Source organism: Hylobates moloch, unplaced genomic scaffold, assembly GCF_009828535.3.
Source record: "Hylobates moloch isolate HMO894 unplaced genomic scaffold, HMol_V3 SCAFFOLD_4, whole genome shotgun sequence".
In the NCBI taxonomy this organism is placed as follows: domain Eukaryota; kingdom Metazoa; phylum Chordata; class Mammalia; order Primates; family Hylobatidae; genus Hylobates; species Hylobates moloch.
In genome coordinates, this window is record NW_026652279.1 from 35,869,870 (window position 1) to 36,013,432 (window position 143,563).

General features: G+C 44.8%; 3 protein-coding genes across 14 annotated transcripts in view; 2 read left to right on the forward strand and 1 right to left on the reverse strand.

Moving 5' to 3' along the window:
* The first annotated feature begins 13,222 nt into the window (after nucleotides 1-13,222).
* Nucleotides 13,223-101,271, forward strand: SLC41A3 (solute carrier family 41 member 3). Of its 9 annotated transcripts, XM_032149929.2 has the most exons (12): nucleotides 13,223-13,307; nucleotides 29,959-30,258; nucleotides 50,724-50,831; nucleotides 67,799-67,870; nucleotides 81,127-81,271; nucleotides 84,652-84,798; nucleotides 90,707-90,851; nucleotides 91,994-92,073; nucleotides 94,832-94,966; nucleotides 98,687-98,835; nucleotides 100,401-100,512; nucleotides 101,064-101,271. In XM_032149929.2, the coding sequence occupies exons 2-12, from the start codon at nucleotides 29,986-29,988 to the stop codon at nucleotides 101,219-101,221; spliced, it is 1,524 nt and encodes a 507-aa protein (XP_032005820.1). In that variant the 5' UTR covers nucleotides 13,223-13,307; nucleotides 29,959-29,985; the 3' UTR covers nucleotides 101,222-101,271. The 9 variants fall into 9 exon arrangements, with proteins under 9 accessions (XP_032005820.1, XP_032005815.1, XP_058293372.1 ...); XM_032149924.2 differs by having other exon boundaries at nucleotides 13,229-13,307; nucleotides 100,401-101,271; XM_058437391.1 differs by lacking the exons at nucleotides 13,223-13,307; nucleotides 29,959-30,258 and adding exons at nucleotides 40,864-41,043; nucleotides 41,653-41,808 and having other exon boundaries at nucleotides 100,401-101,271.
* A 13,999-nt stretch (nucleotides 101,272-115,270) lies between these two features.
* OSBPL11 (oxysterol binding protein like 11) overlaps nucleotides 115,271-143,563 on the forward strand; it is a 187,775-nt gene continuing 159,482 nt past the window's right edge. The window contains exon 1 of the mRNA XM_032149933.2: nucleotides 115,271-115,906. The gene's annotated coding sequence lies outside the window, so the exon portion shown is untranslated. The remainder of the gene's footprint in view (nucleotides 115,907-143,563) is intronic.
* Nucleotides 122,917-137,099, reverse strand: ROPN1B (rhophilin associated tail protein 1B). Of its 4 annotated transcripts, XM_058437396.1 has the most exons (7): nucleotides 136,865-137,099; nucleotides 136,673-136,743; nucleotides 134,260-134,384; nucleotides 130,757-130,874; nucleotides 129,269-129,430; nucleotides 123,932-124,107; nucleotides 122,917-123,123 (listed from the first exon to the last, which is right to left on the reverse strand). In XM_058437396.1, the coding sequence occupies exons 3-7, from the start codon at nucleotides 134,325-134,327 to the stop codon at nucleotides 123,057-123,059; spliced, it is 591 nt and encodes a 196-aa protein (XP_058293379.1). In that variant the 5' UTR covers nucleotides 134,328-134,384; nucleotides 136,673-136,743; nucleotides 136,865-137,099; the 3' UTR covers nucleotides 122,917-123,056. The 4 variants fall into 4 exon arrangements, with proteins under 4 accessions (XP_058293379.1, XP_058293380.1, XP_058293381.1 ...); XM_058437397.1 differs by lacking the exons at nucleotides 136,673-136,743; nucleotides 136,865-137,099 and having other exon boundaries at nucleotides 134,260-134,389; XM_058437398.1 differs by lacking the exons at nucleotides 136,673-136,743; nucleotides 136,865-137,099 and having other exon boundaries at nucleotides 134,189-134,384.

The window sequence follows — 143,563 nt, forward strand, 5'->3', positions numbered from 1 at the left end:
CACAGCCAGGCCGCTCCCGCTCCTCCCAACAAGAGGTGGAAGCCAGCCTGCTGTCTCCATAGGGTCAGTCCTGGCTGCCCCGTAAACATCCTTCGTGACAGAAGAGCAAGCAAAGCCTCGACCACAAGCCCATCCAACTCAAACAGAGCCAGGAAGTGCCTCTCCCTGCTTTTCAGACACAAACAGAGCTTGATTTTAGCCAGGGCGCCCACTGCAGTCACGCTGGAGACCTCTGGTGCAGATGGGCGAGACTGGACCCAGCTTTCCAGCTTTCTTCCCCTTTCCATAATTCTCCTGAAAGTGTAAGGTAAGGACATAAGACTTCGTTATCCCCCAATTTCCTTTATTTGTCCCCTTCTTTCTTAAGTCATATAACCTCTGCATTTTACCTGGGCACACGGCTGCCCAGAAGAAAGGCTGGCTTTCCCAGCATACTTTGCACTAAGTGTTGGTCATGGAACCAAGTTCTAGTCAACAGGATCTGGCTGCAAATGATCTGTGCGGTTTCCAACATGCACCCTGTAAGGGGGTCATGCTGTTGCCCTCCTTTCCCTCCCCGGGCTTGCTGGAAACAGACCCAGTGACACGGCCATGGGCATTGCTCAACCCCGCGGATGTGGGCAGCACTTGACCCGGGGGACAGAGGGGCGTGCGGCTGCCCGCGATGGAAGAAGTCGAGTCCAACATCATGGAGGCTCATCTCCCCCGGGGCGACTCACCACCAGCCTATTCTGTGGGAAATAAGCTTTTATAAGCTTTTGTGGCCTTTGAGAACATTTATGCCTTGTCATGTTAACAGAATCATTTAAGGTGGTTTAGAAGTATAATAAACAAAAATATGCATGAGCCAATGGGGGCTAAGAGGAAAGTGGTGGTGAGTCAAACCCAGAGTGTGGTCGTATCCAGACTGCAGGCTGTGAAACTGCATACCCTTCTAAAGCTGGGCCACAATTCAGCTCAGAGCTTTCTGGCTGCCGAGAGTGCAAGGACACCTGACTGGTGACCTCATTCATGGTGTCCAGATGCCAGAAACAAATTAGTGTTTCTGGAGGATAACTGCTTCTCATAGAGATAGTAATCCATCTCATGAATCCTCCTTAAAAATGTTTTATAATATAATCACTGCCATCTTATGTGACTTCATATGGTGGCAAGTTGCACACAGCTGTTTCTTATGACCTTCCCCAGTGTGACTGAATGCACATTAAACCTCTGCCACTACCAGCAGCTCACCAGGGCAGGGAGTGTGTGCATGGGGTGGCAGCATGCTGGACCCAGGGTTCTAGTGCTCTGCTGATCTGACTTCATCCAACTGGGATAGGGTGAGGAGGAAGTGGAATTCACCAGAAGTCTTTCCAGAGAGAGCTTTGCATTTACCTAGAACATTCTGATGTGGTGAAGCTGAGGCAGTGGGACATTCAGAATCAAAGGCTGGCCACAGACTTGCTCTAGGTAATAAAGGGAAGGAGAATCCTAAGGGAGGTGGAAAAGAGAGGAGGACCCGGTACCCGGCAAGAGGGGAGGGACGGGGAGGAGGACCCTCTGTGGCAGAGTGGAGACCCGTCTTTGGGGAGAATACGGGAGTATGTAATGAAAATTCCCTTCCTTTTCTCCCCTCCAAAATCAACAGTTCCTCTTTGTTCCCTGTTCTTTGTGGGAATGGCCCCTTTTGGGCAAGCTCAAAGAGGAGTTGATTTCTGTAGCTGCAGAGACACAAACAGGAACAGACTGCAGAGCAAAGCCCGCCACATCTGGTTGGACTGCACATCCATTAGGCATCCTCCACAAAGGCCGCTTCTCCCTCTGCCAACCCACAGTGGACATGAGTAGGACCAAGAAATTAATCACTGCTGTCATAAGCTACTGAGAGCTCAGGGCTGTGTTGATGGTCACAGTGACAGACTCTGGGTATCAGTTATAATGCAGTTATAAGGTTTTGGAGCAACCAAAACAGCAAACAGTAGAGGAAGAGTTAAAACAATGATTCCCAACCTTAACTACCCGAATATCTTCATTCTACCCTCTTTATTTATTTATTTAGACAGTCTCTGTCACTCATGTTGGAGTGTAGTGGTGCAACCTCAGCACACTGCAACTTCCCCCTCTCAGGTTTAAGCAATTCTCCTGCCTCAGCCTCCCGAGTAGCTGGGACTACAGGTGCCTGGCTAATTTTTGTATTTTTAGTAGAGACGGGGTTTCACCATGCTGGCCAGACTGGTCTCAAACTCCTGACCTCAAGTGATCCACCTGCCTCGGCCACCCAAAGTGCTGGGATTATGGGCATGAGTCACCACACCTGGCCTCATTCTACCCTCTTTAAATCCTCCAATGAAATTCACAGATCGTATTACCAACACATTATCTAAATGATATTAATATATTGCCCTCACCTTAAATGAGAAATAAAGAATAGAAATTTTAAAATAAGATAATCCATGCTTCACCAGGTAGATGGTGGGAAAGTTCCAGTTGCTCCCGGGCTCTGGAGCACTAACTTGAATTCAGATTTTACTCACAGGAAGCTCAGAACCTGGGATTCAATTGCAAAGTAGCTGAGGGCTAATCAGGGGTGTCCTGGGTTGCCTTCTGCACTGCCTCATGGTTACAAAAGGTTCCAAGCATGGACTTTAAAAATATTGTGAGAAAACATACTTAACATAAAATTTGGCCAGGCACAGTGGCTCATGTCTGTAATCCCGGCACTTTGGGAGGCTGAGGCGGGTGGATCGCTTTGAGCTCAGGAATTGGAGCAACATGGCAAAACCTCATCTCTACAAAAAATACAAAAAAAAAAAGCCAGGTCATGTCCATCCCTCCTGAGCAGCTGTGAGCAGAAGGCAGGGCTTGGCCAGCCCACCACTGGGGCCTGTACCCAGAGGGTCACCTGCCGGCAGTGGAGGGGAAAATGGAGGCCAGCCATGGACTAAGGCTGCTGGCACCAACCTGGAATCCATTTGGAAAAGATGGAGACTGGCTGGGAACACCAGCTGGACACTGGTGGCAGGGTGACAGTGAGAAACTGGAACAGACATGAGGGAAGGTGTGGGCAGGGCCAGGCCTGCCTGGATGCCCATGTCAAGCTCACAGTCAAGCCCTCCCTGTTCCTCAGACCTCCCCCTTGGTCCATCGGGAGCTGAGAATCATTCCTTCCTTAGAGATTAGTCCCATCAGGGTTTTAGTAACAATAATAACAGCAGGAAACACTATTGAGCTCACTACATGTGAGGCACCATACTGTTACAGCAGCTCATTACAAAATACCATGGCCCAGGGGCTTAAACAATACACTTATTTTCTCACAGTTCTGGAGGCTGGAAGTCTGAGGTTAAGGTGCCAACAGGATTGTGTCTGATGAGGCCTCTCTCCCTGTCTTGCAGAAGGCAACCTTCTTGCTGGTGTACTCGTGCAGAGGGAGCCCTCCCCTGTCTCTTTCCCATCTCTTCTAAGGACTCCAGTCCTACTGGATTAGAGCCCCACCTTATAACCTCACTGAATCTTTACTATCTCCTGATAAGCCCTATCTTCACATAGAGTCACATTGGGGGCTAGCGATTCAACATAAGAATTTGCAGGGACCCAGTTCAATCCTAATAGCTCCTAACATTGTATGAGACTTTATTATTTACCAATATATTTTATATCTATCCTATCTTTAGTTTCCACTGAAAACTGCAGTTTCAGCATAAGCAGCTCTTTGCCAAGCTACTCACTGCTTAGACTCCAGCCAGGCCTCTGGATTCCTGAACTAGCATTTGCAAGTGCCTCTGTGCAAGGGGCAGACAAAGGGGCATGAACTAGTCTACAAGAACTGGTACACACTGCCTGCCACTTACCAAGGTCCCAAGAAGTGGATCCTGTGCCCTGGTGTGGTGACTGCCCTTTGGAGCTTGGCTGCAATGCTTGGTTGCCCCATTTTCTAGAATGCTCCCATTTTCCCCATGCTTTCTCCTTGACTGAGGCCAGTTGTTGGTTGCTGTTTGTCATTATACTTTGCCAGTTTATTTTTCATGCATTAGAGTTAGGAAGAAAATAGTGTCTTGTACCCATAACTCTATGAAAACCAGACAGGCCCAGCTCAAAATTTATAGATCCCAGGGCAAAAGTACAAGTGAGGGTCCACAAACCATATATCTAAATATTTCATGATTATTTTAAGCCAAAAATAAAATTATAAGTCTCCCAACCAATTGAATGTGTTACAGGTAGTTAGGCATGAGTGGGGTAGGATAGGGCTCCCCCCTAATCCACTGAAAATGTTGGGTGGTGGTTTGGCAATTATTGAATTGCCTCTCTAAGAATGGTAATTTCACAGCACCAGGGGGAGGTCATTTCCTGATAGTCCACACCTGTTAACAGCAAAATGTTAATTGAATGCAGGCCCCAGGGAGAAGCAACTTCCTGGGCATGCAAGTTAAGAGGCAAAACATGGTGAAGTATGATCTTCCGGGGGCACACTCCACTGGAAAAAGGAAGAAAGCCTCAGATGGGCCTGCATATAACTCCCTAAACACACCACATATGCTCAATTCTAAAGGGTAAGGAAAGCACTGGGCATGAGGAAAACCCATCCTCAGGGAGGAATCATGGGAAAGAAGCGAGCTTATAAAAGTCCTAGGATCATGGTTAAACATGACCTTCTCTCTTTAACCTTCACGTGCTTGCTCGGGTCTCTTCCAAGCACACCTTCCTTTCATTCCTGTTCTAAGACTTTTTAAATAAACTTCCATTCCTGCTCTGGAACTTGCCTCGGTCTCTTTTTCTGCTCTATGCCCCTCAGTTGAATTCTTTCTTCCAAGGAGGCAAGGACTGAAGTTGCTGAGGACCTACCAAGACCAGCTCAGCTGGGGAGACCCTAACCCAGCAGCACTAGAGGAATTAAATACACACACACAGAAATACGAGATGTGAAATGGGAAATCAGGGGTCTCACAGCCTTCAGAGCTGAAAGCCCCGAACAGAGATTTACCCACGTATTTATTAACAGCAAGCCAGTCATTAGCATTGTTTCTATAGATATTAGATTAACTAAAAGTATCCCTTATGGGAAACGAAGGGATGGGCCGAAATAAAGGGGTGGGTCTGGCTAGTTATCTGCAGCAGGAACATGCCCTTAAGGCACAGATTGCTCATGCTATTGTTTGTGGTTTAAGAAGGCCTTTAAACGGTTTTCCACCCTGGGCAGGCCAGGTGTTCCTTGCCCTCATTCTGGTAAACCCATAACCTTCCAGTGTGGACATTATGGCCATCATGAACATGTCACAGTGCTGCAGAGATTTTGTTTATGGCCAGTTTTGGGGCCAGTTTATGGCCAGGTTTTGGGGGGCCTGTTCCCAACAGGACCAGTACAAATTTGCTGCCAGTAACTCAGGGTAACTCAGATCTCTTTCATGGGTAACAGATGGATCCCTCCTCTTGGCCAAGGACCTGAAATTAACCTGAAAAAGTAGTTCAGGCCATGATGGGAAGGAGGAGAGTTGGATGTGCCTCATTATACACCCCTCTGTTTGGATTCAGGCACAGCTGACCAGCATTAACATCAACACAGAGCCCTTCAGACTGACAGAGCAGACTGTTTGTAGCAGTAAGATACCAACATGACAGATAGCAGGCCATAAAATAAATCAAAGTATTTTACCCCCAAATGTATTTCTTTGACATATTTTGAAGTGACTCTGCAAAGCTGTCTCTAGTGGGGAAATCTACATTCTGTAGACAATCCCCTTCCCTTTCCATGTCTTTTTCCTGATCCAGGAAAGAATTAACTAAGAGGCTGACAACTTTTTAAGTCTGATAAGAAACATTTACAATCTATTCTCTCTGAAGCCTGCTACCTGGAGGCTTCATCTGCATAATAAAAACCTTGGCCTCCACAACCCCGATTTTAACCTAGACACTCCCTTCTGTTGATTCCAGGTCTTCACATAAACTTTTTCAACCAATTGCCAGTCAGGACGTCTTTGAATTCACCTGTGACCTGGAAGCCTCTCCCTTCACCCCGACCCCTCCTGCCCACCTCAAGTTGTCCCTCTTTTCTGGGCCTGACCAATGTAAATCTTTCATGTGTTATCTTTTGTTTCCCTAAAATGTATAAAACCAAGCTGTAGCCAGACCACCTACGACACACGTTCTCAGGACCTCCTGAGGCTGTGTCATGAGCGTGTCTTTAACCTTGGCAAAATAAGCTTCTAACTGATTGAGACCTGTCTCAGATACTTTTTGGTCTACACTATAAATAAAACCAAACAACTGTAAAATGGAGTCTATCTTCTGGCCTTGACAAATGTACCTTCATAGAGATCTGTGAGGCCAAGTTCAAATGCAGACTTCTTGGACTCCTTGGAGTTCCATGTGGCCCTGTGAGAAGAGACAGCAATGCCCCAACCTGCCTTTGTAGGCATGTGCTGATCTGGGCACACATCCTAGAAGGGGATTGGAGCCATTGGAGCTCTCAGGTCCTAGGCAGCTGGGGTACCATGCAGAGGCTCCCAGAGAACACGGCCCCTCACTCCATGACAAGCATGGGAAAAAGGCCGGAAGAGGGCATCTTTGTACTTGTTATTGATTTGGAGGGTTTGACCTTGACCTAATTTTATCCCTCAAAATTGGCCCTTACAATCTCACATGCCCAACTCTTCCTCAATAGCTGCTAGGCCTAGAGGGAAGGTGCTTTTATAGTTTTAGCAGCAGAGCATTTGCAGTGAAATAGGTCTGGGCCCAGTGGGATGCTAAACGAGGGACTCATCTCTGGCCTTCAGAATACCATGATTTTGGTTTCCTTGGAAGTAAAACAAGGAGAGAGAAATAACATTTATAGTTTGACAATTATAAGAGTAATTTGTGTGTCAGAACAGAAAAAGGAGCCTATTCAATTAGGGCACCAATTAAAAATATGAAGAAAAATTATAAACTGGTAGTACTCTCTATAGGATTATTGTAGCCAAGAAATAATTCATGATTTAATCTACACTTTAAAAAACAAAAATTATGGTGAAAATCTACTACCAAGTGTTACACTTTTCCCTTAAAACCATTTTTTAGCTCCTTTCTTTTCTACTAAAGAGAAATTACAGTAAGATCAATTTCTGTGTAAAGTAAGTTCTAGGCTCATTATACTTGTCCTGATTATTTGCAAAAAATTCAGCAAAAATTGATTAGCTATACAGGCTCCTTCTAAGTTGGCTCTGCTGGAACTTTACCTAAAAATATACTATTTTAGTTAAAGTCTTCGTAAATTAACCAGTGTCTCCAGTTGTTCTGTTTTAAAAGACTTTTATTGAACTTACACAAATAACTATATTGTCATAAAACCACAATCCAGATTTTGGAGAACTTAGAGAGAAAGGTACATTTGTTTAAAAAACATACTTCACTCAAATAACTGAAAAAAAAAAAAAAAAAAAGATTTTCTTCACCTTCTTTAACTAGAGCAGCATCTTTTAAATGAGATGTCTATTTACCTTGGAAATACCATTCACAAGCCAAGCAGCTCATGACAGCTGTCTATCAGGCACTGTGGAATCCAGCAACTCCTCCCAGAGTTAGAATTAGTCCAAGGAAAGGGCTCCCTGTTTATCAGTATCTCCTCCTTATATTCTCAGGTAGCAAGACTCTATGTAAACCATTTTTATTTTATTATGGAACTCTTTTGGGCACCATTTTTTCCATTAACATAGGGATAGCTTCAATTAACATTCCAGATTAAGGCAGTAAATGGCCCTCAACTGGAAATTCTCTAGTTTAGTTTTTGTCATTGGGAAGTACTCAGTCTTTTGCCATCAGCCCCAGTAAATGTTCCACAAAGGATATGAAATGGAGGATTTGTCCTGACTAGTATTCCAGCTTCTACCCTATAGCATGTGAGTTCAGACAACCTTACTAGTTCCCATTTGGTGTGTCCAATTTCTCAAAAGAGCAGATTTACATGCCCTTAGTTTTATAGCACTAGAAAGGGGAGACATCCCCCAGACAGATGCAGTACCCATTTTCATAAGACATTTAGGTAAAAGGGTGTTACAACTACTTTACATAAAGCTTGTTTAAACATCTTAAATTTCATTATTTTATTAACCTGTACGTTTTTATGTCCTGGTCCCAGGAACCTTTTTCTACCCCAAGACCATTTTATCTTTTCTGGTGAAAAAAGGTTTGGGTTCCTAGCAGCAAGTTGCATCTGCAAAACTCATGAGGGATAGCAAATTTGATAAGGCTTCTCAAGCAGTCATTATGATTCTGTGGGAGGAGCATCCATGTAAAAGGGACCCCCTCAACCCCCAAATTTACCATGACTTGGGTAATAGGCATATTTGGTGGAAGGATATACCAGTTATCCTAAATCCAGTTACATGGCTTGCATATGAAGCATATTAACTGCTTCATCTGAGGTGCTTGTTTCACTTGGTATTTTATACGGAGAGCTGGGCAGTCCCCTTCTCAGGACAAACAGACATTATGGTGGCATTTATCTGGTCCACTAGACTAACTGCTCTCTCAGGAATGAGCTCTTCTGCATTTGGATCATATATACTCATTAGTGATTGTTCAATAGTGAGCTGTGGGGTGCTGCATCAACCCAAACAAGCTCTTAATTTCTGTAGCATTTAAAATTAAGGATTTTGTCCTAAAAGTGGTTATTTTTACAATCCACTATACATTTTTTTAAGAAGCTGAGAAGCTGATGATACAAATCTACAAAATGAAACAATTTATTTATATTATACCCTCTGGTTTTAAATAGTTTTGCCCTTCCTCCACATTGACTATCTTTTTGATAGCCACAGGTCTCAGTTAACTTTTGTTGCTCTGGCTTAATTGTTCTATTTAGTTTTATCTGTATATATTTTTTTCTTCATTCTAAAGCAACTCTTATGTAGTTTTTTACTAGAGAAGAAAAATCTACTTTCCTTTTTTAGCAAAATCAACATCTTTGTGTTGTATAAACTTCCCCAAAAACATATTTTATGCTCCTATTTTAACTTTTAGTAACTCAAAATTTCCAGTGATAAAAACTGAGGTTTTAACATGACTTTAAGATTTTAAATTACTAGAGAGAGTTTTGAGATTAAATTTGCCAAATTAATTTTACCAAAGATTACAAGATCATGTGAATTAAAAATCATCTGAGCTAGCCTCTACCGATCTGATAAGCACTTACATTTTTAAAGTTACTAGGTTAGCGCTCTTTCATGTAGTTTGGTAGTGAACTATCACTTCTACATGACACATATAAAGATAAAGATATAACAGGCATGCAAAATTAAAAGGTCTACAAGATCTAATTTTATTGGCCTGTTTTCAAAAAAAAATTATCTCCCTTCAGATAATTTTGTTAATTATCCTATAACTATTATTAAGTTAATGGGAACCAACAAAAGGTGAAGGAGAGATCTATTATCCAAGGCCTTTTCAAAAGAGAAAGAGCTGAACTTTTGAGATACCAATCTGCAGAATGTCAGAGAAAGATTATAGAGTTTATAAATTAAAGACTTATTACATTAAAAATAAGTCAATATTTGTAATAAAATATTGTTTTAGCCAATTATTTAGTTTTGTATTAGTGTATTTTTTAAATATCAAAGACCAATCTCTAGAGAGACTACTATAATTTCTTCTTAATCATAGCCAACTGAATTATACAATCTTTTTTTAAACCAAATTCCTTTTACTAACCTTATTACAACTTACATAGACCATTCACAACATGCTTAAATTTTATGTTCTGTCCTAAATATCTCTCTTTCTTGAACAACTTAGTCATTTTATTTTAGGACAAAAATTCACTACACAAGATTCTTCCTTATATAGTATCACTTTCCTTTTTTACCTTCTTTACCAAAAATTACCTCTTTATGTCTTATCTTTCTCTACATCTCTTATTTCCTAGTTCCTTTTATCTTGTTTTATACATAACCTGTAAATAAGCTTTGAATTAGAAAAAGATATTTACCATTTAAAAAAAAGTTTTCCTATAATTTTTAAATTGGAAATTACCCAGATACTTAATATTTATGAATAACCTGAGGTCCTAAATTATATGACAAGTTTATTTACAAACACTTATTCCATTACCTTTACCTGATTAATTTATTTGTTTACCTGGATTATGAACAAAAACTGTGACAGTCATTATTTAAGTTATTTCCCTGTTAACAATTTTTATAGCTGTGAATTTCAGGTGTTTACTTCAATAACGAATTTATGATTAAATAGGAGTATTTTTTTCCAATAACTCAGGATTTAGCTGTTTTTATTAAACCAACCATATTCCATGTCTTATTTATCAAAAATTATACAAGCAAAGATCATTCTGTCTTGGGCTGGGTTTTATAGTTTTATAACCCTATGGCTAATCTTATAGTATTCTGAAGGAATAAGCATGAAGCCACTTGATCAATAAATGCAAACAAAAATACTAACAATTCTTAGAACATTTTAGTATTTTTTACCAATGATTTTAAAGACAGCTTATTTATTAAATATTTTACTTGTCATGTGAACTTGAAAAGCATTTGATTAGTATTTTTTGATATTTAAGTGCTTTTATTTTTACTTAAGCTAATTAGAGCTCTTTTACATATTTTTAGTAGTGAAACATTGTGTACACAACACATAAATACATAGTGTATTAGGCATGGCAATAGAAGTACATCTTATGCATTTGTAAGACCTCTTTTTCCCTTAGACTTTTAAATTCATGATAGCCTGTTTCATCGCCCTAGGCAGTTGTCAGCTAAATAGTCCTATATTTGCATATTAAAGGAAATAACTCTTAGGTGAAAAATTAGATAGCAAAATTTACATCTCAAAGTACCAAGAGGCAGTCTGGTGTGCTAGAGGGAAATTAAAATGGATTTAATTTGCCAATTAAACAAAATTATAGACGTCTATTATAAAATCCTTTTAAATACACACACACACACACACACACACACACACACACACACACACACACAGATCCTATAGCTTTTACTTCAGAACTTTAGCCATGAGATAAATACAAATTCCCCAGCTTGCAAAAAAAAAAAAAGAAAGAAAAAGAAAAATAGGCTAGATCCAAACAGTGGTTTTTAATCTCAGTACAAAAGTAAAAGCAGATTTAAAGCAGGCAGAAAATATAGAGAAGAAGAGAACTTAGGAACTCTATGGTGTATTGGTCGACCTTAGGGCTCTTTTCCTTAATGTAAATGTGCACAAGGATCATTATATTTCCATTTTACATAAGCTCTGAAAAGTAGAGGCACCATAAAACCAACAGAGTGCCCAAAATGAGGTCATTCTCCTTGTTTTCTTCTCATTCTTAGATCATTTGTTTCCCACTTATTTTTTTCTTAAAAGTAGGAACTGAGCTGTGGCCCAGGGTTTTTGTGTGGTGGATCAATGTGTGCTGCTTGTGGGCAGGACCCCACCATGTGTCACCACTGAGTCGTTTCCACCCTTTTACATGTCTCAGTTTCTCTCTCCAGAGGTCTATTACCTTTGAGAGGGCTCAAAATGACGGGTGATCAGTCCTTATATGCATTCCTGGACAAGCCATTTTTAAAATTAATTTTTGTTGGGGATTTCCCCATAGGGCTGCTGCATGTCGCAGGATGTCAACCCCCCAGACACTCCCGCAAGGCCCCCAGTCACCCAGGAGCACCTTTTGGCTGGGAGGCGCAAATGCCTTTTCTCTTTGGAGTTGAGAAAACTCAGTCTCTCATTTACCTATGAAAACAACAGTTCAATTCCTCACACAAATGCGCAGACAAGCTGAATCAAGATTAATTTTGGGAGGAAAAAGCAATGAAGAAAACCCTTTAGAATGCATCTCTGAACTAGAATTAGAATCCTTAAACAACAACTTCCTAGGAGAAAAACCAGCTCACACTAAACAAAGGACTGTCAACCAAAGGGAGATCTGGGGCTCAGGAGGACTTACCAGTTCCATCCGGGGAGAAGCTAGAAGTCTGGGAGGCTTCGATGGGGCCCACTGGTATCTTAGCTCCGAGTTCAGGCAACTCCTTTGGGGTCCTGAGTCTTCTCTGAGGCCCCACGTTGGGTGCCAAATTATTGTCGATGAAAACAGTCAGACTCTGTAAAATATTTGAAGAGATTTATTGTGAGCCAAATATGAGTGACCACAGCCAGTGACACAGCCTTCAGGAGGTCTTGAGAACATGTGCCCAAGGAGGTTGGGGTACAGCTTGGTTTAATGCATTTTAAGGAGGCATGAGACTTCAAGTTTAGTTCATTTAAGAAATAAATTGTTTGATCCAGAACAGCGGGAAAAGTCAAAGAGGGGGAGGGTGGTTCTAGGCCATAGGTCAATTTAAACATTTTCTGGTTGACAATTGGTTGAGTTTGTCCAAAGACCTGGGATTAAAGAAAGGAATGTCTGGGTTAAGAGATTGTGGAGACCAATGTGTTTTATCACGCAGATGAAGCATCCGGATAGGATAGCAAGCTTCAGAGAGAAGAGGCTGTAAAATGTTTCTTATCAGTCTTAAAGTCTGTGTTGATGTTAATGCAGGAGAGGGATAATGAGGCATGTTCGGCCTCCACTTCCCCTTATGGCCTGAACCAGTCTTTCAGGTTAAATTCTAAAAGCCCTGGCTGAGGAAGAAGTCCATTCGGATGATTTGGTGGTTGGGGACGGAGGGTGCCTTATCATTTATTTTTTGGTTTAAAATATAATGATATATTTTACCAAGTCTAGTGAACCATCAGGCCTCCCTCAGGCCAGGACTGGGAATTGCCAATTTCGTTAGGAGTGATGATAATACTATGAGAATGTTTAAAAAATAGGCCTTACTGATTAAACATACTCGAGTATTTAAAGGAGAATTTATCTACTGGGATGCTTTAAAATTACTCTGGGAAAAAAGGGAAAACGAAAGGCATGTGTGGGGTGAAGCACAGACTTTTTGTTGTTGTTTTTAAAGCAAAAGGCGGGTCCCAAGGGAAGCTGGCTGTCGGTGGGTTCCCTTCTCTGTACCTTTCTACCTTGACAGCTCCATAATAAAAACCTGCAGCCGCACGGGCTCCTCTCCCTTAGCGCTCCCGCGGGGCCGGCCAGTGAAGCCCCAGCTGCGAGGAGGGCTCGGGCTCGCGAGCCTCGGTCCCCCACTTCCGTCCCCGCGGTCCCCGGCGGGGCTCTGCGTTGCCAGGGCTTGGGCGTCTGCTGCCGTCCCCAAACGCCAGGTCGTCCGAAGTCCGCCGCCCGCCGGGGCGGAGCCAGGGAAGCCCGACCTTCCCGCTTCCTGCCTGAGCCGCAGGCCCGCCCCTGCATCCTCCGCCCCTCTCTTTCCTGCCGCTGCCTGGGAGGGGACCCGGTAAGCGCGGCCCTGTTCCGGGCGGGGTTGGGGCTGAAGGTGGGGTCAGCTGGGGCCCGAGGGGGGTCGGGGAGGCGCGCGGGAGAGGGCGCCCGGGAGGGGGTGCGCGGGAGGCGGGTGAGCCGGGCGCCGGGCCCTGGGGGCCAGGTGGGAGGGGGAGCCAGGTGGGGGCCGGGATTTGGGGGACTAGGTGAGGGGAAGGCGCGCAGGAGATGAGGTAAGCCCGAGGGATTGGAGGGGCGGCCTGGGGCGGGGTGGGGCCATGCCTGCGGTAGGCCACGCCTCGAAGAGGCCGGGAGAGGACCCAGGCGCTGGGGGTCGCGGGGGAGAGGGCCAGTCCTACCCTTAGGTGTCTGAGGCCGCTCCCCACACCGCGGCGGTGTGCATTCAGCGGCCCTGTCTCCTCCTTCCTGGCCTGCTCAGGGCAAGGCTCCTGGTTGGATGTCACACGCGTGACTCCTGCAGCTGCCCTCAGCGCCCGCGCGCAGGGAGCCCTCGCTGCCTCAACCAGACCTCCTGCCAGCCTCTGCCACAGGCTCAGCCCACTGTCTTGGGTGGGCTCGGTGCAAACCTTTGGTGAAGAAAGCCTCCTGGGGGTGCCCAGCCGGGAGTCTCTCTCAGAGTCCCACACTCTCTCCATCCAGGAGAGCCGCTGGGATAGGTCTCTTTAAAATCCCATTATTGCCGGGCCCGGTGGCTCACGCTTGTAATCCCAGCACTTTGGGAGGCCGAGGCGGGCGGATCACGAGGTCAGGAGATCGAGACCACGATGAAACCCCGTCTCTACTAAAAATACAAAAAATTAGCCGGGCGTGGTGGCGGGCGCCTGTAGTCCCAGCTACTCAGAGAAGCTGAGGCAGGAGAATCGCGTGAACTCGGGATGCGGAGCTTGCAGTGAGCCGAGATTGCGCCACTGCACTCCAGCCTGGGCGACAGAGCGAGACTCCGTCTCAAAAAAAAAAAAATAATAATAATAAATAAAATCCCATTATTTATGTATTTATTTTTTCCTCTTTCTTCCAGTTTTTTTTCCATATGACTTTAGTGATCAAATCCCACTTTTTTTTAGAAGGCTTTTACACCAGTGGTTTTCAAACTGTGGTCCCAGGACCAGCAGCACTGCCTTTCCTGAGATCTGCTAGAAATGCGGGTTCCCCAGCCCCACCCTGACCGTCTAAATCCTAAACCTTGGGGGTGGGTCCTCATACTTGTCTTTAGCAGGTCCTCCTGGTGGTTCTGACCATAACTGAAACCTTAGGGCTTTGAGGAGTCTGAACTGGGGTTGAGGATGGGCCAGGTGCCCTGTGATGATAATGCATGACTCCATTTAATCTTCACAGCCCTACAGAGTAGGTAGTATTACCCCATTTCACAGATTAGGCAACAGGAGTACAGAAAGTTTAATTTTTCCAAGGTCACAGACCTAGAAAGAGGAAGAGCTGGGATTCCAACCTTGGGTTATGGCTCCAGAACATTCCCATTGAGGTGAGGTCCCCTGTGAAGGTGGGGAGGGGTGAAGCCCAGAGGCCGTGGTGGCCTCCCTGCCAGGCAGAGACCATTAGTTCCAGAATCGCGACCAGCCAGGTGCGTGGTCAGCAGTGGCCCTGCCTGCCTGCCTTTGGGTGAGCCCTGGTCTGTGTGAGCTGCTGGGACCAGGCCCCAGGGCAGGATGTGTTCACACTGGGGTGCTGACCGGGCGCCCAGAGTCCTGGGTCCAAGGCCAGCCTCACAGGGTGATACAGGGATGCTTATGGGTGACAGTGTTTCCTCCTCAGTCTGATGGGGGTGGACACCCCCCAACCCCATGCTGGCATCTGGGAGGGTGGGCAGCCTCACAGACTCAGGCGTGGCTCTGACCTGTGGCCCCAGGTGGGCCATGACCTGCCTTGCCCAGCCCAGCCCCTTTCAAGGCACAAGGGTCTCTGACCACTGTCCCATAGCAGGGTTTCTCGGCCTCCACACTACTGACATTTGGGGTGGGGCAGTTCTTTGTTGTGAGGGGCTGTCCTGTATCACCCCCTCTGTCGGGACAACCAAAACCATGTGCAGACATTGCCCAATGTCCTCTGTGGGGACCTTGGAGGCGATGCCTCCACTGGCATCTTGGCTCCTCCCTGGGGCTCTGGGATTAGAGGTTTCCTGGCCCACGGCCCACTTTCCCACAGGAGCCTCCTCCAGCCTGTGCTTGGTTGTTCATCTGCACTAGCTGTCAGTGACACAGGGACATTGGAACATGTTCTCCTTGCAAACACTCCAACATTCAGGTGGAGCTGAGGGGCCTTTGGCCACGTCCACAGCTGTGAGATCCCCCACCCTGCAAGGGGCACAAAGCAGGTGGGAATGACTGTGGTGCTGACACCAGCTGGGCCCTGCTCCCGAGTCACCCTGGCCAGGCCTTCCTCTGGCACCATGTGCAGGTGCAGTGAGGGTGGACCCAGGGCTGGGGCTCTCTAGGTACAGCTGCATGCGTGTTCCCAGCACGAATCACGGATCAGGGCTGCACTAGCACCTGCTGCTCTGGTGTTTGCTATCACCAAGCACAGTGGCTGTGCACTCTTGGGTTAACCTCCTCAGGCACGCGTGTAAGTGACTCACCAAGACTGGGGCTGAGTGAGGATGTGTGGCCTGGAGTGGTCACTGCCCAGTTGCCTCTGGCAGGGGCAGACCCAGAGCCTTGTGGCTGTGTTCCAGGCCCTTCTCTCCACCCCTTGGCCTAGTGGTGGCGAGGTGAGGTGCCTCACACCAGGTTCATTTATTTATATTAAAAACATTTTATTGACACATAATAGATGTACATATTTTTGAGTTGCCTGTGATAATTTAACACGTTCATGTAACTTGTAAAGATCAAATCAGTGCAATATAGACATCCATCATTTTAGAGATTGGTCTTTTATTCCAGAAACATTTGAATTCTAGCTATTTCAAAATATAAAATAGATTATTGTAAACTATAGTCACCCTATTGATTCATCAAACACTATTTCTTATTTCTTCCATCAAACTGTGTATTTCTAGCCATGGAACCATCCTCCCTTCTTCCCCCTGTCCCGCCACAGGCTTTGGTAACCATTGAACTTTCTACCTCCTTGAGATCCCCTCCTTCAGCTCCCACATATGAGTGAGGCCATGTGATGTTTGTCTTTCTGTCCACGGCTTATTTCACTGAATGTAATGACCTCCAGTTCCATCTATGTTGTTGCAAATGACAGGATCTCATTCTTCTTTACGGCTGGATATTGTACTCCATTGTGTATATGTACCACGTCTTCTTTATCCTTTCATTTGGTATGGAAACTTAGGTTGATCCATATCTTAACTATTGTGAATAGTGCTGCAAGAAACATGGGGTACAGATATCTCTTCAATATCCTGGTTTCCTTTCTTTTGGATATGTACCCATTAGTGGGATTGCTGGATCATATGATAGTTCTGTTTCTAGTTTTTTTTGTTGTTTTTTTTTTTCAGAGATGGAGTCTCGCTCTGTTGCCCAGGCTAGAGTGCAGTGGCACAATCCCAGCTCATTACAACCTCCACCTCCTGGGTTCAAGTGATTCTCATGCCTCAGCCTCCCAAGTATCTGGAACTACAGGCGTGTGTCACCACACCCAGCTAATTTTTTGTATTTTAGTAGAGAAGGGGTTTTGGCATGTTGGCCAGGCTGGTCTCAAACTCCTGGCCTCAAGTGATTCTCCCACCTTGGCCTCCCAAAGTGCTGGGATTACGGGTGTGAGCCACCACATCTGGCTTGCTTTTAGTTTTTAAAGGAACTTCCATACTGTTCTCCATAGTGGCTGAACTAGTTTACATTCCCACTGACAGTGTACAAGGAACGCTTTCTCCACATCCTTACCAGTGTCCATTATTCCCTGTCTTTTTTATAAAAGCCATTTAAAATGGGGTGGGATGATATCTCATTGTGGCTTTGACTTGCATTTCTCTCATGATTAGTGATGTTAAGTACTTTTTGCATATATGTGAGCCATTTATGTCTTCTTTTGAGAAATGTCTATTAGATCTTTTGGCCATATTTTAATTGGATTTTTTTTTTTATATTGAGTTGTTTGAATTCCTGGTACTATATATTCTGGTTATTAATCCCTTGTGAGATGAGTGGTTTCAGATATTTTCTCCCATTCTGTGGGTTATTTTTTCACTTTATTGTTTCCTTTGCTGTGCAGAAACTTTTTAGCTTGATGTAATCCTGTTTGTCTACTTTTGCTTTGGTTGCCTGTGTTTTTGAGGTCTTACACAAAAAGTCTTTGCCCAGACCAATGTCCTGCAAAATTTCCCCAATATTTTCTACTAGTAGTTGCATGGTTTTAAATCATATAAGCCTTTAATCCATTTTGATGTGATTTTTTAGTATAGTGAGAAATAGGGGTCTAGTTTCATTCTTCTGCATATGGATATCCTGTTTTCCCAGTCCATCTGTTGAAGAGACTGTCCTTTCCCCAGAGTATGTTCCTTGTGCATTTGTCAAAAATGAGTTGGCTGTAAGTGTGTGGATTTATATCTAGGTTCTCTCTTCTGTCCATTGGCTTCTGTGTCTGCCAGTACCATGCTGATTTGGTTACTATAGCTTTGTAGTATATTTTGAAGTCACTATGATGCCTCAAGCTTTATTCTTTTTGCTCAGGATTGCTTTGGCTATTTGGGGTCTATTGTAGTTACATATAAATTTTAGAATTGTTTTTTCTATTTCTGTGAAGAATGACATTGGTATTTTGGTAGTGATTGCATTGAATCTGTAAATTGCTTTGGGTAAAATTGTCATTTTCATTGAAATTCTTCCATTCCTCAAACATAATGTATCTTTCCATCAGCTTTCATTTTTATTTCCCTAACCTCTCCTCAGGTGGCTGTCTAGGCTGTCTTTGTGTTTCTCCAGCTGAGCTCTTGTTCCCATCCTGTGTCAGTTTCTCCATGGTTTTCTCTGTAGGAGTTCTTCATTCTGTTTGCACACTTATCCTTTGTCTCTTGTATTGGGTCCAACTATTTTCTCCTAGGCTTTTGCTTACTTTTAAATTTTATTTAGAAGTTTTGTCCTACAGAATATTTAAACTTTGATGCAACTAAGTTAATCATTTTTCCCCTTTGGTTTTTGCTTTCAATTGTGTGTGTGTGTGTGTGTGTGTGTGTGTGTGTGTGTGTCCCTTACCCTTAAGGAATTTAAATCCCTGATTGTGTGTGCGTGTGTGTGTTTCCCTTACCTTAAAGAGTTTAAATCCCTGATTTAGGTTCAATTTTTTTTCTGACTATCCACTTCCCTGGTTGCTCAGGACATCTAAGCCCTGCCTTTCTGGCAGAGGGAGCCGGCAAGTTAACTGGCAAGTTAACTGCCTCTCTTTGTTCTGTCTGTAAGCTTTGGGCATCTGGGTGCCTGTAGCATTGCTCAGGTGACCGCTGGCCTTGGGAAGAACAGTTTGCATCAGGAGAAGAGGAGGGGAGGTGAGAACACACTGTGGGCATGATTCTTTGTATAATTTTGCCATGAAGAGGAGGAGGGGAATGAAGTGAGAGCTAGCTTGAGGTCAAGGCTGGGTTTATAGAGGCAGATCCTAGAGCAAGTTTCTCTTCTCATCAGATGATCCCACAGAGGTAGAGGGGAGAAACTGAGGAGGCGGGAGAGAGGGGTTCCTTGTAGGTGCGACCCCTTGAGAGGACCCCGGTAGAGTCCCAGGCCTAGGGGAGACACTGGCCTTTCTGGTGCTCTTTTAATCCTCTGTTTCCTCTTCTGCGTAAAGTGGTCGATAATAGTCTAGCCTTCCCACGGTCCCGTGAGGATTAAAGGAGGTAAAGGCGTACTGCACAGGTCATCGGTAGCTGTGTCTGTTATTTTTTGAAAAGATTAGGGATCTGGCACTGCAGGGACCCCTTGATCCCCACCCTGTTCTGCCAAGCATCCTTCCTCCTCATGGTTCTGGGGCTGCCACCCAGAGAAGCAGAGTGGAGCCTGGAGAGCCGGCCGATAGCTCAGCTCTGTGTGGTACGGGTTCCTCCCAGTGTGGGCAGGGTCCAAGTCCTCCTCCTCTCCTTTCTTCTCCACTAGCTGTCTCTCCATGATCTCTAGGCTTCCAATGTGAGCCTGGCTCAGTTTTACCAGCATTGCTACAGAGGATGTGATAGGAATTTAAAGAAAATGGCTGGTCTGGCCGAAGGGGTCAGGCTGGAAGTTTGAGGACGAGGAGGTCATGAGGAAGGTGGAATGGGTTCTGCTGTTAGGACTTAAGGGATGCAGCAGTGGCCTTGCCCAGCCAGGAGAGTGGCCATTCCTGCCTGTAGGAGTGGGGCAGAGAGTTGGAGGGGCCTGGCGTGGTGAGAGGGAGGCATTTTCTGCCCCTGGCATTAGGCCCCTGCAGGTCCTTCAGGGAGGTGGGAGGCAGGTGGGAGTAGGCAGTTCCCATCTCTGTTTATTGCCTCTTGGAGCCACACCGGTGCCGGCTGGGCCCAGGTTCTCTGGGCTGGATGAGGGGCACCGTTCCTACCGGTGAGGGTGCCGCTGACTCAAGAGGCCTCCCCTGGCCGGGCGCGGTGGCTCACGCTTGTAATCCCAGCACTTTGGGAGGCCGAGGCAGGCGGATCACGAGGTCAGGAGATCGAGACCACGGTGAAACCCCGTCTCTACTAAAAATACAAAAAATTAGCCGGGCGTGGTGGCGGGCGCCTGTAGTCCCAGCTACTCGGAGAGGCTGAGGCAGGAGAATGGCGTGAACCTGGGAGGCGGAGCTTGCAGTGAGCCGAGATCACGCCACTGCACTCCAGCCTGGGTGACAGAGCAAGACTCCGTCTCAAAAAAAAAAAAAAAAAAAAAGAGGCCGCCCCGTGCCCTGTCCCCACTGCACGTTGCGGTCGCCCAGGCCGGCGGCTCCTTTGCTAACTCATCACCTGCTCCATTCAGGCCCCTGAGAAGGAACCACGGAGGAGGCAGGAGGTGCCGTGACTCTCTGCTTCTCCCTGCTGCAAGGCACAGTGTGGGGCACACATCCCTGTTCAGTTCTTCCATCAGCTCCTGCTGAATCCATAAATTCCTTGAGAAAATGTTTTACCAGCAGTTGGGTGGCATAAGCCTACCACCTCATTCCTTGCCTGAAACTGTGATTGACAAGCAAGGATGACAAGCAGGCATGTAGACATCTTACTGAAGATGGGCCAGAGATGTATACATGCTATAAAATAAAATCCAGGATCTACAACATGGATTAAAAAAACACAGTGAGTGTGTGGGCCTGTGTCTGTGTGGGTAAACATTGGAAGGATATACACTAGACTTGCACTGATTATTTTGGAATAGTGAAATTGTCAGTGATTTTTAAACGGCATTATTTATTTATTTATTTATTTATTTATTTATTTATTTTTGAGACAGAGTCTCACTCTGTCCCCTAGGCTGGAGTGCAGTGGTGCTATCTCGGCTCACTGCAGCTTCCACCTCCCAGGTTCAGGTGATTCTCCTGCCTCAGCCTCCTGAGTAACTGGGACTACAGGTATGCATCACCACACCTGGCTAATTTTTTGTATTTTTTGATAGAGATGAGGTCTTACCATGTTGGCCAAGCTGGTCTCAAACTCCTAGCCTCAAGTGATCCACCTGCCTCTACCTCCCAACGTGCTGGTATTACAGGCGTGAGCCACCATGCCCAGCCTCGTTATATTATTTTATATTGTCTAAATTATATTTTTTATTAACACATGTCACTTTTGTAATTAGAAAAATAATCCAGTTATTTTCATTTTGGAAAGGAAAGGAGGCTGAGGTGGTTTATTGATTGTAGAATAGAGGAAGAGATTGTGGGGCAGTCATACAGTTCAGTTTTCTACAGCAATAAAATAGATTCAGCAGCATGGCTGAATCTCAGAAATCTAATGTCAACTGAAAGAAACTGGACATGAAAAGAATCTGTGGAGTGTTACTTTGTTGATCTAAATCGCAAAGTAGGCCAAACTCAACTGTAACACTTAGGGCTGCACACATTGTAAAACTAAAGAAAAAATAAAACAGATCGAGGAATGGTCATCCCCAGAGTGAGGCTAGTGTCATCTCTCATAGGGAGGGATGAGTTGTTATCAGAGAGGGGCTCAGAGTGGAGAGGCTGGTCATGCCTTGCTTCTTGAACTTAGTGGGAGTATAAGGATGCTTGCTTTAATATTATCTCATAAATGATTCGTAATTTTTTTATTGTGATATAAAGTTCATACCATAAAATTCACCCCTTTTAAATGTGCAGTTCAGTAGAACAGAAAACTCATATTCACACAAAGACTTGTACATGAATAGTCATAGGAGTATTATTTATAATAGCCCCAAGGTGGAAATAACCCAAATGTCTGTCACTCATTAGTGGGTAAGCAAAATATGATATGTCCATATAATGGAATATTACCCAGCTGTAAAAAGGAATGAAGTACTGATTCATGTAACAACATGGATGAACCTTGACAACATTATGTTAGGTGGTATCTTACTGTAATTTTGATTTGCATTTTTCTAACAATGAAGCTGAGCATCTTTTAATGTTAAGTGAAACCATCGTTTCATGTGCTTATTGGCCATTGTACTTCTTTGGAGAAATGTCTGTTCAATTCCTTCGTCATTTAAATTGTCTTTTTATTGTTGAATTGTAAGTATTCTTTATATATTTGGGATACTAAACCCTCATTAGATATAATGATTGGCAAATACTTGCACATTTTGTGGATCGTCTTTACTTTCTTGAGAGTGTTCTTTGAAATACAACTTTCAAATTTTGATGAAATCCAATTTGTCAATTTTTTCTTTGGTTGCTTGTACTTCAGATATCACATCTAAGAAACTGTTGCCTAATCCAAATTCCCTGGGATTTACACCTGTATTTCATTCTAAGTGTTTTAGGTAGTTTTAGCTCTTATGTTTAACTCTTTAAGCCATTTTGAGTTACTTTTTGTATGTGGTTTGAGGTAGGCGTTCAAATTCGTCCTTTTGCATGTGAATACTCAGTTGTCCCAGCACTATTTATTGAAGAGACTACTCTTTCCCCATCCAATGGTTTTTATACCTTTGTCATAAATCCATTGGCCATAGATGCATGAATTTATTTATAGACTCTCAGTTCTGTTCTATTAATCTATATTTCTAATCTTTGCCAATACCAAGTTTTACAATAAGTTTTGAAATTAGGAAGTCTGTGTTCTCCAACTTCATTCTTTTTTTTCAGGATTGTTCAGGATTTTCTGTTCCCTTGCATTTCCATTTGCATTTTAGAATCAGCTTGTCATTTTCTCCAGAAAGAAAGAAAGAAAGAAGGGAGGGAGGGAGGGAGGGAGGGAGGAAGAAAAAAAAAGACCTCTGGAATTTGAATAGGGATTGTATTAAACCTGGAGATCAATGTTTTATACTTTTCAGGGTACAAGTTTTGGACTTCTTTTGTTAAATTTGTTCTGAAGTTTTCTTCATTTCTTGCATTTCTATTGCAAATGTAATTGTTTTATTTGTTTACTTTTAGATTATTCATTATTAGTGTATAAAAATAAAACTGGCCGAGTACAGTGGCTCACAGCTGTAATCCCAGCACTTTGGGAGGCTGAGGCAGGAGGATCAGTTGAGCCCAGGAATTTGAGACCAGCCTGGGCAACATAGCAAGACCTCATTTCTACAAAAAATTAAAAAAGTAGCCAAGCATGATAGCATATACCTGTAGTCCCAGCTGCTCAGGAGGCTGAGGTGGGAGGATCACTTGAGCTCAGGAGTTTGAGACCAGCCTGGGCAACATAGCAAGACCCTGTCTACAAAAAATAAAATATTAGCTGAGCATGGTGGAATATGCCTGTAGTCTCAGCTACTCAGGAGGCTGAGGTGGGAGGATTACTTGAGTCTAGGAGGTTGAGGGTGCAGTGAGCTATGATCGTGCCACTGCACTCCCGCCTGGGTGACAGAGTGAGAGCCTGTCTCAAAACAACAACAACAAAAATAACCAAACAACCCAAAAACCCAAACAACAACAAAACAAAAAAACTGACTTTTCGTGTATTGACCTGCGTCCACCAGTCCTACACATTGCTGAACTTGTTTACTGGCTGTAATAGTTTGTGTGTATGTGGATCCCTTATGATTTTTTACGTGTAAGATTATGTCATCTGTAAACAGGGATAATTTTACTTCTTCCTTTTCAAGCTGGATACGTCTCATTTCTTTTCCTTGCTGAACTGTGCTGGCTAGAACCTCAGGTACAGTGTTTAATAGAATTGGCAAAAACAGGGATTCTTGTCTCGTTCCTAATCTTAGTGGGAAAACTTTCAGACTCTCGCTAACTATGTTAGCTTTGGGTTTCTCACAGATGCCCTTAATCAGGATGAGGACATTCCCTTCTATTCCTCTTATCATTATCAAATATCCTTCTTTGTCTGTGTTAAGAATTCTTGTCTTAACGTCTAGGAATAGAAGGGAATGTCCTCATCCTGACTAAGGGCATCTGTGAGAAACCCAAAGCTAACTTTTTAAAGTGTTTTTATCATGAAAGAGTGTTGGATGTTGCCAAATGCTTTTTCTGTGTCTGTTGAGCTGTTTTCTCCCCATTATTCTATTAATTTGGTGTTTTCATATATTGAACCAACTTTGCATTCCTGAAATAAATCCCACTTGGTTATATTGTAAAAGTCTTTGTATGTACTGGTGGCTTGAGTTTATTAGTATTTTGCTGAGGATTTTGTGTCTGTATTCATAACATACATTGGTCTGTAACTTTCTTGGGTTGTCTTTATACTGGTCTCATACAAGCAGTTGGGAAGTGTTCCCTTCTCCAATTTGTTGTCGAGAGTTTATGAAGGATTGGTGTTATTTTTTTTAAAAATGCTTGGTAGACTTCTCTAGTGAAGCCATCTGGTCTTAAGCTTGTCTTTGTGGGAAGTTTTTTGATTATTCAATCTCTTCAATTGTAGATCTATTAATATTTTTTATTTCTTCACGAGTCAGTATTACTAGTTTGTGTGTTTCTAGGAATTTGTACATTTCATCTAGGTTTTCTAATTTTTTTAGCTTTATTTTTTAATGTTTAGGTTCAGGGGTACATGTGCAGGTTTGTTATAAATTAGGTATCATGGGGGTTTGGTGTACAGATTATTTTGTCACCCAGGTAATAAACATAGTACCCAATAAGTAGTTTTTTGGATTTTTTTTTTTTTTTTTTGAGACAGGGTCTTTCTCTGCCACCCAGGCTGGAGTGCAGTGGTGCAATCTCGGCTCACTGCAACCTCTGCCTCCCATGCTCAAGCGCCTCCTGCCTCAGCCTCCTGAGTAGCTGGGACTACAGGTACACTCCACCATGACTGGCTAATTTTTGTATTTTTTATAGAGGGTTTCACCATCTTGCCTAAGCTGGGCTTCAACTCCTGAGCTCAAGCAATCTGCTTGCCTCGGCCTCCCAAAGTGCTGGGATTACAGGCATGAGCCACTGCATCTGGCCAGATAGGTAGTTTTTTGATCCTCTTTCTCCTCTCACCCTCCGTTCTCAAGTAGGCCTTGGTGTCTGTTGTTCTCTTCTTTATATGCATGTGTACCCAATGTTTGGCTCTCAGTTATAAGTGAAATGTGGTATTGGGTTTCTGTTTCTGCATTAGGTTGTTTAGGATTATGGCCTCCAGTTCCATCCATGTTTCTGCAGATGACATGATCCTGTTTTTTCATGGCTGCATAGTATTCCATGGGCATATGTACTACATATTCTTCATTCAGTCTTCTGTTGACAGGCATTAGGCTGATTTTATGTCTTTGCTATTGTGAATAGTGCTGCGATGAACATACCTGTGCATGTGTCTTTATGGTAGAATGATGTATATTTGGGTATACACCCAATAATGGGATTGCTGGGTTGAATGGTACTTCTGTTTTAAGTTCTTTGAGAAATCACCTCCACTGCTTTCCACAATGGCTGAACTAATTTACATTCCCACAAGCAGTGTATAAGTATTCTCTTTTGTCCACAACCTCACCAGCATCTGTTATTTTTTGACTTTTTAATAATAGCCATTCTGACTGGTGGCTTTTCCAATTTGTTGGCTTACAATTAATCATATATTCTCTTATAGTTATGTTTAGTTTTGGTTGTAATGTTTCCTCTTTCATTCCTAATTTAACTATTTGAGTCTTCTGTCTTTTTTTCTTCATCAGTCTATGTAAAGGATTGTCAGTTTTGTCGATCTCTTCAAGGACCCAACTTTTGGTTTTGCTGGCCTTTTTTTTTTTTTTTTTTTTTTTTACAATTCTCTTTCATTTATTACCAGTCTAATCTATATTAATTCCTGCCTTCTACTTTTTTGGGTTTAGTTTGCTCCTCTTTATCTTAAGGTGGAAAATTGATTTATTAATTTGTTCATTTCTTTTTAAAGAAATTGATATTTATAGCTATAAACTTCCCTCTAAGCACTGCATTAACACATGCCATGATTTTTTGGCATGTTGTATTTTCATTTTCATTCATCTCAAAGAAATTTCTAATTTATCTTGTGATTTTTGTCATTGACCCATTAGTTATTTAAGAGTATGGGCTGGACATGGTGGCTCATGCCTGTAATCCTAGCACTTTGGGAGGCCAAGGTGAGCAGATCACTTGAGCTCAGGAGTTTGAGACCAGCCTGAGCAACACAGTGATATCCCATCTCTACAAAACTTTAAAAAATAATTTAGCTGGGCATGGTGGCACACACCTGTAGTCCCAGCTACTTGGGGGGCTGAGATGGGAGGATTACATGAGCCCCAGAGGTCTAAGCTGCAGTGAGCTGTGATCACGCCATTGTACTCCAGCCTGGGTGCCAGAATTAGACCCTATCTCAAAAAAAAAAAAAAGTTGTTTAATTTCTGCATATTTATAAATTTCCCAAATGTCCTTCTGTTATTGATTTCTAATTTTATTTTGTTGTGGTTGGAAAACATATTTTGTATGATTTCAGTCTTAAATTATTGAAGTTATTTTTCCTAAGATAGAACAAGCCTGCAAAATGTTCCATGTGCACTTGATAAGACTGAGTATTCTGCTATTGTTGCACAGAATGTTTTGTATAGATGTGTTTGATCTAATTGGTTTATAATGTTGTTGAAGTCCTCTTTCTTTTGCTGATATTCTGTTAAATTGTTTTATCAATTATTGGAAGTGAGGTATGTCCAACTATTATTATTGAATTGTCTTTTTCTTCCTTCAATTCTGCCACTTTTATGTATTTGGGGGCTTTGTTGTTAGGCATATGTATGTTTGTAACTGTTATTGCTTCTTGATAGATTGACCCTTTTATCATTATCAAATATCCTTCTTTGTCTGTAGTAAGAATTCTTGTCTTTATGTCTGTTTTGCCTGATATTATTAATAGTATTAAAGCCACTCCAGTTATCTTTTCGTTACTGTTTGCATGGTATATTTATTTAAATCCTTTTACTTCCAACCTATCCATTTATACTTAATGTAATAATTGATAAGATGGGATTTATGTCTGCCCTTTTGCTATTTGTTTTCTGTCTGTTTAATGTCTTTTTTCCCTGTTTCCCCATTACTGCATTGTTTTGTACTAAGTAGATCTTTCCTAGTGTATCACTTTTATTTACTTCTTATTTCTTTTACATTTTTTTTCTTAGCAGTTGCCCTGAGGATTACAATCAGCACCTTGGTTTATAATAATCTTGTTTGGATCAATAACAACTTAATTCCAACTTGATTTATGTGGTTGTCTTTAAATTGGATAAGAGTAAAAAGAGTTACTAACAAAAATGTGTTTATACTTTAAAAAAAAATCTGTCTAGGTGGTTACCTTTGCCAATGCTCTTCGTTCCTCTGTGTGGATTCAAGCTAGTGTCTAGGATCCTAATTCGGCCTGAAAGACTCCCTTTAGTGTTTCCTTTAGGGCAGGTGCGCTGGGGACGAATGCTCTGTGTCTGTTTATCTGAAAATCTCTTAATTTCTCCTTTACTTTGAAAAGATAATTTTGCTAGTTAAGAATTCTTAGGTGACAGCTTTTGTTCTTTGAGCACTTTGATGCCATCCTGTTGCCTTCTGGCTTCTATTTCTGATGAAAAATGAGCTATTAATCTTATAGAGCAGTGGTCCCCAACCTTTTTGCCACCAGAGACTGGTTTCGTTGAAGACTATTTTTCGATGAACTGGGGCGGAGGGGAGGCACTGGTTTGGGGATGAAACTGTTCCACCTCTTCATCAGGCATTAGATTCTCATACGGAGCACACAACCTAGATCCCCTGCGTGCGCAGTTCACAATACGGTTTGAGCTCCTATGAGGATCTGATGCTGCCGCTGATCTGACAGAAGGGGGAACCTGATCAGGCAGTGATGCTCGCCAGGAGCCGCTCACCTTCTGCTGTGTGGCCCAGTTCCCAACAGGGGTTGGGGACCTCTGCTCTAAAGGATCCCTTGTACATCATGAGTTGCTACTCTCTTCCTGCTTCTAAGATTCTTGGCAGGTCTTGGTGTGCTCTCTCGGAGTTTACTTGGAATTTGTGGAGCTCTATGGATGTGGAAATTAATGTTTTATGAAATCAGGAAAGTTTTTGCCCATTATTTTTCAAATATTCTTTCTGCCTTCCCCCTTTTCAACATTTATATTGTTATGCTTGATATTCTTCCATAGTTCTCGGAGGTCCTGTTTCTTTTTCTTTATTCTTTTTCATTTCCGTTCTTCATACTGAATAATCTCTCTTGATTTATCTTTCAGTTCAGCAATTCTTTATATTCTCCCTGCTCAGATCAGCCATTTGCTTTTCTAGGGAATTTTACATTCCAGCTCTTGTACTTTAAAACTCGTGGCCGGGCGCGGTGGCTCATGCCTGTAATCCCAGCACTTTGGGAGGCCGAGGCGGGTAGATCACGAGGTCAGAAGACTGAGGCCATCCTGGCTAACACGGTGAAACCCCACCTCTACTAAAAATACAAAAAATTAGCCGGGCGTGGTGGCGGGCGCCTGTAGTCCCAGCTACTTGGGGGGCTGAGGCAGGAGAATGGCATGAACCCGGGAGGCGGGGCTTGCAGTGAGCCGAGATCGCGCCACTGCACTCCAGCCTGGGTGACAGAGTGAGACTACGTCTCAAAAAATAATAATAATAAATAAATAAAACTCGTGAATTTCTATTTGGTTATTTTTAAAAATAATTTTTATCTCTATATTGATACTCTGTATTCAAGTAGACATCATTCTGAAGCTTTCCTTTGCTTCTTCTGGTATGGTTTCTTAAGTTCTTGGAACATATTTAAAACAACCAATTCAAAGTTTTGGCCTCCTTCAGGGACAATTTCTATTAATTTTTTTTAATGGGCCATACTTTCTTATTTCTTGGCATGTCTCATTTTTGTTGTTGAAAACTAGACCTTTAACAGTGTGTAACGTGACAGGTGTGGAAATGAGATTCCCCCCTCCCCAGGATTTGCTGTTGCCGCTTGTTGTTGTTTGCGTAGTGATTTTTCTGGACCAATCCTGTAAACATCCTCCATTCTCTGTTGTATGTGGTCACGGAAATCTCTGCCCAGTGCCAGCTGATGACCAGTTACAGATTTCCTTGAACTCTGTGCCTGGAACTCCATGCCAGGAATGAGTGTGCCTCCCGGTCTTTACCCAGGGGCTCTGTGTGCACACTGGGTATATCCAGTCCGGTGCCCACCAGAGCCTCCCCAGCCTTTACCTGCTGCTTGTGCAAAGTGTCCAGGAGGTACAAACTTGGGGCCTTCCTAGGAATTTCCTGAGTGTGTTCCTAGCCATGAGTGTGGCACTATCCATTGGTGGCCTATTAGGTTGGTGTGAAAGTAATTGCAGTTTTTGCTGTCAAAAGTAATAGCAAAAACTGCAGTTACTTTCGCACCAACCTAATAGATTCCCAGAGTGTGCGGTAATTTTTCGAAACCCCTGTTGACATCCCCTTCCTCAGCTTTTCCTTTTAAGTGTTTTCATTAGTCTGTTGTTCACCCCAGCTGGTAGCCACTGTGCCTATAATTGTTTTCTACTAATTTCTCCCAGGGCAAAAGGTTTTGCACCAGGTGAACTCCAAGTGGGATTAAATATAGACAGCCCTCCAAGTGGGGTCTTCCAGGGATCTCCAGATGGGTCAAAAAATAATTCTTTGGGCATGGGGACTTGAAAGAACTCCAGCCTTGTCATGCCCTTCAGGCTGCTGGCTCTCACTGCAGTTGTAGGCTGTCAATTTTCAAGGCTAGGGCAGAGCTGGAGAGGGTAGCGGGACCAGGCAAGTTAGAATGTCACCAGCATCTTGAATGTTACAAAGTGATCTTTCTTGCTGAGAGTCAGCAATTTTTCTTGAATAGGTACTCCTGGATGCCTTGAGCCTTTGGTATCAGTAAGAGTTCTGAAAAAGATGATTTTGACGGTTTTTGCTGGTTTTTTTTTTAATTGCTTTTATAGAAGAGAGAATTTACAGAGGCCTTTTTTTGCTGACTTCAGCCCATATATGTTTGTGCTCTTCTGTATGTTTTGTGCTCACACATGTGCATATTAAACAACAAACTATTGTAAATTGGGGTGCAAGAGGCTGGTGGAGCAGGTGCTGATTAAGGGCTGTGGGTTGGATGGCACCATGCCGGCCTGGGGCTGGACAGGTGCCTGAGGCTCCTTGAGTGTTAGTGCCAGGGGAATCAGGAACTTGGCCCTACAACTTTGTGTCTCCCACTGTAGGGCTGCCAGGTGCCCAGCTGTGCCCAGATGGATGGGACAGAGACCCGGCAGCGGAGGCTGGACAGCTGTGGCAAGCCAGGGGAGCTGGGGCTTCCTCACCCCCTCAGCACAGGAGGACTCCCTGTATCCTCAGAAGATGGAGCTCTCAGGGCCCCTGAGAGCCAAAGCATGACCCCCAAGCCACTGGAGACTGAGCCTAGCAGGGAGACCGCCTGGTCCATAGGCCTCCAGGTGACCGTGCCCTTCATGTTTGCGGGCCTGGGACTGTCCTGGGCCGGCATGCTTCTGGACTATTTCCAGGTAAGAGGGAACTAAATGGGGACAGGGAGGGGGGCACTGCCAAACGTCACCTATAGAGTAGGTAGCTGCATGTAAGTTTGAGCTTAAAGGTTGTCGGGCAGTCCTCTCAAAAAGCCATTTTTTTTTCTATATATTGGGCAAGATTCTTTTAGTCTCTGCTGACAGAGACTAAATTTTACCCAAGTTAATCTTCAGTAGACAATTTATTAGCCCATATGACTGATGTAGACCAAAACTTACTTAATCATTTCCCTTCTAATGTACTTTGAAGTTTAACAACTGTGTCAGTCAACTGCTGCTACCATAACAAAGTCCCACACACTGGGGGGCTTCAACAACAGACATTTATTTTTGCACAGTTCTAGAGGCTGGAAGTCCAAGATCAAGGCATTGGCAGTGTTGGTTTCTCCTGTGGCCTCTTCCTTGGCTTGCAGACGGCTGCCTTTTCTCCGTGTCTTTGCGTGATCTTTCCTCTGCATGTCTCTGTCCTAATCCCTCTTCCTAAGAGGACACCCATCAGATTGGATTAGGGCCCACGCTAATGACCTCATTTTAATCTAATTACCTCTTAAAGGCTGTGTCTCTAATTGTAGTCTCATTCTGAGGTACTGGGTGTTAAGACTTCAACATACGAATTTTTGCAGGGACATAATTTAGCCTATAACCACTTAAAAAACAAATGCTGCAGTGAATCATCTTGACATAAATCATTGTATACATCTCTGAATAAATTGGTAGGATAACTTGTTGCGAGTAGAATTGCTGGGTAAAGAGGATGTGCGTTTGTGGCTTTGATGGAGATCACCAAATTATCTGCTTAGTGGTGTGAGGGTCCCACCCACGGACCCTGACCTAGCGACGGGTGAGACATGTACATTGACACAGCTATTTTGCCTGTCAATCCAGCTAAGGGGCTCTGCTCTGAGTCTGCAGCATGGCTCCATAAGCCGGCGAAGTTCGTATTTATTTAGTACAGATTAAATGACAAAGGCTTTGAGTCAACACACCTGTGGGTAATTAATTTGGTTGCCCTCCACCAGAGAGAGCAGTCCTACAGATGATCAAAGGTTTGTCTTAGGACCACATGAGTAAACAAGCTATTTAGATAAACTCCCCCACATTCCCTTGTTATTTGCTCTTCTGCTGTCAACTCAAGGTAAAGAGGATTAGGCTGCCTTCAGCTAAATCTTTTACTGAAGCTATGCAACACCCCGGCCTTCCAAGAAGGTTTGTGACTATTTCCTATAACTATCTTTATAATTTTTCCTCTATAAGTTTTCCCACTACCCTGACTGAACTCCCACATAGTGGTAGGATGTCATACTTCCTCCAGTACCACAGGGAAATGCTCGTTCCCAACACTCACCAACACAGGTTTTTTCAACCTTTTTGATCTTTAGTAATCTGCCAGCTGGAAATTGCATTTCATTGTATTAATTTAATTTCTCTTGATGCCTAACAATTTATCTCAAAACTCACACATTATATTAAGCCTGTGTGTATCCCAATAGTACACACAGGCTTCATATAATAGCATGTATTATCTCATGGTTACTGTGGGTAAAGAATCCAGGTGAAGTTTAGCTGGCTTTTCTGCTTCATGGTCTCTCCTGAGGCTGTGGCACCAGCCCAGCTCGCTTAGAGGGTGACATTCCTGGCGGATACTGGACTGCGAGCCTCAGTTCCTCACTGCTGTTGCCCAGAGGCCCCCTCAGGTCCTCTCCATGTGGACGTCTCCATCATGGTGCCTGCCTCATCAGGGTACAGTCCAAGACAGAAAAAGAGTCTGCTGGCGAGACAGACATCACTGTCCTCTGTAACCTAGTCATAGAAGCGGCATGGCCTTGCTTCTGTTGGTGAGAATCAGGTCACCAGGTTCAGCCACATTCCAGGGGAAGCAATTGGCTAAAAGCATCAGTACCAGGAGGCGGGGTCGGGGGCCTTCCTCGAGGGCTGCTGCCCGTTGTGGTCATTATAGTGTGATCTGTGCTTCTTATTATGAGTGAGAGAGGTTGAGGATCTTGATATTTCTATTTATATTCTTTGCTCATTTTTCTATAGGGTGTTTTTCTGTTTTCTTATTGATGCTTAGGGGCTTTGTATATATTAAGGAACTTGGTCATTTCATTGTGATGTGGATTATAAATGTTTCCTATTTTTTTTCGTTTATCTTTTGACTTTGCTTTTGGTGGCTTTTTGCTATGCATTCATTTTTTAAAATACAGTCTCCGTCATCTTTCTTTTAAGGCTCTGAGCTTCTGCCCTCCTTAGAAACAGAAGCTGCTTTTTATACAGGTGCCCATCTGCCCGTGTGCGTGCACAGGGCAGCACATATTAGAGACTAGGGATGTGTTCCCATGAAGAAGAAAACTCTATGCTACAAGTCTGCTTTCTTTCCATTGCATATGTGAGAGGTTCAAAGTGGATGTACACAGCTGTCGTGCTGGTCTGCATCGGATTGTTGGCTGGTTAGTGTTCAGTTCAGTGCAAACATTTCAAAACTGGAAACTTTTCATTACAGTGCTTATATTCAGCTCCTCTTTAAAACTCAGAAGATTTGGCAACATGTGGTTTATGTATCAGTTTTATATCGCTGTGTTCCACATTACCACAAATTTAACAGCTTAAAACAGCATGCATTGATTAGCTCATAGTTCTGTAAGGCAAAGTGCAGGCATGGTATGGCTGGGATCTCTGCTCAGGGTCTCAACAGCTGAAATCCACGTGCTGGCCAGGATGCATTCTCTTCATGAGGCTCTGGGGGGGAACATCCACTTCTAAGCATAGTCCTGTGTTCGGAACTCACCTCCTGGTGCTGTGTTCCTCCCTGAGGTTGAAGGACTGTGGTTCCATTTCCTTGCTGGCTGTCAGCCAAGGGCTGCACTTCACTTCTCGAGGCCACTCCTGTGTCTTGCCATGTGGCCCTTCCATCTTCAAAGGCAGCAGTGGAGAAACCTCCCTTGGGTGAAATCCCTCTCTGATTTCAGGAAGCACCTGCTCCCTTTAAAGGGTTTACCTGATGAGGCCAAGTTCATCCAAGTTAATCTTTCTGAAATTCCACTAGGACTTCTCACTGGAATGCGTCGAGCAGGCAGGAATGCCAGCAGTCTCCAGAAACTGATCCAGTCCTGGACTCTGTGGGTGGACTGGGATGAGCATTGTGTGCATGTGCCGGGAAGAACGGGGGTCTCCAGGCAAGCTGTGGCCTTACGGAGACACGGAGCAGTCTAGAAAGGCCAGGAGGGCAAGAGGGCTGGCTGGAGGGGTGTTCCATGTGGGCAGAGAGAGAAGACTGGGGGTGTGGGGGAAGGTGAGAGCAGCCTGTTTTAATTGCCTTGTCTTTACTTTGCTGGTGAGGGTGGGGGGTCCTGCCCTAGGGTTATGGGGATGGTGGACCCTCAACACCTGGCTCTGGACAGGTGAGGACCACGGCAATTTGTTAGTCCTCATACCAATCACCCAGGCAGGAGGACGCTGCACATCTTGCAGGGCCACTGGGGAGCAGAGTGAGCCAGCAGGGGATGTGGGGGGCAAGATTTGTCATAACGAGAGTGGGAAACCCGCCCTCCATTCCTGACTATATGCGTAATTCCACAGGGTGGCAGAAACTGAAGCATGCTCCTCGGGGATGTGGAGGGACAGTTCCTGCCCTGAGATAAGGAGGCTCTTGGGCTGGGAACCTCATCCACAGGAGCAGAGTCAGGAGGGGAACATGCCGCTCACAGCATCTTGCTTTCTCCAGGTGCTGAGGCAGCACTTCGTAGTTTTAGGCCTTACCCCACCATTGACCCATTGATGGCTTGATGCCAGCTTAAGTCTTGATGGTGACTGAGACGTCCATGTAATAGAAGAGCCTCTCCAGGAAGCAGGGTAGACCCTTGGCCAGGAGGGAGAGTGCCATGTGGTGCCCTTGAAAAGTGTCTGTTTTGTGTCTAGGAAGGGCAACAGAGGGATTTAGTGGCCTGGGTATGGGGAGTGTGTGTCCCCGGTGGGGGTTGGATCTGGCTTAATCAGTGCCTGTGACAGTGGTGACACCCAGTGGAGGTCCCTTTGCCACCTGTCACTTCATCAGAGTTCTTTGAGGGGCCCATGTGCCTCCTGCTAACCCTGGCTGCCTGTGGCCCACCCGGGAAGTAGAGGCTCCACTGGGTGCTTCCTGCAGATCTGGTGCTCTATATTTCAAGAAGGAAATGAGGGCCTTGGCCACTGTTGGCCATGCCTGAACATTAGAGAGGATCAGCAGTGACTGTCTGAGGCCTTGTGTGTGGCTGTAGTATATGTGTGGGCATTTGTTACCCTGTTATTATGTTTTGTGTGTCAGTGAAGCAGGAAGTTTCCAGAGCTCTCTACCCCCAAGTGGGGCAGCTTTTAGGCCCTGGGCCAACAGCCTGTGCCCAGGTGCAGAGGGAGCTGCCAGCAGGCCAGAGCGCCCATGCTGTTGATTGCCTGATGCTTGGCCACTGCGCTGACTCTTGGAGGTTTGCTCTTTATCAGGAACTTCCTGGTTAAGATGGGAAGCAGCAGCCTTCCCCTGAGCTCCCTTGCAGCACCCTCCATGAAGCCTATAGCTCCCACCGTGAATGGCCAGCCCATCTCAAGGGGCCTTGGGTAGCCAAGGGGCCCAGGGAGGGGTGACTCCTCTGGCACCGTGACGTCTGGCAAAGGACTGAGGACAGGGGAGACCACCCCTCCTGCAGGTGGCATATGCCAGAGAGCCCAGGTTTGGCTCCATTCTATTTTTAAGGAGACCTCAGTAGCTGTACTGAGCTTGGGGGTGCCACATGTGAAGGCATAATGGGCAGTGGGAATGGAGGGTCACAGGCACAGCGTCTGTGAGAACCTATGCTTCCAGGAGAGCCTAGCATGTGTCCAGCAGCTACTCCTCTGATGGTGCACAGTGTGGGGTGGAGGAGAGCATTTCCCTGGATCCACAGCCCCTAGACAACTTACGGCCATCAGCCTGCAGACTCCAGGGCTTGAGGGGAGGTTGCTAATGCCCCTGTCTTCCATGAAGGCGTTTCTGGGGGCACTAATAAGAGTGACTGCTGATTTTAACTTGGGCAGATCCTAGAACCTTTTGTTGGAGTGGCCCGTTTGAGTTGGCTTGCTTTGCAGATGACAGCATAAATGGGCGTAAGTAAAATTTGTAGATGAGAAATATGTTGCTTCCAAAACCCAAAGAGAACTAAAAGATATTGGAGACTTGTATTAATGTTGTGGATGCTGAGAAGGTTAATAGTTCTTTTGTTGCAGTGTTGGGGATGGCTCTCAGTTTACCAAATAATTTTCAGGCATTTAACCAAGGTGCCAGGCCTCACACCACATGTGGGGTGATGGCCCCCTCTCTCTTTGTGAGTGCCTTTGTGAGTTACTTGTATGCCCTTAATAAGTGTGTCAAAAGAGCCTCTGTGGAGGAGGGCATCATCAGTGTAATGTAACTGTGCTCCTGAGAAAGGCAGATGCAGGGGAGACCTTGGCCACATGACTGTGTGTGATGGCAGAGCTGCGGAGGTCCCTGTGGACCTGGAAAAGGTATCTGCCTGGAAAAGGTATTTAGTGTCCCTTTAGAGGTGAAGGCCAACTGTGTCTGAGAGGCTGGTGAAATATGCACTGAACAGAACATGTTGGCCAAGTCTATAGCAGCAAAGTACCAGTTGATCTGGATGGAGTCAGTGATTTCAATAATATTCGGTATTGGATGTGGGGGTCTGAATGGACAGGGTCATGCCATTAAGGCGGTGGTAATCCACCAGGAGGCACCCTTTTGTTCTCTCCAGGTTTAGGAACGAGCCATACTGGCCTGTGTAAAGGAGAAGCAGGGGGATTGACATACCCTATTTAAGTCTCACATAATAAGTTTCCCTCCTTGAAGGTCCTGTTGTAATTTGCATTGGGTAGTATTAACTGTTTTAATGGTGAGCAGGGGAGGGTCTGTGGGGTCTCATCTTGTCAAGCCAATTTGTACGTCAGACCAGGTGGCAGGAGTGCCAGGGAGCACCCACCAGACTCACACCAGCCTTTAGTCAGTTAACAGTGGTTCTCGTCATGTGGGCGAAAACAACCCTTTAGGGTGGGAGGAGATGACAGAGCCCAAGAGAGACAGCAGAGGTTCAAGCCAGCAATTGGCAGTTGCATCCCAACTGGCTGTGTGGGCTTGTTAGCAAGCAAAGAGCAGGCAGGTAGAGCTGGCCAGGTGTCCTCAGTCACGGTGGGCCCATCTGTTCGTGAGCCAGTTGTTATGGTCACCTCCTCTTCACCTCATTGGTGAGGGAGGGGGTCTCACCCTTGGGTTAAGGGTATGGTGGACCCTTGACACCCAGCCCTGGACAGGTGAGGGCCACAGCAGTTCGTTCATTCATTCATTCATTCATTCATTCACTCATTCAGGCAGCATATACTGTGTACCTGTGCCAGGCAGACAGCCCTGCCCTCATGCCGCTCACACAGCAGGTTCTGGGGTCAGCGTTGATAGCAGTGAGGGCTGTGTGCTCCAGCAAGTGGTGGGAGCGGCCCTGCGGAGGGAGACCAAGAGGATCCCCCTTCCCCAGGAGGAGGTGTTGCAGGGGAGGCAAGAGAGGCTGCTTGGAGACAGTGCGGGAGCAGGCCAGCCTGGCAGGGGGTGGACAAGTCTTTCATCTTCACCTGTAGGTGGGTTCTGCCAGTCGAGATCAGAAGCAGAAAATAAAGAAGAACCTTAACAGTTATTTAAAATTTAATTAGCCTGATCTGTGAGACCTGAACAAGATGGGGGAAGAATTCATGCCTGTAAGAATGACCATCTGGCCCAGAACCTGCCGAGGGTCAAGGTGATCCTGAGAAATGAATTGGATGCCTCATTGGAAACTGCTCCTGGTAAACGAGCAGTTCCCACTGCAGTGTCAGAAATGTACTCCAGAGCCCCTGCCCACGCTCTGTGGACCCTCCCCTGAAAACACACCCCAGTAAGAACGAGGCAGTGGGCAGAGATCAGTGGTCCTCAGCATTCTGATCCTGTGGTCTTTGTGGGGCCTGGGCGGCCTGTTGCAGAAGCTCCTCAGGTGGTCCTGGTGCCCCTGATGGGTGAGCACCACTGATCTTGTGCCGCTTGCTCATGCTGTGGGCTGTGGGGTAGGCTGGAGGCCCAGCGAAGGTCACATAGAAACCGCCGGACCCAGCTTCCACCTGCTGCTCCATGCAGCTGGAATCTAGTTCAAGCTCTTTGAGATTTTTCTGCTGTGCTACTGAGCTATTTTTAAAACCACACTTTTGATTTTCTGGATTATAACCCAGTGAGCTGTGTTGACATGTTTTGTTCTCAGGTTTTCACAGCAAAGTCATTTTTCTTATATAATTACATTATTTGCTTTTGATGGTTTTTTTATTTATAAAAGCAATCATAATTGTCAGAATAGACAGAAAATTATAAAATAAAGATTACTTATGAACCCACCACCCAAAGGCAACTACTATTAACATTTTGGTATATATCCTTCTGAACGTTTCACTGTGTGTGCACGTGTGTATGTGTATCCTTCCAACCTTTTTTTTGAGACAGAGTTTCGCTCTTGTTTTCCAGGCTGGAGTGCAATGGCATGATCTCGGCTCACCACAACCTCTGCCTCCCAGGTTCAAGTGATTCTGGTGCCTCAGCCTCCTGAGTAGCTGGGATTACAGGCATGCGCCACCACGCCCAGCTAATTTTTGTATTATTAGTAGAGACAGGGTTTCCCCATATTGGTCAGGCTGGTCTTGAACTGCCGACCTCAGGTGATCTGCCCGCCTCGGCCTCCCAAAGTGCTGGGATTACAGGTGTGAGCCACTGCACCAGGTCTCTCACTCAATTTTTAAACAGATTTGAGAAACATTTTTGTAATGATTTGTAACTTACTTGATCAGACACCTCTTTCTATATGAGAGTATGCAAATGGTTGTTTATTTCTGCGTCTCCTGTGCTGATGAGGGTGGTTCCAGGATTCACTGTGTATGATTATACGTTGTGTGATGATGTTTAACCACGTCCAAAACTATGACGACACTGCCAGAGGTGCTGACACCTGAAGGAAGTGATCACCTGTCTGGGGGCTGCTCAGCTGGTATGCCTTGGGAATGTGCATCCCACAACAGGCCTTGAGCAGCCAGGGAAACTAGGCCAGCCTTAAAGACAGAGGACTCTGTCTTTAACCAGGTGATGCCTTTAAACCAGTAACCTTCTGCAACACTTCTCTCAGAATCAGGCCATTTCTCTCCTCCTCCTGCTGGTTCAATCTCCTGTTTGAACGAACTGATCCTAACCACGGATGACGGGCAGCGATGGGGTTGGCAGGCAGGAGTGGCAGCCCAGAAGCTGAGGGTCTTGGCCTGCCTTTGACACTAACTTGCTGTGTGATCTTGGGAAACTGTTCATTTTCTTCATTTGCAAAACAGAATGCTATAGTTCCTGTGAACATCCCAGGGCTGTTGTGAAAATGATAGGATGTGAGAGAGCTCTGAGAAATACAGAGTGCTGCACAAGGGAACAAATGGGCATTCCTTCATCCATTTGCAGTGACTGTTACGGGCATTCCTTCATTCATTTGCAATGACTGTTTGCGTGTGGCCGAGTCTGCTCTGTGCCCTCGTTATGCCCTGGGTTTTCTTCAGAGCACTTGTCACAGATCATCATTTATTTATTTATTTATTTGTTTATTTATTTATTTTTTTGACTATCTGATAACCTGTGTTCGTTCTGCTCACAGTGTACCCTGGCATTTAGGGCGGAGGCTGGCAATTACTAGGCCCTAAGTACTGATCTGTGGAATGGAGCCATGGAGAATCCCCAAGATTGCAGCAGTGAGAAGGGCTGTGTTCTCAGGAGGGGTGCGTGCCAGGGAGGGAGAGCAGATACACCTGCATTTCATGCTTCTGGTATGGAAAAGTGGGACCCATCTTCAGGGAGGTTCAGAGAGTACGTTGGGAATTCTGGGGAAAGAGCCGTTAGGCTCTGGCTGAGAGGAGGTGCCTCAGCTGGCCACGAGGCCTGGCAGACGTTTAGCCTGGGTGATGTGTTGGCCTGCAGCAGAGGGGAGGAGCATGGGCATGGCCCCCGTGAGGGTCGTGAGAAATTCCCTCTGCAGCTGCAGCATATGACCGTGTACTTGAAAGAAGGAGGCTCACGTGGATGTGTCTTTCCAGATTGCAGGGGGTCCGGATGCTCCTTTCTCAGGCAGTGTGTTGACCGCCGTGGAGGATGTGCGAGCAAGGGCCATCCTCACGGTGCACCTGTGGGCGGTGCCTGCGAACAGCACACACTGGTTTTGTGAGGAGACAGATTAGAGGGACAAAGGGCCGTGGCGAAGGCAGCGTCTGTGGGCGGGAGTGGGGGACAGCTGTGGGAGAGGTGTGGGGACAGGCAGAGTGGATGTGGGACTGAGATGGTAGGGGCTCAGAGTGAGGCTTGCATTTCTGGCAGAACCTTTCCTTGAAGCAGGCCACTTGGGAGAGGCAGGCTTGGAAGTGGCAGTCCTGAGAGACTGGTGGAGTGAGACACATGCTCATCCCTACCAGAGCCTAGGTATAGGATCTGAAAGCTCAGAGGAGAGGTCTGGGCTGTGAGAGGTTTGGGAGTTGCTACATCTGAAATAGCGAGATCACGGATGGGGAAGAGATTCCCCAAATGCAGTTAACTATGGCTACATAACAAAGGACACCAAAGCTTAGCAGTTTGTTTAAAGCCAATTATTGTTTGATGCCGAATCTACAGGTTGGGCAGGGCCCGGTGAGAAGAACCGCCTGCTCTGCGTGGTGGCTGTTGGGCCAGCCCAAGACGGCCCACTCATGTGCAAGGCTGGGCTGTGGGCAGGACCGTGGCCTACGGCCTCTACGTGTGACCACGTGGTCTTCCTCACAGCAGAGTAGGTGGGAGCATGAGCAGCCCAAGAGATAGGACATAGAAGTTGTCAGTTTCTTAAGATCCACGCCCAGAAACTGACTGCCACAGCGTCTCTTCCACTTTGTTCTCTCGGTTAAGCTGTGGGGACAGAGGGAAGAGGGGGACAGAAACTCTAGCTCTCAATGGGAATTGTGCTGGAGTTTAGGGCCCGTTATGCATTGCTCCTATGAGGAGCTTAAAAATATCTGTTGAATGAATGAGTAAATGAAGGGTGTGCACAAAGACGCAGTGCAAGAAATTTTGGGGGCACGAGGGGAACAGGTGCTGGAGAAATTCGTCTGGAGTTCAGTTGCAGGGACAGCCTTGGGGAGGCCGGTAGGATCCACACTGGGGAGGGCAGTGGACTCCAGGCTAGGGTCTGCACTTGAGCCTGGGATAGGCTGTCCAACGGGAAAACCAGGTAATGGGCCCACTAGGGTTGACAGTTTAGGGATGGGAGTGGAAGTGAGGCCTAGACCCGTCCACAGTGCTGGGTTCAGCTGGTGTGAGTCTGACCCCCAGCTTCGGGCTTCTGCCTGCCCCAGCCTGCCCTCAGGCCTGAACATTCTGTTCCCGGTGCCTGTGGAATGTGCAGAGGACACACCCAACAACAGAACCCCAGGAGTCAGAGGTGGCTTCCCAGCCCCTTCTCCTTCTCTGGGTGAGGAGGGGTCAGCAGGGCCAGTCTGACCTTTGTAGCTGAAGAAAGTGAGGCCACTTTGGAAGCATGTTTATGAGTCTTCCAGGCCATGGAGGGAGAACAGGGCTGCGTTTTTTTCTGTGAACACAGATTCCTGTGGCCATGAACCCCCTGGCTGGACACAACTTGAGATGACCCAGGGCGTAGCTTCCTGCTTGGGGACCCACAGACTGCTTGACATTGAGGAATAAAACTCGAGGTCTGTAGAGCTGGCCCAAGGAGGCAGCCGCTCTGTGCTGATATCTCCCCAGGCCCTCCTCTGCCAGGAGGGGGACAGCCCAGGACACTTGTACAGGGCGAGGTGGCAGCAGACCTCTGTGTGGGCACTCACCAAGGCCAGGCACCAAGTGGGCTCCAGCTCTGTCCAGCCCAAGCCAGTATGGACCGGCCTGCTGGGCTGCTGATTGCTGTCAAGGCCGGTGCAGAGGGACCGTGAGCCTCCATGGCAGGCTGGCAGAGGGAGGTCCCGGCGGACACACAGCCACTGTCTGACGAGGGCCTGACCTTCAGGGAGGGACAGCAGGGCCTGGCAGAGTCTCTGTAATGAGGCCCTGAGTCACACTGGCCTTTGTTCCTCACTCATCTGTGCTGGCCCTCGGCCAAGGGGCTGTTGGGGAACTCTCTGCAGGCACAGGGCACCTGGTGACTGGGAAGCTTCTGTTTGTGTGGACTTCTTGGGAACAGCATCCTGGTGTGGGCCAGGAGGAGAGGACTGGAGCACCTCAGGCTCCAACTTCGTGCTCCTGGGATCGTGGTGCATTGCCTGGCCATGGTGGTCACCCAGCTGAATCTGGAGTTTTGCTTTCAGGGCAAGAAGCTGCGAGGCTTCAGCTGTGAGCTCACCCGGTCCCCACATGGGGTCTTGCCTGAGTCTTTCTTCACCATCATGTGCCAGGTCGTGGTGCCCATTCTGCTGTCCGGCTTGTGCATGATGACGGCCGGCCTGGTGATGAACACCGTTCAAGTGCGTACTGGGTGTTTGGGGGATCAGGGGTGGGAGACACACAGACTGGGTCTCCTGGCACCACAGACAGGGCAGGCTGGAGACATGAGGGGCCTCCACAGTGGGAGAGCAGCCCTCAACCTGCCCTTGCTGCTTGGGCGTCCCGGGTGTCAGTGAGGCTGGCAGGAGGGACCTCCAACACTGAGACCTCAGCATTAGAGATTCCTAGAATGATGGAGGTTTGTCAGAACCTTAGCCTGCATGTGCCTCCTCAGCTCAAGGAGCTCAAACCACCTTCCTCCCAGTGCATGTGGGCTCAGGAGGCAGAGTCTGCCACTCACCAGTGGAGGGGATTTTTAGTCACACTGTTCTTCCTTGATTTCCCCATCTGTAAAATGGGGATAATGAAAGCCCCCACCTCACAGAACTGTGAGGACCAGATGACTGAGTCTGTGTGCTGTGGTCCCTGTGGGGTGGGGGCATGGCCGCTGTGGGCAGAGCTGCAGTGTGCCCAGCCCGCAGCATCCTGGTGTGGCCCCTGGTAAAAAAGGACAAGGTTTGGAGCCTCGGGGTGCAGGTGGGAGGGCCATGGCGGTCTCCCTGCAGTGGAGGCGTGTGCTGATGGAGATTCGCTTATCACAGTCTGTTTCTCCCCTAGCATGGTTCGGGCAGCATATTGGAATCATTGAGAGGTTTGTGCTATCTGTCAACTGAAACATTTCGTACAGTCAGTTTAGAAAAATTGGAAAATACACCCAAGCAATGGAGGAAGGCTGTCCCCTCATCTCTATCACCGCTGCTGTGGACCTTTCAATACAATTTTCTATGTACATATAAACATATACATATATGGTTTATACTATGCAGTTTTGCTTTTTGTTTTTTTGAGACAGAGTCTTGCCCTGTCGCCCAGGCTGGAATGCAATGGCGTGATCTTGGCTCACTGCAACCTCTGCCTCCTGGGTTCAAATGATTCTCCTGCCTCAGCTCCCAAGTAGCTGAGATTACAGGCGCCCACCACCACACCCAGCTAATTTTTTTGTATTTTTAGTAGAGACGGGGTTTCACCATGTTGGCCAGGCTGGTCTCGAACTCCTGACCTTGTGATCCACCCACCTCAGCCTCCCAAAGTGCTGGAATTACAGGCCTGAGCCACCGTGCCTGGCCTGCAGTTTTGCTTTTTAATCTGTAAATATAAATTTAAAATTTCAACCCACGAGGACACCCCAAATAGCATTTCATGTTCCCGAGTGTATGCAGCACCTCCTTCCTAATGGCCACTCAAGAGTCTTTCTGTGTCCCTGGGTCCAAGTTGGAGAGGGGCAGTCTGTACCCACCAGGCCACCCAGCCTCCTAATGTGAGCTCACGATGCCTCCCAGGTGGCTTCTGCTTGCTTGTCTCAATTGATGGGACACTCATCCCCTTTTGGGGCTGGGGTGGCCTTTTGCATCCTGGCCAGCCCCCCATTAGAAAGCCTGTGCTTCTGTGGGTTTGCAACCTGAATACCCACTTGTTCCCCCAATAGCCTCATCCTAGAGCTGTGCTGAGAGCTTATCACTCCTTCCCTGAGACCACCCTGCTGATGCTGGGGAGAGAGACTGTCAGGCGTTCCAGAGGGCTGGGCAGGGAGTGGAGGCCACAAGCAGGTGTTTGCCTGTGAAGGAAGAGGGAGCAGTCATTGTTCCTAGGGGTCAGGGGATCTGCAGAGGAGCAGGACAATTTGATTTGGACTTTAAAGGTAATGTAGCAATTTCCAAGATGCCCTGAAAAGACGTGAACATTCCAAGCAGAGGGATTTGTGTGCAAAGATATGGGCGAATGATAGTGTGCATTTGTGGAAAGTGAGAGATGGGTGGCCGCTGTCATGGGGACAGTGATACTGGGCAGGAGTGAGGGGCTGTGTCTATTCTGCCCAGAGGGTGTGCTGTGCACTGAGTGTAGCAGGTGTTTGCTTTATGTTAAATGAGTGTCTTGCTGGTTTTATCGAAGGGTAGCATAGACACGTAGGAGAGCACACAAATCCTGTGTGCGGCTCCATGGACCACCTCAAGGTACAGGGGCCTTTGCAGCCCCACCTGGGGCATCCTTAGCAGAGCCCCAGCAGAGTCCTCTGTGCTCAGCCGTCTCAGCCCCACCTCTGACTCCAGTGCTGTGGGTTTGCACTGACTGTTCTTGACATATGCTTGTGTGTCTTTGGGGTTCATAGGACTTATGTGTTAGGTATACTCAGGAGAGGAGTTGGCAGTGAAGGGTTACAGGTGGCTGAGTGATGGGGTCATATTTGTGCCACAAAACTCACCCCAGGCAGTGGTGTCAAAGATGACCCTGAAGGTGAGGCCAGAGGAGCAGGGGAGAGCTGGGGGACTGTGGGCAGAGTTCAGAGCCCCTCAAGTGCAAGAATCATTATTTCTGATGATTTAGGCCTACCCAATGACTGATATAGGCATCTTTACAGTGTTGCTGGAGAGGGCGATGGCAGAATTTAAAAGTTGTGATGACTTGAATGTCAGATTGGGGAAAAGAAGGCGTTGAGTCCTGGCTGGCAGAGCAGGAAGGACACGGGTGGCAAGGAGAAGTTTAGAGATTTGGGGTTTGAGGTTCTTGTGGGGTGTCCAGGGTTCAGTCAGAGTTGGATGGGCAGATCTGATGCTCACAGAGACTTCTGAGTCATAGACACTGGGAGGCACCCACACAAGCCCAGGGTTTCAGTCAGTGTATTTGCTATTGGCTGCAGGTAACAGGAAACCTAACTCAAAGGGACTTTAAAAACAAAGACACTTATTATCTCTGTAAAGAAGTCTAGAGATAGGACAATGCCAGAATTGTTTAATTACTGGATTAACAGTGTCACCCAGTATTTTTTCACTTTACATTTGTATTAGTTTGCTAGGACTGCCATAACAAAATACCTCAGAGAAGGTAGCTTAAACAATAGAAACTGATTTTTTCCATAGTTCCGGAGGCTGGAAGTCTGAGATGAAAGTATTGGCAGGGTTGGTTTTTGAGCTTTGCAGATGGCCCTGTGTCTTCACATGGTCTCCCCTCTGTACATGTCTGGGTCCTAATTTCCTCCTCTAATGAGGATGCCACTCACACTGGGCTAGGACCCACCCTCATGACTGCATTTCAACTTAGTTATCTCATTAAAGACAGTCTCTCCAAATACAGTCATGTTTTGGTAGTAGGCATGAGGACTTCACCATATGAGTTTTGGGGGACACAATTCAGCCAGTGTCCGTAGACTTTGGTCCTATCAGAGTTGTGTGATACCCGATGTGACCAGACAGGACTTCTCAGATCTCACTGACCAGGCATAGCAACAGCTGGTAAGGAGGATGGGACCACCATGCATCACGATTCAGCTTCCCCCACCCCGTCTCCCACCTAGGCTTCCTGCTGAAAGCCCCGGGAGCATGGAGCAGGGGGGGTGGCTGCTGGAAGATAGTGCTGTGTGTGGAGTGGAAGGGTACTCGAGCTGTGGAAGGGAGAGGGTGTGGGGAGAAAGGAGAACTGAAGAGAAAGCAGGAAGGAAGGTCAATATTAACATGGTCAGGAGGAAGAATAGGGGCCAAGACAGGGTGGATAGTGAGATTGGCACAGGACTGGGGGGTAGAAGCCCAGATGCCAGGGGAGAGGGTACAGAGCTGTGCCTATCAGCAGGTGCTATATCTGTGGAGCGGGGGACAATGCCACCCTGCAGGGAGAGTAGCAGATGGGGCTTACCCATCAGAAGGCCACCACTTCCTTTAGGGAGACGGTGAGAGCCATAGAGTTGCAGCACTGAAGGTGATGGGTGAGAACAGGCACTTGTTCAGAGTTAGTAGTGCTCAGAGAGCAGGTGGAAGGCTGTTGGGTGGGGCAGGCTGAAAGGAGGGGTTTGCTGTGACTTTGGGGTTGGTGGGTGCTGGGTCTTGGGTATAGGCAGAGAGAGTGCCCACGAGCACGCTGGGCTCCACAGGAGGTTAGGGAGGGTGTGGGTGGTGGTGCCCGAAGGCCAGCTGGGGAGTACGTGATGGCCTTGGTTCCCCTGCTGAGGACGGAGGCCCACCCTATGTGGAGGGTGTGCAGGCTGAGAGGTCAGCTGCACAGAGCTGTGGCCAGATGCCACCAGGAGACTGTGAGGTGTGGGAGGACACCCTGCCTGGTGGCATTGTTTTCTTCTCAAGTTTTAAGAGAGGGCAAACTCAGAACTCCATCAGAGCTGGAACTGGATTCTGAATTCCACAGCCTAGTAGATAAGGTACAGGAAGAAACTAAACAGTGCTCATCTTCCTTGGTCTGAGAGCAGAAAGGAGTCTTAAAGGGCCTCTGGCCTGATCTCTTCACCTTCACGCCCCATAAAGCCTGTTGCTGGGCAGCTTGTGGATGACTGTCCAAGTCCCTAGAGGCTGGGTGGATTTGCACATCTTTACACAGCTCTTGCCTTGTAGGGGATGGACAGGGCCTAGATCCCAGGCCGCCTTTCTCCTTGATGACAAAGCAGGGATTTGTTTCCAGGTCTAGAATTCCAAAACCAGGAGAAGCTTCTAGTGTTAGGCATCAAAGATCTCTGTAGCAGCCAGACAGGCAAAATAAATCAGTAGGATCAGATGGGGCATTAAAACTGATTTAGGGGAACATCTAATTGCACGTTAAACAGTTAAGAATTGTTTTCACCTCTACCAGTAAATGCTTTCTCTTCCATTTTCCTTGAAGCATGAATCCCTTTCATCTGCCTTTGAAGTTACTGATTTTTTGACTTTTAATGGGATAGAAGCATATTCTTTTTTTTTTTTTTAATTGTACTTTAAGTTTTAGGGTACATGTGCACAACGTGCAGGTTTGTTACATATGTATCCATGTGCCATATTGGTGTGCTGAACCCATTAACTCGTCATTTAGCATTAGGTGTATCTCCTAATGCTATCCCTCCCCCCTCCCCCCACCCCACAACAGTCCCCGGAGTGTGATGTTCCCCTTCCTGTGTCCATGTGTTCTCATTGTTCAATTCCCACCTATGAGTGAGAACATGCGGTGTTTGGTTTTTGTCCTTGTGATAGTTTACTGAGAATGATGATTTCCAGTTTCATCCACGTCCCTACAAAGGACGTGAACTCATCATTTTTTATGGCTGCATAGTATTCCATGGTGTATATGTGCCACGTTTTCTTAATCCAGTCTATCGTTGTTGGACATTTGGGTTGGTTCCAAGTCTTTGCTATTGTGTATAGTGCCACAATAAACATACGTGTGCATGTGTCTTTATAGCAGCATGATTTATAGTTGTTTGGGTATATACCCAGTAATGGGATGACTGGGTCAAATGGTATTTCTAGTTCTAGATCCCTGAGGAATCGCCACACTGACTTCCACAATGGTTGAACTAGTTTACAGTCCCACCAACAGTGTAAAAGTGTTCCTATTTCTCCACATCCTCTCCAGCACCTGTTGTTTCCTGACTTTTGAATGATGGCCATTCTAACTGGTGTGAGATGGTATCTCATTGTGGTTTTAATTTGCATTTCTCTGATGGCCAGTGATGATGAGCATTTTTTCATGTGTTTTTTGGCTGCATAAATGTCTTCTTTTGAGAAGTGTCTGTTCATGTCCTTTGCCCACTTTTTGATGGGGTTGTTTGTTTTTTTCTTGTAAATTTGTTGGAGTTCATTGTAGATTCTGGGTATTAGCCCTTTATCAGATGAGTAGGTTGCGAAAATTTTCTCCCATTTTGTAGGTTGCCTGTTCACTCTGATGGTAGTTTCTTTTGCTGTGCAGAAGCTCTTTAGTTTAATTAAATCCCATTCCTCAATTTTGGCTTTTGTTGCCATTGCTTTTGGTGTTTTAGACATGAAGTCCTTGCCCATGCCTATGTCCTGAATGTTAATGCCTAGATTTTCTTCTAGGGTTTTTATGGTTTTAGGTCTAACGTGTAAGTCTTTAATCCATCTTGAATTAATTTTTGTATAAGGTGTAAGGAAGGGATCCAGTTTCAGCTTTCTACATATGGCTAGCCAGTTTTCCCAGCACCATTTATTAAATAGGGAATCCTCTCCCCATTGCTTGTTTTTGTCAGGTTTGTCAAAGATCAGATAGTTGTAGATACATGTCGTTATTTCTGAGGGCTCTGTTCTGTTCCATTGATCTATATCTCTGTTTTGGTACTAGTACCATGCTGTTTTGGTTACTGTAGCCTTGTAGTATAGTTTGAAGTCAGATAGCGTGATGCCTCTAGCTTTGTTCTTTTGGCTTAGGATTGACTTGGCGATGCGGGCTCTTTTTTGGTTCCATATGAACTTTAAAGTAGTTTTTTCCAATTCTGTGAAGAAAGTCATTGGTAGCTTGATGGGGATGGCATTGAATCTATAAATTACCTTGGGCAGTGTGGCCATTTTCACAATATTGATTTTTCCAACCCATGATCATGGAATGTTCTTCGATTTGTTTGTATCCTCTTTTATTTCATTGAGCAGTGGTTTGTAGTTCTCCTTGAAGAGGTCCTTCACGTCCCTTGTAAGTTGGATTCCTAGGTATTTTATTCTCTTTGAAGCAATTGTGAATGGTAGTTCACTCATGATTTGGCTCTCTGTTTGTCTGTTATTGGTGTACAAGAATGCTTGTGATATTTGTACATTGATTTTGTATCCTGAGACTTTGCTGAAGTTGCTAATCAGCTTAAGGAGATTTTGGGCTAAGACAATGGGATTTTCTAGATATACAGTCATGTCATCTGCAAACAGGGACAATTTGACTTCCTCTTTTCCTAATTGAATACCCTTCATTTCCTTCTCCTGCCTAATTGCCCTGGCCAGAACTTGCAACACTATGTTGAATAGGAGTGGTGAAAGAGGGCATCCCTGTCTTGTGCCAGTTTTCAAAGGGAATGCTTCCAGTTTTTGCCCATTCAGTATGATATTGGCTGTGGGTTTGTCATAGATAGCTCTTATTATTTTGAGATACGTCCCATCAATACCTAATTTATTGAGAGTTTTTAGCATGAAGGGTTGTTGAATTTTGTCAGAGGCCTTTTCTGCATCTATTGAGATAATCATGTGGTTTTTGTCTTTGGTTCTGTTTATGTGCTGGATGACATTTATTGATTTGCGTATGTTGAACCAGCCTTGCATCCCAGGGATGAAGCCCACTTGATCATGGTGGATAAGCTTTTTGATGTGCTGCTGGATTCAGTTTGCCAGTATTTTATTGAGGATTTTTGCATCAATGTTCATCAAGGATATTGGACTAAAATTCTCTTTTTTGGTTGTGTCTCTGCCCAGCCTTTGGTATCAGGATGATGCTGGCCTCAAAAAATGAGTTAGGGAGGATTCCCTCTTTTTCTATTGATTGGAATAGTTTCAGAAGGAATGGTACCAGTTCCTCCTTGTACCTCTGATAGAATTCGGCTGTGAATCCATCTGGTCCTGGACTCTTTTTGTTTGGTAAGCTATTGATTATTGCCACAATTTCAGAGCCTATTATTGGTCTATTCAGAGATTCAACTTCTTCCTGGTTTAGTCTTGGGAGGGTGTATGTGTCAAGGAATTTATCCATTTCTTCTAGATTTTCTAGTTTATTTGCGTAGAGGTGTTTGTAGTATTCTCTGATGGTAGTTTGTATTTCTGTGGGATCGGTGGCAATATCCCCTTTATCATTTTTTATTGCATCTGTTTGATTCTTCTCTCTTTTCTTCTTTATTAATCTTGCTAGTGGGCTATCAATTTTGTTGATCTTTTCAAAAAACCAGCTCCTGGATTCATTAATTTTTGAAGGGTTTTTTGTGTCTCTATTTCCTTCAGTTCTGCTCTGATTTTAGTTATTTCTTGCCTTCTGCTAGCTTTTGAATGTGTTTGCTCTTGCTTTTCTAGTTCTTTTAATTATGATGTCAGGGTGTTAATTTTAGATCTTTTCTGCTTTCTCTTGTGGGCATTTAGTGCTATAAATTTCCCTCTACACACTGCTTTGAATGTGTCCCAGAGATTCTGGTATGTTGTGTCTTTGTTCTCGTTGGTTTCAAAGAACATCTTTATTTCTGCCTTCATTTCGTTATGTACCCAGTAGTCATTCAGGAGCAGGTTGTTCAGTTTCCATGTAGTTGAGCGGTTTTGAGTGAGTTTCTTAATCCTGAGTTCTAGTTTGATTGCACTGTGGTCTGAGAGACAGTTTGTTATAATTTCTGTTCTTTTACATTTGCTGAGGAGAGCTTTACTTCCAACTATGTGGTCAATTTTGGAATAGATGTGGTGTGGTGCTGAAAAAAATGTATATTCTGTTGATTTGGGGTGGAGAGTTCTGTAGATGTCTTTTAGGTCCACTTGGTGCAGAGCTGAGTTCAATTCCTGGGTATCCTTGTTAACTTTCTGTCTCGTTGATCTGTCTAATGTTGACAGTGGGGTGTTAAAGTCTCCCATTATTATTGTGTGGGAGTCTAAGAGGCATATTCTATCTGTTTTTAAAAACCCTGAGCCCCACAGGGTGCTCAGTGGCAGCGTGCACGCAGTCTCTGGACCTGGGGGCAGAGGGAGGCAGGGCCTGCATGGCCTGTGTGAAGATCCTTGATCCCCGGTAGTGTCAGGGCCCTTCCTCCACCCAGCCGTCTTACGGGTGTTTCTAGGCCTCCCCATTCATGAGAAACTCCCCAACTTTCTCATCTGGGACCTGTGCATGCCTCTACAGAGTCCATGGTGCAGAGCACACGCAGCATGGCTGCCACCCACTGGCCTCCAGCCTGGCCCAGCCCCCAGTGTGCTTTGGCCTCTGATGCTGATTCAGTGAACAGCACTAAAAGGTTTTCACGGCTTCATTTATTTCTGTTTAGTTTAAAGCCATTTAAGAAACTACTTAGTCCTATTTGTTCATTTTATAGGGAGTGAAAAGTGACTTGCTGAAGGTTCTCTCAAGAAATTTCCAGAGATTTGCTGACGTGTGTGTTTGGCTTATCTCCTTACTGTTTCCCTACCAGCACTGGCCTGTGTTTGTGGAGGTGAAAGACCTTTTGACGTTGGTGCCGCCCCTGGTGGGCTTGAAGGGGAACCTGGAGATGACACTGGCATCCAGACTCTCCACAGCTGTAAGTGGACACCTGGACATTCGAGGCGACCACAACGTGGGGCAGGCCCGTCCCTACCACCTGGTCTCCCCTGGCTCGTGGGCGGTGGGTTGGATTCTCCAAAACAATGGATATCTCTGGGTTTTGTTACCTCATGATGCTGTCCATTGTCCCTCTCCCAGCCCAACGCCTTGGCTTTCCACTACTAAACTGGACGACTGAGGGATGTGCACAACCCCGTTTGCCCCTGTTCCTCCTTTGACCTAAATGTCAGTGGTTGCCATGTGCCCCAAGTCTGCACACCACCCTGCCACCCGCATCCACCTGGACCCTGAGCTCAGCCCCATCACGCATTCACACAGAAGCCACAACAAGCAATGCAGACCTGATGGAGAGTTCCATGGAGGAGACCGGAAGGGTTTGTCACCCAGGTTAACCTTTCTCAGTGGCTTCTGCTCCCCAGAATGGCTCCCTGAATGCTTGATCACTGGAGGTGTCTTCTCTGGGCTCTTGAACCAACATAGTTCCTAGCTCTGCCAGCTCTTCTCACACCTTCCCAGCTATCCCAGGAGACTGAAGCTTTTTCCCTTCTACTACACAGAATGGTTTCTCCATTTCTCTGATGCCCATGTGATATCCTATAGGTGATAAAGACTGTGACAAGAGGAGGTTGTGGTGTGTTCAAGGAACTGAGAGGACAGCAACGTAGCTATAGAGCAGAGGGCAGGTGGGGTGGGGGCAGGGGGCTGCCAAACATGAGGCTGAAGAGATAGGTGAGGTGCACGTGGCCGAACAGTAGCCCCAAAGATAACCAGGTCCTGGTCTTGGAACCCATGGATGTTAACTTATAGGGAAGAGGCCCTTGCAGAGGTGACTAAGAGAAGCCCCTTGGGATGGGAGATTGTCCTGGATTATCCAGATAGACCCAGTGTAACCACAGGGGTCCTTATAGAGAGGAACAGAGGGACATTTCAGACAGGAAAAAAGACCATGTAGTGGAAGCAGCATAAGAGAGGAAAGATGCTGTGCTCCTGGCTTTGACGACAGAGGAAGGGCCGTGAGCCAAGAGATGGAGCTCTGTGTGCTGGGAAAGAGAAGGAGACAGATTCTCCCCTAGAGCTTCCAGAGGGAATGAGGTTTTGATTTTGACCCCATAAGACTCATTTCAGACTCCTGTCCTCTAGAACTATAAGAGGATAGATTTCTTTTGTTTTAAGCCACTAAGTTTGTTACAGCAGTGAGAGGAAACTAACACATGGGGCCAGATCATGTGGAGCCTTGTGGGATGTGGAAATGTCTGAGCAGCTGGTAACATGATACAGCCACACATATGCACACACAACTCATGTATACACATGCATACGTGTGTGCACAATTGTTTTGGTCAGTGCTTGGGAGGGAAAAAAATGTTGATAGTAATCTCTGCCATGGAGGCATTTCAGGTGTTTGTTTCATAGTGCTTAACTGCATTTTTTTTTTTTTTTTGAGACAGTTTTGCCGTGTCACCCAGGCCAGAGTCCAGTGGCATGATCTCGGCTCACTGCAACCCCTGCCTCCTGGGCTCAAGTGATTCTCATGCCTCAGCCTCCCGAGTAGCTGGGATTACAGGTGTGTGCCATCACACCCGGCCAATTTTTATATTTTTAGCAGAGGCAGGGTTTCACCATGTTGATCAGGCTGGTCTTGAACTCCTTACCTCGAGTGGTCTGCCCGCCTCAGCCTCCCAAAGTGCTGGGATTATAGGCATGAGCCACCGTGCCCAGCCCGTAACTACATTTTAAACACTTCTCTACAATGATCGTATCTTAGTGTTTTAATTCTCTTAAAATATGTAAAACATGAGAGGAAAAAAATAACTATTAATGTAATTCTTGAACTTCTGACCTCGTGATCCACCCGCCTTGGCCTCCCAAAGTGCTGGGATTACAGGCGTGAGCCACCGCGCCTGGCCATATTAATGTAATTCACTACAACAATCTGTCAAAGGAGAGCAGACACATTATCATCACAGTAGAACCTTCAAAGGTTTTACTTTGTTTTTTTTTTTTTTAAATCAGTCTTAAGGTATAAATTGATAACAATAAAAACAGAGGGTTTAAGTTTGCAGGTCAATGACTTTTGACGAATACATACACCTGTGTAGCTGTGACCCTAGTTGAGACACAGAACATCTCCATCTCCCTGGAAAGTTCTTGTTGCTGTTGCAGCCCACTCCCCTACTCCATACCGGCCCCCTCTGATCTACCTTCAATCTCTATCTATTAGTTTTGCCTTCAACTCCCATATGTGACTTACAAACATACTCTTAGTGCAACTTGAAACAGAAGAATATTTTATTTATGTTGTTCTGTGTATTCTGGCTAGTATAATAAACTAGGAAAAGAAAGTAAGAGTCTTAAACATTGGAAAGGAAGAGAAAAACTTATTTTATTAGTGATATGCTTGCCTTCTTGGAAAATCTAAGCAAATCACTTAGAAAACTGTAAAACAAACAGTAAAGCGGGCCAGTTTCAAAACATCTAAATGAAATAAAATATATACATTAACATACATAAACATGTCTCTATATACTCCCATACACACTGGAAATAGTTGTTTATAAGGTATAATTTTAAAAAGAGATTCCCTTCAAACTATTAACCAGTTTTTAAATAGTTTCAGAATAATCCTCAAAACAAAATGGGCAAAACCTATACAAATAAACTACAAAGCCTTATAAAGAGAAATAAAAATCTGAAGAGAGATGAAGTTCCTGAATGGCAAAAGTCAATGTTGTAAAGTTATCAATTCTCTTTCTTTTAGCTTATAAAATTAATACAAATTTTTCTAATAACTAGTGATGGTGAGCATCTTTTCATGTGCTTGTTGGCCGTTTGTATGTCTTCTTTGGAAAACTGTCTATTCAAGTCCTTTGCCCATCTTTTAATTAGTTTTTTTTGGTTGTTCTGTTGTTGAGTTGTAGTTCCTTATATATTCTGAATATTAATCTCTTATCAGTATATGCTTTGCAAATATTTTCTCCAGTTCTGTAGGATACCTTTTTGCCTTATGTCCTTTAATGCACAGAAGTTTTTAATTTTCATGTAGTTCATCTATTTTTGCTTTTGTCACCTGTGCTTTTGGTGTCATATCCAAGAAATCATTGCCAAATCTAATGCCTTGAAACTTTTTACCTATGTTTTCTTTTGAGACTTTTGTAGTTTGAATTCTCGTTTAGGTCTTTGATTCATTTCGAGTTTATTTTTGTACATGGTGTAACATAAGCATCCAACTTCATTCTTTTGCATGTGGATATTTGGTTTTCCCAGCTCCGTTTTTTTGAAGACTGTCCTTTTCCCATTGAATGTCCATGGCACCCTTGTCATTTGACCATATATTTAAGGGTTTTTTTTTTTTTTTTTTTTTTAGACGGAGTCTCGCTCTGTCACCCAGGCTGGAGTGCAGTGGCGCGATCTCGGCTCACTGCAACCTCCGCCTCCCGGGTTCACGCCATTCTCCTGCCTCAGCCTCTCCGAGTAGCTGGGACTACAGGCGCCCGCCACCACGCCCGGCTAATTTTTTGTATTTTTAGTAGAGACGGGGTTTCACCATGGTCTCGATCTCCTGACCTCGTGATCCGCCCGCCTCGGCCTCCCAAAGTGCTGGGATTACAAGCGTGAGCCACCGCGCCCGGCCTATTTAAGGGTTTATATACAGGATATTTTATTCCATTGATCTCCATGCCTGTCTTTATACCACACCATTTAGATTACTGTAGCTTTGTAATAAGTTTCGAAGTCATGAAGTATGAGACCTCCAACCTTGTTCTTTCTTGAGATTGTTTTGGCTATTCAGGGTCCCTTAAATTCCATAGGAATTTATGAATGTATTTTTCTATTTCATCAAAATACAGCATTTAGTTCTTTGTTTGTTTGTTTGTTTGTTTGTTTTGAGACAGGATCACCCAGGCTGGAGTGCAGTGGTATGAACTTGGCTTACTGCAACCTCTGCCTCCCAGGCTCAAGTGATCTTCGCACCTCAGCCTCCTGAGTAGCTGGGACCACAGGCATGAACCACTGCACCTAGCTAATTTTTGTATTTTTTGTAGAGACAGGGTTTCACCATGTTGCCCAGGTTAGTCTCAAACTCCTGAGCTCAAGCTATTTGCCCATTTTGGCCTCCCAAAGTGCTGGGATTACAGGCGTGAGCCACTGTGCTGGCCAGCATTTAGTTTTTTTGCTTAAATATTTTAATGTTTAGGTTTTGATGAGATTGTATCAAATTTGTAGATTCTTCAGCTAGTATTGACATCTTTCTTTTCTTTTTTTTTTTTTTTTTTTTGAGACGGAGTTTCGCTCCATCGCCCAGGCTGGAGTGCAGTCGCGCCATCTCAGCTCACTGCAACCTCCACCTCCTGGATTCAAACAATTCTCCTGCCTCAGCCTCCCAAGTAGCTGGGATTACAGGCACCTGCCACCATGCCTGGCTAATTTTTGTATTTTTAATAGAGAAGTGGTTTCACCATGTTGGCCAGGCTGGTCTTGAACTCCTGACTTCAAGTGATCCACCTGCCTCGACCTCCCAAAGTGCTGGGATTACAGGCATGAGCCACCATGCCCAGCCTAGTATTGATATCTTAACAATATTAAGTCTTCCAGTCCATGGACATGGTATGTGTTTTCATTTATTTGTGTCTTCTTGAATTTCTTCAGAAACACTTTGTGGTTTTTAGTGTACTAGTCTTTTGCCTTCTTGGTTAAGTTAATTCATAAGTATTTTATTCCTTTTGATGCTATTATAAATGGTATTGTTTCTTAGTTCTTTTTTGAATTATTCATTGTTATTGTGTAGAAACACAACTGATTTTTGTTTGTTGATTTTGTATCCTTCATCTTTGCTGAATTCATTTATTATAAAAATTTGTGTGTGTGTGTGTGTGTGTGTGTGTGTGTAATCTTTAGAGTTTTCAGCATATAAGATTACATTATCTGCAAACAGAGGTAATTTTACTTCTTCTTTTCCAATTTGTACACCTTTTACTTTTTTTATTTCTTGCCTAATTTCTCTGGCCAGAACTTTTAGTAGTGTGTTAAATAGAAGTAGTGAAAGCAGGCATCCTTGTCCGGTTCCTGATCTTAGAGCAAAAGTTTGTCTGCCACCATTAAGAGTGATGTTTACTGTGGGATTTTCACATATAACCTTTATTATGTTGAGGTAGTTTCCTTTTATTTCTAGTTTGTTGGGTATGTTTTTTTTAATCACAGAAAGGTGTTGAATTTTGTCAGATGCTTTTTCATCATGTGGTCTTTTTCCCCATTGATTCTGTTAACATGGATTGATTGATTTTTGTATGTGGAACTATCTTGTATTGCAGGAACAAACCCACTTGGTCATGGTGCATAATCCTTTTAATATACTGTTGTATTCAGTTTATTAGTATTTTTTGAAGATTTTTGCATCAATATTCAGCAGATATTGGTCTGTAGTTTTTTCTTCCAGTATCTTTGTCTGGCTTTGGTATTAGGGTAACACTGTTTCATAGGATGAATTTGGAAGTATTTCTCCCCCTTCAATTTTTTGGGACAGTTTATGGAGGATTGGTGTTAATTTTTCTTTAAATGTTTGGTAGAATTCACTAGTGAAGCCTTCTGGTCCTGGGTTTTCTTTGTTGGGAGATTTTAATTACTGGTTTCGTTTTCTTAGTTTTCAGTATATTCAGATTTTGTATTTCCCATGATTCAGTCCTGGTAAATTGTTTCGCTAGGAATATATCTATTTCAATTAGGCTGCCTACTGTGTTTGGATACAGTTTCCTCTCTTGTATTCGTTTTTATTTGTGTAGAATCAGTAGTTATGTCCCATTTTCATGTTTAATTATAGTTTTTTGAGACTTCTTTTTTTCTCAGTCAATTTAGCTAAAGGCTTTTGAATTGTTGATTTTTTTTTTTGAGGAACCAATCAATTCTTAGTTTCATCGATTTTTCTCTGTTATTTTTCTGTTCTCTATTTTATTTATCCCTGCCATAATCTTTATTATTTCCTTCTTTCTGTGAACTTTGCGTTTAGTTTGCTCTTTTCTTAGTTTCTTAACGTATAAGTTTAGGTGGTTTATTTGAGGTCTTTTTTTTAATGGAATTGTTTACAGCTATAAATTTCCCTTTAAAACTGCTTTCACTGCATCCTATAAATTATGATGTGTTATGTTTTCATTTTCATTTGTCTTGAGATATTTTCTAATTTACTTTGGAATTTTTTTTTTGACCCACTGGTTGTTCAAGTGTGTGTTGCTTGATTTCCACATTTTTGGAGATTCTTCGGTTGTCTATTGATTTCTAGTTTTACTCCCTTGTGATTGGAAAATATACTCTGTATGATTTTAATCTTCTAAATATATTAAGACTGGTTTCATGGCCTAACATATGATCTGTCTTGAAGAATATTTCATGTTCACATTTCATTGAGAAAAATGTGTATTCTTCCATTGTTTGGTGGAGAGTTTTGTATATGTCTTTTAGGTCCAGTCGGTTCCTAGTGTTATTCAAACCGTCTGTTTCCTTACTGATCTTCTGTCTGGTTGTTGTATTCATCATTGATGGTGTGGTATTGAAGTCTCCGACTATTATTGAACACCTCTCTGTTTCTTTCTTCAGTTCTGTCAGTGTTTGCATCATGTATTTTGGGAACTTTAATGTTTGGTAAAACGTGTTTCACCATTTGTAATTGTTCTATCTTTGGGGTGATTTCATCCTTGTATCATTGTATAATGTCTTTCTTTGTATCTTGTAATGGTTTTTGACTTAAAGTCCATTTTGTCTTATATTAGCATAGCCACCCCTGCCCTCTTTTGCATCTATTTGCATGGAATATCTTTTACCATCTTTTCACAATAAACCTTTGTGTATCCTTAAATCTAAAGTGAGTTTCTTATAGACAACATATAGTTAAATCCTGTTTTTTGTTTTGTTTTGTTGTTAATCCATTCTGCCAGTCTTTGTATTTTGATTGGGGGATTTAACCCATTTACATTGAAAGTAATTACTGATAGGAAAGGACTTACTGTTGCAATTTTATTTGTTTTCTGTGTCTTAATAGCTTTTTTGTCTCTTATTTCTTCCCTATTGCCTTCCTCTGTGGTGTTTTTTTTTTTTTTTTTTTTGGCAGTGATATGTTTTGATTGCCTTCTTAATTCCTTTTTGTTTATATTTTATAAGTGTTTTCTTTGTAGTTACCGTGAAGATTACATACAACATCCTAAAGTTATTACGATTTACCTTAAACTGATAGCAGCTTAACTTCAATTGCATATAAAACTCTGCTATTTATAGTTCTGTCTCAGAACTTTGTTATTGATATCATAATGTATATCTTTTTATATTGTGTACCTATTAAAATAAATTTATATTTTTGTGCTTTTGTGTTTTAAATGCTTATAAAATTTTTTACAAACCAATTTTAAAATAATAAAAATTTTTAATACTTTTTTGTGCATTTACCTTTATGGGAGAACATTATATTTTCATTTGGCTTCAAGTTCCTGTCTGGCATTCTTTCGTTTCAACTTGAATGACTCTCTTTACCATTTCTTGTAGGGCAGATCTAGTAATAATGAACTCCCTTAGCTTTTATTTAGGAATGTCTTAATTTTTCCCTCATTTGTGTAAAATAGTTTTGCCAGATATAGAATTCTCAGTTGACAGGTGTTTTTATCCAGCACTTTAAATATATTAATATTATTACCTCTGGACTGCAAGTTTCTGCTGAGAAATCCACTGATGATTTTATTGAGAATCTTTTGTATGTTATGAGTCTCTTTCCTCTATTGGCTTTGAAGATTCTCTTTTTGTTTTTGACTTTCAAATAGTTTGTTTATAATGTGTCTTGGTATTGATCTTTTTGAGTTTATCCTACTTGGAATTCATATACCTTATATTTCTATATTCATATCTTTTTTTTTTTTAATTTGGGAAGTTTTTGGCCATTGTTTCTTCAAATAAGCTCTCTGCCCACTTATCTCTCTCTTTCCTTTCTGAATTCCAAATTGTATTACAATTGAGTGTTCTATAATTCCCTTAAGTTTTATTCACTTTTCTTAAATCTTCTTTATTTTTGTTCTTCAGACTTGATAATTTCAAATGACCTATTTTCAAATTTGCTCATTCTTCTGAGTTTGCTGTTGAGTCAATTTTTTTGTTCCTGTGACTAGACTGTGTTTCACTTTTTTTTGGTATCCTTTTTCATCTTTTATTAAAAATTAGGTATTTGCAAAACAGCCATCTCTCCCAGTCTTTGCAGACTGGCTCTCTGCAGGGAAAAATCTTCACCAATTAGTCTGGCATGAAGACTTAAGGTATTTTCAGGGGTTTTCTGGCATGCATCTCCCAGGGCCTGTGGATGTGCTTTTTCTCTCCAATTCCCCCATATACATGGCTGCTTTTAAATGTCGTACTTTCCCTCAGAGTGTCAACTCTGCTTCTTCTCAGGGCCTTGACATTCTATTGTGTTCCTCTGTCCATAATCTCTTTCCCCCAGGTACCCATGGGCCTACATTTCCTCCATGGCTCTAACATGTTGGGCACCTCCGTGACTTTCATCCTAGTGTCCAAACTGTGTCACCATTTCCATTTGCTGTTGAGAGAGAGACAGAAACCAGTTATTTGGGCAGTCCCCAGGCAAGCCAGAGGATAGCCAGCAGGTTCTATTCCTTTCTTTCCTTCTTTCTTTCTAGGATTAGGTGGTTCCTCCCAACTGCACCATGCTATGTGGAGGAGGGGGGTGGTGCAAGGGCAAACAAAAACACCATGGAATTTCCTACTGGCTTGAGGGTGGCTTTTTCTTGATTGGATTTTCTCTTGGTTGCTGCAGATCTTAACTGGTTTCTGAGCTGCCTCAAAGCTATTTTGGTCAGTCTGTGTTGCTTATCGGATGTGTCTGTGGGGAAACAAGGGCCTGGAGGTGCCTATTCACCATCTTGCTGGTGCCAGTCTTTCTCAGCTTCCTTTTAAATTTATTTTTGTTTTGATTGAGTACATCCTCTAGTAATTGTTTTAGATAAGATTTGTTGGAAATAAACTGTGGAATTTGGAGTAGGAAAATGCTTTACTTTTTCCTTACCATTGAATGCCAGCCTGGCTGGCTAGGGAATGCAATGTTCACAATTATGTTCCTGCAGTACTGAAGTTATACTTTCAGTATCTTCTTGTGCCCAGTGTTGCTGATGGAAGCCTGTGCCCTTTTGTGTCTCATTTCTTTTCGGTAATTTCCTTATCTTTCTATCTGGACTTTTTGGAGATTTTTTTTCTTTTATCGTCTGTGTGATGGAATTTCACCATGATGTTTCTGGCATAGACTTTTTCATTATCTTGCGTATATCTTGGAGTTTTTTAATCTAAAGACATCTGTCTTCAGCTCTATAGAAAACTTTTTGTTATTTTTTGTATTTTTATATTCATTCCCCCGCCCCTCCCCATAACTCCTATTTGGGTACATATTGTAGTTTCTGAGTCTACCTTTTGAGTTTCTTAACTCTCTTTTCATAATCCCTACATTTCTGCTAGAATACTTCTGCTCCATTTAATTTTTCACTGATTCACTCTTCATCACTCTCTCTTCAACCACTGTGCTATTGAAGTCATCTAATGAAAAGATTTTTTGTTTTTTATTTTAAATTCGGAGATTAAGTATGTACTTTCTAGAATCTCAAAAATTATATTTTTATTTATGAAGGACCATTCTCTGACATCTCATTTAATTAACTTATCCTAGATACTTATTCAGTTTCATACTTTGATTCTGTTTCCCTAGATTTTGTACTTCCATTGGTTGACTTTGATGGGTTTCAAACTCAGAGCCTTGTGGCTTGCCTTTAGTGAACAGGTGCTTGTGCATCATTTTATTTTAGATTTACACTTACCTCGTAGATCTGTGAATACTGCCTTTAGAGGAGGCTCCAATCTAAGGATTGGAGGGAGGGCAGTCAGAATGTGTTGCCTAAACTGTGTGCCAGTAACTCTTTTCATGGATATGGGGGCTCTGTGTCCCTCTTGTCATGGCCACTTGGGGCACTGCCCTGCCTCTCTGACCCCAACATTCTCACTGCATCTGCTTGGAGCCAGACCACGTAGCCACGTCTCATTCTTGGCACAAACCAAGCAGGCAGGGGAAAGGTCAACCCTCCTTGAAGCTCCTGCAGAGGTCTCTGCAGCAAATGCCCTTTCAGCTGTTCCAGGCTCCCTTCTGCTCCCCTTATCCCCAGGACTACCTCTGCCTTTTGCAATAGGCCTTTCCTCTGTCGTTTTCAGTTATGAATTCTCTTGTCAACCCAATTTATCACTTTCCATTGTTCAGGGATTCCTTTTCATTTCTGTTACAGTATAGATACCTCTTCTTGTTTTCCAGCACTCTTGTACATTTTAAAAACGATCTCCTCAATGCCAGAATGAATACTGTGATGCTGGATTAGAGTTGGAAATAAGCATGAACTCATGTTCATTGTAATATGTATGTAGATAGATACTTATGGTATGTATAGATGCATGGATAGTTACTGTATTCTTGAGGTTAAAAGCCAGCGCTCATATTTATTCTATTGTGGAAATGGTTCTAGCTCGATGGCTCTTGCTTCCTGACATGCCCCTCCCACTCTTGGGCACTCCCTTACTTTTTGGCACTGTCAAATACTCCAGGTACACACCTTGTATTTTCCTTGCCCTGGCCCTAAAATGAGCCATTTCCCTAAAGAAGCTGGTTCCTTTTATTGAAGAACTGAATTTAGCAAACAAGATCTGGGCAGTGGGTATACTTGTTGCTCCTGGTATGCCACCACTTCTAGTTCCTCTCAGTGCAATGAACTAGGAAACGTAGATATGTATATATGCTAATCTGTGTATGTACACATATCCACAGGTAGGATCCCTTAATACATTATTAGAGTGTGGGACTTTATAGGGAAGTAGGATCTTTGCATAGCCTCAAAGTATCTCCTTTAAATATGTGTGGATTGCTCTGGTTGTTTTAATGTATGTCCTCAAATCTTGGATATACTGCCTTACAGGAGCTAAAGTTTAATTCCTTCCCCTTGAGTGTGGGCAAGACCTAATGACTCATTTCTAAATGACAGTATAGGAAGAAAAAAATAGTGTTTGCAGTGGAGAAACCTGGCAGACACCACCTCAGCAGTGACCTAGGTCAGCAGCATGGGTGACAAGTCTCGCTGCTATCACCCGTGACAGAGTGCACAGTGGAGGCACCTCACCTCACTGGTCTTCTACCTCAAAATCCACAATCTCAGTTTAATCTTGAGGAAGCCTCAGACAAACTCAAATTGAGGGACATCCCACAAAATAGCTGACTTGTATTATTCTACAGTGAGACTCAGGAGCTGTGGCTAAATGCAGTGGGCTATCCTAGTTTATTTCCTGGAACATAAAAAAGGACATTAGTGAGAACACTGGGGACATATGAATACATTCTAGTTTAGTTACTAGTGTTATACCAGTGTTCAATTTTTAGTTTGGTGACTATGTTAGCCCATTTGTGTTGCTCTAAAGGAATACCTGAGACTGGGCAATTTATAAAGAAAAGAGGTTTATTTGGCTTGTAGTGCTGCAGGCTGTACAGGAAGCGTGGTGCCAGCATCTGCTTCTGGTGAGGGCTTCAGGAAGTTTCCAATTATGGTGGAAGCTGAAGGGGAGCCACTGTGTCACATGGTGAGAGACGGAGCAAGAGAGAGGGAGGGAGGAGGTACTAAACTCTTAATCAGCTCTCATGTGAACTCAGAGCAAGAACTCACTCATTACCATGAGGAAGGCACCCAACCATTCATGAAGGATCCACCCCCATGACCCAAACACCTCCCACCAGGCCCCACTTCCAACACTGGGGATCACATTTCAACATGAGATTTGGAAGGGACAAATATCCAAACCAGATCATTCTTCCCCTGGCCCCTCAAATATCTTGTTCTCACATTACAGAATACAATCATCCCTTTCCAGTAGTTCTCAAAAGTCTTAACTCATTCCAGCATCAACTCAATCAAAAGTCCAATGTCTCATCTGAAACCCAACACACGTTTCTTCCACTTCTGAGTGATTTACTCCCAAGGTGCAAGTGATTTACTCCCAAGATGCGATGGTGGTACAGGCATTAGGTAAACATTCTCATTCCAAAAGGCAGAAATCAGCTGAAAGAAAGGAGCAACGGACTCCATGCAAGTCTGAAGCCCAGCAGACAGGCATTACATTTTAAAGCTCCATAATGATCTCCGTTGACTCCATGTCCTGCACTCTGGACTTCTCTACCCCTGTGGCTGCTCTCCTGGTGGGAGTTAAGTGCCTGCGGCTTTTGCAGGTGCACAGTACAAGCTGGCTGGTGGCTCTACTATTCTAGGGTATGGAGAGTGGTGGCCTCCTTCCCCAGCTCCACTAGGCATTGCCCCAGTGGGGGCTTTGTATGGCCTCTAACCCCACATTTCCCCTTGGCACTGCCCTAGTAGGGTTTCTCTGTGGGGGCTCTCCCCCAGTGGCAGGCTTCTATCTGGGCACCCAGGCTTTCACATAAATCCTTTGAAATCTAGGTGGAAGCAGCCAAATCTCCTTCACTCTTGCATTCCATGCACTGACAGACTACACCACTTGGAAGCCACTAAGGTGTAAGGCTTGCCTCCTCTGAAGCAGCAGCCAAAGCTGTACTTTATGTCCTTTGAGCCATGGCTGGAGCTGGAACAGCCAGGGATGTTGGGAGAAGTGTCCCAAGGCTGTGGAGGGAAGCAGTGCCCTGGCCCCAAAACCATTCTTTCCTCCTAAGCCACTGGACCTGTGATGGGAGGGGCTGCCTCAAAAATCTGAAATGCCTTCAAGGCTTTTTTCCCATTGTGTTGACTGTCAGCACTGGTTCCCTTTTCTCTCTAGCAAGTGGTTGCTCTTTAGGCCTCTTTGATTTCTTCTCTACCACAGGGCCAGGCTGCAAATTTTTCAAAATTTTATGCTCTTCTTTTCATTTAAATATAAGTTTCAACTTTTAGTCATTCATTTGTCCCCACATGTGTTTGTAGGTTGTTAGAAGCAGCCACACCACATCTTGAGCAATTTGCTCCTTAGAAATTTCTCCTGCCTGATACCCTAAGACAGCACTCCTAAGTTCAACCTTCCACAAATCCCTAGAGCATGGGCACAGTGCAGCCAAGTTCCATGCTAAGGTGTAGCAAGGGTGACCTTTTCTCTAGTTCCCAATAACTTTCTCATTTCCATCTGAGACCTCATAAGACTGGCCTTCTCTGTCCATATCTCTATCAGCATTTTGGCCAAAACCATTTAACAGGTCTATAAGAAGTTCCAAATTTTCCCTCATCTTCCTGTCTTCTTCTGAGCCCTCCAAACTCTACAGGCTGTACAAGAAGCATAGTGGTGGCATCTGCTTCTGGGGAGGCCCCAGGAAGCTTTCACTCATGGTGGAGGCGAAGGGGAGCAGGCATCACATGGCAAGAGAGGGAGAAGGAGAGAGGAAGGAGGTGCCAGACTCTTTTAAACAATTAGCTGTCATGTAAACTTAGAGTGAGAACTCACTCATTACCGTGAGAAGGGCACCAAGCCATTCATGACCCAGACACCTCCCACCAGATCCTACCTCCAACACTGGGGATCACACTTCCACATGAGATTTGGAAGGAACACACATCCAAACCATATGCATGACTGTCTCAGGTTATATAAGTATTATCAGGAGAGTTTGGGTACAGGGTATGTAAGAGCTCTCTCTGTTGACTTTGAAACATTTCTGAAGTCTAAAATTATTCCCAAATAAAATGTTAAAAGATTGTCTTACCCCAATCTGGAAAGGAGAAGGATAGCAAAACAGATGTTCCATCTTCCATCTTAATCCAGCAAGTATATTTTGTTATTAGAAAAAAATACGGAAAGTAATGACAAATAATGTGAGTGGGCTAAATGTCCTTCCAAAGGGATGAGTCATCAGATAGGTCAGGATCCTGGCAGGAGAGAGGTGACATACAGGTGGGCACTGAGCGGAGTTTCAGGAAGGGTTCATTCAGAAAACCAAGAAGAGGCAGCAAATCACCCTTGAGCTCACACCCACAGGGAGTGAGTATCACTCCAGTTCTCAAGGGGCAGAGGGAGGAAAGGCAGTTTCCAGATCCTGGCGGGTGGGGTTGGGGCTGTGCTTGTAGCTGTAGGTGAAGGCCGACCCACTGGAGCTGTGGGTTTGGGTGGAAGATCACAGCCCCTGACCCATAGGAAGGGTGCAGGGGTCACATACCCCCGTCTTATTCTCTGTTGGGCCTCCAGTGTCCTCCCAATGGCTCCCCATTGGCCAGAACCAACCAGAAGTGAAAGGGCAAGGGGAGTGTGTTGAGCTTGTTGATGCCATCCTCACAGGGCAGCCTCGCAGGCCCAGAGCTGGTGGAGGGGAGAGCAGGACCAAGGCATGCATGGAGAATACCTGGCGCTGGCGCCCCAAGTTAGTGAAAGCAGGCTGTTTTACGTAGACAGTAAGGAAAGGCTTAGAAAATCTAGAACGGAGACAGGATCCTGTGGGATTTTTCGTAGAAGCCTGGAATTGTCAGATTCAAAGTTTTTTAAAAGATCAATGAAATTTTAAATGCACATTGAGGAAGGGCCTCTGTGAAACCCTTCTGTTGAGGAAAATCTGGGTTGCTCTCCATAGATGCTCCTGCCTCCCACTGGGTTTCTCTTTGAACTCTTCATCCCTATTCAGACTGGCCACATACCTGCAGCTATTTCCCCTAATATCTCTAGGACCTCCATTCCAGGGCAGAAAAATATCCCTATCTGATGGAGACCTGCTCCCCCAAGAGCCCTCTCGTGGGTGGCGACAAACACTCCTTCCTTGACCAAACCCAAGTCAGGCTCCTCTGAGCTGTCTTCTCCACTTGCCTTCTGGCTGTGTTCTAGAGAAGAGCCCTGCTAAGCCAGTTTACTGGAAATCCCCTACCCTGATATCCAGCCAGGCCCCTCTTCTCCACTCTTGGTATCTGATCACGGTGCTCCCCCAATCCTTGATACCCAACTGAATTCACTTAGTAATTTCCATCGGCTCCCTTGCCCTGCATGTTGGCTTTTCACCCTCATTTATCCCTGTACTGTTCAGCGTTGACTTTACTCTTCCTCCCTCCTGGCAATAGTCTTGGAGGAGGTCCTCTTTGCTGTTTTTGGCAAGCGTCAAGATTGTTTCTCTTAGGCAGTGGTCTGTGTTCCTCCACCCAAATCCACAGCTCCTGTGGCTCCTGCTGGCGTGGCTGGCATGCTGCTTCCTGTCTGTCCCCTCTCGCCTCCTTCCCTCCTCATCACCAGCTTGGTCAGTCCCCACAGTCCTGGGAAACGTAGTGTTCAGTGGTCTTCTCTATACTAAATCCCACCACCATCCTGGAAGGTTTCAGCATCCACAGGGATGACTCATCCACAACCCAAGCCTCCAAGTTTTTGGACAGCTCAGCTCTGGTGAGTGCCACCTTCAGTCCACTTCAGCCACCCTGACCCCGAAATACTCTGGACACTCTGAAATCTTAATCCCTTTACACCCTACCTCTTGCCATACTTCTTCCCCTCCCATGTCTCTCTCTCCCACCTCTGTGGATGTCTGAGCTCCTCAGCCTCCTGCCCTCACTGCTTTACCTCTTGGTCTCACTTCCTGCTTTGTGCAGCCTTCACTCAGTGATGTGCTCCTGGATGCCAGTGATGCACTCAGGCTCACTTGCACGGCAAGGGCCAGGCTGCCATGTGGGCTGTACAGGCTATAGATGTGTACATTTATTTTAACTGTTTTATAGATGATAAAAAATATTTTGAGAAAGGAGTGTCTTTTCTGACTCGTACTCAGAAATCATATGGGCCAGCACAACTCCCTTATCTGATAAGATCAGCACCCAGGTTGGAGCTGGTTGATTAATAGAAAACATGAGTTGAAGCAGCAGACAGGCACACTTAGGTCTCAGTGAACACACAGTGCAGCTGCAGAGCAGAAGAGGGGTGAGCCATTGGCCACGTGTGCTCAGCACACCCTGGGCTCCACTGCGTCTCTACCCTGCCTCCTTCCCTTACTTTTCAAACAGGGACACCTGCGGTGGGTGTCATATCTACTCAACAAGAGTGGACTGAGGCCTACCCACAGTCAGGTGCCACGTCCCAGACGTCAGTCATGCTGAAGACAAAAAGGCTCCCCTTCTCTGTGAAAAGAAAATGAATTATCAAGTGTGTTAGCAGTAGGCGCATTTTTATATTTTTCTCCTTGGAGTTCAGGAACTTAATGAACTGAGTTTAAGGAATCTAGGAAAATATATTTGCTTTGAAAACTTTTCTGATTTATGTCTTGAATTTTATTGGTAAGTGTTATGCTGTTAGGAGCCAAAAACCATTTTTAAAGGAGAAAGTCGTATTTATGATCTCACCTTTTTATCCTAAGAGAAGAGAGACTTATATGTGTTCCTTAAATGGGATGATTTTGCTGAGGTGACATTGAGGGGATTGGTGGTCATTGGAGATAAGGCTAGCTTCAGGGTAGAGGAGGGTGTTGTAGGTGGCAGAGGGACCTGGCCAAAGACTGGGCTTCACAGTAGGAGGCCTTGACTGAGGTCTGCACATGAGTTTGAGAGCTAGAAATGGCCTTCAAATTGCTGGTAACGTGAATGCCTGTGTGTGTGCATGCATGTGTGCCTCTATGCATTGTGCGTGGCTATGTGTGCCTGTGTGTACTGCTGTGTGTGTGCAGGTGTGTGCAGTCATATACTTGCATGGTCATGGAGGACTGATCCATGACCCCCATCCAGTTCTCAAAGGGGTCTGTGCCCTAACGTTTCTCCCCACTCCCCATATAAGAAGGCCAGGTCGCTGTTTGGAAAGCTGAGCAGAGTAATTTTTTCTGACGCTGATGAAATGGTATTTGTTGATTTCTCCCCTGAGAGACTGCCTTTCCCAGGAAGGGTTGACCTGGCTTTGGGCCTAGCCAGTCCTACCTTTGTCCTTTTCTCTTCATTCTAGGCCAACACTGGACAAATCGATGACCCCCAGGAGCAGCACAGAGTCATCAGCAGCAACCTGGCCCTCATCCAGGTGAGTCTTCACCTTGTCCGACCCTCCCTTCTGAATCTGTAGCCAGGCTTGCCCAGGTGGGAAGTGTGAAGGCTAAGCGAGCTCTTGTCCCTACACTCTGGCCTGAACTTTGAGAACAGGTAGCTACCTGTCCCTCCCATATCCAATAGACCACATTCACGCAGCTTCTGGAGACTCAGCCCACCTGAAGCAGACCCAGGGTCATCCCTCCAGCTTCCCCACTCCCTCCTTTCCAAGCCCTATTTCTTCAAAGACTCACCTGTACTTGCTCCTTCTCTGTCTCATGGCCTGCACAGTGCTAACGGGCTTCTCTTGCCTCTAATTGTGCTTCCCAGGCCACAGGTGTTCCCCTAACTGAGGCAACCTGTGATTGCCTCTTACATGTGATCTTACTTTTTCTGGGCATCTGTAGATCCTTCCTGCCTGGAAATCCTCCCTTGGCTCTGCTCCTGCCTCTCTGCCTGCTCCTTCTCAACCTGCAGGAGACATCTTAACCCCTTAGCTGCTTCATGCTCCTCTCACTCACACATCCTTCTCCCAGGTGCCAGTTCCACTAAACTCTTATGCTGGGACCTTGCCACAGAGTGTCACTAAGTAAGGAGGCCTAAGGCAGGGGGAGATGAGGAAGAGATTGGCTCAGAGGCAAGAGGAGAGGCTGGGCCTGGACATAGGAGGTAGCTTTATCCTAGAACCTTCTGGGCCTCTCTGGGTGGGGGCAGTCTGTGACAGCACTGAAAATATGGACCCTGAGATCAGATCAGCCCATTGTCTATCCACTGGATAGCCTTGAGCAGGGCTGACTCCTCCATCCATCACATTAGAATGATACCTACTTTGTCCCTCACTTGGGTTCCAGAACCAGTACATCTAACTGTATGGGGCATCTCCATCTGCCTGTCCCAGAGGCACCCCCAAAACAGCCAAGTCTGGCCTCATTATCTTCCCTGCCTATACTCACCTCTGCTAAAGTCCCCAACTCAGTCTAGTGTGATGGTTGAAAGCTCACTTTGGGAATCAGCCCACTGAGGGGCCTCAGGCAAGTCACTTCACCTTACCTGTGCAGGGTTGTTGTGAAGTTGTCACCATGTCGGAGTGTGGCATCTGGCTGGCACCTGGACATCACCCTGTTCTGCCAGCTGTGCCTTGTGGATGGTCCTTCCCAGTAACCACACCAAAAATCAAGTTGCCCCAGCTGCTTCTCAGCATGCAGGCCCTTTGAGGCTTCTGCCTCCGAGTTGTGCATGAATCCTGCTTCTCCTTCTCCTCCCCTGCCTGGATGATGGCAGACCTCCACACTGCTCTAGCCACTCCCAGGCCAGGAATCCTCCAGTTCCTCCTGGCCACCTGGGTGGCCTTTCTAAAACCCAAAGTCAGTTATGCCTCCTCTCCTTCACTGGCTCCCCTCATTCAACTGTGGGCCTGGCCGCGCTGTCTTACCAGCTTCATGTCCAGCCCCCACCCCTTCACACCTCCCTGCCATGCATCTTTAGCCATCTCTCCTGGGAAGGTCCTTTCTCCTCTAGTTCAGCTGCCAGTGAAGCTCTTTAAAGGCTCCACTCAGGTGTAAGTTCCTACCTAACACCAGGTGTATCTCTTTCTGTCTTTTACGTCTTTGGTGCCTTATGCATGCTGCTGCGGCTGCCCTGATTGTAGTTGTGTGTTTACATGTCTGCTGTCCGCAGCTAAGCTGAGTCTTACAGGCTAGCACCGTGTCTTGTGGCTAGGAACTGCAGAGTTGAATGAGATGCTGGGGTTGCCTCTAACACAAGGTCTAGCAAGGGGCAGGTAATAAATGCCTCGACTACAAGTCACAGTGGTTGTACTTTGCTGTTTTCCATAAAATCTTTGTCCATATGGATGCACATTTCCACATAGGTGATTCTCAACATACGTTTATGAAGCCCGGCTCAGGGCCAGGCACTGGCTTGGCGTATAGTCCCAATCCTAGCATGAATGTAATTTTGTCTCCTCCATTTCTAAAAAAGCTTAATTAACTCTGAATCATCAGCAGTGCAATAAGTTTTATTCTTTGGACTTTTTAAGAACTTCAACATATTCTGTCGTATAAATGTGGGGAGGCAGCAGTGACCAAAGGGCAGCCACTAAGAGCCAGTCCCCTGGGAGTCCACTCAGCACCAGCCCTGCCCACTTCCCTGAACCCTGCCACTGAGCGGGGCCTTGAGGTCTTCCTAGCCTTTGACTTACTTGAAAGATTATACTGCAATGAAAGTATCTTTGTGCATGAAATTCTTGAGATAACTTCCCACAAGTTCAAAGGGTGTGAACAGTTCAAAGCTCTAGATTTCCCTCCAAAATGACTAAAAACTATTTTATTTCTTAGTATTAAATAATTAGCCCTACTATTAATATTTGAGCAATATTTGAATCAGTTTCTCTATAACCTCATTAACATTGAAAATGTTCTTCTAAACTACTTTTTGAATTCACCATATATATGTGTGTGCCCACAGATAATATATATGGTTTTCTGTATTGTTTAAACATAAAAAATTTTACACACATAATTCTGTGACTTGTACTTTTGTCTTAATAATGACTTATTGAATAAAAATTACTTTGAGCATGGCAGATAGCACTCAGTAAATATCAGCTGTAAATGCTTTATACACATACTCAAATGTTTCTTTTGAGAAAATGCTGAATCAGAAGATATATAGATAAATTGTAGCCATAGTTTCCCCCTAAATTCCTGTACCAACATTGACCCCCTTCAATGTATAAGAGAACCATTTTCTCACATACTTGTCAATATGTATTTTATATTATCAACCTTTTAAATTTTAATCTTACCTAATCTGATGAATAAACAAAGTATATCTTGTGCATCCATCCATCCGTCAACCCAGCCACTCACTCACCCACTGACCTACCTGTCTACTCATCCATTTGTCCATCTGTTTATTTGTCCATCCACCCACCCATTCACCCACCTACCTATTCACCCACACATCTGTCATTCATCCATCTGTCCATCGAGCCTGTATAAGTACCTGCAGAGTGCCAGGCTCTGTGCTTAGAACAGGAGACCCCAGTAGAAAATAAGACAACACTTACCTTTTAAAAGAGGAAGAACAGCATCAGCTGTTAATGAATAAGATAACTTCAAATGGAGATTTTATTTAGAATTTTCCTAACTAGATATAAATTGATGAGGGGGGTGGAGCCAAGATGGCCGAATAGGAACAGCTCCGGTCTCCAGCTCCCAGCCCCAGCGACACAGAAGACTGGTGATTTCTGCATTTCTGCTTGAGGTACCGGTTTCATCTCACTAGGGAGTGCCTAACAGTGGGTGCAGGACAGACGGTGAAGCGCACTCTGCGCGAGCCGAAGCAGGGCGAGGCATTGCCTCACTCGGGAAGTGCAAGGGGTCAGGGAGTTCCCTTTCCTAGTCAAAGAAAGGGGAAACAGACGGCACCTGGAATATCGGGTCAGTCCCATCCTAATACTGCGCTTCTCCAACGGGCCTGGAAAACGGCACACTAGGAGATTGTGTCCCGCACCTGGCTCGGAGGGTCCTATGCCCACGGAGTCTCGCTGATTGCTAGCACAGCAGTCTGAGATCAAGCTGCAAGGCGGCAGCGAGGCTGGGGGAGGGGCGCCCGCCATTGCCCAGGCTTGCTTAGGTAAACAAAGCAGCCAGGAAGCTCGAACTGGGTGGAGCCCACCATAGCTCAAGGAGGCCTGCCTGCCTCTATAGGCTCCACCTCTGGGGGCAGGGCACAGACAAACAAAAACTCAGCAAAGAACCTCCACAGACTTAAATGCCCCTGTCTGACTGACAGCTTTGAAGAGAGTAGTGGTTCTCCCAGCACACAGCTGGAGATCTGAGAACGGACAGACTGCCTCCTAAAGTGGGTCCCTCACCCCTGAGCAGCCTAACTGGGAGGCACCCCCCCAGTAGGGTCAGACTGACACCTCATTCAACCGGGTACTCCTCTGAGACAAAACTTTCAGAGGAACTATCAGACAGCTGAATTTGTGGTCTCACGAAAATCCACTGTTCTGCAGCCACCACTGCTGACACCCAGCCAAACAGGGTCTGGAGTGGACCTCTAGTAAACTCCAACAGACCTGCAGCTGAGGGTCCTGTCTGGTAGAAGGAAAACTAACAAACAGAAAGGACTTCAACACCAAAAACCCATCTGTACATCACCATCACCAAAGACAAAAAGTAGATAAAACCACAAAGATGGGGAAAAAACAGAGCAGAAAAACTGGAAACTCTAAACAACAGAGCACCTCTCCTCCTCCAAAGGAACGCAGTTCCTCACCAGCAACGGAGCAAAGCTGGATGGAGGATGACTTTGATGAGTTGAGAGAAGAAGGCTTCAGACGATCAAACTACTCTGAGCTACGAGAGGAAATTCAAAACAATAGCAAAGAAGTTAAAAACTTTGAAAAAAAATTAGAAGGATGGATAACTAGAATAACCAATGGAGAGAAGGGCTTAAAGGAGCTGATGGAGCTGAAAGCCAAGTTTCGAGAACTACGCGAAGATTGCAGAAGCCTCAGTAGCAGATGCGATCAACTGGAAGAAAGGGTATCAGTGATAGAAGATGAAATGAATGAAATGAAGAGAGAAGGGAAGTTTAGAGAAAAAAGAATAAAAAGAAATGAACAAAGCCTCCAAGAAATTTGGGACTATGTGAAAAGACCAAACCTACGTCTGATTGGTGTACCTGAAAATGATGGGGAGAATGGAACCAAGTTGGAAAACACTCTGCAAGATATTATCCAGGAGAACTTCCCCAATCTAGCAAGGCAGGCCAGCATTCAGATTCAGGAAATACAGAGAACGCCACAAAGATACTCCTCGAGAAGGGCAACTCCAAGACACATAATTGTCAGATTCACCAAAGTTGAAATGAAGGAAAAAATGTTAAGGGCAGCCAGAGAGAAAGGTCGGGTTACCCACAAAGGGAAGCCCATCAGACTAACAGCTGATCTCTCAGCAGAAACTCTACAAGCCAGAAGAGAGTGGGGGCCGATATTCAACATTCTTAAAGAAAAGAATTTTCAACCCAGAATTTGCTATCCCGCCAAACTAAGCTTCATAAGTGAAGGAGAAATAAAATACTTTACAGACAAGCAAACGCTGAGTGATTTTGTCACCACCAGGCCCGCCCTAAAAGAGCTCCTGAAGGAAGCACTAAACATGGAAAGGAACAACCGGTTCCAGCCACTGCAAAAACATGCCAAATTGTAAAGACCATCGAGGCTAGGAAGAAACTATAGCAACTAACGAGCAAAATAACCAACTAACATCATAATGACAGGATCAGATTCACACATAACAATATTAACGTTAAATGTAAATGGGCTAAATGCTCCAATCAAAAGACACAGACTGGCAAACTGGATAAGGAGTCAGGACCCATCAGTGTGCTGTATTCAGGAAACCCATCTCACGTGCAGAGACACACATAGACTCAAAATAAAGGGATGGAGGAAGATCTATCAAGCAAATGGAAAACAAAAAAAGGCAGGGGTTGCAATCCTAGTCTCTGATAAAATAGACTTTAAACCAACAAAGATCATAAGAGACAAAGAAGGCCATTACATAATGGTAAAGGGATCAATTCAACAAGAAGAGCTAAATATCCTAAATATATATGCACCCAACACAGGAGCACCCAGATTCATAAAGCAAGTCCTCAGTGACCTACAAAGGGACTTAAACTCCCACACAATAATAATGGGAGATTTTAACACCCCACTGTCAGCATTAGACAGATCAACGAGACAGAAAGTTAACAAGGATATCCAGGAATTGAACTCAGCTCTGCACCAAGCAGACCTAATAGACATCTACAGAACTCTCCACCCCAAGTCAACAGAATATACATTTTTTTCAGCACCACACCACACCTATTCCAAAATTGACCACATAGTTGGAAGTAAAGCTCTCCTCAGCAAATGTAAAACAACAGAAATTATAACAAACTGTCTCTCAGACCACAGTGCAATCAAACTAGAACTCAGGATTAAGAAACTCACTCAAAACCGCTCAACTACATGGAAACTGAACAACCTGCTCCTGAATGACTACTGGGTACATAACGAAATGAAGGCAGAAATAAAGATGTTCTTTGAAACCAACGAGAACAAAGATACAACATACCAGAATCTCTGGGACACATTCAAAGCAGTGTGTAGAGGGAAATTTATAGCACTAAATGCCCACAAGAGAAAGCAGGAAAGATCCAAAATTGACACCCTAACATCACAATTAAAAGAACTAGAAAAGCAAGAGCAAACACATTCAAAAGCTAGCAGAAGGCTAGAAATAACTAAAATCAGAGCAGAACTGAAGGAAATAGAGACACAAAAAACCCTTCAAAAAATTAATGAATCCAGGAGCTGGTTTTTTGAAAAGATCAACAAAATTGATGGACCGCTAGCAAGACTAATAAAGAAGAAAAGAGAGAAGAATCAAATAGATGCAATAAAAAACGAAAAAGGGGATATCACCACCGATCCCACAGAAATACAATCTACCATCAGAGAATACTACAAACACCTCTATGCAAATAAGCTAGAAAATCTAGAAGAAATGGATAAATTCCTCGACAAATACACCCTCCCAAGACTAAACCAGGAAGAAGTTGAATCTCTGAATAGACCAATAACAGCTTCTGAAATTGTGGCAATAATCAATAGCTTACCAACCAAAAAGAGTCCAGGACCTGATGGATTCACAGCTGAATTCTACCAGAGGTACAAGGAGGAACTGGTACCATTCCTTCTGAAAGTATTCCAATCAATAGAAAAAGAGGGAATCCTCCCTAACACATTTTATGAAGCCAGCATCATCCTGATACCAAAACCTGGCAGAGACATAACCAAAAAAGAGAATTTCAGACCAATATCCTTGATGAACATTGATGCAAAAATCCTCAATAAAATACTGGCAAACCGAATCCAGCAGCACATCAAAAAGCTTATCCACCATGATCAAGTGGGCTTCATCCCTGGGATGCAAGGCTGGTTCAACATACGCAAATCAATAAATGTAATCCAGCATATAAACAGAACCAAAGACAAAAACCACATGATTATCTCAATAGATGCAGAAAAGGCCTTTGACAAAATTCAACATCTCTTCATGCTAAAAACTCTCAATAAATTAGGTATTGATGGGACGTATCTCAAAATAATAAGAGCTATCTATGACAAACCCACAGCCAATATCATACTGAATGGGCAAAAACTGGAAGCATTCCCTCTGAAAACTGGCACAAGACAGGGATGCCCTCTCTCACCGCTCCTTTTCAACATAGTGCTGGAAATTCTGGCCAGAGCAATCAGGCAGGAGAAGGAAATAAAGGGTATTCAATTAGGAAAAGAGGAAGTCAAATTGTCCCTGTTTGCAGATGACATGATTGTATATCTAGAAAACCCCATTGTCTCAGCCCGAAATCTCCTTAAGCTGATTAGCAACTTCAGCAAAGTCTCAGGATACAAAATTAATGTACAAAAATCACAAGCATTCTTGTACACCAATAACAGACAAACAGAGAGCCAAATCATGAGCGAACTCCCATTCACAATTGCTTCAAAGAGAATAAAATACCTAGGAATCCAACTTACAAGAGATGTGAAGGACCTCTTCAAGGAGAACTACAAACCACTGCTCAATGAAATAAAAGAGGATACAAACAAATGGAAGAACATTCCATGCTCATGGGTTGGAAGAATCAATATCGTGAAAATGGCCATACTGCCCAAGGTAATTTATAGATTCAATGCCATCCCCATGAAGCTACCAATGACTTTTTTCACAGAATTGGAAAAAACTACTTTAAAGTTCATATGGAACCAAAAAAGAGCCCGCATCGCCAAGTCAATCCTAAGCCAAAAGAACAAAGCTGGAGGCATCACGCTACCTGACTTCAAACTATACTACAAGGCTACAGTAACCAAAACAGCATGGTACTGGTACCACAACAGAGACATAGATCAATGGAACAGAACAGAGCCCTCAGAAATGATGCCGCATAGCTACAACTATCTGATCTTTGACAAACCTGACAAAAACAAGAAATGGGGAAAGGATTCCCTATTTAATAAATGGTGCTGGGAAAACTGGCTAGCCATATGTAGAAAGCTGAAACTGGATCCCTTCCTTACACCTTATACAAAAATTAATTCAAGATGGATTAAAGACTTATATGTTAGACCTAAAACCATTAAAATCCTACAAGAAAACCTAGGCAATACCATTCAGGCCATAGGCGTGGGCAAGGACTTCATGTCTAAAACACCAAAAGCAATGGCAACAAAAGCCAAAATCGACAAATGGGATCTCATTAAACTAAAGAGCTTCTGCACAGCAAAAGAAACTATCATCAGAGTGAACAGGCAACCTACAGAATGGGAGAAAATTTTTGCAACCTACTCATCTGACAAAGGGCTAATATCCAGAATCTACAATGAACTCAAACAAATTTACAAGAAAAAAACAAACAACCCCATCAAAAAGTGGGCAGAGGACATCAACAGACACTTCTCAAAAGAAGACATTTATGCAGCCGAAAAACACATGAAGAAATGCTCATCATCACTGGCCATCAGAGAAATGCAAATCAAAACCACAGTGAGATACCATCTTACACCAGTTAGAATGGCCATCATTAAAAAATCAGGAAACAACAGGTGCTGGAGAGGATGTGGAGAAATAGGAACACTTTTACACTGTTGGTGGGACTGTAAACTAGTTCAACCATTGTGGAAGTCAGTGTGGCGATTCCTCAGGGATCTCGAACTAGAAATACCATTTGACCCAGCCATCCCATTACTGGGTATATACCCAAAGGACTATAAATCATGCTGCTATAAAGACACATGCACACGTATGTTTATTGCGGCACTATTCACAATAGCAAAGAGTTGGAACCAACCCAAATGTCCAACAACGATAGACTGGATTAAGAAAATGTGGCACATATACACCATGGAATACTATGCAGCCATAAAAAATGATGAGTTCGTGTCCTTTGTAGGGACATGGATGAAACTGGAAAACATCATTCTCAGTAAACTATCGCAAGGACAAAAAACCAAACACCGCATGTTCTCACTCATAGGTGGGAATTGAACAATGAGAACTCATGGACACAGGAAGGGGAACATCACACTCCGGGGACTGTTGTGGGGTGGGGGGAGTGGGGAGGGACAGCATTAGGAGATACACCTAATGCTAAAGGACGAGTTAATGGGTGCAGGAAATCAACATGGCACATGGATACATATGTAACAAACCTGCACATTGTCACATTGTGCACATGTACCCTAAAACCCTAAAGTATAATAAAAAAGAAAAAAAAAAAAAAAAAAAAAAAAGAATTTTCCTAACTACTAGAGAAGTTGATCTTTATGCACATCTGTTATCCATTTGTATTTTCTTTTCTGTGAGTTGCCTATCCATAATCCTTGTGCATTTTTCTAGTTAGTATCTAGAATAATGAAGTCCAGTATATATATAACTTAATACATATTGTTTAAGCATAAAAGGTTTATAATATACATATATTGAGATTTTATTTAGAATTTTCCTAAAATAATAATAACATATATAATATATATTATACATATTATAATTATATATTCTGTATAATATATATTACATATGTATTATATTTATTTTATTTTATGAAATAGTTTTTATGTTTAGGGGTATGTGTGTGAATGTTATGAAGTAGGGACCCATATTTTTCCCAAACCTAGATATCCAGTTTTTCTTACCCTGCTTAATATTTACCCATTCCATCCTGATTTGCAATGCCACCTTTATCCTACTATATATTCATGATTACATTCTTATGTATTAAATTTTCCTATATTAATGGTTCTTTTATTGGACTGTGTTCTGTCCTGCTGATCTACTTGTTTCTGTCAGCACCACACTGCTTTCATTCCTTCAGCTTTAAAATACACTTTGATCATGAATATGCCACAACTCCCTCTTTGGCCTTTCTCAAAGCTGTAGCTATTCTTGCACAGTTACTCATTTTAGTGAAATTTAAAATAAGTTGTCAAATGCCATGAAAGATCTTGTTGGGACTTTGACTGGAACTATATAGATTAACTTGGGCAGCATTTTTTAGCTTTAAAAAACTAGCTCTTTGTAGTGTTCATTTTGCATTGCTATAAAGAAATATCTGAGACTGGGTAATTTATAAAGAAAAGAAGTTTAATTGGCTTATCGTTCCACAGGCTGTACAGGAAGCATGATACTGGGATCTGCTTGGCTTCTGAGGAGTCCTCAGGAAACTTACAATTATGGTGGGAGACAGAAGGGAAGCCAGCACTTCATGTGGCCGGAGAATGAGCAAGAGAGTGGTGGGGGGGAGTGCCACATACTTTTAAAGGACCAGATCTCAGCAGAACTCACTCATTGTAGATGACAGCACCAAGGGGTCACCATGAGAAACCACCCCCATGATCCAGTCACCTCCCACCCGGCTCCACCTCCAACATTGGGGATTATAATTTGACACGAGATTTGGTAGGGAAACAAATACAAACTATATAATTTCACCCCTGGCCCCCCAAATCTCATGCCTTTCTCACATTGCAAAATACAATTGTGGCTTCCTAACAGTCACCCAAAGTCTTAACTCATTCCAGCATTAACTCAAAAGTCCAAAGTCTCATCTGAGACAAGGCAAGTGCCTGCTGGTGCCTTCTAACTATGAGCCTATAATATCAAAGACAAATTAGTTACTTTAAAGATACAATGGGAGATACAGGTATTGGGTAAATACTCCCATTTCAAAGGGGAGAAATCAGCCAAAGGAAGGGGTTACAGGCCTCATGCAGATTTGAAACTTAGTGGGGCAGTCGTTAAATTTTAAAGCTCCCAAATAATGTCCTTTAATTCCATGTCTCACATCTAGGGCACATTGGTGCAAGGGGTGGGCTCCCAAGGCCTTGGGCAGCTCTGCCTCTGTGGCTTTGCAGGGTTCAGCCATGTCTGCTGCTCTCATGGGCTGGTATTCAGTGCCTGCAGCTTTTCCAGGCTGGCGGTGGCAAGATGCTGGTGGAGCTACCATTCTGGGGTCTGGAGGATGGTGACCCTCTTCTCTCAGCTTCTCTAGGCAGTGCCCCAGTGGGAACTGTGGGGGCTGGACTCCAACCCCACATTTCCCCCAACACTGCTTAGTAGAGCCCTCTCCATGAAGGCTCCACCCCTGCAGCAGGCTTCTGCCTGGATATCCAGGCTTTTCCATATGTCCTCTGAAATCTAGATGGAGGCTCCGAAGCCTCAACTTTGCACTCTGTGCAACCACAGGCATAACACATGTGGATGCCACCAAGGCTTATGGGTTGCATCCTCTGAAACAGCAGCCTGAGCTGTATCTGGGCCCCTTTGAGCCATGACTGGAGCTTGAGCGGCTGGGACATGGGACAGAGTGTCCTGAGCCTGTGCAGGGCAGCAGGGGCCATGGGCCTGGCCCATGAAACCATTCTGTCCTCCTAGGCCTCTGGGCCTGTGAGGGGAGGGGCTGCCAATAAGGTCTCTGAGATGTCTTCCAGGCCTTTTCCCATTGTCTTGGCTGTTAGCACTTGGCTCCTTTTTATTTATGTAAATTTCTGCAGCCTGCTTGAATTTCTCCCCTGAAAGTGGGTTTGCCTTTTCTACCGCATGGCCAGGCTGCAAATTTTCCAAACTTTTACTCTCTACATCCCCTTTAAATATAAGTTCCAGTTTTACATCATTTCTTTGCTCATGCATATGAGCATAGGTTGTTAGAAACAGCCAGTTCACATCTCGAATGTTTTGCTTCTTAGAAATTTCTTTCACCAGATACCCTAAATCATCATTCTCAAGTTCAAAGTTACACAAATCCCTAGGGCAGGGGTATAATGCAGCCAAGTTCTTTGCTAAAGTGTAACAAAAGGAACCTTTGCTCCAGTTTCCAAAAAGATCCTCATCTGCATCTGAGACCTCATCAGCCTGGCCTTCACTGTCCAAATCATTACCAGAATTTTGGTCACAAACAATTAACAAGTCTCGAGGAAGTTCTAAACATTCCCTTATCTTCCTGTCTTCTTCTGAGCCCTCCAAACTCTTCAACCCTCTGCTTGTTACCTAGCTCCAAGGTCACTTCCACATTTTCAGGTATCTTTATAACAGTGCCCCACTCTTCAGTACCACTTTTCTGTTAGTCTGTTCTCACAGTGCTATAAAGAAATATCAGACTGGGTAATTTATAAACAAAAGAGGTTTAATTGGCTTACGGTTCCACAGGCTGTACAGCATGGTAGCATGATGCTGGTATCTGCTTAGCTTGTGGAAAAGCCCCAGGAAACTTACAAGCATGAGGGGAATGCAAAGGGGAGCAGCACTTCACATGGCCAAAGAAGGAGCAAGAGAGAGGAGCGAGGTGCCACACACTTTTAAACAACCAGAACTTATGAGAACTCATGATCACTGATGACTTCACCAAGGGGCGGGCGGGGGGTGGTGGTGATGTTAAACCATGAGAAACTGCCCCTGTGATCCAATCACCTCCCACCAGGCCCCGTCTCCAACATTGGGGATTACAATTCAACATGTGACTTGGTGGGGCTACAGAGCCAAACCATATCACTCTTCTCCCTGTACATGGTGGAGCTCTTTGTTTCTGTGTCCTTCTTTAATAACATTTCCAGGTCGGCATTTTGGATTAGAGGTGCCAGTGTTGATGTCCAGATCAGGGCAGCTCCTGGAGCAGGCTGTGGTGTGTGCTTGGCAGGACAGAGACGGGAACAGAGCTTGGAAGGGGAGGGTGTGAGCAGGGTGCCAAGGGAGAGACCAAAAGTGTGTGAAGTCCTCCCATGTGACTGCTGTGTGTCATGGGGTACACCACATGGCAAGTGAGATGTGTTGTCTGCACTGCCGGGAGTTGCAGAGGACTTCTGCTCAGACCAGTGAGAGTGGAGTTGCCAGCAAGATACCAGGTGGCCCCTGACCAAAGCCTGAGCAGAAGATGGAGAAATAGATTCTGCTGTTGAAGGCGGTGCCCAGCAAGGGAGCAGAGGTGGCCAGCATGGTTTCGGGGGAGTTGAGTTCAAGGCAGGCGTGGGGTGTGGTGTTTTTCCTGGGGTGAGGGCCTGTGAGATTTTAGGGTAAGGGAAAGGAGGCAGTAGCATGTGGCACCCAGCCCCTTGCGGTGAGTGAGGTGTGAAGGGCAGGGAGTGTGGCTGTGGCCCCGGTGCCCCCCCTCATGCTTCTGATTTCTGTCCAACAGGTGCAGGCCACTGTCGTGGGGCTCTTGGCTGCTGTGGCTGCACTGCTGTTGGGTGTGATATCTCGAGAGGAAGTGGATGTCGCCAAGGTGGAGTTGCTGTGTGCCAGCAGTGTCCTCACTGCCTTCCTTGCAGCCTTTGCCCTGGGTGAGCCATGCCCCAACTGTGAGCCCCCACCCACCCCCTGCTCCTCTGAGGTCCCACCTCAGGGCTCATTGTGTTTTCAGTTTCTGGGGGTGTGAGTCTCACCACTAATGGGACTGATGGTGGCTCAGGGTTCTCACTGGTGGGGTGGGACGAGCCAGCTGGGTCTTCATGGCCCACCTTGTACCCTCACCCAGGCAGGGGTGTGTGCCACTCCTGCCACCACTCCACTCTGCTCTCTGCTATGTAAAGACCTGTCCCTGCTCTGCAGATCTCATCAGCTGGTCACACTCCCGTGCCGAGGCCTGACACCTGCACACAGCAGGCTTGTTCATCTGTGCAGTCAGCCTGTTAGTTTTAAACACTATTGAGCATGACCTTACACACAGGCCTGTGATGGGCTCTGGAGGCTGCAGGTGTCCTGAGGGCAAGGCACAGATTTGAGCTTCCATTTCATGTCTTCAGAGAGGCCTTTCTAACCTGTCTGAGGAGACTGTGGCTGCTGTGACGGAGCCCCCAGTCGGCGGCTTGGCGGCAGCAGACATTTACTCCTCGCGGGGCTGCAGGCTGGAGCCCGAGGTTGGGCATCCGTGGGGCTGGGCTTGCAGCTGCTCCCTTTGAGGCTGCAGCCGGCCCTTCTTGCTGTCCTCACACAGTGGAGAGAGGTGGGAGCTCTTTGGGGCCTCTTTCATAAGGGCCCTCATCTCATTCGTGGGGCCCCCATCCTCATGACTTCACCTCCCAAAGGCCCCGGCTCCTCACCTTGTGGGTGAGGATTTCAACATGTGGGTTAGGGGGAGAGCAGTGTTCAGTGCACAGCACCACCCTCCCACATGCACCCACCTCCTCTCTTCCCTTCCCGTGGGCCCCGGCTCTGCTTGTGTAGCTCAAATTATCTTGTTGCATCATCTTTCTGCCTCACCTCCCTGCTAAAATGTCAGCTCCTCAAGAGTGGGGACCCAGTAGTTCCCACCTGCTGTCTGCTGCTCCTGTCTCATGCCAAACACAGCTGGTGCTTAACGTGTATCTGCAGCACATGTGAGATAGAAATGCGGGCAGACATACCCCCTTCCTTGGGGCTCACACACGTGCCGGGAAAGCAGTCGCCACACGTTGGCCACGTTGCATGGTTGTCCATTGGTGATTCAGTTGTTGCTGGGTGTCTGCTGTGTGCCTGGCACCGTGTAGTGCTGGGGATATACTGTCAACAAAATGTGTTTTGATTTTATATTCTAACTCGGGGCAGACAATAAGCTTGTGAATATACAGGACACTAGAGTGAGTGCCACATGTCGCTTTTGTCCTGAGGCCTCCTCTGACCAACACTAACTAAAGTGACTGTTCCAGCCATGCTTTACGTTAGTGTCCTGTTTTACTCACCTCACCTCAAATGTGTGTTCACACACTTGTGTACAGTCTCTCCCCACACCTGACAGGCATTTCCACTGATGGGAACAGAGCCTTTTGGTTATTGTCATCACTTAAACCAGGGCCAGGTTTATAACCAGCTTGCAGATGTTAGCTGAATGAATGGACTCTCCTCCAGCTCTCTCCTGGGTCACGTGTCTTTGTGAATCTCCCAGACCACGTGCCTTGCTTTGGTGCAGTGAAAGAAGGAAAAGTTGATAACTTCATAATTGAACCTGTGTTTATACATCCATTCCCTCACCTACTTGCTCAGTCAATATCCTCTGGGCTCAGCTCACTGTGGGTTACCCATGTGGGCTATTCTCATTCCTACCAGGCAGCTGATCAGCCCCATTCCTGTGCCAGTGCATGGAGGGTGTAGGCCAGAAGAGGACTGTGCCGAAGCCAGGCTGCAGGTTTACAAACCATGTGTACCTGCCCAGGGTGTTGGCTGAGGCTGGCTCCTAGTTACAGCCTGTGTAGGCATGGACGGATGGTGGATGCCATGACCCAGCCTGGTCCACGGATGGGGCGGGATGAATGTGCCAGACTTTCCAGAGAAGAACAGTCCAGGAGACCCTCAGCATAAAGTCTTCTGAAAACAACATAGTCTAACAGTCCAGAAGGCCAGCCCTGTCTTTGTAGGGGCTTGTAGAGAACACCATTCCCATCTCCCCATTTTACAGAAGGGAAAACAGGCCCAGAGATCGGATGAAGCTTAGCAACACAAGCAAAATCTGTATTGTCCATGGCTATTCAGAAGCATTGCGGTTACCTCACCAGGCAGTGTTGAAGAGGCTGTCACACAAGCCTCAGGGTAGTGGTTTTCAATAGGTGCCCCCAAACCACTGGTGTTCCTTTAAATGGTCCCTGCAAGATTGTCCCCAGCTCACTGACTCAGCGTGCAAACTCGGATTCACTTACAGCTGGCATTCAAAGGAGGCAAAGGGCTGTGACTTGTTCACAAGATCAGGCAAGGCACAAACCAGCTTGTAGTGGCAGCTTGAGGATGGCATCAGGTGGTGATTGTAATTATTTTTAGGTTACAAGATCCTGGGTAAAGTGTTAAAATGCCAATAGCCACAACACAGAGTATCTTAGAGAACCCAGTGAGAGTCTGTTGAGTCAAGTCCTAGGCTGTGGATGGGACTAGGAGATCACGTGTGATAGTCTCCTTCAGAGCACCGTCTGACCAGGAAGGAGGACTTCGGAGGCATGGTAGCCACGGTAATGTGAGCCTCACCTCTTCAGTGCTGCCCCCCAAAATCCACCACCACTGCACGTGCTTCCCAGTGCACCACGGACAGCACCGCCAAGCTCCCAGCACAGGACTGTTCCTGGGAGACATGGGGCCCTCCGAGTGTGCCTCTGATAGCCTGGCCGAGTGCACCTAGAAATGCAGTGCAGTCTCAGATGTGCCCCACCTTCGCTTCCCCCCTCCCCTGCGCCCTGCCTGTGTCAATGTCCGCCAGTGCTCCCGGCTCCCTCACGCCCTCCCCGTCTTCCCTCACAGGCCTAGTCCCTAATGAATCTCTTACCCAGCTGTTTCCATCTTGGTGTCTGCTTCTCAGAGGATGCCAGTAAACACAGGAGACCATGAGCTCACCCCAGGGGGGCCCGTTGCTCCGAGTATCTTTGGAGCAGCCCTCGTGCAGCATGGGGCTCTGGGCTGCCTGTCTCTGTGGTTCCTGGTGATTTGGGAGCTCGGGTGCCACAGGTCACTCCTTAGCATCTTGCACACAGGTCACACAGTGGAGTCCAACTCTCCCAGCCTTCTCAGGCTTCCAGTGTAGTGGGAAGCTCTGAAAGTCAGGGCAGCCTGGCTTCACATCAAGGCCTTTGTGGAGGGAGGCAAGTTAATGAGCAGCCTCCCTGCCACCTGCCAGTCCTGACTCAGTGCTGCCCATCCCTGTGCCTGCTCAGAGCCATCTGGCTCCCTGGGATTTGAGTCTGCTCTTTTTCCTCTCTCTCTGCAGGAGTGCTGATGGTTTGTATAGTGATTGGTGCTCGAAAGCTCGGGGTCAACCCAGACAACATTGCCACGCCCATTGCAGCCAGCCTGGGAGACCTCATCACACTGTCCATTCTGGCTTTGGTTAGCAGCTTCTTCTACAGACACAAAGGTAAGGAGTCTTCTTCTATAGACACAAAGGCTCCATGGAGGAGGGGCCCTGGAGCAGGTCACCCCTGAGGCTGAGTGGGTACTTTTGCACCCAGCCCATGTGTTGTTGTTTGAATGTGTCCCCCACATTTCATGTGTTGGAAACTTAACCCCTAACTTGGCAGTAATGAAAGGTGGGGCCTTTAAAAGGTGATTGAATTAATGGATTGATGGATTAATGAGTTACCATGGGAGTGGGACTGGTGGCTCTATAAGAAAAGGAGGTGAGACCTGAGCTGCACGCTGGGTTCCCTCACCATGTGGCGCCCTGCACCACCTCTGGACTGCAGAGTCCCCACCAGCAAGAAGGCCCTCACCAGATGCGGCCCCTCGACCTTGGCCTCCACAACCATAAGAAATTTCCTTATGAATTATCCAATTTCTTGGTATTCCATTATAAGCAAATAGACTAAAGCAAAAAATTGATACTGAGAAGTAGGGTGTTACTGATGTCAACCTTAAATAACAATATCCAGAGAATATTGTTACCAGCGGTGAGTCCAGCTATCTGGAGAAACTCCAGAATGACAACTTTGCAGCAATTTCAGTTATTTGTCTTCTGGAAGGAAAGATTTCAAATGAGAGACACAGGCAAGGTTTAAAGCAGGAGGGAGAATTTATTTTAAGCAAAGCAAGAGTTTATTAGAGTACACTTGAAAGAGAGCCATGTGGGCGACTTGAAAAATCAAGTGTGTTTGCTTCAGTCATGCCCGCCACATCCATTCCTGGGCAATTGTTTAAAGGCATTTTGTTCCTAACTGCCTCCCCCATTATCTTCATGTACCTGGAATTTGTGATACAGTGAACAATAATATAGCCAATCCATAGCTTATGTTATTTTAATGTAAATTCTTTGTAAACAACTTAGGAACAGCCTCTTCCTTTATCTTTAAAATCCCACTTGTAACTGCTACCAATTGAAGTGTATATTCAGGGCACTTGAATCTATGCTCCCACTGAGCTGTTCTTAAGTTTTGGGCTCAGGTGAAGTCTAAACTTAGTCATAGAATAGGGGGTTAGACATGAGCAGGGCAGGAGAGAGAGCCCCCAAGAATGTTGGGCAGTTGTCAAGCCATGATCAGGCAATTATAAATCTGTCCCCCTGAAATAATGAGCAGGACAAGGGAGGAACCCCAGAGCTGTCTGGTTCTCATTAAGTAACGGACAGGCAGGCATAAAACCGTCCCTCTAAGGTAATAAGTGGCCATGACTGGTGCCTGGAATGGCAGGAGTCTTAGAACAGACATAAGACACCTGGAATTAGCAAGCCATAATCCCCGATAGGGTTTCAAGCATGTGCAGTGAAAGGGCAAGATGGTGAAATTTAACTGGTATATGACCTTCCTCTGGAGCTCTGGACCAGTGAGAACTGCCCCTACTGAGCATGGGCACCACTTCAATAAACACACTGCACATGCAGCTCTCCCAAGTGCTGGCAGGGCTGCTGCACATGTGATAGATAAAGGCCCGCCCAGGGGAAGAACAAAACGAGGACACAGAAAGCCCAGGAAAAGATAGGGGGTATAAAAACTCTAAACAGGCCAGGCGCGGTGGCTCACGCCTGTAATCCCAGCATTTTGGGAGGCCGTGGCGGGCGGATCACGAGGTCAGGAGATCAAGACCATCCTGGCTAACACGGTGAAACCCTGTCTCTACTAAAAATACAAAAAATTAGCCAGGCATGGTGGCAGGCGCCTGTAGTCCCAGCTACTTGGGAGACTGAGGCAGGAGAATGGCATGAACTCGGGAGGCGGAACTTGCAGTGAGCCGAGATAGCACCACTGCGTTCCAGCCTGGGGAACAGAGTGAGACTGTCTCAAAAAAAAAGAAAAAAACAAACAAACAAAAAAACCACTCTAAACAAAGAAGCAAACAACACACCTGATTTGACAATTAGTTGGGTTTATCTAAAGACCTGGGATCAATAGGAAGGAATGTCCGTGTTAAGAAAAAGGATTGTGGAGACAGTTCTTATTTGCAGAGGAAGCCTTCGGGTAGCAGGCTTCAGAGAGAAGAGATTATAAAATGCTTCTTGTCAGACTTAAAGTCTGCGTTGATGTTAATGCTGGAGAGGGATAATGAGGCATGTCTGACCCCCACTCCCCGTCATGGCCTGAACCAGTCTTTCAGGTTATATTTTAAGAGTGCCCTGGCTGAGGAGGAAGTCCATTCAGATGGTTGGGATGGAGCTTCAAATTTTATTTTTGGTTTACCTGGTGAACTCCTAGAGAAAATGGAAACGGCGGGAAAGTTTGGAATATTTTTAGCCTGGCCATATGGTAGAGAATGAAAGAGTTTCCAGGAGAGGAATCCAAGGGTGTGACTGAGCCACCAGTTTCTAAGGAGATTAGCATGGCTGAAAGGGAGCTGGGAGCTAATAGTCAAGACAAGGGGGAAAAGGCCCAAAAGTATTTCAGAGATTTTTTGAGGCCCCCCCTCCCATCACAGGCCCAGAAGCCTAGAAAGACGGAATCGTTTCAGGGGACAGGCCCAGGGCATGAGCTTGCTGCCCAGGGCCACCTAGGGACTCTGTTCCCTGTATCCCAGTGCAGCGCTCCTTGGCCATCCCAGTCATGGCTCACACGGCTCGGGTGCAGCTCATGCTGCCGCCCCAGAAGGTACAAGTCATAAACCTAGGTCCATGTGGTGCTAATTGTCCAGACTTGCAGAGGGCAAGGACCTTGGAAGCTTAGTAGCCACTGCCAAGTTTTGGAAGTATTTTGTCCAAAGCCTGGGGGCCCAGACAAAGACTTGTTTCAGGGCTGAAGCCACTGCAGAGCTCCCCTACTAGAGCAGTGCCAAGCAGAAGTGTGGGATTCGAGCTGCTCCACAGAGTTCCACCAGGACAATGCCTGGTGGAGCCATGGAAGCAGGACTCTCACCAAGACCCCAGGACTGCAGAGCTGTTAGTGTGCGACTTCAGCCTGGGAGAGCTGGGTGAACTGAGCACAGCCCAGCCATGGTTGGAGGTAGGGGGATCTCAGAGGCCTGGGAACCTCAACCCGCACACCAGCGTGTAGAGGATGCCTGGCATGGAGTCAGAGGAGAAAGCTCTGGAGTCATAAGCCCCAGTGTCTGCTCTCTCAGGTTTTGGCCTGTTGGTCTTTTCCTTTTGTCCATTTCTTCCTTTTGGATGGGAAGGTCTGCCTTATACCCGTACCACCATTGTATCTTCGAAGCAGGTAGCTTGTTTTGATTTCATAGGCTCACATGTGAGACTCTGGACTTTGGTCTTTTGAGTTAACGCTAGCATAAGTTAAGACTCTGGGGCTGTGGGGATGGAATGAATGTATTTTGCATGTGAGAATGACATGAATTTGGGGTACCATGGGTGGAATGCTGTGGTTCGAATGAGTTCCCTAAATTTCATGTGTTGATCTCCAATGTGGCAGTATTGAAAAGTGGGGCCTTTAAGAGGTGATTGGGTCATAAGGGCTCTGCCCTCATGAATAGATTAATCCATTCATGGATTAATAGATTAATGGGTTAATGGATTAATGAGTTACCATGGGAATGGGACTGGTGGCTTTAAAACAGAGGAAGAGAGACCTGAGCTACATGCTCAGTTCCCTCGCCATGTGGTGCCTTGCTCCACCTCCGGATTCTGCATAGTCCCCACCAGCAAGAAGGCCCTCACCAGAGGCAGCCTGTCAACCTTGGACTTCTCAGCCATTATAACTAGGAACAAATTTGTTTTCTTTAGGAATTACCCAGTTTCTAGTGTTCTGTTATAAGCAACAAAACTGACTAAGACACTGTGACCTTCAAATCAGCCATTATTCCCACAGGAAGGACCCTGCTGTATTACAGTCAAAAATCCTTTTACAGAGGGAAAGCCTGAGGTTATTCCACAAGTTCAAGGAGTGCTCAGGAAAGTGCTTCAAGCTCTCCAAACCATGTTAGGAAGAATGAGCAACTGAAGCCTGCATTTATATGGGTTGTTAACTTCTACCTTTAGGGCAGAGGTGTACTAGGAGGTTGAGTGGGTCCTGAGGCTGGTCGGCGACACTGATGTGTCCTCACAGGATTGGAGGGCAGTGGGCATGCAGTGACAGTTGTTGAAGAAGTGCCCAGACAAAGGGAAGAGCCTCAGCAAAGCTGCAGTTTGTCACTCCCCATGGGAATGTAGGCCTAGGGATTTAAGAAAGCATCCCATCTTTACCTGTTGGCAACTGAAGCAGACAAATAAACAGCTGTGATTTAGAGGGTATGGGCACTGGGACCCTTTCTGTCCCAGCTTTGGGACTGTCTCCTTGCCATCCTGGTGTTGCCTACCAGCAGTGATGTTTAATCAACAGGGAGATTCGCCAAGTTTACTTAAGTGGCAAGGGAGATCTGTAAGAAATAAGATGACCTAACTTTACTTTAAAGCTAAACTGAACTTAAAACAAGAAGATTTGTATATGCATTATTTGAGTTGGATTTGCAAAACAAATGAGAGTTCAGGCATCATGTGAACCTTTTCCTCTGCCCCAGGCTGTACCATATGCTCATTTCCACACGACTTATGATTTAGACACAAAATCACTGTTGGGGCATCTGTCTCTCCAGTGAGACTGTGACCTTCTCTCTGTTGCACTCAGGAGTCACTGGGACTGGCCTGTATTAGATAAATCTTGACCCGCTGAATTATGAGCAGCTGACTGTAATACCTGCTGGGTGTAGTTGGGAATTGGCATTGCACACTGGGGAGGTGTGCTGGGGAAAGCATGAGGCAGGTCCTGGGGGTGCTTGTGAATAGCTAACTGAAAACTCAGACTGGATTCAAAAGCGTCGTATAAGGCGATGCTTCTACAGGCCGCTGTTTCCCAGAGAGTGGGAGACCTGGTTAGAGCTGGCTGGGCCTGGCTTATATCTCCTGCAGAGGCCACGCCCTCCTACCATAAAGTACCTTGTCTGTAGCCAGTCTGGGGCACCTGAGGCAGAGGAATGGGCCATGACCCTTTAGTGCAGAGAAGGAAGGAGGGGATGTTCCTGATAACACCACCAGAGAGGGAGTACATAGGACACAGACCCATGCCTGGGCACCCCTGAGTGTTGGGCCCTCTTGGCAGGTGAGCCTGCCCTCCAGAGGGTGGGGCTGAGGGTGAGGCGACCACTCTAGAGAAAGCCAGTGTCTTGTTCTGTCACTTGTGGGGGACCCTCACATGGAGCACAACACAGAAAGGAAGGAATGAACGCACAAGATGCCCGAGTGTGTCAGGCTCATCCTGGGCCCCCGCAGCAGTGACTGATCCAGCACCTGGCCAGTCTTCACTGGTCTCTCACCAGTGGAGAAGATGAGATGGGGACGCGAGTAGCTACCCCGGCTGGTGACCCTGTGGTTGCCTGGGACTGGCCTCAGCCAGGATCACGGGTGGCATCCCATAGCCGGCCCTGGCGTTCCATGGACCCAGGCCATAGCCCTGACGGGGCTGCTTGCTGTCTAGGCAGCCACCCTTTTTTGCATGTCTGCTTCCTCCTGCTGCCTGTCTGAGCAGGAGCTGTCAAGAAGGTGCGATGAGATTGTGCACACGAAGTACTGAGCATAGTAGTGCTGGCTCATGGTGCGTTCCATACATTGTACTTCTATTTACTTATGACAGTAGCATCAGGGTGGGAGGAGACAGAACAGGGTACTTTATGTGGGGAAAATAGCAAGTTTGCCAGAGAAATGGAGTTGAATGTGGCAGGAATGGAGGACAGAGAGGAGCTTTTCCAGTTACTTCTTGGGATGGTGAAAGTTCTTTGAAAAGTATGGCAAGGCAGTTCCTGCTCAACTGATGAGGACAGGAGCATCCTCACCCACCTCTCACTTGTGAAACCCAGGCCCAGCCTGTGTGTGCTGGCCTTGGCCACACAAGCCGCGTATGTCCGTGTTCTCCTTTCAGATAGTCGGTATCTGACGCCACTGGTCTGCCTCAGCTTTGCGGCTCTGACCCCAGTGTGGGTCCTCATTGCCAAGCAGAGCCCACCCATCGTGAAGATCCTGAAGTTTGGCTGGTTCCCAATCATCCTGGCCATGGTCATCAGCAGGTGAGCAGGAGCCAGGGCCACGGCCCCTCTTCCTCCTCTCAGCCATGAAGGCCCCTAGAACCAGGGTGACACTCACTGCCTTGGGGGACGGGAATGGAGTGAAATGTAGCTGTGGGCTCTTTCAGTAACTCCCATTGCTGATTGAATCATACCTTTTTCCTTTCTTCTCTCTCTTTCACTGAGAACCCTGGGCCTTGTTGGTTCTAAGAGAGGCTGCCCTGATTACATTTGCCAGAGCACCAGGGACCCAGGAAGAGCCAAAGCTGGGGCCAGCACTGGAGTGCACTGGAGCCCCAAGGGAGACAGCGGCTTTCAGGCCATGGCCGCTAGAGCTTTGCTGGCCCAGATCCCTGCTTAGGTGGCAGGTCCCCCACCTTGGCCTCAAGGCCACATCTGCTGACTCACTCGTCCTCCTGGTCACTGGCCACGCATGGCTACTGGTGGGACCTAGACAGCTGTGGGGTTAGCGCCCCTCCAGAGCCTTAGAACCTTCAGCTGAGCCCAGGTCCACCACCCTCTAGCTGCCTCTCAAGGCTCATTTCCTGGGAGTCAACCTTGATGGGGGCCACCCCAGTCCATTCTGATGGGTTTTTCTAACTTTGAGTCTTGGGGAGAAGAGGCGATAGAGTAGGTATCCTTGCTTCCAGGAGGCTCCTGGGCTCCTTACACAGATTGACCTAGCTTCTTCAGGGCTCTAAGAAGTTCCAAGGGGTGGGAAAGCTTTTGCTAAACTACAGTGGCCAGTGGGAGCAAGGTCTGGCTGCAACATTTTCTGAGAACATGGGGTGGGCATGAGGTGATCCTCCTGCAGGTTCTGTTTTCTGCTAAAGAGCATCTCAGTTGTGGTGCCGGAGTCTTGGGACAGCCCAGTGAGCTGTGTGCCTTTGAAAAGGCATTTGTTTGTTTTGTAATAAGTGGGTGTTCTCGGATGGCCTTCTGCAATGGTTGAGGCTCAAAGTGGAGATGGAAAAGCATGAGCAGGGTGCAAAGGATGCTGGGGAGACCAGTTTGGCCGCAGCAGATATTTTGTGTAGGGGAGAGGAGACTGACAGCCAGGCTGAAAGAGTGATTTGTGTGGAGAGTTGCAGGGCCATTGTAAGCGTAAACCCTGATAACTTGACTGCTGTCTGCCATTTCCCCAGTTTTGGAGGACTCATCTTGAGCAAAACCATTTCGAAACAGCAGTACAAAGGCATGGCGATATTTACCCCCGTCATATGTGGTACGTATTTGAAGGGTTCCCATGTGGTCCCTGGGTTGGGTTGGCCCACAGGATTGGGTTGGACCTGAACAGCAGACCTCAGAGGGGCAGCACCAGGCCCGCACAGGCAGTTGGGCAGCTGAGCCATGGACAGACCACTGCCTTACAGGGATGCCGGAGCAGGTCTTCTCAGTTGGAAGAAGCCTGGGGAGGAAGCCCCACACACTGTTCACAGCAGCTCAGACCCGGCTCCTCACAGGCAGCCCCAGGACATGAGCTCTCCTGACAGGACCGAATTCCAGGCTTTGCAGGCACTGAGTCAAACTCCGGCCTCAATGGCACCTGCCAATTGAGCATGGCCCTCAGAACCAGGACGCTGGCTCTTGTGGCTTTTCTTTTTCCTTTTTTGGATTCATTGCTGACATCAGAACTCAGATATTTACACTTAAAAATCTGGATTTCTTCTTCTTAAAAATTAAGACTGTAACAAATACCACGTCTACACTCTGGGCACTGCAGCAGTTCCTGAGACAGATCCAGGACTGTGCTTCCCAGCTGCCTTGATCTCCCCCTTCCCTGCCGTCTGACACCTGGCTCTCTGCACATACTCACCTCCTAGGCCTACACCCTGTGGGGTTTGTGTGGATGACCCCTCTTTTAACCAAAGCTTAGCTTGGTGTCTGGTGTCTGATAAGTTTCTGTAAATGGAAGTGATCAGTTAGGAGAAGAACAAAACATGTTTTGTCCAGTTTAGCTCCCAGGCCCTGGCCTGCAGGGACTGAAGAAACAGCCTTCAGAGGCTCCTAGGCAGCCCCTGCATGTCCACAGTGTCCCTCCTCCCTTGCTCCCTTAGGGGACCATGTCTTTGTTCCTTGCATGTCAGTGGGCTACCCTGCGTGTCCTCACCCCAACAGTGCCAAAGTGCCTTCACATTGTGAGTGAGGACAGCAACAGAGGGCTTATTACATTGGAGTGATTTTTTGGGATGAGTCACCAACTCGGATGCCCTCAGTGGCCACTCAAACAATCTGCATGAATCACGCAGGCCAGGCAGCTAGACAGTGAGGAATGGCAGGGGCAAGCTGCAGAATGTATTTCTCATATGAACAGCGTGGTGCCTGTCCAGCTCCAGCCAGTAGTTGCCTTGGAAGAGTGTAGATCCAGACTTGCCACAGCTGACTTGAGAAGAGAAGCTGGGAATCTGTATTAAGGGCCTAATTTGCAAATAGTACCAATTAATTTGAGATTTTTTTCCTTTTTAAAATTATGTATGGGCCAAGCAGAATAGATCGCAGCAGTCCTCTGCCTGAAGACAATTGTTTGCATCCTCTAGAACAGCCTATGTGGTTGGCCTCTGCCCCAGAGGTCACTGGTGCACACCTGGCCCAGCTAGGGAGAGTTCTCCATGGCACTGAGAAAGTAGGATGGGGGAATCCCCACCTTCCATCAGCCCGCCCCCCCGCATCTGCCCCCACAGAAGGAGCGCTCAGCATGGCCTTTGTCAGCTGGGCCATCTGGCCCTGGCAGAGCACGAAACCTTTTTCATACCCCGTGGGATCCCGGGGCCTCAGCAGGAAGCCCTGGTGTTCCTGGAGACCGCATGTCCTCATGGTTTTCTGGGCCTCATGACTCTGCCTCTAGGGTTCTGTGTTCTATGCCCTGTCAATCTACACATGACCCCGCTCATCCTGTTTCCCCTAAAGCCACTTGCTCTGGGCACACACCCAAAGCATCTATGAATGTGGGAGTTTGCACTGACAACTGAGCTCCGAGAGAGGGGCTCACCTAGCACCACAAATTGAAATCACACAGCAGACAACGTCTTTTCTTCAAAGCTCTCAGGCCACACAGCCATGAGAGGTGTCCCAGGCATGTCTCCTGCCGCATGCTTGCTTTGCCACCTGCCTGTGATCATCTCTCTCCTCCCCTCACCTTCCCTCTCGTTCCTTTTTTTTTTTTTTTTTTTTTTTGAGACAGAGTCTCGCTCTGTCACCCAGGCTGGAGTGCAGTGGCGCAATCTTGGTTCAATGCAATCTCTGACTCCCGGGTTCAAGCGATTCTCCTGCCTCAGCCTCCTGAGTAGCTGGGATTACAGGTGTGCACCACCACACCCAGCTAATTTTTTTTTGTATTTTTAGTAGAGACAGAGTTTCACCATGTTGGTCAGGCTGATCTCAAACTCCAGACCTCAAATGATCCACCCACCTCAGCCTCCAAAAGTGCTAGGATTACAGGCATGAGCCAGCGTGCCCGGCCCCCTCTCATTCTTATCCACTGTTTTCATTCCTCTTCTCTCCTTCTCACCTTGAGTGAAAAAAAAAAAAAAAATCACTTTCATTTTCTGAGATATTGCAGGCTGTAGTCTGGTTCCTGTCAATGCCTGTGGCCTTGAGGTCTGACTTATCCAGACTGCCTTATCACACACCTTTCTATCCACTCTCCCCTCATCCTCACTTTGTCCCTGGATCCCCTCCCTCCCATCCTCGCTCCAGCCAACAAATATTTATTGAGAACCTACTTTACACCCGCACTCCCCTCACCTTAAGAGATGCCAGCAGTCAAGGTGATGCAGTTACTCCCTGGATACCTCACTCACAAGCTCTGGGCCACCCTGACTTGCTGCCAAACAAGATCTGTAGTCAAGCAGGAGGAAAGGAAAAGATAATGAAATACTGAATTAACCAAAGAAGGCTTCCTGGAGGAAGGGAACTTAAAATAAGGGATACAACTTAGAGACTGGTGTAAAGAAAGGGAAAACAGATTCCTTTTCTCCTTGTAGGTGTTGGTGGCAATCTGGTGGCCATTCAGACCAGCCGAATCTCAACCTACCTGCACATGTGGAGTGCACCTGGCGTCCTGCCCCTCCAGATGAAGAAATTCTGGCCCAACCCATGTTCTACTTTCTGCACGTCAGGTGGGTATCATGTCTTTCAGAGGCCATGATAGCCATTTCTTTAAACAAGAAAATATCCGTGTCATTGGAATCTGGTGTTTGTAGCAGTGGATGCCTGAAGCCAGGGCTGATCTCGGCACACATCACCTTCAGGGCCCCAGAAATGAGACCCCCGGCCCTGCCTTTCCTTCATTCCTTCATTCAATTATTTATTGAATGTCTGCTGGGCACTAGGTGTCAGGTTGGTGGTGAAACAGGGAGAGCTGATTTCTTGGCCTTGGAGTACACAGTATAGAAGGGCAGATAAACACAAGTGAGCTCGTAATTACAAATTATGGTGGGTACCGAGCAGCAAAAGTGCAGAGTGCGATGCAAAAGAATTAGAGGAAATCCACTTGGGATAAGGAAGCTCCTCCCTGAGGACAAGTGGGTGTTGTTGGGAGGAGGAGGGCCAGAGAAGAAGGGGCTTTCAGGGTAGTGGGTGCAGTCTAGCAAAGGCCCAGAGGCAGGGAAGAGTGTGGCAAGTCTGAAGAACTGAAAGGCCAATGTGGCCTGAGCTGAATGGACAGGAGGGGATGAAGGAGGCTGAGGCCAGAGAGGCCGGAAGGAGGTGATCAGACAGGGCCTTGGAGTTGAGGAAGGAGCCTGGATTCTACTCAGAACCACTGGAAGCTTTTGGAGATGTTGTATCTTTTTGTTGGCTTTGAAAAATTAGATCTTTTTTCCTGTTACATTGTTTTGGATTTCCTTTCTGTTTTAAGAACTACCTGTAGCCGTCTTTTGGGTTGGCTGCTGGCACATTTCTGAAGGATATTTTCACTGGTTATAAAATTTGGTGTTGACAGTTGTTTTCAAACACTTGAAAAATGTGCCACTTCCTTCTGATTCCATGACTTCTGATGAGAAAGCTGCCATTTCAATGTATTTTGCTGTATAGGTATGGTGCCATTTCTCTCTTGCATATTTCAAGACCTTGTCTTTAGTTTCTAGGAGTTGGATTATGATATGTATTGGTATGGACTTCTTGGGGTTTATCCTATTTGGGGTTTGTTAGGCTCCTTGAACACATGGATTTATATCTTTTGTCAAATCAGAAAATTTAAGCCATCACTTTTTCATCTGCACTCTCCTTTTTGATATTCTAATGACATGAATGTTAGATCCTCTGTTACAGCCCCACAAGTCCCTGAGACTCTGTTTGGTTTTTGCAAAGTCTGTTACTCTCCTTGTTTATATTGGCTCATTTCTATCACTTTTTTCTCCAAGTTGACTGACCTTTTTTTCCCCTGCCCTGTCCATTCTGCTATTGAGCCTATTCACTGAGTTGTCTGGGACTTTTGGGGGTATTGTATGTGTTTAGTTTTAACATTTCCATTTGGTTCTTCTTTCTATCTTCTTTTTCTTTTCTGAGACTTTCTATTTCTTTGCTTATACTTTCTATTTTTTTGTTTGTCTCAGGTGTGTTTGTGATTGCACGATGAAGCATTGTTGTAGTTGCTTCATTAGAATGGCTTTCAGGTGATGCTGACGTCTGTGTCATCTTACTCTGCTGTCTGTTGGTTGTCTTTTCTCATCCAGGTTGAGATTTTTCTGGCTCTTGGTAAGACGAGTGATTTTCATTTGAATCCAGACATTTTGGGTATTATGTGACAATACTTTGGATCATATTTGAATATCTACTTAGCTGGCCTCCTTTGACACTGCACCGCTGGGGAAAGGGATGGACTGCTGCCCAGGTGGGGATGGAAGACTGGGTTCACCATTCAGCCTCTATTGCTATCCTGGGAGAAGAGGAGCACCTTGTTATTGCTGGGCACAGTGCGATCTAGGTTCCTCACTAGGCCTCCTCTGAGACCACCCTGGCTGGGACAGGGAGAGATGCCTTGTTGTTGCTCCCCACATGGCTTCACTGACAAGGTGGGGGCCCCATTAGCCCTGGGTAGAGATGAAAGTTCTGAATCTCACCCTGCCAGCCACAGGAGATGATGGTGGTCCCACCAGGCCTTTCCTGATGAGGTCGGGGCTGCAGTTTTTCCTGTGGTGTCTGTTGGAATAGAGTAGTTATTGTCTGAAAGTTGTCTGTTCTGCCAGGCTTCCCCTTTCCTGGCCTTTGGCGAAAAAGATCAAACTTCTATGGAGTCTCTTTTTTTGAGACCGGGTCTCACTCTGTTGCCCAGGCTGGAGTGCAGTGGTGCAATCTTGGCTCACTGCAACCTCCACCTCCCTGGTTCAAGCAATTCTCCTGCCTCAGCCTCCCAAGTAGCTGAGATTACAGATGTGTGCCACCATACCCAACTAATTTTGTATTTTTAGTAGAGACAGGGTTTCACCATGTTGGCCAGGCTGGTCTCGAACTCCTGACCTCAAGTGATTGCCTGCCTTGGCCTCCCAAAGTGTTGGGATTACAGGCGTGAGCCACAGTGCCCAGCCTATGGAGTGTTTTTTGTCTATTTGTATCCGCATTTCTTGATGGCTGAGGCCAGGACTTAGTCTTAGATATGTGAGGCAAATAAAGAGAAAAAGGACAATTCAGGGGACTCACGACCACGTTGTTCATTGCAGCCCAAGGTCCCCAGCCAGCCTTTCAGAATCTGCTTACGTTTGTTTTATATACAATGTTTAGGGCTTTCAGTTGTACTTAATGGGAGAAATAGGACGAAGTGTGTCTTCCCCATTTGTTCAGAAGTCAAACTCCCTGTTATATTTTCTAACTTGTTATTTGTATATAGAAAAGCTGTTACTTTCTGTGTTGTGCACCTAAACATTTTATTGAATTCTTATTGTTTACATGGTTTTCCTCTAGATTTTCTTGAGTTCTCACACCGACTTTCAATAGCAGCTTCTTCCAATCATTTTGCTGCTTCTTTTTGATATTTTTTAAAATAATACTTTTATTCCATGTCTGATTTCTCATCATGAATAGATGTTGTTGCCCCTCTGCACTAGCTTTGAGCTACATGTGACCTTTTTTCTCCTTTTCTTTATTATTTTGGTGAAATACATATATTAACTCAGAGGCAAATGGAGACCTACTTTTCATGAGAACTCTATTTCCATTTGAGAAATCAATCATATTCATGTTAGAATTTTAAAAAGTGTTTGTGGTAGGGCCAGGGTCAGTCACACTTATTGTAAAGTCTCAAACTCAGAGCATGGGAATCTAAAGGAAACCCGGGGCTCACTGGCACATTGCAGGTGTGCTGACAGGGCCACAGAGGCTGCTGTGAAGAAGGGGCTGCCCGAGGTCCCCTTTTGAGCCAACTGCCCTCCCCAGATCACCAGCGCTGCATTGAGTGAAGCACCATACCCAAAGCTCTTTTCCTCCTTAAGCCCCTTGTATGTTCTCTTTTCTCTGTTCAAACTCCTCTCCCCCAAATTCAAATCCCAGCTGAAATGTCATCTGCAGGAGCTCATCCCCACTGATACACACTTCCTGCTTTTTGCCCTTCTTTGTACCCTTATTTTCTTTAAAGTACTTGTCACAGTTTGAAATAGTCTTTCTTGCTTCTTTTTATTTCTGCTTACTTGATTCTTGTTTCTCTTCTCTAAAATATCAGCTCCACGAGGGGAAGGGGAAAGACTGTATCCCCATCTGCCAGAACGTGCTTGCCACAGAGTAGGTGTCCAGTGAACACTTGGGAATAAATGGATGAGTGAGTGTGGATACCTCACTGAGGACTGTCACATGCCAAAGTGGCCTCGCTTCAGGTCACATGACCTTCTTGGTTCTGTTTCTTTCAGAAATCAATTCCATGTCAGCTCGAGTCCTGCTCTTGCTGGTGGTCCCAGGCCATCTGATTTTCTTCTACATCATCTACCTGGTGGAGGGTCAGTCAGTCATAAACAGCCAGACCTTTGTGGTGCTCTACCTGCTGGCATGCCTGATCCAGGTAAGCCTGGCTGCAGCAGCAGAGGTGTGCAGCTGTGTAGTCAGCCAGCAGGCTTGATCTCTTGTCTGAGTGAGAGGCTGAGGGAGGCGGGTGGGGGTGGCTGGACATGTGGGGCACAGTCCTTATCTTCCAGGAGTTGAGTCAACTTGTCAAATACAGAGGCCATTCCATACTGCACACCACATGCTGCATGCCACACACTCCACACCACACAGTGCATCCCACACACTCCACACCACACCACAAACTCCACACCACACACTGTACCCCACACACACCACACACTCCACAACACAGTGCAACACACACACTTCACACCACACACTCCACACCACACAGCGCATCCCACCCACTCCACACCACACACTCCACACCACACAGCGCATCCCACACACTTCACAGCACACACTCTACACCACACAGTGCACGCCACACACACTACACACTGCATGTCACAGTGCATGCCACACGCATGCTACAGAGTGTGTGCTGCATGCTACACGCTATACAGCTTACGCTACGTACTGCACTGCATACTACACATTTCATCTTGCACATCACCCCTCACATTATATACTGCATGCTAAACACGGCACACAACACGCCACACACTGCACACAGCACATTCATCATCACAGGATAAAAGGAGCAGCCCTGAGGATGAAGCATGTTCCCATGGAACAGGCTGATGAGTGGTCCAGCTATCCACTGCCTCCCCAATGGTGGGTGGGCAGGGCCACGCCCCTGCAGGGGGTGCTGCTGCAAGGCATGCGTAGACATTGATCAGGGCTGGACAGCAGTGAGCATGGTGAAGGAGATTAAGCTGGTGCCTGTGTTGGGCAGGTATTCAGCACACCGTCTGCCTGGACTGCAGGGGGCTGATGGTCCCCAGTGGGCCTGGGGCCTTTGCAGGGAGCACTGTGGGCACTGGAGGACAATTCTATGGGCGTGGTGCTGGTACTGGCACTTTCTCATCTCCCCAGGTTTATGGCATTTGTAATTGTGGTGTTCCTGACCCTAAAGGGTAGGATTAGGGAAATCCCAGAAGTTGTACTGAGCAGCAGCAGCTTATGACTCCATCTGGGGAGAAGGAAGGAGCTGGGGTTAGCCTGGACAAGGGACTGAGGAGCCATGAGACCTGAGCAGGCTTGTGTGGACTACCCCATGGCACCTTGAGGAAGGGCTGACTGTCCTAACCTCTAGGGGAGAAGGGCTCAGGCAAACCCAAATGGACATCTTGGCAAAGTCCCATGAGTGGAGCCTATCGCAGCAGAGAGAGCCCCAGCTGGTGAGTGGCAGTGGGTCTGACTGGCCCTTCAGGGTGCCAGAAGCAGGGCCCACCAGAGGGAGGCTAGGAAAGTACAGACGAGGGTCACCTCTCTAGCCACTGCTTGAGCTCAGAGCTGGGCTTCAGACCCCAAGAGAAGCTCTATGAAGGAGGCTGGCTGGGGTTGACATGTCAACGATCCACCTTGGTATCTCTCCTTGAGCCTCAGCTAGTGCTTCCTGCCTGTACTTGGCTTTCTGATTGGGTCTTCTTTTGCGTCTCTTTGCCCTTCTGACAGGTGACAATCCTGCTGTACCTGGCAGAAGTGATGGTTCGGCTGACTTGGCACCAGGCCCTGGATCCCGACAACCACTGCATCCCCTACCTTACAGGGCTGGGGGACCTGCTCGGTACTGGCCTCCTGGCACTCTGCTTTCTCACTGACTGGCTACTGAAGAGCAAAGCAGAGCTGGGCGACATCTCAGAACTGGCATCTGGACCTCCCTAACTGGGCCCCGCTGGTCCCATTTGCTCATTAGAATTTCCTCTCACATCAGTGGGATACAGAATTCAGTTTCTCCCTTGCCAGGTCCTTGGGATGGTTGACCCCTACCTCTGCAGTAGCCTTTTGTGAGTCTGCTAAGGTAGCCCTCACACACCTCAGCTCTGGGGTTGATACCTGAGCCCGCAATAGAGCCCTGAAATCAAGAGCATGGCTTGAATGTGTGAATATGATGTGTGCACATGCTTAATGAGCGTGCGAGTGTACACACGTTTGTGGAGAGGAGGGTGTTCTGGCCTGAGAAGCTACCAAGAAGAGGCCTGTCCAGTATGCTTTGCAGGGTGTGTTTGCTCTTTTCCATGCCCATGCAACCCAGATTGGGGTGGAGCAGGAAGGAGCTCTTTTCTGTTCCCAAGCCTCAGGACTCTTGAGCTGTGGCTTACTTGCTGTCTTCACCAGGTTCAAGCTCCATGGGCCACACTGCTGCTGTGCCAAGAAGGTGTACAGCCTCCTCAGGATGGGGCCTTGTACAACCCTTCATCTGCACTCCACAATTAATCGTGTCCTTGCTGTCTTTTTATTTTCCTTTTTGTTTGTTAGCAAAAACCTCTATTTAGATTTCAATGATCAGAGAAGTGTAAAATAAAACAGATTATATTGTACTTGACCCTTTATGTCTTTAAAGATAGTTAATGCAACCCTGAGGCTTGGGGTCTATAAATAACAAAAGCATCTGGCATTTCTCTAGTGCAGTATTTCTCAAAGTGGTCTTCAGCCTAGAAACATCAATGTCACCAGAAAACTTGTTAGAAGTGCAAATTATTATCCCTCACCTCCTGGCCTGACCAGCCAAATCAGCATTTCTTGGGAGTAGAGCCAGCTATATGGGTTCCACAAGCCCTCCAGGTTTCTCATGCACACCCACATTGGAGAACTACTACTCGAGAACATAATCTTTAAAAAATGTATGATCATTTCCTGTCTCTTATTAATTCATCAGGACAACTGTAGCCGTGCTTGGACCTGAGGATTATTATCTTCATGTGGTAAAACAGACATTTATTAATGTATTCAACAAATGTTGATATAGAACCTCTCGTATCAATGTTCTAGAAGGAAAGACATGGTACATTAACTGGAATAATTGAGCAGAGTTTAAGGAAGGTGCATGGGGACCAGAAGAAGGGGTGAAGCATCCTGGGGCCAGGCACTACCAGACATTCACCTGTCCTGGAGAATAGTTGGGATTGTGGTTTCCTGAGATGCATGGGGATCTCTAATAAAGAGACACAGCTACATCAGCTTGTGGCCTGGCAGAGAAAGCCAGGGAAATAAATATCCCAATCTCATTCTCTGTCCACCCTGTTATCTCCTGCCAGTGTCTCCCATTGGCCAAACCCAACCAGAAGTTCAATGACTGGGTAGCTGCTTGACGATCCACAGAGGTTTCAGCCTCCTGGGGCACAGAGCCAGGGGAGGCTGGGGAGAGATCTGGAGAGGCAACTGGAGAATATTCAGCACAACTATATGCCAAGCTCCAGGCTAGATACTGGGGAAACACTTGTGGGCAAAGCAGTCATCATCCCTGGTTCAAGTCCCTACTAGGAGAAATAGTCAACATCACACAAGTATTGAAAGTCCAGCTCTGATAAGTCCTGCAAAAGACAAGCATGTGATGCTACTGAAGCACGTAATGAGAGCTAAGATCTATCAAGCACCTTCTGTGTGTCTGGTTGTATTCTAAGCATTTGACGTGTAAACTCATAACCTCACAATAAGTGATGCAGTACATACCACTCCCATTTGTAGATGACTGAAGCATTGTGAGGCTTCTTAACTAGGCCCTATGGCTAGTGAGTGGTGGACTGATTTGAACAGACATTTGGGCTCAGACCCAAGCAACGTGTGTGCTGAAGAGGTTTGACCAACACAGTGTTACAAGATCCTTGAGGTGTTGCTTTTCCAGCCAGAAACCTCTGTGGCCAGTGGTGCCTTTGCCTGAGTTTTGCTCAGGCCCACTGGGCTTGTTCTGTACACTCAGCCTGGCAGGCTGCACTCAGCTCACGCTACCAGCCCGGGATGCCACACCTGCCAAGGGTGAGCCAGGCATGGAGTAATGAGGGGTATGTGAGCGAGTGAGCATGAGGTCCAACCACTGCACACAGCCAGGCACCCCAGCTGCTGTAGCAGGGCAGGCAGCTCCAGGCACTGGCACAGGCACCGGCTCCATGCAAGGCTGCAACTGGATCAGATGTACCACAGGCAGCTTCCACTGCGGTCACCCACATCTGGACAAGGGGAACATGGTGGTGCCCAGAAGCTTGGAGACATCAGGAACCGCAGAGCCCCAAAGAGGGTGTCACAGCTCTGGCATGGGGAGCTCCAAGGTCTGGGCTCCCAGAAGGGCTACAGCTCTTCTCCCCTTCTCATCGTCTGCAACATGGCAAGCGGCAGGCATATTTCAGCCCTGTTTGTATTACAGCTGTTTGAGTCTTGCCATTCAGCGTGTCCCGAGTTCTTGTCCTGCCTCCAGGAGGAATGAGGTATGCAGACAACTGGAGGGTGAGCAAGATAGAGGGGAGCTTCACCAAGTGACAAAACAGCTCTCAGGAGACCCGGAGTGGGTAGCTGTTTTCCACAGGCAGGTCGTCCCAACAAGTGTGAGTCTGCCTGAGTCCAGGGTTTTTAATGGGCACAGAAGGGAGGAAGTTCATGCTGATTGGTCCATGAGTGGCTATGGGTGGGCCTGGAAAAAGCACCATAAGTTCTCACTCCGGGCTGCGAACTCCACCCTGAACTGGCAGCCCGGTACCCAGGCTTCAGGCCATTCCTGGATCAAAGTGGGGATTTCAACAAGATCCCACCCCTTTCTGCCCAGGAACCCGTCTGCCTCCTGCTACCGACATGCTGTCCATGGTGCCCAGGCTGCTTATGTCAAAGGGCATCTGCAGGCCTGTGCCAAGCTTCCCCTAACCACCTCCCAGCCTCCCTCCCAAAGGAGGGGACCCAAAGTTGGCACCCAAAGTCCAGAGAGGGGTGAGGTGGTGGTGGGGCTGGCATGTCAGCGCCGCCGTGAGTGCACACAAATTCGGCCGGGTCATGACAGCATCTGGGCTTGGCTTCCACTTTGCTCTGAAATTATAGTGGGTGCCAGGAGTAGGGGGAGGCCAGGGAGTGGGAGCAGGCACTTATAAGCCTGCAGGGGCAGGGGGGCTTCTGGGGCCCTGAAAGCACAGGGATGCCTGGGTCCGGAGCCACGGCTGGGTGGCTGCAGCTGTGTCCAGGAGCACAGGGCTCCTGCCCCACCAATTAAGTAGGGCATGGGGCCCTCGCCTGTTCCTGGCTCCTGCCGGCCCCATGGAGTGTGCAAACCCAGCCGTGTCTCCCCCACTGCAGCTGGCATATTCACATCCACTGCTCCAGATGGGCCGCCTCTGCCATCAATCCCCCCTCTGAAGAGGTACATCTGCCATTAGGATAGGGACAATGACTGTTCTTAACTGCTTCATGTTGACCAAGGGCATTGTTTTGGGAAAAGTCGCAGTCAGAGATTCTCTCAGAGGCCTATCTAGGGTCCCCAGTTAAATGGAGCCATTGTCTGAGGCTCCCTTTGAATGACCATTTGGACTTTGACGGCCTTAAGGTGAGAAGAGACAACCCAGATTATTAGAAGACATGGATCAAAATGAAACAAGGGGGTAGGGACAGCTCAAAAATCCCGAGACTGCCAACACACCCAGATAACTGGTGGCTATAGTTGTATATATAGGTGGCTAAGATTTGGGTGCAGGGGGTATGACTCTAATTAGCTCCTTTTGTCTTACTTTCCCCAAAAAGGAAACCTCTGGGTTATGGGCACCCCATTTACCCAGATGATGATCTGGCACGATTTGCAGGATAATTGCCCAGAATTAGAATGTTGATCCAGATTTTTACATTACTCATCCCTTTTGTATCTTCTGAGCTGCAGCCAGAGTTCAAGTTCAAAGTCATGAGAATATGGGCCTTACGTGACAGGGATGTTAATTAGAAATGAGAAGTAGATCTGAATTAGTGTCAAGGTGAAAATGGAAGTAAAATTCAAGCTCAGTTTCAAGGTCTAGGTCAAGTTAAAGGTTAAGATACGTTCTAGGAAATTTCAAGCTTGAATTTCAGTCAGGAGCAATATGAAGGTTAAGGTCAAAAGCCAAGGTCTAAATCAAGTTCAAGTTCAAATCAGAGCTACACTTGCTCTGCATGTGAAGTGGTCTAAGGGTTTACATCAAAATCAAAGAGAAATTTAAGGTACTGGTCAACTTCAAGTGTGCACATAAGGCTACATCTGGTAGATGGTAATAATAAAAAGACAGGAAGAAAGTCTTAACCTGTCAATAAAAGATCAAAATCAGTGCCAAAGTCAAAGTCAAGATTATATTCAACTTTGCAATTAGTGCTGTATATGATCTGGTTATTGTTCAAAAGCAGGATGAGTGTTCGAACTACAGCAAAGCTCAAGGTCAAGATTAGTGTCAAGTTAAAGATCAAGTTCAAAATTTGTGCTACATATGGCCTAGACATAAGGTGGGAAACAGGATTTTGTTTGAGTTGAGATCAAGTCAAGGTCAAGGTAAAATTTAAAGTCAGCATCAAAGGGAACATCAACACCAATGTCATATAAAAATCAAAATTGAGATAAAAATCAAGGCCAAGTTCAAGTAAATGTGAAAGGAGTGTCATCTAGATGGTGGAGAATGAGTGTACAAAGAGTGATTGTCAAGTACACAAAATTTGGTGTCACAGAAGTTAAAGTTAGATGAGAGAATATGCAAAAAGTGATTGCTGGATTACACAGTAAGTGGAGTACATTACACAGTAAGCTGGATTACACATGAGTGGAGGTTCAATAGCACCTAGTAAGTTTGACAGGATTTGTTGAATGACACAGTGAGTGTACAAAGAGTGAAAGTTGTAAGGTGCTGAATGAGTTTAATTTTTTTATTATTATACTTTAAGTTCTAGGGTACATGTGCACAACGTGCAGGTTTATTACTTAGGTATACATGTGCCATGTTTGTTTGCTGCACCCATTAACTCGTCATTTACATTAGGTATTTCTCCTAATGCTATCCCTCCCCCTGCCCCCCACCCCATGACAGGTCCCCGTGTGTGATGTTCCCTGCCCTGTGTCCAAGTATTATTGTTCAATTCCCACCTATGAGTGAGAACATGCGGTGTTTGGTTTTCTGTCCTTGTGATAGTTTGCTGAGAATGATGGTTTCCAGCTTCATCCATATCCCTGCAAAGGGGTGGTGGTGCATGACCGTAGTCCCAGCTACTAGGGAGCTAAGGTGGGAGAATCACTTGAGCCCAGGAGGTAGAGGCTGCAGTGAGCCATGAGTGTGCCATTGCACTCCAGCCTGGGTGACAGAGCAAGATCCTGTCTTAAAAATATATATATAGCCATTGTGACTAGTGGGAGATGGTATCTCACTGTGGTTTTGATACGTATTTCTCTAATGATTAGTAATGTTGTGCATTTTTTCATATGCTTGTTGACCACGTGTATATCTTCTGACAAGTATGTATTCATGTCATTTGACAATTTGTTTATTTAAATTCCTTATAGATTCCAGATATTAGACCTTTGTGGAATGTATACTTTGCAAATATTTTCTTCCATTCTGAAGGTTCTCTGTTTACTCTGTTGATAGTTTGTTTTGCTGTGCAGAAGCTCTTTAGTTTAATTAGGTCCCATTTGTCAATTGCTGCTTTTGTTGCAGTTGCTTTTGGCATCTTTGTCATAAAATTTTGCCAGGTCATATGCCCAGAATGGTATGTCCTAGGTTATCTTCCAGTGTTTTATCGTTTTAGGTTCTACAGTTAAGCCTTCAATCCCCATCTCCAATTGATTTTTGTATATGGTGTAAGAAAAGGGTCCAGTTTCAATCTTCTGCATATGGCTAGCCAGTTGTACTAGCACCATTTATTAGAGAGTCCTTTCTCCATTGCTTGTTCTTGTCAATGTTGTCAAAGATCAGTTGACAGATCCTGTCATCATGATGTTAGCTGCTTATTTTGCAGACTTGTTTATGTGGTTGTTCTGTAGTGTCATTGGTCTATGTACTTCACTGTGGTTTTGTAGTGCCTGGTAATGGTCATTCCTTTCCATATTTACTGCTTCCTTCAGGAGCTCTTTTAAGGTGGGTCTAGTGGTAACAAATTCCCTCAGGATTTGCTTGTCTGAAAAGGATCTTATTTCTCATTTGCTTATGAAGCCTAGTTTGGCTGACTATGAAATTCTGAGTTGAAATTTCTTTTTTATTATCATACTTTAAGTTCTGGGATACATGTGCAGAACGTGCAGGTTTGTTACATAGGTATACACGTGTGATGGTGGTTTGCTGCACCCACCAACCCGTCATCTACATTAGGTATTTCTCCTAATGCTATCCCTCCCCTAACTCCTCACCCCTGCCAGGCACCGGTGTGTGATATTCCCCTCCCTCTGCCCATGTGTTCTCATTGTTCAACTCTCACTTATGAGTGAGAACATGTGGTGTTTGGTTTTGTTCTGGTGTTTGCTGAGAATAATGGTTTCCAATTTCATCCATGTCCCCACAAAGGACATGAACTCATCCTTGTTTATGGCTGCACAGTATTCCATGGTGCATATGTGCCACATTTTCTTTATCCAGTTGATAGGCATCTGGCTTGGTTCCAAGTCTTTGCTATTGTGAACAGTGCTGCAATAAACATTATGTGTGCATGTGTCTTTATAGTAGAATGATTTATAATCCTTTGGGTATATACCCAGTAATGGTATTGCTGGGTCAAATGGTATTTCTGGTTCTAGATCCTTGAGGAATCGCCACTCTGTCTTCCGCAATGGTTGAACTAATTTACACTCCCACCAACAGTGTAAAAGCATTCCTGTCTCTCCACATCCTCTCCAGCATCTATTGTTTCCTGACTTTTTAATGATCGCCATTCTAACTGGCGTGAGATGGTATCTCACTGTGGTTTTCATTTGCATTACTCTAATGACCAGTGATGATGACCTTTTTTTCATATGTTTGTTGGACACATAAATGTCTTCTTTTGAGAAATGTCTGTTCATATCCTTTGCCCACTTTTTGATGGGGTTGTTTTTTTTTCTTGTACATTTAAGTTCTTCGTAGATTCTGGATATTAGCCCTTTGTCAGATGGACAGATTGCAAAAATTTTCTCCCATTCTGTAGGCTGCCTGTTCACTCTGATGATAGTTTCTTTTGCTGTGCAGAAGCTCTTTAGTTTAATTAGATCCCATTTGTCTATTTTGGCTTTTGTTGCCATTGCTTTTGGTGTTTTAGACATGAAGTCTTTGTCCATGCATATGTCCTGAATAGTATTGCCTAGGTTTTCTTCTAGGGTTTTTATGGTTTTAGGTCTTAGATTTAAGTCTTTAATCCATCTTGAGTTAATTTTTGTGTAAGGTGTAAGGAAAGGGTCCAGTTTCAGTTTTCTGCATATGGCTGGCCAGTTTTCCTGACACCATTTATTAAATAGGGTATCCTTTCCCCATTGCTTTTGTCAGGGTTGTCAAAGATCAGATGGTTGTAGATGTGTGGCATTATTTCTGAGGCCTCTGTTCTGTTCCATTGGTCTATATATCTGTTTTAGTACCAGTACCATGCTGTTTTGGTTACTGTAGCCTTGTGGTATAGTTTGAAGTCAGGTAGCATGATGCCTCCAGCTTTGTTCTTTTTGCTTAGGATTGTCTTGGCTATACGGGCTGTTTTTTGGTTCCATATGAAATTTAAAGACATTTTTTCTAATTCTGTGAAGAAAGTCAATGGTTGCTTGATGAAGAGAGTGTTGAATCTATAAATTGCTTTGGGCAGTATGGCCATTTTCACAATATTGATTCTTCCTATCCATGAGCATGGAATGTTCTTCCATTTGTGTCCTCTCTTATTTCCTTGAGCAGTAGTTTGTAGTTCTCTTTGAAGAAGTCCTTCATAGCCCTTGTAAGTTGTATTCCTAGGTATTTTATTTCTCTTTGTAGCAGTTGTGAATGGGAGTTCACTCATGATTTGGCTCTCTGTTTGTCTGTTATTGGTGTATAGGAATGCTTTTGATTTTTGCACATTGATTTTGTATCCTGAGACTTTGCTGGAGTTGCTTATCAGCTTAAGGAGATTTTGGGCTGAGATGATGGGGTTTTGTAAATATACAATCATGTCATCTGCAAACAGAAAACTTGACTTCCTCTCTTTCTATTTGAATACACTTTCTTTCCTTCCTTGATTGCCCTGGCCAGAACTTCCAATACTATGTTGAATAGGAGTGGTGAGAGAGGGCATCCTTGTCTTGTGCCGGTTTTCAAAGGGAATGCTTCCAGCTTTTGCCCATTCGGTATAAAATTGGCTGTGGGTTTGTCATAAATAGCTCTTATTATTTTGAGTTACATTCCCCATCAATACCTAGTTTACTGAGAGTTTTTAGCATGAAGGGGTGTTGAATTTTATCGAAGGCCTTTTCTGCATCTATTGAGATAATCATGTAGTTTTTGTCATTGGTTCTTTTATGTGATGGATTACATTTATTGATTTGCATATGTTGAACCACCCTTGCATCCCAAAGATGAAGCCAACTTGATAGTAGTGGATAAGTTTTTTAATGTGCTGCTGGATTCCATTTGCCAGTATTTTATTGAGGATTTTCGCATTGATATTTATCAGGGATATTGGCCTGAAATTTTTTTTTGTTGTGTCTCTGCCAGGTTTTGGTATCAGGATGATGCTGGCCTTATAAAATGAATTAGGGAGGGGTCCCTCTTTTTCTGTTGTTTGAAATAGTTTCAGAAGAAATGGTGCCAGCTCCTCTTTGTGCCTGTGGTAGAAATAAGCTGTCAATCTGTCTGATCCTGGGCTTTTTTTGGTTGGTAGGCTATTAAATAATAAAATAAAAACTTGTTATTGGTCTATTCAGGGATCTTAGTTTGCTGGGCTCCATGGGGATGGGACCACTGAGCCAGACCACCTGGCTCCCTGACTTCAGCCCCCTTTCCAGGGGAGTGAATGGTTTTGTCTCACTATCTCACTGGCATTCCAGGCACCACTGGGGTATGGGGAAAAAAAAAAAAGAAAAAAACCTCGTGCAGCTATTTCGGTGTCTGCTTAAACGGCCACCCAGTTTTGTGCTTGAAACCCAGGATCCTGGTGGGGTAGGCACTGGAGGGAATCTCCTGGTCTGCAGGTTGCGAAGACTGTTAGGAAAAGTGCAGTATCTGGGCCAGAGTGCACAGTTCCTCAGGTTCAGTCCCTTACAGCTTCCCTTGGGTAGGGGAGAAAATCCCCTGACCCCTGACACTTCCAGGGTGAAGCAACACCCCACCCTGCTTCAGCTCACCCTCCGTGGGCTGCACCCACTGTCCAACCAGTCCCAGTGAGATGAACCAGGTACCTCAGTTGGAAATGCAGACATCATCCACCTTCTGCATTGATCTCGCTGGGAGCTGCAGACTGGAGCTCTTCCTATTCAGCCATCTTGCCAGCAATCCGATGTCATTTTTTTCTTTTATTCATCTTCTCAAACTGAAACTCTGTACTAATCAAACAATACCTTTCCATCCCCTCTTCTCCCTGACCCTAACAACTACCATCCTAGTTTCTATGAATTTGACTACTCTAGAAACTTTATATAACTGGAATAATACAATATTTGTCCTTTTGTGACTGGCTTATTTTACTTAGCATAACGTCTTCAAGATTCATCTATATTGTAGCATGTGTCAAAATGTTTCTTCCTTTTTGAGGCCAAATAATATTCCAATGTATGTATGTACCATATTATTCACTGTTTTAATTAATGTGACATCCTAAAAATCCACAATTATAGTTTAATTCCTATATTAAATTTATTTTATGTAAAATGTCAAGCAAACAACACATATATTTGTTCCTTAAGTCTATTTAAGGTGAAAAAGAAATGGAGATATTTTATACCAGAAGTAACTACTACACTAAGTTCAGACTATATTAATCCCCTAAAGATGTTCTATAGTCCCAAATTCTTTGAAATATGCAAGTTAATTCAAGATACAGAACAGAGTTCTTAACTCTGGTTCCTTTTATGTACATTCTTTAGAATGCCTGATTAGACCAGCAAATAAAAACTCTACTTTTCTCTTTATCTACATCTCATTGTCTTAATCTTTCTTTTTAGACTTACATAGCACTGTTGTTTTCTTAATTTTTTTTTTGTTTTAAAAGTGACATAATAGATTACCTTTTGTGTAGAAAAACAGGAAAAAATAGGCATTTGTTTTTACCTGCAACCAATATCTTTGGAGTTATGCCACAAACAGTTAATCACAGTTGCCTCTGGGGAGAGAAACTGAGTATCTGGGGGACGGAGCAAGAAGGGACACTTTCCATGGTATACTATTTTATATCTTAATAACTTTATATCAGATAAATATAATCTCTATTCAAAATAATTTTAAATAGACATGAGTTAAAGTTCCTGATTCCCCCCTAGTTCCACCCTCCAGATGTAGTCACTGTTGGCAGTTTCATTTATAATTTCTCGACATATTTACATATTTCATCTCAAGATAGCTTTGAGCAGTAACTATCAAACTTTCTGAAGTTATATATTCTATTATATGCTTGAATATGTGCTCCATCCTTCTAAGAATGTCCCTGAGAATACATTTTTTAAAAAATTGGGTTGATAAGAGTTATACTTCTTGAGATAACTTGGATTATGATGGAGGGTCATGAAGCCAGCCGTGAGAACCAACAATGTAGGAAGTAAGACCTTGTGTAACATCACTCCACTGGTCTCTGTGTCACACTCTCAGGGTCCTTCCCTTTGGTATATCTATGTCGATGTCCTGGCTGGAATTATAATAAAAAATCCAAGCCATGACACTATAATACTATACCCTGGATCAAGTCCAAAAACAACTACCACAATTATTCTTTCAAAAAAAAAAAATTTTTTTTTTTTGAGACGGAGTTTCGCTCTTTATTTTGCCCAAGCTAGAGTGCAATGGCGCAATCTCAGCTCACCGCAACCTCCACCTCCTGGGTTCAAGCAAATCTCCTACCTCAGCCTCCCGAGTAGCTGGGATTACAGGCATGCGTCACCACGCCTAGCTAATTTTGTATTTTTTAGTAGAGTCAGGATTTCTCCAGGTTGGCCAGGCTGGTTTTGAACTCCTGACCTCAAGTGATCCGCCTGCCTCAACCTTCCAAAGCTGCTGGGATTACAGGCATAAGCCACCACACCTGGCTGAAAAAAAATTTTTTTAAAGTACACCGTCTAAGGTACATGTCTGGCATAACTGTAAGATTATGTATAGCATTTCTCAAAAAAACATACACAAGGCTATATTATAGAAAATCTGGTAAAGAAAATTACCCATAATAAAAGCACCTTGAGACAGTAGCTATCATATTGGAACAATTCCTTTCCCTTTTTTTTGTAGTTTCTACTATGAAATAATAGAACAAAGAAGTCCTGTATATGCTTCACTTAGATTCCGTGACCCTTGACATTTTCCATTTTCCATGTTCTCTCTCAATATATATACACAGCATTACTTTTTGCCTGAACCATTAGAGTTAAGTTGCAGATATACTACTCCTTTACTCCTAAATAGTTCCTAAAAACAAGGCCATTCTCTAATATAACCACAGTATAATTATCAAAACCAGGAAATTAACATTGATACAGAATTATGATCTAATGTTTAGACCTTATTCGCATGTTGCCAATTATCCCAATACTGTCCTTTACAAAAAAAAAAAAAACCCTCTGGTTCACGCCAAATCCAGGATCACGTTGCATTAAATTGTCATAGCTCTTTAGTCTCCTTTAATCTATAACAGTTCCTCAGGCTGTCATTCATTTTCTGTTATAACCTTGACATAAAGAGACTAAGCCGGTTATTTTGTACAGTGTCCCTCTCGACACTTAGATTTGTCTGATGTTTACCTATGATTAGACACAGGTCATGCATTTTTGGCAGGAATCCACAAAAGAGATATGTTCTTCTCAATAAATAGACACATGTCAGTTTGTCCCATTATTGATGATGTAAACTTTATTACCTAAGATGGTGTCTGCCAGGTTTTTTATTGTAGTTTCTACTTTTATCTTTGTAATTGTTAAGCATTTTGTGAAGAGATACTTTGAGACTAGATATCCCAATCATGATGATTCTTGGCTGAATCAATTGTTTGACAAATGGTGATTTTCTATGTAATTCCTTCTACATTTATTAGTTGGCATTCAACTTTAGGGAAGCACTTTTTCCTTCTTCCTTGTTAGTGGGGACTCACTGATTCCTATTTTCTTCAGTGGGTTATGATCCCTTATTATCATTTTATTTTGATGCTCAAATTGTCTCAAATTTGGTGACTGGGAGCCCCTTGAAGTTGACTCCTGTATCATTTTAACATGTCCCCATCACTTTTTGAGCCGTTCCTTACTTTCTACAACAAGGTGCTCCCAGTTCTTTTTTTTTTTTTATAATTGCCACAAGGGTATTTAAAATGAGATCTACCTTCTCAACAAAATGTAGTATTAACTATAGACATGATATTGTACAGCAGATCTCGGGAATTTCTTCATCTCACATAAATGTAACTTTATACTCGCTGAATAGCAATGCCATCTCTCTCTTCTAACAGCCCGTGGCAACCACCATTCTATTCCGTTTCTATGAGTTTTAACTATTTTAGATACTTTATGTAAGTAAAATCATGCAGTATTTGTCCTTCCGTGACTAGCTTATTTCACTTAGCATAATCTCTTCAAGGTTCATCTCTGTTATTGCATATGACAGCTATTTCCTTCTTTTTAAAGGTTGAATAATAGTCCATTGTATATATATGCCATATTTTATCTATTCATCTGTAGATAGACATTTACATTGTTCCTACATCTTGGCTATTGTGAATAGTGCTGCAATGAACACAAGAGTGCAAATATCTCTTCTATATCCTGATGTCAATTCTTTTGGATAAATGCCCAGAAGTAGAATTGCTGGGTGATATAGTTCTATTTTTAATTTGGTGAGGAATCTCCATATTGTTTTCCATAGCGGCTATACCATTTTACATTCCCACTGACAGTGTACAAGGGTTCCAATTCTTCCAAATCTTTGCCAATACTTGTTTTTGTTTTTTTAATAAGTCATCCTAACAGGTGTTAGGTGATAGCTCATTGTGGTTTTAATTTGCATTTCCTTGATGATTAGTGATGTTGAGCATCTTTTTATATACCTGTTGGTCATCTGTACATCTTCTTTGGAAAAATGTCTGTTCAAATCCTTTTTTCATTTTTTAACCAGGTCATGTGTTGTTCTGCTTTTGAATTACAGAAATTCCTTATATGTATTTTGGATATTAATTATTTATCAGATACATGGCTTGGATTTCTCCCATTCTGTAGATTGCCTTTTCACTCCATTAATCATTTCCTGTGCTGTGCAGCAGCTTTTTAGTTTGATGTATCCACGCTCTTCTTATAATTCCCCTGCTCAGCCCTGGAGTTGGTCATTTCTCCAAGAAGCCATGACTCCTGAGTGGACAGTGGTACTTGGAAACCAAGATCTAGGTACTAGATGTGTTCTTTGCTATTGGGGCTTCCAATCTTTTTTCATATGCATTTTTTACTTAGTCATATTAACTAGATATTTGCAATTTTGAATCCTGTGTTTTCTACTTTTAAATCTTTTTCATATTAATACTCAAAAATGTTTAATGGTTGTATAATATTTCTTTCAGTGGAAATAATATAATATGGTCTTGGTTTGTTTCATATTTTTCATAATTAAAAACACCTGGAATAAGCCTAGCTCTTGAAAATAGCCTTCTCATATTTAGGATTAAAAGGAAAATTATTTGGTGAAAGGTTATTGGCAATTTAATAACCCTTGATACAAACTGCAAAGCTGCTCTCCAAAGGGAGTGTCCTAATCACAATATAGGAGAATCAGTTTGCTTTATTTTACACTTACTTCTATGGGGTTATTATCATTAAACTTTTAATTTTGCTATTTGAGAATCATATAAGCATTTCTTAGTAGTCATATCTCCTACCAACAAGTACAAAATAATGCTGCCTTTGTAGAATGACTTACAGTGTGCCAAGGTCTTTCATTTCCACTTAATCCATACCCTGTGAGTTATTATTTGTGAGGTGGGAACCTACATTTCAGAAAAGTGGTTTGTTCAAAGTCATACATCTACTAGGTAAAATGTTTAAAAGAAGAATGGACTCTGGCATCACCTTTGTGAGTCTGAATCTTGATTCCACAGCTGTGTAACCGTTAGGAAGTTATTTGAACCCTCCAGCCCGCAATTTCCTCATGTATAAAAGAGAGAAATGGTACCTACCTCATAAGGATATTGTGACTATGAAATGGGTTATTCTATGTAATACATAAAAGCACTTAGAGTAGTATCTGCCACATAAGTCCTATCTAAATGTTAGCTGCTGTTATCATTAAGATGGTGGCAAACTACGTGTTTTTAAGGGAACTAAATTCTGTTGCATGTCTACGCCAATTGTGTGATCGATGTTTTTACCGGGTTCTCTCATTTAACCTTCCCAATTCTTTGAGACAGAATTTTATGCTTGTTTCTGCCTATTTTGCAGATTAGGAATAGTAAGTTCCTAGAAGTAAAAAGTAGTGGAATCTCAATGTGCAAGTAACTGAAGCTAGGAGAGCTTAAGTCACTCGACCCAGCGGCGAAGGCTGGGACTTGAACCCGGGCCTGACCCGAAAGCCGGCGCTCTAGAGGGCTAGGACGATTTAAACAGAAACACATCTAGAGACCAAGCGGCTGTGTTACGAAGGGAAGATTAGGTGTTCCCTGCACCTCTGTCCCAGCACTTAAATGTCGTCGCACGGTCTCTTTTTTCGAGCAGAGTTTTACAAGTTTCTGGCCTGAAAACCCCCCTGTCCCTCTCCATCCCCACAGTGGACTCCTCAGGTCCTCAGCCCTCACCTGGCCCGGTCAAGATCCGGACCTGACCATCTCTCGCAGCCTCAGAGAAGCCCAGACCGAGGGAAGTGAAGCCTCACGGTAAAAACAACTAACCGCCGTGGGCTCCTGGACCTTCTTGGCCCGCCCCCCGAGCTTCCGCTTCCGGAAAGGATCACGCGGAAGGCCGCTCTTTATAGTCTCCGACACACCTCCACGCCCTTTTCTCCTGCTCTAGGCCCAGCGCCTTGGACGTGCACAGTAGATGCTTCCCGGCTTCTTCCCGGCTTCTTCCCGGCTTCTTCCCGGCTTCCCGGCTCGTCACCCTCTGGCAGGAGGTGAGAGAAGCCAATAGACAGCGAACGGGGCGGGGCCGAGGCATGGCTGGGGCGGGGCCGGGGCCGAGCCGCCGAGAAAAGAGTTAAGCGGCCGGTTCCAGGGCTTGCGGTGGGGGTTTGGGACGAGGACCCGCCAGCGCCAGAGGAAGGGACAGGAGTAGGAGGCGGATAGGTTTCAGAAGGAATTGCGCGCAACTTTTTGGATTTTCGCTCTTTATTTTTAGTTTGGCATCGTGTGCCTTTTGGATGATTTTGTTCTTGATATTCTATAAAAATAAGACCTCCGGGTTGTTATCTTGCGTAGGTGTGATGCCAATTTCAGAATTATTCCCTGTGGCCACTGATCTCAGAACGATGCTCGTTAGTTGGGATTTTGGGTTTACTTCCATGCGTACTTGTCTCCTCTTGCGTTGAGGTAATTACTTTTGATGAAGAATGACACAGCATTCTTAGTATTGGCATGTGCACTCATTTTAATGAGGATTTTAGTCATTGGTTTTTAAGGCATTGGGTTTTGGGTTGATTATTTAAATCAAGTTGAAGAGAGAGAACTCAGTTGATTCCATTTCAACTGTCGCCCAGGCTGGAGTGCAGTGGTGCCATCTCAGCTCACTGCAACCTTCGCCTCCTGGATTCCAGCGATTCTCCTGCCCCAGCCTCCTGAGGAGCTGGGATTACAGATGCGCGCCACCAAACACGGCTAATTTTTCTATTTTTAGTAGAGACGGGGTTTCACCATGTTGGCCAGGCTGGTCTCGAACTCCTGACCTCAGGTGATCTGCCCACTTTGGCCTCCCAAAGTGCTGGGATTGCAGGAGTGAGCCACCACGCCCAGCCTCATTTCTTTTTAATGGAGAAAAGAGCTACCCTTTAAAAGTCTGTTACAATTAATGTCAAAGCCCAGGAACTAAAATATATCCACCAATATATCACACACTTATCCTGAGTGATTTTAGGAAACGAGTATTTCACAGATTTAGTTTTGAATTAGATCAAACTGTGAAAACCTCTCCTTTCCTTCTCCAGCCCTCTCATAACTTCATAACTTTCTAACATATTCACCTGAAATTAAGGGTTTTTTTTTTAGTTAAGTTGGTTTTTAAAAATTCATGTTGACTTTTCTTAATACATGTTTATTTTAGAAAATATAGATAAGCAAAAAGGAAAAGACCACCCATAACCCCATTGCCCATGAGTTATCACTCTGAACAGCTTGGTGCATTCCCTTCAAGATTTTTTCCACCTACATATAGATGTATAAATGTATTACAACAATATGAAATAATAGGTATTACTGTAACATGAGTGTTTTCTCTTAATATCTAATCAACATTGTTTCTCATTAATCTACAGTTATACAATGGCCGCCTGGTGTTCCATCATTCATTTCCCTAGTGTCGGGAATGTTATGCCCCCACCCCATTTCATTTTGTTGTTTGCTATTATAAATAATGTTGCAGTGAGCTGAGATCTGCAAATGAACTAGATAGAGAGTGGAGAGCAGAGTATTCTAAAGATGTGGAGACAGCATGATGTTGAGAAAGAGAAACCCAGAGAGGCTCTTGCTGCTGAAGTATAGACAGTGGGGATGGAAATGTATGTAGGGCCAGACAATACAGTCCTCATAGGCTACATGATTTGGCTTATTATCCTAAGGCCACTGGGAATATGTAAAAGTTCAAGCAGGGGGCACAGTGAACTGACTGGGGTTTTACAAAGATCCATGGCTGTAGTGTAGAGTAGGAATCTGAAATCTACAGTCCCTGGCTAAATTCAGTCTGCCATTCTTGGATACAGCCTGAGAACAGTTTTCACATTTTCAAGTAGTTTTTTTTAAGTCAAAGGAATAGTATTTTGTGATGTGAAAAGTTACCTGAAAATCATCTCAGTGTTACAAAGTTTTATTGGAACACAGTCACACTAATGTGTTTACACATTATCTGTGCTACAACTGCCAAAGTTGAGTATTTGTGATAGAGACCGTCTAGCCGGCCAAGCCTAAGATATTTACTATCTGGGCCTTTACAGAGGAAGTTTGCTGATCACTAGCATAGAGGGTGCTTGGGGGAAAGGCAAGTATGGGTGTGAGCACATTCTCTCCTCCTGCATCCATTCTCTGTCCTCTCCTTGGACTGACATCAGTCAGACATGCCCTCCAGCTTCAGGTTCTGTTTAGTCAATAGAAGAGGGAGAGAATGGGATATTCCTGCTATCTCAGCACCATTTGGCTGATGCACTGGCCCTCTGCATCATCAGGGGAGCCCCTGGAGCTCCAGTCCTCTCACACTCTAATAAAACATGTCCTTCCCTTCGTCCCTTCAGTCTTAGGGGTGATAATGGTTTGGTAGTCCCTGGGTGCCTCAACCCCCTTGTTGTTTTCCTTGTCCATTCTGTAAAACTTTTAATTATCTTCAAAACTCTAGATTGTCTTCTGTTCCCTGTGAGGACCAGATTGATAGAAAGTCCAGATGAAATGTATTGGTAGCTGGGAGGGGATGAGGGGACCTAACGGAGGTGGTGGTGAGGGAAGGTGAAGAGGACATATTTGAGAGATGCATAGGAGGTAAAATGGAGAGGACTTGGTGATAGAGTTGGAAAGTAAGGCGGGGGGAGGTATTTGTTGACCCTGGTTTCTGGGTTTTGTATCTTGGCGGATGATGGGAGAGATCCACATTTAGGAAGGAAGCTTATGAACTCATTTCTCTCCAACATTTTATTATGAAAAAAATGCAAACCAGGAAAGTCATTTTTGTATTTGTTAAATTAGGGAGTACTTTGGTGTCATCCAAGAAAAGATGTCAAGTTAGCTACTGGATAGTTGAGTCTGGAGCTTGGCAAAGATGTGTGGGCCGCAAATACACCTTTCTGAGTTGCCTGTGGCTTCCGAACTTGCTCTCAAATTACTTCCTCAAGAAAGCCTCTCTATCCTGCCCCTGCAAACTAGCTGTGTGCCCCATGCTACTATGTAGCAGCATCATTTCTCACAATTATAAACTTGTGTTTAGTTATGTAATGTCCGTCTTCCTAAGTAGAATTTAATCTCTATAAAAGCAGGGACCTCACCTTGTTCACAGCAGTATCCCCAGTGCCTAGCACAATCCCTTGCACTTGTAGGAATTTCTTAATTATTTGTTGAATAAACCAATGAATCAATTGTTTGGACTGCTTTGGTGCATTGGGGCTGACAGCTACTTGAATGTCCGAGGCTCAGGATTATCCAGGACTAGCCCTTTGAGCTTGGTCCGGAGGTTTAGTCCCTCTAGTATCATGGTAGCCCTTTGAGCTTGGTCCGGAGGTTTAGTCCCTCTAGTATCATGGATACACAACTCTGGTTGTCTATCCAGTCTTTCGTAATTCAGCACATTGGACCAATGACTTTGCCAGTTGGCTCACCTCTGAAGTGTGAAAGTCTGTGTTCAGGTTTGACCATGTTCCAGTTTATAGGAAATGACCAAAGTTGAAAGTATATGAAGATCTAAACTAAAAACACAGATTTATGGCCAGGATCTAAGATTCAAAAAGTAAGAGGCTGTGGATAAGGAGTCACATGTTGGGAGCGTGAACTCAGTTCTGCTTGGAAAGATCTGAGAGACTGTGCTGTTGTCTTTCTTCAAGACTTTTAGTGCTCTCTGGGGCTATTTTGGACCTGAAGGTTCTTGGCCTTTTGAGATAATATACAACTTTGAGAAATTGCTCAAAGCTTTATAATTTTTTCTTCAGAAAAATGCTAATGAGCACATTTTGGAAACATAGTTTTATATATAATGTTATCAGAGGCACTGAGGAGACTCTCCAAGGATTTCAGGTTAAGATTCCCATTCTAACCTAATTCAAAACCAGCCTTCCACATTGGGGTGTCCACTCCTTCTGTTGCAGGGCCCTGGTGATCCTGGAAGTAGTTGGTTAACTAGGGATGGTAGGTCCCTGATGGAATAGCATCAAGGAGAGGAAGGGCATGGAGCATAGAGAAAATGGAATTGAGCCATAATCTTTGCATTTCTCACTGAAGCTTGTATATCTGCAGTCTTCACTTTAATCAAAATAGCTTAATTTAGGAAAGAAAGAGCCCAGTTTTTGCTTTATAAAATCCTGATTTTATGGCTTCCTGAAAATTTTTTTAAAGGAGAAATACAAACCATATGTTACAAGGGCATTTGTTTGGTAGTTTAACTGGGGTCATGCTAGGACTCTATAGATAATGCTGATTATGATAGGAAAGCCAGTGGGATGGGTCTGACAAGGATCTGTTGGCAGCAAGAATCAAGGGACCCCATTTGGAATGACCCCATCACAAGGAAGAAATGGTTGGGGACAATGTGTCATGTTTGTGGGTCAGTTGTGAATTTTAATACAGCACAATGACGGTCACTTATTGCCCTGCAGACCCTGAAGACTTCTGCATGACCCAAAGAGAGAAACATTAATAGTGATTAAAATGTTAAAATTTTGTTTTATTAAAATATCTGTAAGGCAGTGTACCAGATGCAGGTGGCTTCTTATTGTGGACATCTATGATTTCCTGGCCGAGAGCCTTTTTCCTGGAGCAAAAGGAGCAAGCTGAGGCAAGCTGCAAAGGCAGAACATTAATTCCCCTGGAAGAAGCCCTCAGTCAGTGACAGGTGGGGATTATCCAGTGATGGATGAAGAGCTTCCTCACCCTTCGGTTGGGATAACTGTGAGATGTGTTCTATGCTGTCTCCCAGAGTTCCCCAGCAGTATTGGGGTACAGGGATAACTGGCTGGATAACACACCATTTATTAGCTTTCTTCCCATCGCTATAATATCTTACTTTTCCTATCCCTCTTCCCTGTTCCTGGGATCGCCTCCTAAATAAACTATTTGCATGTAAATCTCTGTCTCAGGGATTATTTCAGGTGGGGGGGTGGGAGGAATCCCATACCTAGACAGGCATTGAGGATATATACTAGGCATCATAGGTTTGGAGTCAGACAGATCTGGATTCAAATTCTTTCTCACTAGTGACATTGAACAACTTAATTTATCTGAGATTGTTTCTTAGAGATAATGACACTGACTTCATAAGGTCATATTGTAAGGAAAAATTTGAGAATGTATAAAGCAGTTTACACAGTGGGTTACATATGGGTAAGTGCTTAATAAATGTTGGGTATTATCATTAATACAGTATTTATAATATTGTTAATACAGCATAGCCCAGCTAGAGGGCAAAGCACAAAGCTGTTTTCCATCCTTGGGGTGACTGCAGAAGCAGGTTGATTTGGCAGATGTGCTGTAGATACTGTGTCCCTAGTGAGCAGCTGTGGCATAGCAATATCAATAGCTTAGAGCAAGCATTGCCCCAGTGAGCCAGGGCGGGAGAGGAGGAAGATGGTGCACACGAAGTGGTGGCTCAAAAGATGAGCAATTGGCAGTGAACAATGGTATTGCCAATTGTGCTTAGTCTCAGTAAGCACAGATAGCTACAGCACCAATAACTTCATGTCTGTGTCTAGTATACACTTGGGTCATTGGAATTTCATTAGCCTCACTCTTGAGGGATTATGTTCAAGGCTACCAAGACTAAGTTTCTGATTTCAACCTGTTTTCCCAAATGTACGAAGGACTCCTCCTTTTGTTTGTTACATTTATGAACCTAATTTGTTATTTTAAGATCTTTCAAATTGGAGCTGTCTCTTCTGTCCCCCTTTATTCTCTATTTGCAGACAAGACCATATTTCAGTTCTTTGGCCACAGGGAAAGAGAAACTGACACCAAGAATCTGAGGCAGGTTAAAGGATTTCACTCATTCTCTAATCCTGATTAATTACAGTGCCAGATTTCACCTGTAGTGCTTCAGCCTTCTCAAACAGCCTTAGGTTCCAGAGCAGATAGAAATGAGGGGGCCACTCACATGTATACATATGTAACAAACCTGCACGTTGTGCACATGTACCCTAGAACTTAAAGTATAATTTAAAAACTAAAGAAATGCGGGGCCACTTTGGCTAGGAAGGCAGACAGCAGGTAGGATTAGTTGTTGCCCATCCCTTGCAGGTGCAGCCCAGTGCTGTGGGGGAAGAATTTGTTTCAGTCTCTTTTATTGTTTCACTCGAGTCAGAAATCAAGGACCATGGTAACATCCAATCACAATCTCCTCTTACCTTTAGACACTAATAGACAAATTTCTCCTCAATTGATGTAGAGAGACATATGCATGTAAAATAACACGATTTTTGAGCAAAAGCAACTTTTAAGAGGGGATAGTATTACAAATACAAGGGACTGACCCAGCGACCTTGGCACACCTGACATTAAGAACCATAATCACAGCCTGTTAATCTCATCTGTTTCTTTCGAGAAAGGAAAATCTTTAAGACCTTGTCAGAAGGTCTTAGGCTCCTGTAGGGGATTTTCTCTAGTAGGTTCCATGACATCTGTATATGGTTTCAGAAAAATCCATTGACATTGACACTTTCTGGAATACTGTTAGTTCTTCTCAAGGCCATTTACATGAAAGTAATTTATGTTCATGTCTTTTCTTATGTTAGACTGTGAGCTCCTTGAAGGCAGAATTCAGATATTATTTGTATCTGCTCAGAAACCAGCATAGTTCCTGGAATGTTGCCATGTTTAGCAAAAAACAAAACAAAACATTTGCTGTTTGTCTGAAATTCAAATGTAACTGGGTGTCCTGTATTTTTTCTTGCAACCCTATTCCTGGCACATAGCTAACCTCAGTAAATATTGATGAGTGAGAGGATGAATGAATGACTAGCACAGTACCAACAAATGTTAGAGATAAACTGGTAAAAACTTCAATTGACCATATAAAAGACACTCATCTAAATTATGCCTGACAATCACAGAACAACAACACTGTGTCTGGTTAGCATACTGCTTTTTAAAATCTGACAGTCTGGCTTTGATTGGAAATGCATTTTCTATCCATGCTTTGTCACCCACTTTTACTCAGTGTCCACATGGGAAGAATACTAATCTGGTAATGAAGGTGTTTTGTTCCAACAATTTCACATCTTAATTCTGCACATTTCTGATCTCATATGTTTAATTGTTTATTAGTGTGTACCAGTTGTACAAGAAAATTGATTTTGGGTGGTATATGGGTTTCAGTCATTCTGAAGTACAATCATCTCTGTATCTTCCTTTAAAATTGCCAAAATTGTGCTGTTACTCCAGCCAAACCCTGGGGTTTTGGGTAAAATCATTCACCGTGATTAAACCATCAGGGCCAATTCTGTTTGGATAAAGGTATATCTGCAGTTAGTTCATTGACAGTTAATCTTAAGAAAGACATTATACAAACAGCTCTCTCATTTCAAATTAATTCTGCTGTTGCTCCTTTTTCTCTTAACTTTATTTTTCTGAGACAGGGTCTGGCTCTGTCGTCCAGGCTGGAGTAACTGGTGCAATCTTGGCTGACTGCAACCTCTGCCTCCTGGGCTCAAGCCGTTCTCCCAATTAACTGATACAGACACACACCACCACGCCCAGCTAATTTTTGTATTTTTAGTAAAGATGGGGTTTCACCATATTGCCCAGGCTGGTCTTGAACTCCTGAGCTCAAGTCATTCACCCACCCTAGGATTACAGGTGTGAGCCGCCATGCCCGACCCTCTTTTCCTCTTAACTCTTGACTCCCTGCTCCTCCTCTCATCCTCCTCCTCCACTTCTGTTCCACTGGTCATAGCTAAGCATGAGTCAGAGTTACTAGGGGGGCTTATAAATACACAGATTCCTAGGCTCCACCCCTAGAGTTTATGATTCCATAGGTCCAGGTGTAGCCTGAGATTCTGCATTTCTAACATGTTCTCAGGTGCTGCTGCCGCTACTGCTAGTCTCAGTAGCACTCAAAGAATTATTGTCCTATATCATTCTTTTCCTTCCTCTTCTCCTTCCCTTTCCCCTTTTCTTTCAGATCCATATTTCATGTCCTCACTTTTCTGTTCCCAGAGCAGTATAATGCAATAATCTCACTCTGTCTTGGCACCATAGATTTGTTTTCCTGGTATTCTTTCACCTCCAGTTGGTAAAAGTTAACTTACACTTCCTGTTCCATGTAGTTTAGCATCCTGCTGACGTGTGATGCAGAGATCTCCCCATCCACTTCGGCAATATACGTGTAGAGAAACTGGAAGGTGCTGAACGGGATCCGGGGTGACCCACCATTATGGTCACATGATAAGACCTCACACACTATCTTGAGAGTTTTGGTAATAGTCTATAAAAGTTAGATAAAATGAGGAGAAAGTTACTCTTCCAGGCAATATTCCTGAGATCCATTTAGATACAAGAAAGAAAACAAAAATATTGCTCTTATAAAATGAAGTGGGAACAATTTAAGATTCTAGAAAGCTTGAAATTTTTACATTCAAATGTCACTAATTCATTCTAAAAAATATTAAGTATTGGGTATCTTTATTTTTCTTTCTTTGTTGGAAGACTACTCAAGGAATTAAATTTATACATTCCTAAGTACTTTAAGATATTTGTTACTTTAGCCCAAATAACCTCACTAAAGGAGGGAAGTTGATTTGCATTCTATATAATTAGAATTATTTCTTCTTATTACCCTCCAATCTTATCTCTAAAGGGCTGAGATAAATGGTCTAGCCTATATACTCCAGCAAGATACTATATACTCCAGCAAGGCACAGTAGAGGAGAAGAAGGTAAGAGAAGGATAATTCCCCAGGAAAATAGAGTCCCAGGAAGATACTGGAAAAATGGTCTTGAACATCAAGATAAACGTTCCTCTAAAGCATCTGGGTCCATCTAAATAGAATCAGCTAGTGCTTTATTTCATATTACATAATACTAACCCTTATATTGCTAGGGAAATATTGGTTGACAATGAGTGCCAGGAATTTTAATAGAAGGGTTACTACAGAAGCAAACCCTCCTTACAATGAAACTTGAACATTAAAGGAGCATGCTCAGAACTAATCTCATGTCTTTAAATAACCCCACCCTTTGAATAAATGTTACAAGCAAAAGAGTTGTGAAATGAAGGTCAGCAACAGATCTTGGTGGTTTACTCAAACTGATGATGTACGGATCATCCTGACACACTCTTCCAGGGATCAGTGAAAGATCAGTCCTGAGTCCTTAGGGTGAGTGAAAAAGCAGCTGCTGTATCTTCCCACATGATTAGTAGAGGAGACTTGTCCTGCCTTAGCAGTTGATGTTTGCTGTTCTCCTCTCATCCTCTCTCAGAACAGAATGATTGCCTAGATGGGGCTTCTCTAACTGTGGTGTGCGTTACCCAGGAGTGTAAGTCTGTGTCAGGAGGTACTGAGGATGTGAATAAACTCTTCCTTGAGTGATAGTTTTACTTGATGGCAAGTAATTTAAATATAATTTGTAATAATTATTAATTTTGAGTTAATATTTAAAATTTGTTTCTTTACATTTAATAAGCAGTTATTTTATGAAACAGAATCTTCAATAAACCACATGATGTCAAAAAAAATTGAGTTTGAGGCAGGCCACTTTCCTTTCCTCTCCTCTGCCCCTGGGGGTCCTCTCATGGAAATCATTGTGAAACACTGCATCTTCTAGGCACTTCCACTTAATTCAGAGCAGGTGGGAGGGTGGGCCTGGGGCTAACTAGTATATATGAGGCTGTCTGGGAGGATGGTAAGTCATGCATGTGAGTGGGAGAATGCTTTAGGGTAGATTTGCAAGCACACTCTGAACTTTATAATTTCCACCCACAGCTCACCCGTTTCTATAAAAAACAAACGAGCAAACAAAAACAACCCTCTGCACCCCTAATGCTTTGTTCTGTTGTCCTCTCCCATGGGGTGCTGGTATGAGCTGAATTGCTCCCCCTAAAATTCAAATGTCGAAGCCTTAACCCCAGAACTGGAGAATGTGATTGTATTTGAACATATGACCTTTAAAAAGATAAGTTAAAAGGAAGTCAGTAGGGTGTCTTTATAAGAAGAGGAGTTAGGGCATAGAGCCACCAGACATGTAGGCACAGAGGGACACAGTTTGAGAAGCTGGCCATTTTTAAGCCAAGGAGAAATGCCTCAGAAGAAAGCAATCCTGCTGACAGCTTGTTCCCAGAACTTCTGTCCTCCAGGACTGAGAGACAACAAATTTCTGTTGTTCAAGCCACCAAGTCATGGAAGCCCTAACAAACTAACAAAGGGGCTTTCAACTCTAAACATCATCTTTTATTGGTTATTCAAACAATAAACCTTCAAATTCTATTGCCTCGTAAGATTTTTAAATATTTTTAAAGATTTAATAAATAGATGAGTGGATAAATAACTCTTTGTACTAGAGCTATTTGGTAAACTGACATAAATGTAAAGTAAACAGATCTTCATTCTCTTGCACAATATTTTTTTGGGGATCCACTTCACAGAGGTAGTCTTTAAACATCTTGTGAGCTTCATTTTCAAAGTCAGAGGTGAGAGCCTTGAAATGTGAATAATTTGCTAAAAAAAAGTCATTCTTTCCAGTGAACATGATTATTTTCTACATACATGATCTCTTCCTTTTTCAATAATCAGTTCAGTGGAACAGGAGGTGGCATAGACCAGTCCAGAGGAAGGAGTGCTGAAGGGAGGAGGAATACAGGTCTGCATGCCATCGCTTTCTGAATAATGTGTATTAGATGCAGAGAGCTCAAGATGGAGTAAATGTACCTATTACCTACTGGAGTAAAAATTCCTGTCACTAGACTCTTCTACAAGGAACAAACTGGCTTTTCTAGAGGACACAGAGATCCTGTCTTGCTGTTGAATCAGCAAAGGAAAGAGAAATTCTGGGCTTGCCTCTAAGCCCAGAATTAATATGAATTAACTAGGATGCAAGGTCTCCACCAGATGGTGACCCCTGACTTAGTCTCAGCTATAACAAAATACCTTAGACTGGGTAATTTATAAACAACAGAAATTTATTGCTCACAGTTTTGGAGTCTGGGAAGTCCAAGACCAAGGGGCCAGCAGATTTGCTCTCTGGTGAGGGCCGGTTCCTCATGAATGATGCCTTCTATGTGTCCTCACTTGGTGGAGGGGGCAACTTTTATAAGGGCACTAATCCCATTCATGAGGGCTCCACCCTCATGACCTAATCAACTCCCAGAGGCCCTACTTTTAAGGCCATCATCTTGGAAGTTGAGATTTCAATATATGAATTTTGGGAGGACACAAACATTCATACCGTACCACAGACCAACCCCACATTTAAGATCCCAGAAAGAGTCCAGCCTGATAGAAATGAATATAAGGGTATTGATTACTGGATTCATAGGGCACCCCTTATTTACAGACTTAACCTCCAGGCTGACTTTACCTCTAGGGGTTCTTTGACATGGGGATGATGAGGAGCAAAGTCAGATATGTCAAGGCCTCTTAGAATTGGAGGAGCTCACTGTTTTTCAGAGGTAGGCCTGAGGGTGTCTCAGAGGAAGCAGAGAAGTCTCAGAGGAAGCAGAGAAGTGGGGATAGAATCACAGGATGTCAGAGGTAGATGAATCTCATGGAACACTGAATCCCACCTCCTTGTTTTAGAAGGGAAGTAGAAAGATCCAATTCACCTCATGATTTCCCCTCTCCAGTTTGGGAGGCAGGTACATCAGAGGAAACTTAGCATCTATATGGTGAGCTAAGCAGAGAGAGGGTTGGAATTTGACTTTCCAAAGTCACTCTTTGTTACTCTGAGGTATGGGGATAAGGGAAGGGCTCAGACACATCACACACTGGTGAGGGGCTGTGAAGTAGACCACCAGAGCCAGGGAGCAGATAGCACACCCTGGCAAAGACTCAAAGAGGCCCTCAACACCATTGAGAACAGAAATGAGCCAGTTGGGGAGGCATCATCAGCCTTTCACCAATCTGGGAGAGACGAGACCAAAAACTTGAGCTGCAAGCAGCTAGCAACCAGACAGACAGGCATTGCCGTGGAGACCAGAGATGCCAGAGAAGACTGAGGGATGTGAGAAACCACTGCTCTGTGGTCCTAGAGTCCCCTCTTTCCATCTACATTCAACTGCCATCTTGGAGAAGAAAGCGTGGTGAGGAAAAACCTGAGATACTGGGAAATTTACCTTTAGGCTGTTTCAGTTACTGCATCAGACTAAAATTTCAGGATTTGATTGAATTTATTTATTTTCTTATTTGACCCTTTGTGGGTGGGGTAGACCAAGAAGATCAGAATTAACTACAGATGACATTTTAAAGGTACATTTTCCCCCAAAACATCTCCGAATGTGGTGTGAAAAAAATCTGTAAACGTATAAAAATTTAATAAAATATGTTCTTTTTTTATCTTCCCGTTTGTGGTTTTCCCCAGTCCTGACTGACAACTCGTAGGTCTCTGCTGCTTACTTTCCTTTCCTCAGAGGATAGTGATTTATTCAGTAATAAATGCTATAAAGGACAATGAAGAAAAAAAGCCACAAATGTCCTCTTGTTTACTTCTTTCTAAACAATGATAAACGTTGTAGGGGAACCTATAGGAAAAGTTGGACTACAATATTTCTGCTAAATTTTCTCAGAAACAAAACTGTCAAATATGCATTCCAAGCATATTTGAGAAGAACAAGATTGTATTTAGATATGCTGAATAATTCAAACTACCTTTTGATACCATTTGGTTTTGGCAGAGGCAATTATTTCTCAATAATTTTCAAACTTGTATGTATCTCAGGGATTCTTTTTAAAAACCATGTTTTTGATTCCTTTTAAGTTATTTTAACAATGTTTAACAATGTAAGTCCACACATAAGATACCCAAGCTTTAGATATCTATACATATAAATTGATTTCAGCATCTTTGGCTTCAAAACAGTAAAATTGCTTTTCTAATATCAAACAAGTCAAATTTGGAAAAGGCATAAATCTGTATGAACATCCTGCATCCATGGAGATGTCATGACTAAATTCAGAAATAGCCTCATCTCTCTTTTCTTTTGCTTTCTTATGTCTGAGTTTTGCATCCAATTCTGTTTGTTACATAGTAGTTTTCTATAAGATTGTACCCCTTTTAAAAAGTGTCTATTGATATATATTCTAGGTGTCTGGAAGTCTTTTTCTACGTTGGCTCTTGGTTGTCTCTGGGAATATGAATGGAGGGAGCGGAGTGAAAATAAATCTGAGGGCAATATTCATAAATGATCCAAGAGCTACACTGTAGTCAACTCTCCCCAGAGCCTGACCATAGTGTTTCCCTCTCTCCTCCTCCCAACCCCTGCTACTGCCTGACAAGCACAGAAATGACCTTCCTTTAGAGAGGAGAAGGACAAGATGAAAAGAGGCATGTTTATCATCAGCCCTGGAGAGTTGACCGCGTGTATAGATGCACTGCCCTTCCAGGCCCAGAGGGAGATTTCCCCTTCAGGAACAAAAAACAGTCAAACTAACTTACAACTCCCAGAGCACTGCAAGCAAGGGCTAAAAACTTCAGCCACTCGATCTCCTCCGTGAAGCGACCCACATTCATCACACTATTAAACAGATCTGTTGGGAGATTCACCACTTTCCACATCTGGGCCAGCTCCTCTGCACGGATGATCAGTCTGCCAGCAACCTGCAGGGCAGGGGACAGACACAACAAAGAGGATGTGGGAGAAGTTGAGACAAGGCCCTGAGAAACACCCCACCCCCAGGCCAGGTCCACATCTCCCAGCACATGGCAAGGGGCGGGAGGGGGTGTTAGGAAGGTAAAGATGGCTCTGTGTGGCAGTTATCTTTGCAAATCCTAGTGAAGAGCATGCTGAAATGTAATTTATTAATTGTTAAACTTTAGGTGTCAGAATTATGCAAAAGATATACATTTATATTACATTTTAATTTCTGGTAATGCTTTTATCTGCTATTGTATTCCTAAATTGTTTTATTCCTTATATGACAGATAGAAGAGCCTGAAAACAAAACCAAGGGGTAGAGGGCTTACCTGAGACCACTAATTAATGGTAAAATTAGAACAAGACGTAGGCCTCTTTCTTCCAGATTGCACTGAGTTCTTAGCTCTAGACCTCAAGTGCATCCCTCATGCTTTCCCAGGAATGATATGGGGTATGTGGCTGACCCGCAGGGATTTGGTCTGGCTGCCTAATGTTGCTTGATCCCAGGTATTTTAGAGCTCTGTCATGTTCACTGCACAAGGTACTTGGTGGATAAAAGGAGGGAAGGTGACTGGTTGTTGGCCACCAATGCAACAAGGGCACAGATGCCCCTGATGAAGTGCTCCAACACCTTTCCTGACTGTCTGATTCTAGTGAAATGCTAAGCCTCTGGGACCAAGGTAGTTAGCCAAGCCAATCCTAAATCACCCCAAACCTCTCTGTCCTGGATCATAAAGCAGGGTATGGTGGTGCTCAACCATATTTCCTGGGAATTGGCCAAACCACAAACTTTCTCAAGCCGGACCCTCCTCATGCATTCATTCACCAGGCAGCTCCCAGAATGATGTGGCTGTGAAGAGGCTCACAGCCTCTCCCTAAAAGCTAAAAGCAATGTCTGGACCTGGGATAACTGGGGAGCTAAAATATGCCCTTCCCCAAACTGTGATTGGCATCATATTATGGTCTTGATCAGTAAGGGAGACACTGTCGAGTGACTGAGGACCTGCACTTTTCTGGAGAGACGAGATGAGCATTGCATTGAGCCCCTGTACATTCTGCCAGCTTCAAGGAAATCTGGGATGACCCCACCAATGACTCAGCCTACAGCCTATTTCAAAATTATTCCCATTTCCCCAAGGGAAGATTTACTTTCAGTCCACGGTTTAGTGTATTTTAGGGTGGTGCTAAGTGGTCAGCTGACTGGCAGGAGAACAGAGGGCTTTCGTCTGTACCCACCCAGCCTCAACACTGTCCCTACATTCCCGTCAATGCTGCAGCAGGGCCCTTACCTGAGAATGCAGGATCTTTAACACCTCAGGTGTTAGCTCTGCCCAGTTACACAAAGCGACTGACTCAGACCTCTCTCTCACCGGAGGCGTCTTTCCATGGGACAGGGCCTCAAAATAACTACAAGAAAAAAAGTCAGAGAGTAGGAGGAGCATCCTATACGCCAGTGGCCTCTGGCGGTTCTAGCAATCCTTCCCCCTTCTTCTGAGGGAAGGAGGTAGAGAAAGGAACCTTTGTTAAGTGGCTTCTATGTGTCATTGTGTTTAGTTCACTTACATATGGGAAAAGCCTGAATGTGTTACTCTCCACGTAGGGCATAGAGAATGCTTAGAGAATACAAAGCTTTGTTCTTCTCTAAGGATGAGGAAGAACCAAGAAAAGTTTGGGTATGCAATTCCCTGGAGCATATTGGGTTCGGGTTTCTTTTTCAGTCATCTCTGAGTGTTTTATACACACAGATATATGTTACATATGTATATATAATCTTGGGAAGAGAAGTTGGAAGAGAACTAAAAAGTAATGTACGTAAGAAAGGGGAAGGCAGCACAGGAATGGTGGCTAGGGCCTGTAATCTGGCGACTCCAGAGCCTGAGGCTGGAGGACCACTTGAGCCCAGGAGTTTGAGGCTGCAGCGAACTATAATTGTGCCACTACACTCCAGACCGGGTGACAGAGTGAGACCCTCATCTCTGAAGAAACAAAAAAGGAGGGAAGGGGAAGAGATGGAAGTGTCCTGGGGTGAATCAGGAAGAGTTTCTGGTGGGAGGTAGTGAGGCCTGGGGCTTCAAGAGGGAAGGGAGAGAGGGTTGGCAGGGCAGGCTGCGAGGCTCAGGAGAGAAGACAAGCCAAAGAAGGTTTGAGACAATCTTAAGCTATGAGGTGCCTGTGAAATAAAACTGTTTCTCCATCTTCCCTTAAAATTTTCAGTAAATCTGCCTGCTCCTCAATGTTTTGTGGAGTGGACTTTGTTTTGGGGCATTGTGAAACAAGTCCTGAGTTCTGTTTCAGGATTGGCATAAGATGAAAAGAGGCTGCCTGCAGCAGGGAACGGACATGAGCCACTGACATGTGGGTCACCAATGCAGTATGGCAGGGTCTGTCTCCATCAAAAGCCTGGTTATTGACGATCCATGAACCACAAATTTCTGTCCCTCCATGCTTTTTTCCCTCCATTACTTCCTCCAGATCCAGGTAGCATGAAGATAATATAGAGGGAATTTTGTAAAAGCCCACTTTAGGGTCAAGCCATACAATCATGGGCTAACCATTGCCTGTCTCTGAGCCACATAGCAAGGCAGAGCGAAAGCTACATGGACTAAAGGAGTAACTGCCAGTCACCGCTTGGAGGTCATCAGCAGGAAGGACACCTTTAACAGTGTGCATGAGAAATCTCTGCACACAGATCAGTGTTGGGGTGGGTGGGGTGTGGGTGCACTGTGACAACAGGAGGAGGGTGTGGCCTCAGGCTTTATAACCAGACTTGGGTGGTATAAATGGGAGGGACAGAGACACACAGCACCTCATTCCACAGAAGTGCTGCCCAGGTAGAGTAACACTCAGTACCAACATCTCTGGACTTCTTGTGGAATTGGTTAGACAACATGGAAGCAAAGCTGCAATCATGGATTTCATTCTTTGGGTTATTGAGCTTCATTTGCAAGTGATCAGGTCCATGGTTATACACATATATTGAAAATTTGTGTTGTAACACATGCCTACCAGAGGGCAAATAAGTATATGTCCTGCCAATACCTGGTAAGAGGTTTCTTCGTTGACAACACTTATGTAGGGAAATTCTTACTTGCAATGGATTGAATACGTATTTTGTCTTTGAAATACTTTGTAGAGTTTTATTCTCTAAAATGCTACTGGCTTTAATAAGTCACATACAACCATCTGAGAGGTGCTTTTCATGTCTGGATAGAATGGAGGCGGCTCTTAGGTCATGCCCTTCTTTTTCACTGTGGTTAAACTACAAACTAAGTTTTCATGGATGTCTAAAAAAATTATAACACGTGATACAATACGAGAGCAAGCAGGCTACAATAGTGGAATGCCTTCTTCCATAAATGTCAGGGACAATACTAAGCAATGTCATTTTGCTTACTATAAAACGGCAGCACAAGAACAATCAAATGGGTTTGAAACTAACGTATAAGATAAAGTCTATCTGACTACCCCAAAATAAATTAGTCTTCTGAAGCTAAAGTTCAATCTTAGAGGCAATATATAAAATTTAGAATGGAAAACTAAACAGGGCTCATTACTAGGCAAAGCAACCCCCATTTATGTTTCTTTTTATGAGCACCACTGGCCTATTTTCCTTCCAATTGTAAAAGCTGCATCCTAATCCAGTCCAGGAGCACAACACTGGCTCAGAGACTCCGAAAGTCCCCTCTTAGATGACATTTTGTGTCGTCTCAAAGGTGTCCACACTCTCCCCACCATCTGCGCAGGACACCCACTCACAGCCTCAGGCTGAGGACATCTTCCCTTCCCCAACTCACTGGCTTTCTCTCAACGGCCTCTCTCACTGTCACTTTCCCACTGAAACCCTCCTAAGCAGGGAATGATCAAACAGTAAAAATAGCCTGAAAATGGTCCGTGAGGTCTAGTTATCTTCCAACTCCTGTCTCAAGTCCTGGTTCCCCAGTCTCAAGCAGGCAAGTTTGTCTAAGGAGCAATTTCATAGCTGAGAGGCTTTCTGTGCAAAGCTACTTCAATCCCGCCGCGATTGTTGTGTAAGCTCCATCTACTGAGCAGCCTCTGGAGGTCTCTCCTGAAAGAAAGCACCTGTGTTTGAGGCACACTGTTTTCAGCCATGCCTGAGGACCCCATCACTCTGCTTGGCCTTTCCCCAGAATGCAATGTGTACTGTGCGGACATCTTTATGTTGGCAGAACAAATCAGTTCAGAGAAACACCAAAGAAAATAACAATAATTTCCTCAAAGACAAGATACAAGGCCTCTTTGGTTGGGTCCAAGTATGAGTTTTAACAGCAGGGGAGGAAGTGTCTCCTTAAAGGGTTGAACTAGCTGGACTGGTCCCACCCCATCCACCCAGGGCTGTCCCTTCCCTCCCGTGGCTGCACTGCTGCCATCTAGTGGTGAGACAGGAGAACGAAGAAAGGCAGATTAACCTTCAGAGATTCCCAGCCCTTCTTTCCACCGGAAGTGGGAAAAGGAGTGCAGGGAGGAGGTGGGTGTGCGTACGCTGGTGCGGCGCGGTCATCTAACTCTCGCTGCTTGCCCCAGGACACGGCCTATTGACCTGGCGTCCTACTGCTCAATCTGGCTCGCTTAGGGGAGGCATCCCATCCTTGCCCAGCTAGATGTAGTATTTATGTGTGGATTTTAAAGCATCAAAGCAATGCAAGAGCTAAAACAAAGACGATGCCAGTTTGTCCCAACCCCCTGGCTGCAGCCATGACAACCTCTGCGGTTTTCCAGGACCCTCTCTCTCCGGCCGTCCTCCAAGGGGTGAAGGCGAGAAAGGAGCACGTACTCGGCTGCCCACTGGATGAGGTCCTGCGGCTGCACCCTAATGGCGGCTTTGGCAAACTCCTTCAGCATCTTCGGCAGCTCCGGCGGGATGCATGTTGGCTTATCTTGTCTGAGCCATTGATTGGCCTATTCTCAGGAGAAAAAAATACATAAGATGAAAACTTCGATTAATAAGATGAGAGCAATCCTGGACAGGAGGTCACTCAGCCTCTGTTTGACACTCAATTTTGGGGACTCTGCAAGACAAATGCATTCTATTGTTACACAACGCCAAGGTTAGAAAGCCGTCTGCTAACCCCTACTTTTTGTTGTAAATAGTTATGTCCTTTACATAAAAATTGCACAGCCCTTGTTCATTTAAAAAGTGGAGGTCAGCAAAAAATTCCCTAATGATATCGCCCCAAAATAATGATATCACCCCCAAAAATCCAGAATTTTTCAGTATATATATGTTTGTAAAATAAAAAAATAAGATTATACAAAACAGCTTATTTACTCAAAAGTATATCATGAGCATCTTTCCATGTCGTCCAGCACTTATTAGTTGGGTAAGAATTGTAGCAAAATTTACTCTGAACCCTCTGTGAATTGACATTAGGCCATTTCCACATAAAAATAGTCATTAAACAGCCATTTGATGAGCGTCTCTCTTTATAGCTGCATGTTCTTTTCCACTCTAATTTTCAGGTGGAAAATTCGTACATTTTCTTTCAAAAAGTTCCAGGACAAATTGAAACAAAATACGAAAATCCATAAAGTGTATACAATTCCCTCCACAAATAAACAGACCAAAAGATTTTTTTCTGCTTTTAGTAGAGAAAGGGACAGACTAGATATGCTAAAAAGCTGTCCCTCTTCAAAACACCTAGAGGCCAGACAAATCTCAGTACAAAGCTTTCACATTGCCTTGCTGAGCTTGCAATGAAGTGAGAGAAATCTTCCAGTGGCCAATGAGGTGAGTAAAGTGGAACCCGCAGTGCTGGGCAAATGAAGAAACTAGAGCTCACCTGGGCAAATGTAGATGGCAGGAACTTGAAGCTTTGAGATAAATGGCCAGGCAGGGTGGGTGGAGACCAAGGATTGGGCTCACAAAAGGCAAACGTCTGGACTAAAGGACTCCCCTTCTGACCTAAACTTGAGACCAGCCCAGGGACTACACCCTCAGAGTGAAAAGGTGTGGCTGAAAATATCCGCCTACAGGCAGGGATAAGCAACAAAGAAACCTGTCTCCATTGCTGCTTCTAGTCAGGAGAGAAACAGTCCCCCAGGAGTTTGTAGCCACAGACTAGTTCTAAGTTTTCAATTTATACCAACACCAGCATGGCTCAGAAATCTCAAGACAAGAAACTAAAGTGGTCTTAGGTTGGTGGAACTTCATGACCTTTTACTTTATTTATATTCTTTTATTTGGAAGAAAAGGATGATAAAATAATGATTAATTTTAGACTTTGCAAAGTATTAGAAAAGTTTTAACAGTAATATAACCACTTAATCTGTAGAGAGGAAAAAAGGAATTTTTAAAAAACACAAAAAAGCAAACAAAGCATGCCTCCCAATGTGAAATGGCAGCCCAACATATACCAGCCAAGTGCTGAAGAATGTAGGTCTTAAAATAGACTATATAGTCTTGTTTCAGGGATCTCTCACTTGGTTTTATTGGTATGGGCTAAACAGAGCTTCCGTTTCATAAATGAAAGTCTCCATTACATGAATGAAAGGCTCCAGGCCAGAATCTCAGAGGGTTTCTATGAGCAGCTTGGAACCAAGCACAGACAACTGCACATCCCTGTTTGGGTTTGGAATTGGAGGTGGTGGGTTTGGGATGTGGTTACTCTCATTTGGAATGCATTCTCCTCCTCTTAACAGGTTAATTCTTCCTTTGGAGGTCTGCTCAGCCTTCCCTGATTACCCTGTCAGTTCCATTGCACATACCCTTTCAGAGCATCAGTTGCCTATCGTTGGTGTGATTCTTTTAGTAACGTGTCTCCCCCAGTAAACTCCACGGCAGGACTGGTCAGTTTTTGCTCACCACACCATCCCAATGCCCAGCCCAGTGCCTGGAACTTAGTGTTCAATAGATACTAGTAAAAATGAACCCGTGATAGCAGTCTATGAAGTGCTAGGTATAAAATAATGCGTGATAGGAGTCTATGAAGTGCTAGGTATAAAATAATGCGTGATAGGAGTCTATGAAGTGCTAGGTATAAAATAATGCGTGATAGGAGTCTATGAAGTACTAGGTATGCCCATTGGTCCACATGACAATTCCCCCAGAGGTATTTTTATATCCCTGTTGCTGATGAAAAAACAGAGGTGTGGCTGCTCCGTGGAGGGCTCTGATTCCAGACTTTGAGTCTCCCAACCACTGTCCTCCGGGTGAGAAACCGTATAATAGTATTCTGGGTACAAAATACGCACACAAATTGGCCAGAAAGCCATAATCCCCACAGTCACATTCTCTTGATCTCCTTGCCTTCCCCTTGCCCTGTGAACAAGGAGAGGCTCAGAATCCCGGGGGCGTCCCGCAGGGCTCCTCCCTCAGACCAGCGCAGCCCTCGGGGCGCTCAGAGCCCTGCCCTCCCTCCACTTCCCCTCGGGGTGGCTACCTCAGGCTCGCTCCCAAACCGGCTGTCTGGCTTCAGGCGACACCTGGCGCCTGGCCTCAGGCGAGAGGTGTGGGGAGAGATCCAGTGCCTCCGACCCTTCTTCTCAAGAAGGAGAGCAGTAGAACCTCGGTGGGGAGGGCAGCAGCGGCCAGGGGTGACAGCAGCGGCGGGGCACGAACGCCGTTAATGTTAGGACCGTTAGCGCTGCGCCTTCGCCTGGCAAACCCTGCGCGGGCTCCGCTGCCAGGTCACCCGGGGTAGCGCCGGGCGCGACGTCACAGAGCCGCCCCGCCTCTTCTGCAGCGGCGGGTTCCCAGGTTCCGCTAGGGCGCTGCTGGGGGAAGCTGAAAGCTGTTTTGGGCTTTGTTGGTGGTGGAAGGACCAGATGGCCTGGAGGGTTAAGGACAGGGCTGGAGGCGTCAGGAAACCCGGGCTAGGGGCGTTAGGAAACCCGGGCTGGGGGCTTTGGGGGTGAGGCAGAATGTGTAGCCATTGACCGTGCGCTTTTGTAGGTGAGAGAGCGGAAGTGGAGCTTAATTTGATCTTTCGGCTTGTGGAAAGTGGACAGGTGAGAAGTCCTTGGGAATCATAGTAACAACACTTCTTACAATGAGTTTTTTGGTGGCAGGAATTGTTCTAAGTGCATTACACACATGAACTCATTTCATCCTTACTGTCACCCCATGAGGCAAGTACTATTGTTATCCCCATTTTTACAGATGAGGGAACTGAGCAGAGAGGTTAAACTTGTCCAAGATGTCAGCAAGTGACAGAGTCAGGATTTGAACCTGGGTTGCGTGGTCCCAGATTCCTCACTCTTGACCTTATAATGCTAAGAAAGGGGGATGGAGTGGATGGAAACAGAGCCTGAGATGCCTGGGGACAACAGAGAAACAAAGCAAAGCAAAGATAGAAAACCAAGAGAAAGATAGAAAATATTTACTGGGTAGAATGTGGTCACTGTGCCAGGGCACTTTTACAAACATGATGACATCAAAGTTTCACAGTAAACTCTGAAGGTAGATATTACCTTCGTTTTAGAAATAAAAAACAGGCTCAAGGCTTCGAGTAATTTTGTCTGTGATCGAACAGCTGGCAGTAGGGCCCAGAGCCCAACTTTACTCCAGGTCTTCTGATTTCAAGACTGTTGTTTTTGTTTTGTTTTGTTTTGCTTTGCTTTGTTTTGAGACAGAGTCTCACTCTGTTGCCCAGGTTGGAATGCAATGGGGTAATCATGACTCACTGCAGCCTTAATCTCCTAGGTCTAAGCAATCCTCCCACCTCAAGCTCCCAAGTAGCTGAGACTACAGGTGTGTGCCACCACACCAGGCTAATTTTTATATTTTTATAAACGGGGTTTTGCCATGTTGCCCAGGCTGGTCTTGAACCCCTGGGCTCAAGTGATCCACCCCTCTTGGTCACCCAAAGCACTGGGATTACAGGTGTGAGCCACTGCACCTGGCCTCAAGACTGTTCTTTTTAAGCACCCAAGGAGGCAAGAAAAACCCCATCTTTCTCTGCTACACCCCGTGTCACTTCACACCCATTTGAAAGCTGCCCATTGCATCATGTAATCCTTCAGTCCATTTATACTACAGGGTGTATTAGCCTAAATCAATTAGTTCACCCAGAGTCTTCAGAGCTTTCTCTGGTTGTGAGATGAAAGCCTTTGTCTCTCCTTAAAGCAATTTTAAGCATCAGTGAACAAGTGGGGGAACTAGATTTTTGGCTTATGCATACAGAAAGCTTTTCACAGCCTGTCGTCATCCATTTGTAAAGAGGCCACTCTGCTGGCATTTGTCAAAATCCTGCAGGTCCTTGCACACCTGGAGAATCCTGAATAGTCTGGGGATGGCCACTGCCCACAGGGCAAGGTCTGGGGATGAAAGAAATCTAGTCACTAGCTATCACCTACCTTTCTGAGGCTTCTGTGGAGGGGCTACCAGGTGTTGGTACAGGCACCTGACCAACAGAGTATGCCTTAGGATGGGAGGGGGAGGCTGGAGGCTTGAGGGCTGCAGGTGCATCTTCCAGAATAACAAGAATGCTCTGGCCACTGGGGTCTGTTCTGTTGTATGCACATGAGATGAAGGTGTGCCAATCTCTTCTTGCTTTCATGCTGAGTAAATAATACTGACAGGAATGAATAATAGTGATCTTTGTGCAGAAGAAGAGGTTTTTCAGGCAAAGCACTAACAGCTGGAGATGGAAGATGAAATAAAATAGAATTTTAGAGTAGCAGGTTAAACACAAGGGAGGAATTTCATAGCACTGTCTGACTGAGATGGTTTGATGTCTGTCTGTGGGAAGCCAGGTTGAGAGGCATAGGTTAGATTATCCTTGATCTATCAGTCAATAAATAACAGGATACAATAAATAACAGGATACAGTCAAGAGAGTATAATTTTTTTTTTTTTTTTTTTTTTGAGACGGAGTCTTGCTCTGTCGCCCAGGCTGGAGTGCGGTGGCGCAATCTCCGCTCACTGCAAGCTCCGCCTCCCAGGTTCACGCCATTCTCCTGCCTCAGCCTCTCCGAGTAGCTGGGACTACAGGCGCCCGCCACCACGCCCGGCTAATTTTTTGTATTTTTTAGTAGAGACGGGGTTTCACTGTGGTCTCGATCTCCTGACCTCGTGATCCGCCCGCCTCGGCCTCCCAAAGTGCTGGGATTACAAGCGTGAGCCACCGCGCCCGGCCAAGAGAGTATAATTTTACAGGGAAATGATAATAACACAATTCAGGAAAGTTGCTTTCTTCTAAAACAGAGGTAAGAGTAGAGAGGGAGGAGCACATAGATGTTACCGGTAGTGGTCTAGCTCTTGGGGTGGATGGTGGGTTCATGGGTGTTTATTATGTTTCAGTAAAAAAATCTGTCTTAAATATTACAATAAAAACTTTTATTACATAAAATCTTTTATAAAGTAGGTTACATTGTTTTCTGCTATTTTCTTGTACAAATGAATATTGACTATATCCTTTCTCATCATTTCCCTTGTTCTACTAGATAATTCCCATCAATATACAAACATACTCTAATTTCTCCCATCATTTTCGTCTTCAGCTTTCACCCATTTCTCTGCTTCCCTTTATTGCCAAGTTCTTTAAAGAGTTGCCCATACCTGCCACCGCTAATTTCTCTCTTCCAAATCTCTTTTTAATCTACTTGAACCAGGCTTTCATTCCCATCACTCCACTGAAATGACTTGTGTCAAGGTCCCCAGTGACATGCTGTTAAATCCAACATCATCTCTCAGCCTCGGCTCAACCTATCAGCAGCACTGGACCCTGTTGATCACTTTCACATGATTGAAACACTTTCTTTCCTTGGATTCCAGGACATCACACTCTTGGTTTTTCTCCTTCCTCACTGGCTGTTCTTTTGCTTGTTCTTCCTCCTCTCCCTGGCACTTTAATCTTGGAGTGCCCCAGGATTTACACTTGGACTTCTCTATCTACATGCACTCTCTTTTTTATCTCATCCAGTTTCATGTTTTGGAAATTACATTTATGTCTTCAGCCCTAATCCTTCCCTAAACACCACAGTAGAACACCCAGCTGTTAACTCTGCACCACTGGATGTCTAATAGGCTTCTCAGACTTAATACACCCCAACTGCACTCCAAGATTCCTCTCCAAACCACCTCCTCCAGGCTTCCTCATGGAGGCTAAAAACCTTGGCATTATCCTTGGCTGCTTTTTCTCTCACATCTTAAATCCAATCAGAGTGAATGCTATTGGCTGTACCTCCATAAGTCATTCAGAATTGGAGCACTTCTCTCCACTTCCATCACCTTGGTCCAAGCAAACCTCATCTCTTACCTGGAACACTACAATGGCTTCCTAACCCATCTCCCTGTTTCCGCCCTTCCTTCCGATGGTCTGCTCTCATCACAGGTGCCCCATCAAATTACTGAAAACCTAAGACTGATCATGTCATTCCTCTGTTTAGAACCCTCAGTGGCTCCCACCTTGTGCAAGTAAAAGTCAAAGTAACCCACAGGCCCTTAAACTCTCTGAACCCATCATTTTCTCTTTTCTCCTTCCTCACTTCCCGCCAGCCATGCTGGCCATCTTATTATCCCTCAGAAAGGCCAGACCCTCTCCTGCCTCAAGACTTGTGCACTTGCATTTCGTCTGCCTGGAACATGATTTCCTCAGGTATCCACAGGGTTCATTCCTTAGCACCTTCGGTTTTGTATCCAAATGTGACCTTCTAAGGGAGTCTTATCTGACTCTTTTAAGTTGAGCACCAATATCCCTTCCAACTCTTCCCTTGCTTTACAATCATTACATACTATGTATTTTTGAAGTTTTGTTTTATTGATTTCTCTATATTGTTTCACTGGAGTGCATGGGATTCTGTTTGTTTTAGTCACCACTGTATTTCGGGAGCCTTGAACAGAACTGTGCACATAATGGGTACCATAAATATTTGTTTACTGAATTAAATTCTCCTTTTTTTCTCTCCTTCCACCTTGCTTCCCCTTCCTTCCTTCTTCTAAGAGGCCCTTCTGAAAAATGATATTTCAGTGTCCATTCAGCTTTGCCATGTTCAGTATCTTAGGGACTAAAGTTCTATTTGGCCAGGTAACCATAGGTCTGGCACCAGAGAGTGGGAATCCTGATGGTCTTCTCTACCATCTCAGCCTTATAATAAATATCAACTGTCTCATACTAGCTATGAGCTCAGAAAATCAGTTCTCCCTATCCTGTGTGGCTTATATTGTGGCTCACTTTCCCCAGATCTTAAGTGTGCCATTTCATAGGAGGAAACGAGAGTGACCCTGTCTCACCTGCTGCTTGGATCATGGTGAGGCTGGGGCTGAGCAGTGATGATGGGTACACCATACTTAGGACCTTGACTCAGGTTCAGCACAATTCTGTGATTTAGCTGTGGGGTGTGGTTGTTAGACTCCCTGTGGAGCCAATCAACCCTGTGTATATAAACTCCTTTCACATATACATTTGTTTTCTTTTGCTGCATTGCAAATTACCACATACTTAGCAGCTTAAAACAACACAGATTTATGATCTCAGTTTCCACAGCGCAGGAGTCTGGGTAGATTAGCTGGGTCCTCTGCTAAGTCTGCTAAGGGTCTTGCCCAGCTAAAATCCAAGTGTTGGCTAGGGCTGTACTTTCATATGAGCCTTAAGGGTCCCCTTCCATATTTATTGGTTGTTGACAAAATTCAGTTCCTTGGGGATGTAGGACTGAAGTCCCTGTTTTCTTGCTGGATTTTGGCCAGGGATTGCTCTCAGCTTCTAGAAGCCACTTTCACATGGCAGTTCCATGGCCCCGGAATGGCAGTTTATTGATGTTTGCTTTCTTCCAGGCCAGCAGAGGCATCTGTTGTTGTTTCTTTTGTCTGTTTTTTAAGGCTCACCTGATGATGATTAGGTCAGATCCACCCTTTTGACTAACTCAAAGTCAACTGATTAGGGACCTTAATTATATCTGAAAGTTCTCTTTTGCCACATAATATTAATCACAGGAATGATATCTCCTCATATTCACAGGTCTCACCCACACTTACAGGGATGATGAGATTATACAGGGCATGTACACCAGGGGGTGGAAATGTTGGAGGCCATCTTAGAATCCTGCCTACCACAATATGCCTCTTTGTGAAAGAAAATGATGGGAAGGTTCATCATCTCTCTTCAGAGTTGGAACCATTGAGACGACAAGCACAGCTACTCATTGTGTTTCTGGATCCCCTCCTCTTCCTGCTACCTCTGTGTTTAGTCTTTTTCCAGAACCTAGAAGAGCAACACCTCCTATAACCATTCAGTTATGAGAAACAAACCACAAAATTCCACATAAATGAAAATGTCTACCTAATCAAAGTCTACTTCTTTAAGGACTTGAGTGATTGAGGTGGGGGGAAAGGAGAATATTTATCACTGGGAGGTGGGGTGAGTTGTGTGGACAAGGTTCCTCCCTTCTTGACACCTGTGTCTTCTGTGGCTGCCCTGATTCTCCTCAGGACTGCCCTAGCCTCTATGGCACCTTTGCATACATTAGAAGGGGGCAGACATAGCCCCTTGGGCATATGGCCTCACAAGTAGAGTAGGAGCTGAACTTCAGCCTACTCTCACCCCTCAGAAAACTGCCTGGTTTTCCTGCCCCCAGAGCCTTCTATTTCTATCCCACATTATTCATCTTCTAAATATCCACAACACTCCTTGCTGCCCACCATCAGCAAAAACAACAACAACAACAAAATTGCAGTACTTGGTTTTCTATCTTTCCTTCATGAGAACTACTATCCTTCTACCAATACAAGTTTGCCAGCTAGCTGTCTGCGTGGATGACTCAAATCTACACCTAAAATCTCAACCTCCCTGCTCAACTCAATCCCTTGTCCAAATGTCCTGGACCTCATTCAAACAAGTTCACAAAGGGCACATCATCTTCCCCAAGGTCAACCTCAGACATTCATAGTGCTGTCAGTGGAGACATCCTCCTCCCTCTTATCCCACTACAAACCTAAGAATCACCCTTAGCCACTCCACTCTGCCTCTCCTCACACAGCCCATATGCTTCTCACCTACAGGCACTGTGCCTTTGTCCATTTCTTGCCAGTCTCACTGCTCCACACTGATCTAAGCCCTTAGCATCTTACATTCACCCTGTGTTTCAATGATTTTCTGATCATGGTCTCCTCCGTTTCCTCTCCCAGTGGTTCTCAACTTGGG

Coding starts and splice junctions, on each gene's coding strand:
- ROPN1B (XM_058437396.1), bottom strand. CDS start 134,327: ATGCTGAAGGAGTTTGCCAAAGCCGCCATTAGGGTGCAGCCGCAGGAC. Junction 130,875..134,259: donor CTCATCCAGTGGGCAGCCGA/GTACGTGCTCCT, acceptor TTTTTCTTGTAG/TTATTTTGAGGCCCTGTCCC. Junction 123,124..123,931: donor AACTACATGGAACAGGAAGT/GTAAGTTAACTT, acceptor TTATCCAAACAG/AATTGGCCCTGATGGTTTAA.
- SLC41A3 (XM_032149929.2), top strand. CDS start 29,986: ATGGATGGGACAGAGACCCGGCAGCGGAGGCTGGACAGCTGTGGCAAG. Junction 90,852..91,993: donor CTGGCCATGGTCATCAGCAG/GTGAGCAGGAGC, acceptor CCATTTCCCCAG/TTTTGGAGGACTCATCTTGA. Junction 98,836..100,400: donor TGCTGGCATGCCTGATCCAG/GTAAGCCTGGCT, acceptor CCCTTCTGACAG/GTGACAATCCTGCTGTACCT.